This window comes from Dermacentor albipictus, chromosome 3, assembly GCF_038994185.2.
Source record: "Dermacentor albipictus isolate Rhodes 1998 colony chromosome 3, USDA_Dalb.pri_finalv2, whole genome shotgun sequence".
Classification (NCBI taxonomy): Eukaryota; Metazoa; Arthropoda; class Arachnida; order Ixodida; family Ixodidae; genus Dermacentor; species Dermacentor albipictus.
In genome coordinates, this window is record NC_091823.1 from 157,023,105 (window position 1) to 157,142,594 (window position 119,490).

Below are 119,490 nucleotides of genomic sequence, written 5' to 3' on the forward strand. Positions count from 1 at the left end.
CGGGTTTTCAAGGCTCGTAGTTATCTGCCAAAAGTGGCCACATCCACATTCTTGATGGAGTAGCAGCTGAAAGGCCACCTCTGTTTTTCGAGGGGCGGCGATTATCGGCTTGCGGCTATGAGTCTACTCTAAGAGGCAAGAATCACCTTCATTGTCCAGCGGTTATAGAACGGTGAACCTCACTGGGCTTCTGGAGCTATCAACGCTAACTCGGTGAGCTCTTGCAGGCTTGGACATCCGTGAGGACGGCATTCTCACAAAGAGAAGTGCTTTGAAATCAGAATATCTTCATCAAGCCTCTCTTATAGCGGGGTGGTGAGCTTCGAACCTCAACTAAGTGCCCTGAAAAGTTGCTCACTCGCATGCTAATTTTTGCCTCATGCTTCGAGAATAGCCTTGCATTGCAATAGAAAACGGCGGATAGGTTACCTACACAGCGAAACGCATAGCACATAAAAAAATGGCTGTGGCTTAGCTAAGGTTAAGCCCAGGATGCGAAGCATACTAGCCTTTACTTTAGTTGTTGAACCTCTGTCTAGCCTGGTGAGCTGCTGTTGCTTGGCTATATTTGGTTCGGCTAGAGGAAGAAACAACTCATGCGTTACTCTGCTTCGCCTGCAAGAGTGGAACGCGACAGCGTTCCCGTCGACCCGCCAAGGGGTGTAAGACAACGGGCTACGGCGCAGCGACTACGCGCCCCGCATTGGACGCGGTGAGCGTCGAGTAACGCAGCGTTCGGCGCGGCAACGAAGTGTGCACCGGAGCAAGCGACGCACGCCTGAGCCTTAGAAACAGCTCGTTTCTAAGGCACCACCGCATTCACTAGAGGCGCTTTTGTACCGCTTTGAAGCGTCGTACTCGTGGCTCACGGGTAGCGTCTCCGTCTCACACTCCGGAAACCCTGGTTCGATTCCCACCCAGCCCATCTTGCAAGAGTTGAGCCAAAGCCACCTAGAAAATCAGTCTCTGTAGCACGCCGCAACCTTCGCTTCTCATTCCAACGAGCAGCTCTGTCTCAGGAGGCATCTCACCTCGTGAGTGTCGAGCAGAGGCAAGCGCAGCTGCTTATATACCGCCGCGACGCCGCGAGCGACGGCGCGAGTTGGAGCCCCGTTTCTCCTCTGTCGTGACGTCACGGTGTCACGTGGTATTGAAGGCGACACCGCCGCGCCTGAGGAGCTGGGTTGAGCTCTCGTAATACGCTTCGCATAAAAATGCAACGGTACTAGTTGCGTTGTTCACTGCAGCAGATAATAAAGCTGCATGCGCGCAACTAACTAGAACTGTGGTTGCTCCGTTCGCGGTGGATTGTCGCTTCGCGCGTGCATGTCCTGTCAAAACGGAAGGCAAATTCGATGGGCAAGTTTAATTTAAGGACTTGGTTACGTCAGCTCACAACAGCTTCGGCGTTGCGCGTATTTTCTGTAGCCCGCCTTCTGCGCACTGCTCCATTCTCGCTGTGCTTCTGTTCCGGTAAGTTGACAAGTTTGCTGTTCACAGACGTTCTTGCTGCAAGCAGAACGCAGTAACATGATGCGCAAGCATGAAAGCGCGTGTTTAGGTTGACCATAGCGGGGTGCCACATTGCCAGCGCCTTGAAATATAAGGTGATTAAATGCTAAAGGAGAGTACAGGAAACGAACGCAAACGAAGATTCAACAGCGCGCCACGTGGGGTAACAGCGACAGCTTGTCGGTAGGGCACGCGATTCTTGTCGATCTCCACCGCTAGTGCGATGCTGTGGAGACGCGCTCTATCAATGTGAACAGATGGCATAACCACTCTGCTAATTTTCCTGGCTTGCAAAAAACCTCATTTGATAAACTTTGCGCAACTGCAAGCACTTGCAGTAAATGAATGCTCCATCTGCACGCTTATACTAAGATGTCAAAATGAATTTTTTACTGCACGAATAGCGTTGCCTTCCGAGAATTTTGCTTCATTTTTACTCATCCTGAAACAAATTGACTCATATGTGTATTCCAATGAGCCGCTAGTTGTCTTGCTCTATTTTCCATATTATATAGTTTGCTAGCTAAAATGCTGTAACGTTGGAAAGTTTCAAAGGGTCTATTGAAAGAAGCGCAGCTCCTTCATATAATGAAAGATCTTACTTAGACAAGACTGATATTTTTCAAACAAGTTATAGCACGGAAGCTATCGTTGCCATCAGCGAAAATCTAAACAAAGCCGCCGTTTTGAAGTAAAGTACAGAAATAATTTTTGTGTGTGAGAGGAAGGACAGTTATTTTGCACCACTTGTAGTAAATCACGAGAGAGCGAGTTATTAGCTAAATGCTAAAGTGCGTGCTCACAGCAACGTCGAGTCTACAACGTCGTCCGCGACCATCATTGTTTAGCACGGCGATTTGATGTTATTCGCTCATTTTGTTGTCCCTCTTGCGTTTTGTTTCCACAGCATCACGCCCGCCTTGCTTTGCTTATAGCAGTGAACACAAGTGGGAGGATGCCACACAACAAGGTCGAAAGCAGTGGTTATGCCTGTAGTGATGCTGACGAGCGGGAAGTTTTGTTGTACCCTGCCATCAGCAAGATAGCGAATCGCGCTTGACATTCCGAATATTCTCTATAGATTCAGGACAACGTTTGATTTCAATCAACCCCGAGAAAAGGCTGCAGTTAAAAAGGGATATCCAACAGTGAATCACAACCATGTCACCGATAAAGTAATTAAGAAACACGCGGAGCGTAACGAGCATTTGATGTGTATTTATTGATAAGAAAAATGTATTCACTTCATTGGAAGCATAGGGAGTCATGGAGGCAATGCGTAGTCAAGCACTACAGGAACCATGTAGGCCATTCTACGCCAAGGGTCGCAGAGGTGCCCTTTGACGACATTAAATTTTCCCTTGAAGAATTGTGCCTATATAGTACCTTTCCCACAGGCATTTGCCAATACAACAACCCCCCTCCCCCTCCTCTGGGCGCGCCTGCGTGAGCAGACGTTTGGTGTGTTACGACACCACAGACCTCGGCAAGTAGTGGGTCGGAGCATCTCACGCTTAACCCCCCCTGGCTTAGACATGCCCGAGGAAAAAACGATCCTTGGAGTAGAGCTGACGCTCGACATCTGGGCTTGCCCACCCAAAGAAAATAGGCCGGTCGCCTTTATTTTTTTTACTTTCCTACATCTTCACCTTGCTGGTCTATCTTCTATTTTTCTTCCATTTAGTTTTATCTTCCAAAGCGCCTTGGCTTAGCCTTCTACAAATGGCCAACGTTGGCTTAGGCCCACTGGCTAATAGCAGTGGTGTATGGCTGACGCTCGCAGCACTGTTATGTACGTGGCTAGCGACGTCTCCTTGTAGCGCTTGGTGCGGGCTTGCCTATACTGCCGAATAATTCACACATACCCATGACTTGGCTCTCCTACTCTGCCTGATCGTCACTTTAAAGCAGGACGCTCCGAAATAAGCTTGCAAATCTTTGTCCGCCTGAAAGAGCATTTCCCTTGTTACAATGGTATTACAATTTCGTCGTCGCGAAATTCTTGAACGATAACATAGAATCCGGACAACAAGTGGAAAAAAAGAAAGAAAGGACAATGGTTACCTGCTTTCGGAGGCCCGCAATAAAGTGCAGTACGAAAACGTATTTAAACTGAGAGCCTATGGAGTTGTTCACTGGGACAATGCGACGCATCCATGATTCGAGGCCGCACCATAACTGCAACGCAAGACAAAGAACGACCGACCTCGACGTGCTTCTCGATGGCCACGAAGTCGCCGCTCTTGTAGACACAGAAGCCGACTGCTCCGTCATCGATGGATTATTCGCTGCCAAGTTGAAAAAAATCAAGACTGCATCGGATGGCCCTCAGCCAGACAAGCCACACGAGGGCAGTTGCCTGCCACCAGAAGACAAGCGGTCTTATGGAGCGACTGAACAAGACACTAGTTTACATATTAGCAATGTATGTTGACGTCGATCATAAATGTTGGGGCAAAGTCTTTCCGTACGTAACGTTCGCTTACAGCACGACAGTGCGAAAAGCAACGCCGATCAAGTAGTTGAAGCTGGTTTGCGGAAGGAACCCAACGACGACTCTCAGCGCCATGCTTTCACACGCCACAGAGGAAGAGAATCTCGACGTCGCCGCCTATCTACCGCGCACTGAAGAAGCCCGACAGCTCACCCACCTGCTCATCAAGAGTGAGCCAAGGACTGACAGCCGACACAACAATCTTGGACGACGCTACATCGAGTACCAGCCGAATGAACGTGTTTGAGATTGGACCCCGATGCGCTGAGGAGGACTTAGAAAATTGCGCGACGCTGTTTCGGGCCGTACATGGGCATACGACGTATTGGCGCACTCAATGACGGGGTTGGGCATGACGGCATTTCGCAATCGAAGATGCGCCGACCACGACCTAAAATATTACGTGTGGTGAACCTTAAGCCTTCCTACCATCGCTAAGTAACTTTGGAGTTTTGTTTCTCTGTTGCTTTATATATCTTTCCTACATGAGCTTTTGTTTTTCGCTCTTGAATTTGTGGTATTAGGACGATGCTTTTTAAGCGGATAGCATTGACAGGCACGCTTGTTTACATTCAATAGGTGACGGCATTTCACTGAGTAACAAACGCTGCAGGTTATCGCTCAGCGCAAGACGCGCCTGCATGTATCAGAATATTCTCGATAATTGTAGGTGATTTTACCGGCAGATGAGTACGCATTTGGGCTGGTCGGTTGATGACTACGAGCAGTAAACAGCGCTAAGCAACAGGACGAAGAAAGAGACGCAGACCACAGCGCTGACTAACAAATAATTCGACAATTGGTTGTTAGTAAGCGCTGTGGTCTGTGCCCCTCTCTTCGTCCTGTTGTTTAGCGCGGTTTACTGCTCGTGATTTTGCCTGTTTTATTTGTCGTCGCAGAACCTTCTAATCAGATTGTATGCGCGACGCGAGTAGTGTTGTATTTTCTAGAAGATAAGCGATCACCAGCGATTACACTAGACGCTTCGATGAATCATGTGTAAAAGTCGGGGCCTCGACTCGCAGCCTCAGATTTTTGACGAACGCCTTGTGTGCTCGCCGTTAGTGTTGCGCATTGGGCGTCACGTGTTTTTCTGGACACGAGTTGCCCCAATAAAGAGTTTTGATTGCTTAAAGCTTTCGTTACTACATCGCTACAATGTGAGAACATCACAAATTTTAAAAATAGTTTACAGTCATAGCAAACCCCACATTTATTGTCATGGTTTTAATCCTTATAAATTTCGCGCGCTTTACAGTGACTGTCTTTAGACCCTATTAAATGCTTGTCCCCCCCCCCCCCCCCCAATCTGCCTATCAAAATTCAGTTTCATCTCATTGACAACTGACTCACAATCCGTCACCGCATGCGTGGTGTTCTTTGGCCATAATTTGGCCCTTGCGTCATTCAGCAACACATATCGTCATCTTGCGCCTGTTTCACCTCCGTTAGAAAAATTTTCCTTGAATCCAGTCTTCGTAGTCTTGCGTTTCCCGTATATTTCCCACGCCAGCTATTGTTTAGAGCAGTACAATTTGGTCTCAGACACCAGCCAAGTAGCATTGTACTTCATAAGTTTATTTAGGCAACCAGTGGAGGGTTGGTTGGTCAGGATGCCAGTTCAGCTTGTTTTAGTTTTGTGAAAAATTTTTTTATTGGGACATTTTTCATAACTTAATACATTTTTTTCATTGTAGTTCTTTACTTTTTTGTGTGCGTTTTTCCCTATTCTATTTGCTGCTGTTTCATTTCTGAATGTATGACCAATCTCTTTCAAGGTGCGTGCCATGTCTGAAGAACCAAGAGCAACAATCTATAAAAGGAAAAGATGAAGATTATTAAGAAGAAGAAGAAGCTTGAAGAGCGGCAATGCTGATCTGTTCGAGGAAGGATGCGATGTACTGGATCGGCATGCACATGGTAAGCGTTGTTTAGTTCGCCATGATGACGTAGTTTCAGGGACATTACATTTTACGTGTTGTCCTTGTGTACGCACCCGCTGATCAACAATGCAACTGCGCAGGTGCCCAACATCGTCGGCGTCGCCCGGTTCACCTACGGCTTTCACCGGACAGGGGCGGGTGAGCAAACTCTATGTACGGCCATGTGCAGAGCGCTACTAGATTACCCGACGTGACTGCGCTTACACAAAAGCTGATGCTGCGTTTGAAGACCGAGGTCTCGGGATCGAATCCCTGCCACGGCGGCCGCATTTCGATGGGTGCGAAATGCGAAAAAAAAACCAATGGTACTTAGATTTAGGTGCACGTCAAAGAACCCCAGGTGGTCGGAATTTCCGGAGTCCCCCACTACGGCGTGCCTCATAATCAGAAAGTGGTTTTGGCACGTAAAACCCGATAATGTAATGTGTGTCGTTAGAAGACCATACGTACATCAAGTGATACACACATCAAGCATCGCAAACATACTGTCTTCAATGATTGAACGGAGAACCTACCTCCACAAAATCATGCTTTCAAAGAGCCACTCTAGATTAAAGGTCTGCGCTTAACGAAATAATGCGAAAAAAGTATTTCTGTCTCTCTCCGCTAGGTATACATGTCTGTAGGCCTGGAACCAGCGGTAGGAGAAGAATGTGATGTATTTTTTTTTATCTTGAGTAATCGTATAGAATGTATTTCACTTTGGCAGCCGGTGGGGCTTGGGTGAGTTGTAAACATACCGGCTCTGGATCCTCGTGCTCAAATTCACATTTGAGCTTGAAACCACGGGGAATCTATACTTTGGCTATGCACGTAGCGCGGTCACAGATTATAGAACCAGTAATGAGTGCTAGGTTTCGCGAGTCTTCTTGTGATGCTTTCACCGTTAAGAATAACGCTAACTCTAGGGACAAAATCGGCAAATTACAAACTACTATTATTTTACTTTATGAGAAAAGTATTTAAAGTTGCTTGCTAAAACTTCATGTAACGAAAATACGAGGGAGAATTAGAAATTCTTTGCCCCTATTTTTTTTTAGCCAAATTACGACTGTAAATGCCAAGTCAACATATACACTCCCAGACTTTTCTTGGACCGGCGCAGCCTTATATGCCGGTAGGTCCGCGGCACGGCACTGCTGCTAGTTGTCGAAAACGACGGTTGTGCTTCCCACGTCCACGGCGTGCGAGCAACGGAGTGTGATTAGTTTTCTATGGAGCAAGGGGATGAAGACCTATCGAAATTCGCTGCGAAAGGCAGCCCACGCAAGGCGAAAGGTGTCTCCCTATGTCAAGGCGTGGTGTTGTGAGCTCGCAGAAAGCCGTGGAGACTTGCACGACAATGAGCGTTCGGAGAGGCCGCATGCGTCGCCATGTGGGCCATCAGAACCGCCGACAAGCTCCGCTCATTTGTCCGCGAGAGTCTGGACCGCCCAACATACACCCAGACGTCGTCCCCCTAGTGCTTTCAAAGCTTTCTGTCCGCTGAAGAAATTCATCAGAAGACAGCGATTAACGTGCAACGATGAAGCCAGGACAGCAGTCCGAGGGTGGTCCCACACTCAGCCGAACGAATTAAACCGCAGGGGCATCTCAAATTTAGTGCTGCGACGGGACAAATGCCTGAATTAGTGTGGGGAATATATGATAAAATAGGGTAAGGCGTGTGGAATAGTACGTATATTTGTAATTGTATGTACCTTATTTCGGCTAATAAAATATAGGGGCAACGACTTTCTGATTCGCCCTCGTATGTTAAATCATCATCGCTGATACCTTTGCAACCATACTATCCACGTCCTCTACTTTCGTGTAATTGTCTAGAGGGCGGAACTCATTATTCGGTCATGCCCATGTCACGTGCACGGATGACGAGGTTGTCGCGCCGCGCATGAAGCAATCGTAACTAAATTTAGCATCGCATGGAAGTGGCCGTGCTTGAGAGAGCTCAGACATAGCGGGCATATTCCATCAAACTCAAACCTGTGCGCATCAGGAGTCATAAGGCCTACAACTATGCACTTCTTGCAGAAATTGCAAGCTTGCCCGGTTATGACACATAGGGTCCAGAAATGGCATGATCGCACTCTAGCAGCAAGATAGTAGCATACCAATCAGTTCCTATCACCTTTAATCATGGCAGGCCCACTACAAAGACGCAGTTAGCACGATTGCAAGCGTAAGCTCTGTACGAATTCTAGCAGCATCGTAAGCATTATAAGCTTTCTAGTGCGTGAATAAATGTCGCATGCCTTACTTTGGTGTCGTTGGGCACAGGGAATAAGCCGTTGCTTGATCATGCCTCTGCCGTGCCTACAGATGACACTATTGGGAGGCTATGCTTGAAGCAAACTGAGCTAAATTTAACCTCACGCGGGGTTAGAGGCGTAGCTCGGCAGTACATTTGTCTATCCTTTCTATCATTTGTCTAGTGATCGCGTTTGAAGGATCTCATTCCGCCAATGTAGACAATTATTATTCCACTTCAAACGGCTGTTTATGAGCAGTTATAAAGCACGAAAGTCTGTAATTTCTTGTATAAGTTTCCCGCTTGCTCGGCTATGGCACCCCTGCGTTCGACAGGTAGGGTCCAGAAATGGCATAAAGAGATTCTGGCAGCTCGTGAAATGGATACCCAACCCAGTTAAGTCACAGTTGTTAGCTTTTAATGCATGAATAAATGGGCGCTGTCTACTTCGTTAGGCCGTTTCTGCACACTATAGTGCTCACGTACCTTCTGCAGCACGCACAACGTGTCACATAAGACGCAAGACGTGTCACGTACCCCTACGCCTATGCGTCCCTGATAAAAGACTAGCCGATTTTTTCAAGCTCACAAATTCAAGCAAGGCTTCTCCTTTCCACTTAGAGGGACCTCACTAAAATGTTCTGAAGCCGCCTTCGCTGAACTACATTAAACACCGTTGGCGCTTGCAACAACCCCCTGTTCATGACAACGAGGGTGCTGTACACATGCACATCACTCCATGTGCGTTATTTATAGCAGGTTGCCTTTCCTCGCAACTGACTTTGCATTGTGCTTGCCGCCAATACTTCAATCATGTCCTCGTTTAAACGTCAAGATATATTATTTTTGAATCATCGAAGTTGCTTGGACCATCACAATTATTTGCACGAAAAGCATGGTTGGTGCCTGTAAATGCAAAAACTACTACTCGTAAAACGATACGAAAAATCTCGGGAAAAGGACTTAGTTAACTTTCATCGATGTATAGAAGACTTCAGTCCATTGACCGGCGTGAGCACTGTATCAGAACTACGCCTTTCAAGTATTATTTTAATTTTCTTCTTTGTATTATCGTCATCAGTCGACAGAGTGGAGACGGATGAGGGTTAATGGAAAAGGCAGACACCGTGAGAACATTGCAGAGTTGCTCCTGACGCCACCTTGTAGGCTTCTGTGCAAACAGAATAGAAAGCCTTTTAACTCTAGCAAAGCAACGGAACACGGTATGACATGGCAGCTGTTTCAGTGACAAAGCATTTTTCTTCTTTTACGCAGATGTGGGTCGCATCTTCGATATATGCCTGGGCGCCGAGTCCTTCGCCAACATCTGCAGCGACATCGCGGTCATCGGGCTTCTAAGAAAAGCGGTAAGCCCAACATTACCTTTCCAGTAGCCGCAGCAGTCTGCTGTGAAACCACAATACCCGCTAAGACGGGGCTGCTGTTGAAAGCGAGCTCGGAAGCTATTGTATACCAAAACACTAAAAAGTACAAATCGTGCTGCCGGGCATGTATTGAACAGACAAACAGCACAGACAAATAAAATATTTTTTTCATTTGGTCAAGTAACTTTTAGGGCAACTGCCTAACGTCGGAGAATTAAGAAAATTCAGTCATGAAATTTTCAGTTATTTAACTCTGCACTGAAATACAATTTCACGATTTATTTTGTAAAGTGGAACCATTGGGACATCTAGAGCGCACGAATTTCATATAGTGGGTATAACTCACGTTTGTGCCACCTTTGCTTGGCGCTGTTGTAAATGGAGCTGTTGCCATTGGCAATACTACCAATAGGGCCGATTCCCCGTCCTAGTTAGTTTATTATCAAGCACTTCAATAGAAAAACCTCCAGATCTACGCCTTCCTCTTTAAACCATGCATGGAACAAAATATGAACAATTAATGTCATTTGATCGGGTGCTGCGCAATGTTAGCCGCAGCCTCATTTACTAGTCGAGTAGTACGGCGGACGGTACTATTGCCTGACACAATGCTATGGGCTGCCTCGAGAGTGCAGTTGGAGTATAGTCTTAAACAGTATCGCTATAATACCAATACAAGCCCATTTCTGCCGGGTGCGCGATGTATTTGATTACATGTTCACGTAGTCAAGAATAGCAGCGATATTTCAGTCATTAACGAACATATTTGTTGAAAAAACGTTTACTTGCTTCTTTTGCCGCTCTCTTCTATAGCTCTTGAATAAAACTATATATTCGGCCTCAATTATTGACTGAATCTTACTTCGATAACGGCTGCATTCTGGGAACACAAAATGCGTTTCGTGTGGGAAGCTGTTCTTCAGTTTTTACAGCAGCTGCTTGTAGCGAGTTTTGAACATTGCACGGCTGCCTTGTTGGTCTCCATCTGAGCAAGATAGCCCACACGTAGCAGCGTAGCAGATCGTTGGCGCTGAATAGAAGCACCGCATTGACAGCGACGTGGCCGCTAATTTTCAGAACTTGGCACCTTTGTGTTGCGCAGGCCCTGTGGGGCAGGCGAATTGATTACTTCGGACTAGCGCGGCATGAAATTGTGCGCAGAAAGCTCGGCCGTTCGCTTTGCCTCTGATTGACCTTTCAAGGTTCTCGCTGAGCATGGCCGCTATCCATCTGGTGGAGAAGCTCAGCCGCCTGAGTGGGGTGTGAGCACTCGCAGCGCTTAGTTTCCTTTGTCTGTTATCATATTTGGACACAGAGTATTTTCGCACACCAAAAATGAAGGACTTGGCGACGTTAAAGTAGGGGGTGCCCTACAAGTCGCTTTGTCTCCGTGTAAGGTGACTATAGACCGCAGTTGTGCAAACAGCTCGCTTTCTGAATATTCGGTTTGACTGCTACGTGACAAAGTAGGCCATCTCCAAAATTCGGCAGAGACACTTAAGACTGCTTACGTTTGGGAATGCGGAAGCATTATAGTACCTCTGGTGGAATGTTTTTCAATCGAAGCTCGTATTGACTCACAAGTGGCGTTTTCGTAGTCAGGCAAGAAAAACAAAAAACAAGAAACAGTTGCTCCCAGAGCAGTGCAGCTGAGGGAAAGGGTGGTTTGGAGAGCTGACAGCTGTGCCGGCACCGGAGCGGGAGTCATTAGGAAAGATTTCAGCTTCATAGGCGTGCTCATGCCACGAGCGCAAGTAATCAGAGCCGTTTCGCTTGCGCCGGGGAGGGAAAGGGCAGGAAAGGGTTTCGCGTGCGCTGCGCTGTCTTCGTTTCCGTTCAGTTCAGTCTCAAAAAACGTGTGGGACGGCCATGCATTGTGCGTTCCCCATGAGGAACGAGCAGCCTCCGACGAGTGGCGGGGAGGACTCGCCTGTGAAATGGCTCGCCATTGGAGCGCCGATCCACCCATCTTAGAGCCGCCCGAGCCCAGGCAATCCGACAAGAAGATCCCGGGCTGAGAGAGCGCGAGGCCGAACGAATCCGGCACCGTTACATGTGGGTTACTTAACCGTGACGAAGGTCAGGTGCACGCAGGACAAGCTTCGCTTACCCCGTTTTCCGGTAGAGGAAGGGTTGGCCATTTTTCTTTCCGCGCGTCGCTTAACCTTGTGAGCTCCCACGTGCGTTTTAACTGCGCATTCGTGAGACCAAATTAAATGCGGCAAGCGTCTCAACCCGCTCGCTTCTCCACGAGGAGTTGATAATTCGAAAGACCGCTCAGTGTCGTTCAATTGGATATCGATATTTTTACAGCGCAGCTCTATACGGCTACCGTTCCGTGCATTTTTTTCCTCCGTCAACAAAACTATCATCATCAATGCCTCATACCCCCGTAAGCATTCATGCTCCAGTAAGCAAGCAAAAAAATGGAGGACGCTTAAGCTTCGCCTTCAAGAGTGGGACGCGACAGCGTTCCCGTAAAACCGCCAAGGGGTATAAGACAATGCGCTACGGCACAGCGATCACTTACGATGCGCCCCGTATCGGACTTAGCGCCCACCTATCACGCGGTGAGCGTCGAGCAACGCAGCGTTCGGCGCGGCAACGAAACGTGCGCCTGAGCGAACGGAACGAACCAAAGAACTCGGTGTCTCGGAGGGGAAACGATCTACGCCAGCCAAACGTCGTGATCGGCACGGGCAGAGAGATAGATAGTAATCTAAACCGGGAGCACGGCGAAGCGTCGTCAGGGGAGAGGGAGTCCCGCGACGCGCCTGGCAGCGGTCCCAATGCGCGCGCGGCGCGCCTCCTGTCGGGGCAGCGCCGTACATTGAGAGGAGGGGGTCTTCTGTGTTTGCCGCAAGATGGCTCTGCGTGTGCGGAAAGCGCAGAAGAAATGCAGCGGAAACGCGCTTCGCAACTCGTGTAATTGTGACTTCTGTACGTTACATGTTCATAATTACCGATATACACCGCAGTATAACTTTACACGGCTCGTTTCGAAGGCAACACCGCATTCACTAGAGGCGCGTTTGCACCGCTTGGAAGCATCGAACTCGTGGCCGAGTGGTAGCGTCTCCGTCTCACACTCCGGAGACCCTGGTTCGATTCCCACCGGGCCAATCTTGGAAGTTGCTTTTTATTTATGAAGCGCCTGCCGTGATTTATCGCCACGGTCAACGCCGCAAACGCCGACACCGACGCCGACGACACCGGCTTTTCTGCGACACGAGCTCCTTAACGCTATCGCGTTAAAAAAAATGCAATCGCTCATAGCCCCGAAAGGCAGAGGCTACAAGCGCTAGCGCAGCGAACAGTCTTGAAATTCTTTCTAATCACGCATACAGCATACTGAACAGCATGTCGAAAACTGTCATCATCAATGGCTCATACCTCCGTGAGCAATGGCTCATACACTCGTAAGCAAGCAAAAAGTACAATGACTCATAAACCCGTAAGGTTCATAACTACTCACTTTGCGTGAATTATGCCATGAGAATACTCCTGTTGTCGTTGTCGGTGATTTCAATGTGGATGTGTCAGTACCGAAAATGGAGTGGTTTACGCTTTCCGTGTTGGAGACATATCCCTTGTGGTACCACACCTATCCGGCCCAACCGGCCATTCAGGGGTGTATGTGCATCGATTTGAAATTAGGAAAGAATCTGATTGCAGTTGCGAGTGAAATAATGATCACAGATGAAGGCAATATATTTCTTTCTTTCTGTTCTTTATTGATTTATTTAAGACAATGAACAGATTGTCTTAGGGGACACGGCTAAAGGCAAACATTTGCCCGACTAGGCCGTGCCACCCGTACATTGGCAGCAAAATGGCAGTGGCAGGATTGCAGGAGAGCACACATGAAATTAAAGTAGTACACATTTTCCATCGCTTGAGTACACAATTCGCGTACGAAGAAAGAAAAAAGGTTAAACTTTATACAGTTTTCTAATGATTTGGAGCATAACAACAGGAAAAAAAAAACTTACGAAATTTTCCATACCTGTAGCTGAAGGTTTAAGTTTACACAGTTTTCTAAAACGACAACCACGACAAAAAAAAATGAGTTCGTACCTTTGTTAAAATGTATGTGTCACCTCCGTGTCGTGTGCTAAACACTTCGTTCGTGAGCCACCTTCAGGGAGTGGAATCGCTCATGATTTTTCTCACTTTTTACACTAATTACGTGGCGCCACCTCCTCCACCTGCCTCTGGTATCCACTTCCCTCTACAATGCATCTTACCTTGAGGGCAGCGTACATAAAAATAGATATCGCTCACTCCGCACCATTCACAATTTTTTTTAATTTATCCGATGCTGGGTGTGATCAAACTTGCGTCATATATCTTCAGACATGCCTCACGCACGGATTTTTCGGTGGTGCCAATAGATGGCGCAGCGTGTCCAGAAAGATGCGCTAGAGGGGAGCACGACGGCATACACCGCGTTTCGGCTGCGGCAATACACTGTGAAGATACGCTACATTGTTTTAATTATAATCGCATGAAGGTCGACTTTCATCGGGAGATAGGTTCCACCGGAATTCTTGTTCCCGCAGGGGCGTCTGCGTTAGCAGGCGTTTGGTTTGTGGCGACACCAGAGACCTGACCACATGGGGGTTGCGCCCCCCCCCCGCGTTTAACCATGTGGCTTAGCTATGTCCAGGGCCCCTCGGCAGAGCTGACACCCCCCTTTGTCCTAGTCTTCACGTAGGCGGCACACCCGGACTGACCCGCCGTGGTGAAATCTGTAGTTGTCTTTTCCTCTCCTCCTCTCCAACATTCGTCCTTCGCTCTCACTTTCAATCTTCCCTGTTTTCTCCTCGCTTCTACATTACATCCGACCTTCTTGGCAGTGAGGGTTAACTCTGTGTAAGTAGCCAACCTAGGTCATATTCGGTTATAGTGGGGACGTATTGCTGGCGTCTGCAGGGTCACTGATTGCATGTCCTGCAGCGCCCCCAGCATCCACGGTTTGTGGCTGGCGTTGCTGCCCGAAAACTGCACATTCACCTATTGCTAGATCCTTCTCCCCACTCCTTGATAGCCCTAAAAGAAGAGTGCGCACCGGTGAAGTATTTTCCGGTCGCCAAAATAAATCTTTCCCCGGAGTCCATGTGATTCACTCTGAAAAACAAGAGAAACCAGTACGAATAATTTCGCCCTTCTTTGTCTCGAAGTCACTGACTGAAGTTTAAGTCCAGGTTATAAAGCATCGAGGATGGCAAGTGCGGTGATATCTCCTCTTGGATCTCTGCGACTAAAACACGAAAAACTGCCCAATCTAGTGCCAGTTTGGCATGCCTAAATAGCAGCGATCCCGCACAGTATCATAAATACCCTCCATGGCATTACCTCAGATGATCATATGCTGGAGCTGAGTGAGGCTGAACGCCAGGAGGGCTTCAGTGAGCAGAATGTCATGAACGTTAAGCGAATCAAGATAAGTGACGGCAACGAAACCCAGACGGAGCTCCTAAAACTTACTTTTGGCTCAAGCGTTCTGCCCGAGTCCAGCAAGGCCGGGTATATCAAGCTTCGGGTTAGGACATACGTGCCATATCCTCTGAGATATGTTTCAAATGTCAGTGGTTGGGCCACAGTCCACAGAACGGCCGAGGCCGCCAAACTTGTGCGAAATGCAGTGCTCATGAATGCCCCTCTCAGTCTTGTGAAATCATTCTACCCTGTGTGAACTGTGATGGCGAGCATGCCGCATACTCGCAGTCGTGGCTATCCTAAAAAAAAAGAAAAGGAAATATAGACAATCAATGTAAAGGAGGACATAACTTTCAAGAAGGCACGCAGGCTGGTATCATGCCTGCCAAAGAACAGTCGTGCGGGAGTGGCGCGTCAGAGGGAAGCGCCACAACGGCCTCTAGCGGCTGTCCGGTCCACACGCAGTGGGCTGGCGGCACTAACTCCATCAACCCTGTCGGCGGATGCAACTAGTCATGCTCCGTCATTGAAGAAGGGCCCATCAACCTCCCGGCTGGATGGGCCCGCGTCGTGGCGCCCTGAAAGGGCTCCGTGAGCTAATTTTTCATTCTTGAACGCACCGCATCACGGACACGAACAAAATGCACCGCATCACGGACACGAACAAAATGAACACAGAAATCTTACAGCGGAATGTGAGAGGACTTCTCCATAATCTAGGCGATCTCACAGAACTCCTCCAACAGTATTATCTAAATGTGCTGTGTGTTCAGGAAAAACACTTAGAACCCGCTTAAACAAACTTCTTCAGACAGTATGCTATCTTCCGGAAAGACCGGGACGACGCTGTTGCCTCGTCCGGAGGTGTAGCAACAGTGGTGGATAAGTCTGTTGCTTGCCAAATCTTTCTCTCCAAATGGCCCTTAGGTGAGGCCTGTGTGAATGAGTTTAACAAATTCATAACAATCTGTTGCATTTACGTTACGCCTCATTACCAACTTAGCAAAACACGCTTCTACAAGCTGATTGACCAGCTCCCGGAACAATATATAATTGCAGGTGGTTTTAATGCTTACAGCACACTGGGGGGAAACTCCAGGTGTGATGCGAGATGGTGACTGATAGAAAACTTCCGAGTAATCTCCGGTGCATGCCTACTTAATAAAATGTAACCGCGTTACGGTAACATCTCGCCCAATTCCCAATCTTCTGTAGACTGGCGCGTTATCAAAAATCTATAAGCAATTGACCACTTCCCTAATTTAGCAATGCGAATGCCATCCACATGCTTCAGATTGAAAATTAGCCTACGCCAACTGGAATTATTTCAAGGAATCGCCCTGTTTGTCACCACATTTTATCGCCCATTGCAGTATATACGACGCAGTATTATTTTACCGTTTCTATCATCGATACAGCAGACAAGTTCATTTCACAATCAAGCGTTAGCTCATCGAGAATATGAGTGCCATGGTGGAACGATGAGTGCAAGGAGGCGCGAAAGCAACAAAATAACGCGTGGAGCATACTCCGTCAATCCCGAAATACAGGAAATGTGATAGAATTCAAAAGCATTACATCGCGGGGAAGGCGGAAGCGACGGCAGGCTGGGAGGGTACGCTGGGAGAGGTTGCTCCCATTAATTCATACAGACAGGAGGCCCGGAATGAGCTAAGAAGGCTTAAGGGACAACAGATCCGTTCGTTGCGCAAAGAACTCCGGAGCGATTCGTAAGACTTATGAGGTGAGCAAACATTGAATAAGCTCACCTAATTAAGCCACTTTTAAGGATCCGGTCTTCATTAACAAAATCCCGACGATCTGACGTTCTCTTCTGCCACCTCGGAATAAGGCACATGTACGGTACACATTCATATATACCATACACTTTTAACTGGCATTCATATGGTACACTTTTAACTGCGCTGAACCTCCGCGCTGTGGCAGATGTGGCGAAAAACTGACCGTGCTACACGTCGTGCTGGAGTGCACGGAAGCTGAAGCAGAACGAATAAAGCACATTCCTGGGGCATACAAACAACATGTCCCTTTACATCCTATACTATACGTATAGAGAACTTCTGTTTGAAACCAAGGCAGAGCTTAAGTTTTAAATGATGTTGTGCTGCGTGCCATTAGCCCGAGAGTTTCGTAGCCCTCCTTCTATCTAGGGGGAACTGCTGCGAGCTTACTATTTACTAGAGTACGTGCCTCTTGACATTTGTGCTCAAAGCCTTAGCGAGGAGGTAGCACTAGCGTAATCGATGCATTTTTTGTTCGTGTTATCTCATTTTAGAATACATTTTATGGACATCGCTCACATCACTCGTCGCTGACATAATTTTAACACTTGCATATTTTACGTAACTCCATATAGCCTCGCTACATCTGACATTTGTCATTCACCGCTTCATTGATTTCCTCACACCATTTATTGGCGCTTTTTGACCACCCCTCGCCCTCCCGCAAAGAAAAAAACATCCTACATCATACATTAGTTTTGTAACAAGACAAGCTATTGCACACAAGGCAACTTAATTGGTGGACCGTCATCGGCCAGGACTATGAGAAATCTTTGTATGCAATGCACGCATATGCTTAGTCATGGCACGATTCGGCTAATACTTGCGTTTCACAGCAGAAATAAAACTGGTTCATTTTGAAACGAATAATTTGCGGCTCACCTATCCAAGTAACACAGATAGCCCTGAATTATTTTACCACTGTTGATCGCTTCATTCATTCAGTAAGAAGCATTGCGCCGAACTAGCAAAACTTTCTCAACCATTGCCATCGCATAGATATTTTCTCAGAAATAGCAACTGGAACTGCGTATCCCAAACTGACGACTGTGCGATGTGGCGCTTGTCTTCATTCGGTATCTGATACTTCAGGTGAACAATCTACCGAGCACGCGCGGATGACCAAGTTAGGCACTTGTGGCGCTTACGGACGGGGATATAACTTGTTTATTGTTTACCTGCATGTAATCATCACAGACAAACGCAAAGAGAGTGACTAATGAACACATAAACACAATATACCGACTTACGGTGATGTGACATTTCAAGGGTAAAGGCAAAACAGCTATAGAATATACGTGTCAAAAAAGCAATGTTCTCATAGATGGAGTATGGTGGCGCGAACTGAAGGAACACCGCACGGAGGGACCGACGAAGACGAGTGCAATTTTTCACAGTTAACTTGTAGCAGCTAGTCCAATCCACTACCCTTATAAGTATTCACAAAGTTTCAAAATTGACCGCAGTTATGCCTTTTAAGTTTAGCGGCAGTCACCTCGTGACTGCGAGCACCTGTTTTTTCAACATATTAGAGTCTTAGCCGGCATGCTGTGGCAATATGTGCATGAGCGATGGCATCTAGTATTTTGATTAGACTTGTGAGCATGAGCTAAATACAGTAGGCACTTCAGGGTCCCCTTGGGCAGGTTCCCCGAAATTGTGAGATAGTCTGTAGCAGAAGCAAAAGCGCAGGTACATACATACACCAGGTACTGATGCACACCGACAACAATGCATAACTAATATCGCTAAGCTCAGTCTCTATCCCTTAATTATGGCTTAATTTTTACGTGCGCAGGAAGCGTCGCAGGGAGCCGACGTAGACGCCGTGAGTAATCTTTATTGTTCTCCTAGTGAACAAAAAAAATTGCCTAGATTTTTTAGTGGAAAAGAACTTATGTGTAGCTTTCTGTACAGTAAAGTTGGTGCCGAGTGAGAGAGAAACCGGGCCAAATGAGATGGCATGCTTTTCAGCCAGTGTGGCGCCATTCTTTTTCTGGGACTCGACCTTTCCGATCGGTATGGAGCCTTGGCGGCAATCTACTATCACCTCCCTGAAATGCCTCCCTTATTACGAAACAGGGATGTCTGCTAGCACAATACCCTTGCGTAGAATTTGGCATTTGTGGTGGTTTCCCACTACTGCTACGTGTGCGCAATCCTCCTGCGACGGAAGGTGTATTGCCGAAGGATGTGGCACTTTTTGGGGCGGCCACTTTTATTTATTGATCGAGGCGGCTTTCTGGACGACAGCGCTGTGGTAGCGGGTCCATCGGCTGTCGCCGTTCGCGTATGGTTGCCGTCCCAGGTGCCAAATGAGTCCAATGCCGCTTTTCTTCAATAATATCGCTAGGGGGTAGTACCATGGCTTGCCGTGATGTCCAGCTTTCGTTTTTGAGAGGTGTTTCAAGCAGTCGCTCCTATTTTTAGATGGCGAAGAGCGCTTTCCAACAGTAGCTATTCATGAGTGTTACACTGGTGTCGCTTCCGCAGCAAACCTCAAGAAAGCTGGTGCATTCACATGACGCGGTCGAAAATAAAGAACGATATAGTCAAGTCGGCGAAGGGCCACTTTGCCTATCCTAAAGGGACACTTAAGTGAAAAATGGTTTCTTCTGCATCAGTAAATTACCGTTCAACAACACCAAAAACACCACTCTTACAACGATAAGACGTTTGGTAAGCCAGAAAAAGCGCAAGAACGAAATACGGATGGCGACGCCTACTTAAGTTCGCGCTCCGGGGGGCTGTGAAGTCTTTGACTTTGATAGCATCTTCTAGAATCTACTAATTATATATAGCGGTGCAGATTGACTACATTGTGTTCTAAAGGAACCATATAATAAACAGGGCAAGTTTCTGGAACCTTTATTCAGCCAACGTGGCCCAAATGCGAAAACATACGTTGGTATCCCTGACGTCACGTTGACTTACCGGCGCTGGGGTTTCGGCGCGAAATTCAAATACTGATACTCGGACTTTCATTTTCTCATCTAATAATTAAACTATTATTTTGAAATGACTGCCTGCAGGGTTCTCAAACAATGCTTCACTAGACTAAACTGATTTATTGTTTCGCTTTAGTGTCCCTTTAAAGATCAGTCATTATTTTTCATCCTCACTCTCGCGCATGCGTCGGTCCAGTAATACGATATGTATAAATCGCATCGGAATTGATAAAAACGTTCGAGGGAGTGTCAGTAATTTGCGTAAACGATATGACCTCACGGATAACAAACGTAGAGCGTGTGCACGCATAAAAGCAGAAGCGTAGCAGATCACAATGGCAATGAAAAGTGCTTTGTGTGTGCGGTCCTCTATTGCCGACCTCAGAGATGTCAACGGTTCTAGCCGTCATAAGGCACCGACTCAGCGAGCTGTCGGTGCCCGTGCGATTCTGATGCAGCTCTAGCAACTTTTGCATGCCACATCAATAACATTTAATATGGAACGGATACAGTTCGGCGTATTCGCACTGAGGAACGGCAGATACTATTTAAACTGCCCTCGTGCATTTTTCTCTCTGGATGGCAACCTGGACAGGCACGCCGAATAGCTAAACTCGCGTTTAGCGCCTGTTCTTCATGCCCGCGAGCAACTTCCTCGGGGCACCCCCTGAAAATCAGGCCAGATAAGGCATTCTAGCGCTTTCTGAACAGCGATGAAGAGGAAGCGTGATCTACCCTACGTGAAGGTCACCTGTCGATACTAAACTATAGGACCTAGTAATCCAGCACGATTGAGGGCTCGCCACGGCTATGTTTAAAGCAAAATGAAAAGCCCACTTCTGCGGTCTATCGAACACCACGAACCTATCGCGTCGAAGAAGCAGTAGAGGAATGCAGCAATTTAAGCAGCGCGATAAGGTGAGGACAAAGAACACTTACACACACTGGGGTAATGGAGCACGTGTTGGCTTTCGCTAGGTTGTCCTCACTGCGCCCTCGTACAGCACAGAACTCGTTATATATGCCTCACCCATACCATCACACAAACGCTTCATTTGACCCGGCGTGAGCAGTGTGTAATGGGCATTTGGGATTGTTTTGTGAAAGATTTTTTTCTCACTGCACGCGGCATGCGCCTGGCCACGTTCGCAAGGGCCAACTTTACTTGACGTGTTGATAGATATCCTTTCGGATACCGTTTATACAAATTCGGCGGTTTGTCTAAAATGGCGGTCAGTACATCTTGTATTAGAGGACCGGTGGCGAGCGTGCCCGTGGAAACTAATACTTCCCCAAGGAAGCGTGGCAGCCGCAGCAGCGCGCGAAGTGACCTTCGTGCTGTCTATCGCTTCAACGCCAACTCGGCGGCGAGAACAAAGCGTCCATGCAGCTATGAACCGTGGGTAACGCTACACTCTCCAGATCGCTTTCAAGATAATGCGCGCGCGGCCGCGGAAGATGCAGTTGCTGGCGGAGTACAACGCAGCCCCCCCCCCCCCTTCCCTCCACTCCCCTTGGGACTGTGCGCCCGACGGAATACAGTGAGCTCCCCGCTTTCCTCCGTTGCGCGCGCGAGCTTGAGCCCCGATCGTCGGCTCACCGTCACACGCTTTCACTCGCACATACCACATACGACGCGTGGTAACGCGATTATCGCCCTTGGACATCGAACAGAACATTGAGGCGACAATTATGGCAGAGATGCGCTTGGAGTGTCCAGATGATTGCTATCGCAGTTATATCGGAATGGCACCCATATGCTTGCGCTTAACCCACGTTCACGAAGTAAAACGTCACAATTTTTTTTTCTTTTGGACGCGGACTTTCTTCTTTGCTTCCAGCCTTTTTTCGATATGTGTTTCTTTCGAATGGAGCACCAGGTGACAGTCGGTGTCCTCGTCTTCATCATCATCAGCCTAGTTAGGCCCACTGCAGGGCAAAGGCCTCTCCCATACTTCTCCAGCTACCCCGGTCATGTACTAGCTGTGGCCATGTTGTCCCTGCAAACGTCTTAATGTCATCCGCCCACCTAACTTTCTGCCGCCCCCTGCTACGCTTCCCTTCCCTTCGAATCCAGTCCGTAACCCTTACTGACAATCGGTTATCTTCCCTCCGCATTACATGTCCGGCCCACGCTCATTTCTTTTTCTTCATTTCAATTAAGATGTAATTTACCCGCGTTTCTTGCCTCACCCAATCTGCTCTTTTCTTATCCCTTAACGTTACACCCATCATTCTTCCTTCCATAGCTCGTTGCGTCGTCCTCAATTTCCGCAGAACCCTTTTTGTAAGCCTCCAGGTTTCTGCCCTATAAGCGAGTACTGGTAACACACAGCTGTTATACACTTTCCTTTTGAGAGATAGTGGCAATCTGCTGTTCATGATTTGAGAATGCCTGCCAAACGCACCGCAGTCCATTCTTATTCTTCTGGTTATTTCAGTCTCATGATCCGAATCCGTGGTCACTACCTGCCCTAAGTAGATGTATTCTCTTACCACTTCCAGTGCCTCGCTACCTATCGTAAACTGCTGTTCTCTTCCGAGACTGTTAAACATTACTTTAGTTTTCTGCAGATTAATTTTTAGACCCACCCTACTGCTTTGACTCTCCAGGTCAGTGAGCATGCATTGCAATTGGTCTCCTGAGTTACTAAGCAAGGCAATATCACCAGCGAATCGCAAGTTGCCAACGTATTCTCCATCAACTTTTATCCCCAATTCTTCCCTCTCCAGGTCTCTGAATACCTCCTGTAAACATGCTGTGAATAGCATTGGAGAGATCGTATCTCCCTGTCTGACGCCTTTCCTTATTAGGATTTTGTTGCTTTCTTTCTGGAGGACTACGGTGGCTGTTGAGCCGCTATAGATATGTTCCAGTATTTTAATATATGGCTCATTTACACCCTGATTCCGTAATGCCTTCATGAGTGCTAAAGTTTCGACTGAATCAAACGCCTTCTCGTAATCAATGAAAGCTATATATAAGGGTTGGTTATATTCTGCACATTTCTCTTCAATAGTCTTCAATAAATCATGTTTTTCTGCGCTGTTTGTACATGTCGATGTTTAAAACTGGAATTGCACTCAACAAGAACTTCGGAAGTGAAAAACAACATGAGCCGGTCCTTTGTGGTGTGCCATGAGAATGATGGTAACACTCTATGCTAAGAAAGTCTAAATAGTAAGCAATGTGGAAAACTAATTCGTAGGATGGCTAAAGGCGAGACAGCCTCCTTGAATTACTGGAACTTATTAACGCGGCAGCTTCAGGGGTCCCGTGTCGTGCAAAAATCCGGCGGGTCCGCAGCCGAAGGAAATCGTCCCAAACCAGGCATCCCCAACCACGCAGGCCCTCCGCGTGGCGGAGAGGCGTTACTGAACTAATTGAATTTCTTAAAGTAAAATGCGTCCGAAAATTCGTTATGTACGACTTACAACCTGCAGACATAATATCGTCGCATGATAATTTGAATATACGAGAAAATCCAATTCTGTTACGCGGAAGCTAAAAAAACACAAACCCTTCTCCAGCTGCCATTTGAGGTCGAGCTTAGTAGGAGCGGTGTGGGCTTTTCGGTTCCTTGCAACACTTTCAAAAAAAGAAATACAAAGCTCGCCTTCGTATGTAGCGTTCGCCGCAAGCGTTTCCAGAAGAACATTACGTTTACATGAGCTGCAGTTGCCGGCGAGCGTGGGAAGCAGTCAGTGATCTTCCAATGCTATCGCATTCCACTCTGAAAGGGGAAGCCTAAGCGTCCTCCCACATTTTCCAGTAGAAGTCAGCTACACCGTGCATTCACTCCAGAATTGCTGCCTGGGCGCAAAAACTGCGGCTTCTGTCCCGCAATAACATTCGGAACAGTCCTCATTTGCATATGGGTTTGTCCTTGTAAACCCCAATGAGGGTCACTATTGGTTATGCTCGAACAGGAACGATTATCGAAGAAAATCAAAATGCTTCAGTTGAACAGGGAAGGTTATTTAAGCCGTACTTCAAAATTTCGAATACTCAGGCAGCACTAAAAATTGCATTCATTGCTGCCGCATTCACGACAACAGAACGTTTCGCTCCTGGCTTTGTTGTAGTCGGCTGCTGATTTCGTCGCCCTAGCAGCTTTTCCAAACATGTTTGCACGCGTATGCTTTACGTGACCGCTCCCACAGAAGCCAATTTATTGCATCCCTGTGCGTACGCTACCTGAGAGCCGCATGATCGCTGTTGCTCTACGGGGCAACTCCTCTTCGTGTATGTGCGATTTGCAAACAAACTAAATAGGCAGACGGAGACCGCATGGCTTTTGCCGCAGGAACCTTGTGCTCTGTTAGATATTGCATTACCGTACTGCACTGTACGACGCAGATTTCGTTGCGGGGTAAGGGGGGGGGGGGGGGGGGGGGCATGTGTAGATTTAGCGGTGTGCGAATAGACGTAATCGAATGTGAATCAAATGGGGCCAGGAATGAATAGAGTCAAATCGAATATCGCCAGTTTTAGAATAATGGAAAACTCTTTTCACTATTACAATAAAAAGCCACCTTCACGCTCTAGTATGTCCTCAAAGCTGCTGACAATGTTGCATATTATGAATCGTTGTCTATTAGAAGCACAAACTAAGCACTTTATTTACATACCCAGGACTTTAGGAGATTGGGAATGAGCGTGGTTTAGACGGTAAAGTCTAGCTTCTTCAGCAAGGTATCCTTCTCCTCTCCTCTGTACGCAACTTCTCATGCTTCATGCGTACTGCGCCGTCGGTAATGAAATTTGTTGTACTTTTGCTCCAACATTAGGATTCAGCACGGTGATTTAGTAATTTGAAATATTCGAAAGCCATTCGACAAGTATTGGTATTTACGACTGTGCAATAATCTATTCGCTAAATTGAAGTTTCGTATATTCGCATACCAATACTTTTTTTTATTCAGATCAGAAAGGGTTGTTAGAGAACGGGCGCCAAGGGAAGGTAAGCGCGGTCGAGGATGGTGGGAACAGGTAATGCGATGAAATTAGGGAAATTGGAGGCGCAACTTGGATACCAGTATGCGCAAAACAGAGGTAATTGGAGATCGCTGGGGACGCGTCGTCCAACGGTGGCCGCCACTGCTGCTGCTGATGATGATGACGATGTATTCATTCGTGAATGCAGACACACATGACTCGTGTCCTCGGTGCGTTCGTGACGTGGAACACCGTGGCGTTGCTGCTCTGCTGCGGCGGCAACCTGGCCGGTCTACGCTTCCCGCCCAAGTGGGTGAGTGCTGCATTCAAGACGACGGAAGTCGAAGTCGCGTGCACTCGAACAAAGCGTCAATAACGAACTGAAACTGAGCCCACGGGTTCGATTCCCTACTACAGCTCCCACTACTGCGTTCATATGTTGTTCGTGTCTTGTTTTTGCGTGTTAGAGCCCGTAATTCCGAATAACGCACCAAGCTCTACAATGGCTACGTTTACCTGAAACCGACGCGAGCAGGTGCGATCGGAAATCGGGCTTCCAGAGCCGAGACATCAACGCATTCGAACAGGCCTTTCGAATCCCGCAGCCATCTGCAACAGCGCTATTTCATGAAGCTTGTCGTAGCAATCGATGATGCTGCATCGCACAGTGCTTGTGTTTGCCTTATCCCTATACCATCCTCGCTGCCAGCGCATATGGCTCGGTGGTCTCACGAAGGTATCAAGACTGGCTGGTCCGACCCGTCCGCGTTTACACTCGTGTTTCAAAAGGGTCGGGCTGGCTCAGCTTGACTCGAGGCTCGCTCAACCCGACTCGATGGTGTTGCGTGAACTCGACACACCTTTTGCAGCCCGACGAATCGACTCGATCCGCTTCTGTCGGGTTTGTGGAAACACAATTGAATGGCAGCTGCTAGTGCCAGGTTGCATTGGTTGTTAATGGAGGTAGTTGCCGCTTACAAGACAATAATGTAGCGAAATGTGGAAAACAAACGCCCTAAACGCTGCAACCATGGGCCCTATAACGTAAAACTATTCCAATATGTTTTTATTCCAATCTCCTGACGTCAAATGTGCGTAACTGCGACGCAAGCATCGGGCGGTGACCCCCATGGTTGTCTGAACAGACCAATCAAGCGCTATCCTCGTTCATAGAAGGTCACTTTTGCTTGCTTGAAAAACGAATAACATTGCCTACACTGAGCGGGTTGGCTTATCTAATTGGCTAACAAGAGTCGAGGAGCACGCTCAAGTGGAGAGGAGTTCGATGGGGCCGAGCCAGTGCATTAAAAATCGATAACCGGGTAGAGAGGGTGGTGCTCCGTCTGCGATTGGTCCGCTTTCCCTTCCTTAGCTTGCTGTGGCTACTCGACAATCGGGGCGGCACGCACCGTAAGCATCAGAATAACGCTAAAACAGATCCTCAGCAAAGAAAAGTTGGCACAACGAGGACGTAAACGTGCCGAAAGTCCTCGAAAACGTTACACGGATTAACAGATTTATTGTATGAAAATAAACGCATGCTCTCCGGGAGGTGCGACTAGCCAGTGCCTGAGTGATTGACAGCTGCCATCTTTTATTCCTTCCGGAACGGGACAGCCTGCGGCTATTCAGAAAAAAGCTCAGTTTTGTTCGGCATATTATATACATCTTTAACGCGTACGCATCACTCTGACTTGGTGAGTTTTTGTGGTTTGGTGAGGACGCGTGACAGGCAAGTGAAGTGGGTGCAGCCCGAAAACTTTTTACCAATAGCCGAAGGCTAATGACGAAAAGGCGTCGAATTAGAAACAACTATTTTTCTATTGTTCGGTCAAATCATGCATAATCAGCGTGTACACGTCATATCAAATGGAGAGCGATCGCGACTGTCGTGACGTCGCGTGATAGACAGATGAAGTGGGGGTGGTCCGAAAAAGTTTTTGACCAATCGCGGAGGGCCGACTGCAGAAATGGAATAAAAAAAGTTTGGAATAGTTTTACTTTATAGCGCCCCATGACTGCTACAACCTAAAGCTATTCCAATTGTTTATTTTTGATGTCCGCTATTTCCACTCCGCGACTTGTCATAAATTTTCGGGCCACGCCCACTTCGCTTGTCTTCCCTCGAAGCGACAAAAAACGCGGAATACACCATATCCAAATGAGATGTACGCGCTGTTTATGCTAGAACAGGCCGCGCATAAAAGTAAATACGATTGTATGATTTGTCGCTATCAGCCCACCGCTAATTATGAAAAATTTTCAGGCCATGCCCACATTGCCTGTCGGTTACTAAACCGCCAAAACTCAGCACGTCAGAGGGACAAGTGCGCATTAAGATACCTTATTATGCGGAACAAAACTGGGCCCTAATTCACAAAACCATCTTATGCTAAAATTGTTCGTACGAAAATTTCAGCCAATCTGGATGCAAGACATATTGTTAGTGAAGGTGGCTGGCCAGTGCCAAGGAGCTCTTGCGAAAGAAATGCTTTGTGAATTGCGCCCCTCAATGCTTATTACAATAGCCGGATACTGGCCCCATTCCAAAAGGAATAGAATATGGCTGCCTTCTGATCGCTCTGGTACTGGGCGCTCGGAGCGAGCGGTCAGATTTCTTTGTGTATGGTGAAAATGAGCTTCGAAAAGGAATATCCAGAGACAGATATGCATTCTGTGAAACACCACGTACTTATTAACCATATTCCTACGTGCACTGCGCTTACGTAAAGCACTGTTTGCTGCAGCGAATAGAATTCTCCGCGACCTGCGAAGCCAAGGTCTACATTTGGAGCAAGGTTCCTCGTAGAGCGGGGCAGTTATTTCCACCGTATAGCTGCCATATTGCGAGCGCTGAACGACAAATATGCGATGCGGAAACGATGCATATATCGTTACGGCTTTAAAAATATAAGTACTTGCGTTTATGTGGAAGTGTATTCGAACCACTTTTGCATTGAAGTGATATTAAATGTAACTAAGTTGCTAAAGATATAATGATTGAGTACAAACCATTAAACATAATTATCTAACTGAGCGAATAGTTTTCATTACACACCATCTCAAATTGAATCAAATGCAACGTACGGAATAAAGTCCGACCACATCCTACTTCAAGTTACAAAAAGCTTTTCATTGTGAATATATGAATTTGTTTTGGACTAGTAAAACAAAGGTTTTCGTGAAACAATCAAGTGTACGAATATATTTCCTTCTAGGCTTTCTATAGTGACCATCCAACTGGAACCTCGGCTGATCACGCACACTCCACTGAAAGTGTCAGTAACGAAGCGCTCCTCGCTGTAGCCACTCGGGCAGGAGTTGAGGATGGTTCCTGAAGTTCCTCTTCGGGCGTCCAGCAATGAACTTTCTCACCCTCATCCAGCCGTTGCTATGGCTGCGCCCTCTTTTTGGCAGTTGTATGGTTGTAGAGCCTTTTCGGTATGCAGAAGGCGCCGCTTTGTCTCTACTACTCTTCGTTGAGGCTCCGCTTTGGGGGGTGGGGGCGGCATCCTTAGAAGCCCCGTTGCATGCCGCCGCGATAGTTGAAGAGCCACCGCAAGCTAAGAAAGCGGAAGCGGACCAATCAGAGACGCCGGCACCACCTCCGTATTTCTACCTATCTTGCGTCGCGCCGGCACGACTTGGCGCTACCGGGGCCATTCGTGCACGCCGGCGCAACTATCCTCACCCGGTGATCCACTTTCGCTTCCTACACCTCGGCCCTTCCAAAACCCTCTCCGCTTCTGCGTGCTCCTCCCCTCTCCCCAGCTGTTGAAGTACACAAAACGTGTCAAAGTATTAAATGCTATTCACTTTAAAGCCAAATATAAAGGCCCACCAGTAAACGAGGAGAGTATTTAATTCGGCTTGTCATAAACCGCCGCGGGTTTGTGCCACCGCTTGCGTCGGCGGTGCCATTACTTTGACGTCAGCCGGTTGGAATAAAATCCAGATAGAATACCTTTAATTTATATCCCACCATGGGCCCCATGACGAACACCCATCTCAACCTATTTTATTCTGATCTCCTGACGTAAAATTTACGTAACCGCCAGCGCAAGCATCAGGTGGTGAACCGCAGCGCTGTTTGAACAAGCCAATGAAATGCTCTCCTCGTTCATAGGAGATCACCTTTGTTTGCTTTCAAAGTGAACAGGAATGCCTACCTTGGCAGGTTTGTCTCGTCTAGTTGTCTAATTTCTATTGTCTTGGCCAAAGAGGCGAGGAGCACGCCGAAGAGCAGAAGGGTTCGATGGGGCCGGGCTAGCGCAGTGAAAGTAGCTAATCGGATGAGGGGTTGCCGCCTGCCTCTGTGATTTGCCCTTCTCTTCTTAACTTTCGCGGTTGATAAAAAATCACGGTGGTGTGCAACGGACTGTAAGTCTGCTGCTAAAACTGATCTTCAGCGAAGAAAAGTTGGCAAAGCGATGTCGTTAACGTGTCCAAAGATCTGGACAACGTTATGTTGCCACGCAAAAATGTTTATTATATATGCAAATAGCTCAATAATCCATTTTCATCGGTAGTTCCGAGTAGCCCGTGCCATAGCAATGGGTGGGCAGCCATCGTTCATTAATTTCTGAAGAGGGCAGCCTCCACTATACCGACAAAATTGTTCGACATATCACTGCATCTTTAAGGCGTACACGTCACTTTGACGGGATGAGATCTCACTCTTTCGTGACGTTGCGTGACAGATGTGCGAAGTGGGCGCAGCCTGAAAAATTCTGGTCAATTGAGGAGGGCTGATGGCGAAAAAAGCGTAGAATCGCTAATAATTATGTTTTTTTAGTCCATTGTAATGACAAAATAAATAATCTGTACACGTCATATCAGCTTAGGAGATTTCGCGGTTTGTCAGACGTCTCGTGACCGTCAAGCGAAGTAATCCGGAATATTTATGACCCCCCATCCACCCGCACCACATCGCCCCCCCCCAAAAAAATTGCGAGTCCACCCGACCTTACGTTACAACAGGCCAGGTACTGGCGCCGTATACAGACTAACATACATCCACACCTAACAATACTCAGTAAGACACACCTTGCAGTCTACAAAGATACATGTTCTTGGTGCTAGGCGTAATGAGCTCTTGCCACGTAACGTCGAACTATAAACTACGGCCTAATAATTATAATTCACCCCTTACGGCGCAAGTTCCAAGTAGCAGGTAGTGAGAGATTTTGCTTGTTAGCGAAGATCTAGAGAGCCAGAGAAGCATTTCTCGATCAAGCCCAGTGAACCGCAGAGACCAGTAAAGCCCTGCACTGAGGGACCCACCCACCGCCCAAAACCACTAAGGGAAATAAAGTTTGTACCACCACTACTACTGCTACTACTACTACTACTACTACTACTACTACTACTACTACTACTACTACTACTACTACTACTACTCCCACTTCTTCTTCTTCTTCTTCTTCTTATTCTTCTTGGAGGGCTGATTGCAAAATTGAAACTTGACGTTATTGAGTCCCATGGCGCATAATAATGTTTGCCCGCTGCAGTGTCTTAGTGGCTGCGGGCTGAATCTCGGCCGTGGCGGCCGCATCCCGATGATGAAAATTTATCCGTTGTCCACTACTATGGCGCGCCTCCTAGTCAGAACGTGGTTTTGGCGAGTAAGACCTCAGAATTCAATTAATTAAATGTCTTATTGTTTCCCTCAGACATTTGCAGAGCTTTCGAAAGCTGCGGGCCTGTTTGAATTCTACGACTTCTTCAATATTCCGCTTGTGACGTTTCGTCAGAACCAGGAAGTTACGTAGAAGCAGAAACGCGTTCCGAATACAGAGCTTGGGCCTTAGTGCGGTTTCTACAATTTTTGAAGCAATAATTACATCCATAAGTGTCACATCAGTATGACTCATCGGGAAAAGGCGCCACGGGTTTTATTCGCCCACACCGCGTGGTTTTCAGGATAGTTTGTTGCCCTCTCCTCCGATCTACAGCATTGTACATATCGCTTGAAGCTTCATATATTACATCCAAACAACGAGGTTCACAGAAGGCGCGCACTTGAAGTAACCAAACAGCGGGCCCACAAGGAATCCCTCTGGCTGCGTTCAACGCTTCGACGAGGTTTCTAGTCGAAATGTTCACTCCAGCCCATCGCGTGGAGGACCTATCCTTTCACAATTCCGTAGACACCACAGGAGAATGTCCACCTCCACCCTCGGCATCGGAGTCACTGTGAGGCCCCCTATTAATTCCAAGTGCGATAAGATCACGGCCGCTCGTCTGTTCGAGCGTGAGCCGAGAAGGATGGTGCCTTGATTAGCAGCTTCTTCTCGCGCGCGCCAAGGGGCCGGCTGGGAGGTGAACATACGCTACAAGTCGGGGAAGGGGAGGGTTAGCTTGCGAGGTCTCCTCTTCCAGTCCGGCCACAGCTACACATGACTCAATTATTTTACAGGTGATCTGCGGTGAGGGCAAAGTGGCAACCCGAGATGTCTGGTGGATTCGTGTGTCCCACGCACAGCGCTACCGCCACTCGTCATAACGCCAGAGTACTGACAGCGAGTGTCCGCGGTCACAGAGTGACATGTGTTCATGTTTGCCTGTGCGCGTGACACCATGCTTGCTAATCTAGTTGGTAAGCGAATGTGTGGAACGTTTTATACGGCCGTCAAAACTACTGAGCTTACCTCGGACAACTGTTTATTAATTTGCTATAGCAGTCATTGCATCATCTTTAGAGCGCAACTGCGATTTTCTTTTTACGGTTGGAAAAAAAGGTACGGTAAGAACGTTTGAGAAGGGCGTCGCTTCGTTCTGGTCACCCATGTCATTTGAAACCTCTCATACGTTAGCTCAACACGTTAAAGCATAGATTCCTTGTCATGTATCATGTAATGTGAAATGTCATGTATGTTGTCATGTGAAATGTATCCCACATGCCGTGGGCAGTTAGTGTGCTATCTGCAGTTTGTTCTAAATAACTTTTGTAGCGCTGTTATTTTGTATGCTTTCCTATCTTTTATTACTTTTAATAAAGCAAATATACACCCTGTAACTACCGGATAGGGCTCACAGTTTCGGGAATGAATTATTGTGAATGGGCTCACCTTTATGATATGAACGACTAACCGCGCTGTCCCAATGCGTATGTGAAACCGCTGGATCGTTCCATCGTAGCGCTGGAATGATTTCCTAGCGTAAATCCCCTTTCTCCCGCGCAGTGAGAGCACTTTCAAGTGCTCTCATTTGAAAGTGCTTATTGAATAAAGTGCTCTCACTTGCAAACAAGTGAAAGTGCTCTCCCGGGAAACTCCCTCATTGTCAAGACATTGAGAAGCGCTGCCCTGTACGGCTCTAAAGTGCGCTGCTTGTTGAGCAGTTCACGGCACCTCGATCGTGATGTGCGGCAATAAAACGAGCTGCACTTGTTGAAAAAAAATATTCGCATTATCGCAAATGAGTGCCGCAGGAAAGCGCAGTGTGGACGAGATTACATGAAAGAAGTATAAAAACAGTTACTTCCTCTGGAATAGCACTACGCTTTAAAGAAAAGGGACACTCATACGAGTTTGTTTTACAGATAGAAAGCTTGGTAGTTGAAGGAAAATTTACCCTGATGCGGAGATAGCATGCGGGAGCAGGAGAAATGTGTTTTGTTTTTCCAACAACAAAACCTCTTTTACGACAGACCTGTATGGGTTTATTCAATGGCGGAGTGCTACTCATGGTTAAATCACAATTTTACACCATTTAGCACCTTTCACAATCATATTCTTTCCTCTTAATTCCTTGTCAAGAACGAGAGTGAAAGCTGATGTATGGCCAAAAGTCTGAACTGGCGTAACCTTTTGTACGTTGCTTTCTTACAGTATACAAACATGGACGCCGATGCGCTTTCCTTCCAACAGCGGGTAAGTGCTGCTGGCAGAGCCACTCAACTTTACAATGTTTCTGTAATCCGTACAGGAGTTATTTACCCAAACAGACTTCTCACAAAATGTAGCACAGATGTGTGTCGAACGCCTACAGAGACGCGCTCGATGATGTTTACCATTTCAGACGAAGATTGCAGCAATTGGGGCGCCTATCATCGTACTCGCAGCACTTTGTAAGGTGAGCCTTATGCTATGTTCACACTACGGTCGTAGCGCGCGTAACAGCTCTTTTGGCGTATCGAACGTAACGGCTGTAAAAAACGTTACGGCAGTTAAGCCGTGACCTTTGTTCACATTTACTGCTGCTTAAATTACGGCTTTTACAACAGGCCAATCAAATTTGGAGCTGCAGAATCGACGTCACCAGCGGTCCAATATGGCTCCTGCCAACATGCGAGCACTGGCCGAGATCGAAGAAATTCACGCTCAAAACAAACTTATAGTCATGTATTCAATCGCCCCAAAACGACGAAGGCGACGCAGAAGGGTTTGGGTGCAGTAAGTATTTCTCGACAGGGCCGCGGACGGCGATTTTCACAACCTTTTCGCCAAGCTCCGAGTTGGTGACGCTGCGATGTTTCATAACATCATGCGCATGTCGCCCCAGCAGTTCCACTTCCTTGAAAACCTAATGAGACCACACAGTTCGGAGCACGCATCTGCGGCCATCGATTTCCTCGGCGGATAAACCAGATGAACTGAAAACAGTCTGACAAGGCGCACTGCAAAAATTTTCACGAACACAGCCAATCGTGCGCACGGAAAGGCGGAATGGCACTTCCCGCGCCAGGAGCTGTCTGCAGACGGGAGGACGGAAGTGTCGTCACCGGTTGTTGAAAGCCGAAAGCTTATCGGTCATTGGCTGTGTCGCAACGGTCGTAACATAACAGTCGTAAATGTTGCCGACCCTTTAACACTCTCACCCACGATTTTTGCGAGAATTGCGCACGTTGGTACCTTTACGTTCGCAGTCTGAACTAGAGGCATACGCTTGTTGCGCTTCCGCTTACGTATGTTACGAAAAATCGGCGCCTTACGAACGTAGTCTGAACATAGCATTAGTCCGTAGGAAAATGATCCTTGAATGGCGATCAGTCGGTTGCTTGAACGACAACACGTGGCGCACAATATAAATAACGTCCAATAGCACCCCCTTTTGCCTATGACATTGGAGAAAAATTCCAAATACGCCCCGTAAACGAGCATCGCCTGTTGCCGCGCACGCAACTTTGTAGTAAGAGTCAGCGCACCGTAAAAGAATGGTCTGCAGACTCGGAAACTGTTACATGGTTTTAAGTGGCATTTAACAGCATTTTACACTGACGTTATTGTTCTGCGGGAACCCGCAAGGTGGAGAGAAGTAATTAAGGGAAATTGAGACATCGTCTCGATCGTAGCAAAAGGAAGCCCACACGGGTTCCGCGAAACAAAGCCTCGCAGCTGAAGAATAATTCGTCCGGGTGCGGGACTCGAACCCGGGACCACGGCCTTTCCAGGGAAGCCACTCTGCCATCTGATCTACCCAGAAAGCTACCAGATGGCAGGGCGAAGTCGAATTTGTCAACAACTGGAAGCCACTTGCTAGCCGCCTGGTTAGCTCAGATGGCAGAGCGGCTGCCCCAGAAAGGCGGTGGTCCCGGATTCGAGTCGCGAACCAAGACGAATTTTTGAACAGCGAAGCTTTTCTTTCGAGGAGCCCGTATTGGTTTACTTTGTAGCAATTGCTACGATTAGGCGCATGTCTCATTTTCCCTAATTAAGGATTTTACGTGACGCTTCCATAATGCAGGAAGTTGTCTATATTTGAGAGCATTTTATTGTTTTACTTCCATTCAATACGCCTCTCTGACCTTTCCCTGTTCGCTGACGCTCGGAGAATATTAGTTACGTTATGTCCTTAATGTGACTTTTAAGAAAAAGAGAAAACGCAGGCGCAAACACTTGCGATCAAAATTTTGCAGACCATGAGTTCAAAAAAAGAAAGAATTTGCACCAAGTAATGCACATATCATAATACTTAAGACTAATTAAAACTTGACATTTCAAGCATAACTGTGCATTCATAAGTGTTTAGTTGTCAGTCTAAGTTGCTAAGGTATTTCCTTGTTTGTGTGTTTTTTCTAGGACCGCGGTCCGCATGGTTTTGGTGAAGGGTGTACATCCTCGAATAGCAAGCGGCAGAACAACTAATTTGCCTTGTATGTAATATGTCAAATGGTCTATCTCTGTCACTGCGGTAATGTTTTGATGTGGTTTTTGAGTTATTAAGTATGACAAAGCAGGCCTCGATGAAATGGGCGTGTGGAACCAAATACTGAACAGGAGACGTTAAATTATGGGGTTTTACGTTCCAATACCACGCTCTGATTATGCGACAGGCCTTAGTGGAGGACTCTATAAGTTTCGACCACCTGGAGTTCTTTAACGTGCACCTAAATCTAAGTACACGGGCGTTTTCGCATTTCGCCCCCATCGAATTGGGGCCGCCGTGGCCGGGCCCGAATTCGGTCCCGCGACCTCATGCTCAGCAGCCAAACACCTTAGTCATTGAGCGACCACGGCGGGTAACAGGAGACTTGATGGACTAATTAGTTAGGCGTTAAAAACGCACACGAGAAAAACAAAGTACCACAGAAAGAGCAGCCATAAACTCAAAGGCTGCAGTGTCGCAGAAGAGAAGGAAGGCAAAAAGTAAAATTTTAATTATCGCACGATCTGGAGAATGCCCCGCCATGATGAACACGAGCACACTCTCAACGAATAACGGTATAGACGTGGCAGTTTTTTATTAAGGATAATTGAACTCCGGCTTAAACACATGCATATTGTAATTAGTTAAGGTTGTTCCTCGGCCGTAAGACTTATACCCCTGTCACACGGGAAGATTTAATATCTATCGAATCGAATGGCATTCGCATATAATCCCACTAATCGGCATTTACACGGGAATATTTAGTCATTCGACTGGAATGACATTTGCCATCGAAGGAGTAAGGGGAACTCATTCGCATCCCATTTCAAACCGAATGTATACTCTTGACGCCAGATAGACAACAGCGTCACGCAACGAGAATAAATAAGGCGTGCATCAGCAAAATCAGAAGATAATTTTTTAGAGTCATAAAAAGGAATTTATATTTTTGGCGCAATGATATTTTCACCACTGGCTGTGCTCAAGCGTTAGTACTCTTTGCATCAGGAGTCTGTCCCGGCGGTCCGCCATATTGGATGTGTTCGTTTAGCAACGGCAGCAGTGGTGTTGTGCACTCTCCTGGTGGTTCGTCGGCGTTTTACGTGCGGTGCCATGGCTACAGCGGCAGCGGCTGCGGACCCGAAAGGAAAAGCACATTGGAGCCAAAAAGAGACATTCGCCCTTATCAAAATATGAGAAGGCCATCTCCATGACTTAAGAAGGGCGACGCGCAAGGCAGAAGCGTACCAGTTTATTGTTGAAGAGCTGCTCGATGCTGGCATCAGCACGACTTTGAAAGTGATGAAGACAAAGATTGAGAATCTGGCAAACAAGTACAGGTGAGTGTATTTCGTCAGGAACAGATTTAAGCAGGACTGCGCGTGCAAGGAAGTCGGGGCTGTGTAGCATGCAGGTGTCGTTGTTTTGTAAGCGCAGATGTGGGTAACTCGAAGCTTTTGCTCCGCTGCGTACAACTTCTGATACGAATTATAGCTTCTCGTGCAGTGTTGCTCGTTAAGGCGAATAAAGGGAAAGGTACGACGCATGCAGTGGCACAGGCGGATTAGGTTACGCTATATTAGCTGTACACTTTCCTCACCACGGCACTAGGCATCGGCCACCGGCGATTGACGTTTTTGGGGGCCTATATAAAAAAAAGAACGCTGCGCTCCTGCAATAGTAGCACCGTCTCGGTGATTGTGTAAAAAGTAGAGTTTCTTTTTCTGCGCGGTTCACATTTTTAGCGCTTGGCGGGTATTCTTAAAGGGCGCGCGAGCTTTAAGGTCAAGATGCAATTGATCGGCGTGATGGTGTCGACGTCCGGAACCGCGCGCGCTTGAAAGAAAGCAGTTTCTCATGATCCCGACGATCCTAGAAGCGATATTTTTTACTTTTCGAGCAGTGATGACTCGGACATCGCTGTTACCCGCTGGCAAGTTTCGTTTTCGCCTCCCGCTTTATTTATTCATATCTACAGCCGGTTCAATTGCTCTTTTGGTGTTCAAATTTATTTTATTTGTTTACGGTGTGTCCACTTCGTTTGGACAAGATGCGCTACCACCAGGTTTCGACCCCAGAGAGATCCAGGCAATGACCACGCGATGACGCTCCGTAGAGGTGTGAAGCGGCTGGCGAGAACTCTCGATTTTTTTTTTCGCCTGTCCCGTACGGCGGAAGTCGTTCATGTCATATGTATAAACATCAACAAATATGCACGGACGCATATCCTTAACAAAGCGCCGTAGATATTTTTTTCTCTGAAGATGTAGGTCAATCATTATGAAAGTTTGGCATGAATTTCATTGATTGCCTTAGTTTGCTAATTTTTGTTACGTGTTTTGTAGTAAATGTTTATTTTCCGAAACATGCCTAATATTTTCTTTTATTCCTTTATTGTTTCAGAGACACCAACAAAAAGAAAGGGACTGGGCAAGGACGTATCACATGGCCCTCTTACTGGGACATCCACAAATTCCTCAATGCCCTGCCAATGAATGACCAGCGAGAAATGCTGGAAAGCCAGTGCAACACTGTGGAGGAGGTAAGAGGTGCACATCTTAGGTGCATATTGCCGCCGATATTTGGTGCTTCTGAACTGCCCGACGAAGTTCACTGGTCACTGACCATGGTAAAAAAGAAGTCACGTCTCGGCCGCGCTATGGCTCCCTTGTCCAAAAATCTGCCTGTTAGGTAGTTATATGAGTTAGCGGTGGCAATTTAACATGTATGGTGCTGCAGGATTTGCTTTGGATGCTCTGAAAACGATAGTCCGACTTCATGGAATAAGTGATACCGAATATTGTCACTGACAAACGTACCACTTAGCAAGGTTGAGTCTTTACTCAGACAGGCCTCGTATAACATCAACGCAGAGCAGAGAGAAAGGCTACGTGAGGCCGTGAGCCAAGTCGTACAGCTCACCCGCGTGGTGGCTTTGACAGAATTATGCTGCACCTACCACCGCACACGTAAGACAAACGCTCGAGCGTGTGGCCTCCATCACCGTGATTGCCGCTGGGTCTGAGATCATACTGGGGTGGCAGCGAGGCACCCGCTTTCGCCAGCCTTCGCGAGTGCACCGTGCAGCGTGGCCTTGGACCCAGCAGTCAGCACTCAGCGGCTCTAATGTCAGTGCAAGCCACGTGATCGAGCGTTTGTGTTAAGTGTGCGGATGGCTGTGCATGCAATAGCCATTCCTTAGTGTGTTGCCCTTTGCCTTTGTGATAACCTGCGCATTCAGATCGAGTTTGATTGCACTTTCCATTTCAGATCATCCACCAAATGGAGAATGGCCATAGCAGCTAAATCGATGGGGACGCGCCCGCCAACATGAACGAGGATTTGACATATCCTAGGCAGAATGACGCATATGAAACATTACCGGAAACTTCGTCTCGTGTGCTTTCATATCCTGCACTTTCATCTCCTGTCGAAGAAGCTGGGCCGTCACAAACTGGGACTCCCCAGCAGAATGCTTGTCGCCAGGGCTTATTTTTGAGAAACATATGCTGCTCACTATGAATAGCTTCCTTGACACTAACAACATGTTATCACCGCGGCAATACGGCTTTACAAAAGCAAAGGCACTCAGGCACTTTTGGATGATTTCTTTCCGATTTCCCGAACTTATGTTTCCAAACTAACCAGGTTGCGTGCGCATTGTTTCTTGATGTAAGCAAGGCATTTGACAGTGTCCGCCATGACTAGTTGTTAACAAAGCTTTTGATGAAGGGATTCCGTGGTTTGTTTCTGTCACGTCTCGTTAATTTTCTCCGGGACCGGTTTCAGTACGGCTCATTCAAAACATTCACAGCAGCCTTTCTGCAATCAAAACCGGTGTTCCACAAGGTTCAGTATTAAGCCCTCTTCTATTTAAAATTTACGTTATGATCTGTCTCAATGCAGTCCCTACTAAGATATTTCAGTGTGCAGACCATACAGTCTTAGTTTCTCGTGCAAATCAATAATCTGATGCAGCTTCTCATATACAAGAAGCAGCTACGAAGGCAATGGACTGGTTCACCACCAATTAAATCGAAATTAACGTATTACCAGCGCAACTTGTCTACTTTCGAAGTCCTTTAAAGAGAGTACACTTGGCTAGGGAAGTAATATTACATAATTCACATTGCAATCCATGTTCTTGCGATGCTATCGACTACATATCATCCGTAAACTATGTCGATTTGCGTTTTGACAGCGATCTATCACGGAATTCGCATGTTTCTTATGTCTGTCAGAGGATTCGCTCAGTGCTTTGCTTACTTTATAAAATCCGTCACCTCATGCCGATATCCGTCAGGAAAACACCGCGCATGCGTTGTGATACAGTGTTGTCCGATACGGAATTACTGCCTACAGACATTCTGCTCTTTGTTTGCAAAAAAGAATTGACTCACTAATGCGCTCCCTTTTAAAAGTTATAGGTTATGACTTGTGTCTTGAAGGCAACACCGACATTTTTAAGGTATTATCCATGCCAGATTTTTCTTCGTTTCTACTGCATACAATAGGCCTGATAAATTTCTGGGACAATCGTTATAATGTACCTTATGCAACTCCCCATAGCCTTAGACCAAAATGGCGTTATCAAATACCTAGTTGTGCAACAAAATACCGCAAAAGAATGCGCGAATACTATGTTCCTGCTTTGTTTAATTATTTACCTTGTAATGTGCTGCAGTCAACATGGAAATACAAGCTCAAGAAAGCACTAAAATGTGCGGATTTGAGCAGCTATAACACGTAAAGAAATAGACCTCGCTTTCCTCGTCCTGTATTACGCCTAAAGTGTGGCTTGGGTAAAAATGTGATAAGAAAGTTTGTTCCTGCACAGCTTTCATTGGAGCATTTTTAGTTTTTACTCATTTTGTTATTTAAAATCATCTACTCATTTTTTATTGTGCCACGCAAGGAAATCGTGTGGCATGGTGATACTTGTACGCGCCAGATGTGCTTCCCAATCCTGTATATGTGCATATACGTAAATCTATTATAAATGCGTATAATGTGTGTATCAGTGTATGTATATACATTTAACGCTTTCCTGTATTTTTTTCTCTTTTTCTCTTTTCTCTTTTTCTCTTTAGTTTATTATTATTATTATTATTATTATTATTATTATTATTATTATTATTATTATTATTATTGGGACCCCCCGAAAGGAGAATGAGGCAGGCATCAAATGCAGATCTGCTTGCGCAGCTTATTGAGGAGCAGCGGCAGCTGCATCTATGTCTAGAAAAAGGCAGGGAGAAGGAAAAAAATCCGAGATAACCAGGTTCATCTGCAGGAAAAAAGTGCCCAGCGTGACAATTTATTTTTGTCGTGTTTGCGGGATTTAGGCAAAAAGTAAATGTTAACTGCTTGCATGGCTGTCAAGGAGCATGATTGTTTTCATATTTACAAACCCCTCGAAGTGTACACACACACAAACACACACTGCTTCTCTGCTGTGCTGCAATGGTGCTGGTCATGTGGCCTGTTGAGCAGGTCTCCAGAAGTATTGCACAAGAGCAGCTCGAACATCGTGTCCTGGGGTGCTATGCAGGATGCGCCGAGTTTGGCAAAACTCGGGATCTTCACGTGCTCTGGCGACACCCCAAGATGAAAGCACGAATGGTACCGAGGCACAGTTTATCTATCGACAAGCTTGCAGTTTCATTGGTTTATCTATATTCACTCTGGCTGGCTATCATTCCTTGGGCGTTGCCTTCTGGGCGGTCGACAAACTGGGGCTCACGTGATCATACCGTCGGTGCATGGTCGTGCCTTCTTTCACTTGTTTGTCGTTTCACCGAGTGCATTACATGCACAAGCGAGTTATAAAACAAACGCATTTAGTACGATAATATTAGTTAGATTGAAGTGGTTTAGAAGCATTTTAAAGCTTACAACATGTACACTGAATGTGCATTAGACTAATTTGTAATTTAGTACGCTTCGCATTATACCACGAGGGAACGCTGTGGTGGCGTCATCACATCGATTCATCGGGCGAGCATGGCGGCTAAGCATCGGAGGCGCCCAGTGTAAACAAACTCGTACAACGAGCTTGCAGTGCGCGACGTAGTGATCAGGCTCGATGATGACCACTATTTCTCGGATATTTCTGTTCCTCCGTGAGCAATCTTTCCGTGCACCCCGAAAGACTGCCAATAGCTTCGGCGATTTTACAGATCGCAACGCGTACCTACTACCTACTATTCACGGCGAAGTGCTGAACAAACAACTTGTCCGGTGCTGCTTCTGCGAGTGCGGCGAGTTGATCCACTCTGCGTGACTGCGAGGGTCACGCATATTACATAGTGTGTGCAAAAGGAAGACAGTCTATATAGCTACGATGCGACAAGGAGGTGGTACCGACGATGGATCTCGCTACCAACACAGTGAAGGAGACATCGACAAGCTGCAGATAAGTATGTTTCTACTGTTTCATATTTAGCATAATAAGAGTGCACGGATTAAGTCACTTTCGTAGTAACGAACTGAATTCCCAGCAGTTAGTTTAAATAAGGCAGTGAGAACCAATGAGTGTTCGTGCTTTTACACGCAAGTGGGCCCGCGAAAATATGGAAAAGATGAAGGTGACCTTGACTAACTTGGTGAGATAACAGAATTTCATGAGTGACATGAAGCCCGCGAAATTTATGGAAGAGTATCTTTATCCAGGTGAAATATCAATAGCAGGTACTGATTTAAAGCAGGAAACTTATACAAAAATTTAATGGGTTGAACAGCACATGGAAGGCATTACCGAATCGTGATCGCCACATTACCGATATCCTTGAAAAAAGTATAGAATCATTGCATTCTACCGGTTATGCAATATGGGACATAAACCTAGAGGTCAACAAAGAAACTTGATATGTCAAGGACTGTGCAGAAAGCGAAGTAACAAAAATTGTTGGAGATAGCATTAAGGCAGGAAGACAGTGGCGTAGTAAACCGTGGCAACTGAAAAAAGGAATCGGCAGGCAGGCCATGCACGTGTTCGATCGCTTGTTGCCCATTCATAACAGGTGATTACATAAGCGTAACAGAATGGATGTCAAGGAGAGAGAACTACAGCCGATGATGGTAGAAAATTGCATAATGGGACAAAAATATGATGTTTGTAGGCGTAGAATGCAATCAGCTCGTATAAGACAGGATTGTAGGGTGAGGCATTTGTTTTGCAGCGAACAAAAATAGGTGTGTGGTGCTGACAGTAGAGACTCGTGAAGGTGCGGGGCCACCTCAGCTGCTGGCACACTAATCAACATGACAATTGGCTCTGAAAAAGAAAACCCAGTTATGAAAAATAAAGCAACGTTGTCCCAACGCATTGTTTTATTATGCATACTACACTAGAGGCTTTCACAGTTAAGGGCTCTTAGCACTAATAGTGCAACGAGCATTTATCTTTGTAAATAATGGTTTGTATGCGGCTGATTCATTCCAATACACTTTTTTGCAGCAAAAGATTCTGCTGCTGGAGGCACTCAACCGCCTGGTGGCAGTAGGCGAGCGCCAGGCACGTGCTCTTGAGAGTGTGGCAGAGGTCCAGAGGGCTGCTCTGCAACAGTAGTATCGGTGCCCTCACTGCTCTCCTGTCGAGCCCACAGAAGACACCATATAAAGGAGCTTTCAGTTTAACATTTTGTTTATCATTCAAGAACATGAATAAAATTATTGCAGTAAACATTGTGCTGTGCATATTAAGAGACTTGTAACATGCAATTGGTGTCACTTCAAGATAGGCATAAACGTAAGCCAGCCTGTGCCACTCTTGGACCATGTAAATAAAAAATACACTAATGCAGCTATACGTCATTGTGGTGTTTGTTCTTTCTATGTGCAAGAATACAGTGCGTGTTGATCAGCCACAAGATGAACGGTGTGTGTAATTCACTATGAAGACAGGAAACATCAGGAGCTTAATAATGCTATCACCTATAGACTGTACATATGACTGCAACACTCCCCGATTCAAATGTGCCGTTACATGCATGTTCGATACCACATATTCTTTAACATTGTCTTATAATTGCATGTACTATATTTCACACATCTTAAGTGCTTGCACAGCACACTTCTGATGTATCCATTTCATAGGCCAAATAATTGTACACTTTGTCCTTTTGTGTTTTATGAAAAGCAGCATCCTTTACAGTCTGCTAAACTTTCAGAAGACAGGAGAGGCCCCGCCCAGATTACCAAAGTGCAGCAGCCGATTGCCTCCACGTCTAAAGAAATAGTCCCTCTCCAACGAGCAGGTTGGAGAGGGACTATCTGTCCGGTGGCACGGTGTCAGTCTAGAGTGCGTGTCCATTGGTACAGGCTTGTGTTCACCTGCCTTCAAGTGCAGATTCCGCAGCCTCCTAAAGTTGTATCCGACTATAGAAACACGTAATGCCTTGCACCAGTTGCATAGACTTCTGCAACTTGATAGCACACAATGATCAGGAGCAGAAATCTATAAAGGCATCCAAGCAAAGCTGGCTGGCCACACTTCCATTATGAGGGGCTGTAAAAAGGTCTCGCCAAATATTTCCATGACGTCCTTGAAAACGAGGTGGTGTTTGACACTTCTTTAGAATCAAAAACAGATTACACTGAATGTTGTGCAGCACGTCAAAACAAACCGAGCTTGGTTATTTGCACAGCATGTAATGGGAGGTTGTGCTTCACATAGGAAACAAACTCCTCTGTCGAGTACAATTTTAAGGCCGGTATGGCACCTATTATGTCAACAGTGCCTATATACGAATTACACTTTTCACAGGCCATTGATTTCACCATTATTTTTGTATGATGGTTCTTTCAATCAGTGCTTGTATTACATGAGCGGGTGGATTTGAAAGCAAAGCTTTGTTTGCAAACCTTCCGACTTCCATAATTGTGTGGCAAGGCACTGGCATGTTGTCGAATAGCTCACACTTCCTCGGTCTTGCACCAAAGAAGCCCAATGCTCTATTTGAAGTTGGATCGCACAACAATTCAACGGCACACAAAGTAGCGTAACACACGCAGCAAAGCATTCTGCTGTGTATATTTCTCTTCTTTTTGTCCCGTCGAATTGTTGGGCCATTAAACTTCAAGCTTCTATACCAATACACCGTCTTCAACCTCACCAATGCTCTAGTTATTAGGCCACAATGGTGCACATCTTTGAAATTTCCCAACACAAATTAGCTCTCCAAAAAATCCCAAATGTTAAATTTCGCAGCACAGGCGTATGTATGCACGTGCCATATTCTTTACCACTAAACTCACAGGAATCAAAGGGGCAAGCATTAACCAGCCATGCTGCTGCCGTTGCCATTATCATGACACCAATGGAAAGACAGTGCCATGTTTCGGTAAAGGGAGTGCCGGAGGGAAAGGTGTGAGAGCGAGGGCTTATAATAAAAATAACGGTTACGAGACATATTCAATGCCAATATATGCTGCATGTCGATCAGCCTACTCTGGCATTGCGGCAAGGGTTTACTCTTTTGAGCATATCACGTTTTGTGTAATCATTGCTCTAAAGCTGTACAAATGGTCTATTTGCTCTGCAATTTTTATTTTTATCATGGTGGGTTAAAGACCCAATTTTTATTGGCATCTGCACCACATTTCTTCCGATATGTAATTTTGCCTTGGTGGTTCATGACATCTTCACGTACAGAGAGTTCTGCAGAGTATTGGATGTGCATTGTTCTACTGCTTAAGAATTAGAGCCCCATTATGAGACGAAAATATACAATTTATCCATCCAGAATAACGCCGCCCCCCCAAAAAGAAGAAGATACACTGAAACTGTGGCACATGCATCGACACTGAACAGAGCAAACAATCTGAGGTATTTTCTTCATGCAAGCCAACACACTAAGATTCTCAAAGAATTTTCATTTCGCCACAAATGCATAGGCACAACCGGCTTGGCGCAACATCCACATATCGCGCTGCAACAAATTGTGCAATGCCTCGCTGTTTCATAGCGCGGCCGATAGATTACGCATGACTAAAATTCAGCATTGTGTATACTAAGTAACTTCACCAATGAAGAACCCCAAGTTTTTTATGGTATTAGGATTCATAGGTTACTTCACACAATTTCTGATATCCATTTATCTATTTATACTTAACTTCTTTCCCAGGAAAGTGAGCCATTTGGAAGGCACCCTGAGAGACAAGTAGAACAATCGGCAAAAAGTCATCAACCAGCGAAAAAGGCAGTATCATAAGCAGCCGCATGTGACATGTCGCTAACACAAAATTTAAGTCGGCTAATCAGAAGTCACAAATCTAGGTATATGGGGTGTCTAAACATTGCCTCAATGTGAATCACAGTAACGCAGACTTTCGAGGCGCCTTAATTCCTACGTACGCTCCGTCGACACACCCGACTACATTCGTAAAGTTCCCACGAAGTAGGAAGCATTATTTTATATATGCCCGCTCAGCCGCAGTATTCTGGAAAGCTAGCCACCGCTTACGCACTGCCGCATCGATAAGCGCGTCAGACACATCTCTGACACAGTGGCTAACAGTAGTTTGATGGCGTCCAATAACGCTCGGCACCGACGCTTCCCTGAAAACTCCCAGTCCCGTAGAAACGGAGGGCACAGATGACTTGCTCTACCACGGTGAGCGAATGAAGCCCGCCACGCTGTCTCCGCAGACGAGAGTCTTCACCTAGCTCGTCACACAGCCAGCGCACTGATGTCTTCGACAGGCGAAAAATGACGCTGAAACTCCCCATCGGTCATGTAGGTGAACGGGTCCGGACGGTCATACTGACGCTTGCTGCCGCTTTATGCAATGAAACAGGCTGCTGCTGCCGCCGCCATGTTCCCGAGTTGAACTCGGAGGAGGTTTCGCGATGTACGAGTTTAGCACGACTTCGCCTATCAATCAAAACCAGAGGTCACGCCCCGCGCGAGGCATGTAACTCTTGTGCGCGCACCCACTACAGAGAAGCCACGCCCAACTTATCTTCCGGCAACAGCGACGCGGTGTCGAGCTGAGAGGCATCAACAATCTTGACTGCCGACATAAAACACGCACAACACACTGTCATCGGTGATGTACTGAGCATCACTATCGGAAACAAAGCGTTGACTGTCACTGGCTTATGCACACATCTTCTCGGGCTGAGATGGCCGCACAACACGGTTTCATTGCCTGCATTGTGGCGCGTAGCGCACAGTAAATAATTATCGGCACGTCACTGTAGCTGCTTGCAAGGCGTCGATGCGCCGAGGGGGACGACGATGCTGAGGAGTGCGTATTGCAGCAGTCGTTTGAGATGGCTGCTCTGTCATCGGTGATGAAACGGAGCCACAGCGTCGTAAACACGATCAGCGTCCGAGAATCGCTCGCTTTTCTAGATCCAGTGCAATGGCATTTCTTCATCACAAGCACTGCGCACTCAACAGTTCCAACACCTCTCTCCGTTCGAAATCTGATTTCATAACTGCACACAAGAGCCCTCACCTGCCAAAATGCGAGTGCTGCGGTGTCGTTACGATATCCATCTGCGATCGCTGCCAGCTCCAGCAGACGTAATCCACAAGCACCTTCGACTACACAACACACTCGTACACTGCGTACATGCGCTCAGAGGCACCTTCACTGGGAAAGCGATGACAAGCGATGAATTGTGTGGCTGGGGAAGCACGCACTTTTCGCAATGTATCGCAGAGGCTTCGCGCACAAAGATAAACTGGTACATTTTCACTGAACTGCGTCACTACGCACTCTAAAATAAAAATTGGAGGACGCTTAAGCTTCGCCTTCAAGAGTGGAACGCGACAGCGTTCCCGTTGACCCGCCAAGGGGTGTAAGACAGTGGGCTACGGCGCAGCGACTACGCGCCCCGTATCGGACGCGGTGGGCGTCGAGCAGCGTCGCGTTCGGCGCGGCAACGAAATGTGCGCCTGAGCAAGCGACGCAGGCCTGAGCCTTAGAAACAGCTCGTTTCTAAGGCAACACCGCATTCACTAGAGACGCTTTTGTACCGCTTTGAAGCATCGAACTCGTGGCTGAGTGATAAAGAAAAAAAAACTCGTGGCTGAGTGGTAGAGTCTCCGTCTCACACTCCGGAGACCCTGGTTCGATTCCCACCCAGCCCATGCTGCAAGTTGTTTTTTATTCATGAAGTGCCTGCTGGGATTTATCGCTCACGGCCAACGCCGCCAACGCCGACGACACCGGCTTTTCTGCGACACGAGCTCCTTAACGCTGTCCCGTTAATATACCGCCATGTTGCAGCGACAGCTGTTGTGTCGTTTTTAGTCGGTAAAGCGGGGGACTTAATAGCCTAGTGAAGCGCCTACGATGAACAGCCGTACCGCGGCGCTGCGTTTCTATTCCCCTAAAAGAGAAAGAGTGGCCATGACCCTCCATGGATCATGACGGACATTATTGAGAATAGCACTGCAGCGCCCCTAGGCGACTTATCAGCGTATGAGTGCCCTCGTGCGTGCGACCAGATTCCATGTACCGCTTCTAAGCTTTCCCCTCACTGTCGCCACTCCCGGCAAGAAGTGCAAAATTTAATAAATTGCTCGATCTCCGTTTGTCATCACAAATTTCTAGCGTTGAAAACGAAAAACAGATACTTAAAGAAATAAAAATGTTCTTTATTTATTTGTTGTATTTCAACGTATTCGTTTGAGTGAAAGGTTAGGTGCAATAATGCGCCGCATGTACCCTGTTCGCATTCGATGGAGGAAAGAAAGATAGTGCTCGAACGAGGAGGCACGCCCTTGACGCGCCCAGGAAAGGCGTGGCAAGCGGCTCACGGCAAGTGTGCAGACGGACAGCGGGACAGTCACGGTATCGCTAAGTTGTGATAATCCGTTGATAACAATACGCGGCGCTGGTGCGTGTCGTTGTGCAGCCTTCTGCGCTTGAAACGTGGAAGCAGCGTGCCACGCAGGGTGCGCTCATGTTGTCATAAGCGGCTTTTTGTCTACATATTTTTTGCCTGCACCTTCGGCGCGTTCCGCGCTATCTCCGTTCACTGACTGCCGTCGAGCAAACTCGGGTAAAACTCGGGTGAAGGAGAAGCTCGGCGCATCCCGCATAGCATCCCTGTTCCACTTGACTGAGCGGTGGAGCGTGATGGCTGTGGAAGCAGTGCATCAAATGCAGGCACATCTTGTTCCCACTGAGCATCCACAGGGTCTCGGAATGTCTCACAGATATTGTAAAGAACACATGAGGCTCTGATGGCTTGTTCAGCATTTGGCAACTGGCATTCTAGCATCTTCATGACAAAACGAAAACGAGCTTTCAGGCGTCCAAATCCGTTTTCAGCCATGCGTCTTATTTTGTAAAGCTTATAATTGTAAGCAGCTTCGGGGATGCCAGGTGATGCACTTGGGAAGGGCTTAAGCCATGTTGCAGTCAGCGGAAATGCCTGGTCACACAGAATGAGCGGTGTTATAGCAGCACCTTCGATCATAACCACAGGTGATTCGAGGTGTCTATATCGATCTCTCGTACACGCTGGCATCATGGCATCGGCCGGGAGCTCCAACATTGATATACCGGAACCGCTACTGATGATCAACCAGTGCCAGCAGTATAAAACTGTACATGTACAAAAGAAACAAGCGCCGAATGATGTCTTGCTCATGCGCAACAGTGGGCATTCCTGTTTGCAGTATTTTAACCTGTCATAAACAGCCACGTTGAGCAAAACACTTCTCAAACAACTGTACGAGTTACGTTACAGGCGCAGGCCACAGCATGACAGCTGCATCATGCAAGCTTGCCTATATTTTTTTTCATTGACAAAAAGGAGAATTTCATGCACACATAAAATTTCTATCCATGGCTACTTCACGACAAATCATGATACCTTTACACTGTTTGTAGAGTAAAGGCATTTTAGGCAAAATTAGCACATACATGCAGCACTTTTTTAGCAAACGGCTGGAAGTTGTTTATCAGGAAAGTGCTCATTCAGCGAAATATCGTAACTCATTTGGCCTATGTGTACATTTTTATGTATAGGCAACGCACAGCCAGTTGACAATATCAGTTATAAAATTCTAGTACTGGAAATTGCAGAAATGCACCGTGTGGCACATACTGCAGGAGGAACAAAGGAAATGATGGCAATCCGAACTTTGGTGATTGTTATTTGCAGAAACTTCTGTATTCCACAGCTACAACTGCTAAATCTTATTTAGTAACGATCGAATGCAATGGAATATATTTCAGAAGATATCACGCAATGAAAGTGAATTTATTTTTTTAACTTTCGCTGCAGCGTGGAGAAGTCTCGAAGGTACCTAGCAGCCTTTGTAGTTACGGCAATCAATTGGGTTGTCCTTCGTCGGCGATATCGGAGAGTTACAACGATCGAGAGCGCCGATTCCCTGCCATTCCGCTTGCCTTTCCAGTGAAGGAAAATAACTACCTCACGTGTTTTTCCAGTTGGTGGCGCCGGACCATTCGAAGCCACTCTGCTTCAAGTTGTTCGGTGAAAACCTTAAAACACTCCCGGAATGCGACGTTCACCGTTAAACGGCCTATGCCGAACAGATGGGCGATCGTTCGGTCTTCAGCGCTTGAGCACAGCCGATTCATCCCGACGGCCACTCTTTTTTCCACGGACAACGGCTGTCTCATGTTTGTCGTTTGGCGCTCCAAGGCGATCCTGCACGACTCAACAAGGTACCGGAATGTCGTCGGCGAGACACGGAGAGCTTGTCTGAAGTGATTCTCCCCGATATGCGGAACCGTCTCTTCGAACCCACGTTCGCTTCGCTGAAATGCCCACCGCTCACGGTGAACTGTGGAGTTGGTAGCCATCAGAGCAGCAATAGCGAGTGAATTGGCTACTAATCTGTTTCAGGCTTGCATTGATCTTTGATTGCGCTTCTTTTGCCAGTTCCAGTGACCTCTCCTTGTTTCTTCGTTGCACTCAGTAACAAATGTAAGAGGCAACTAGGGCTTTCACTTTTTCAATCTCAACTGCGCTAGCTGCGCTTCCTCCGCAGAGCGCCATGTCGGCCATATTGGTTGCTTACCCTTACTGGATTTGCTTTAGTTGCTGGGTTTAGTCGTGGCTTGGCTTGTGATGATCGAAGTGCTTTTAATTTTGAATAACTGGCGTCAAAATGATTTCGTCCGTTTTAAAAGTACTCGCAAAAGTTCTTAAACGCGTTTAATGGACACAAAATTTCTTTGAATTTCACGAATTTTGTTCCAGATCGTCATTGTTATCATTTGTGAATGCCATTACATTTTACTGTGTAGCACAGCAAGAGAGCGAATGGCATTTGATGCATCGAATGCCATTCGATTCGAATTACATTAATTCTTCCCGTGTGTCAGGGGTACTACATTTCTGTACCCGAATTCATTGCCTGAAAAATTGGGAATGCAGCCCTATCCATGAGGGTACTACAAACGATTATACGGCTCTAAGTGTAAACGCCCAAAACGCCATAAAATGCGACGAGAAAGAATCGATGCAAGTCAGTGTACCGAAGTGGCGTGATGTGTTCGGATAGAGGCAAAATAATTAATTGGTCAGAGCTCGAACGCCGGGTCGCTGAAGGCTACGTCGGCGGAAGCGAGGGTGCTGGTAATGTTTTCTTTTGTCTTGTACAGCCACGCTGTACTCTGGCACATCGCTGCCATCACCAGGCACTCCTTGAATTCGACGATGGCGTTTAACCGGTCGACGACTGTTCGTGCTTGTTTCATAACGTCCTTGTTTCATAACGCAGTAATAAGTCGTTTGAACACTGGCAGTTTTTTTCGTTCAGCAGCATTTCATCCTCTGGTGTTTCGATGCTATCGATTTAAAGTTCTCTCAAGTTCTCTTTAAAGTTTGCAGACGAAATGTCTCACTTTACTTTTATTCATTTATTTACTTCTTTATTATACACAAGGTCCATCGTCTATAAGCGTTATGTTAGAGGAGTTTAGTTACAAGATAAAATTGGTACTTTGTTAAAGTAGTAAGTCTTAGCGCAAGAATATTACGCATGTAAACATTTATTGTTCATGAATAAGTAAAAATAAACGCGCTTACCAAAGGAAACATCAGTTGCCTACAGTTTTGCGCACTACGACCTTAAAATTATGTTCTATCAGCACAAGATAAACAGTTACTTAGAATACATTGCTTAGAAGTGCTGTGAATGAACAAGGTCACTCCGCAGCTTATTCCAACCTTCGATTGTGTTGCAAACTACACGTTGAAAATGTAGCTGATACATTGGCAGAACCCTGTGTTTATAGCATAGTCTTTCCTTACTCAGACCTACTAAAGTAGATTTTGATGTATTTTAATAAGAGTGGGATGGATGATTAATATGCAAAAGACAAAGATGATGAAGAATGGCGGGGCAAAGGAACAAGAGTTCAAGACCGCCGGTCAACCTGTAGGGTCTGTGAAGGAGTACGTTTACTTAGGTCAATAATTCACAGGGAACCCTGATCATGAGAAGGAAATTCATAGAAGAATAAAAATGGGTTGGATCGCATGCGGCAGACATTGTCAGCTCCTGACTGGAAGCTTACTATTAAGATTGAAAAGGAAGGTATACAATCAGTGCATTTTACCAGTGCTGACTTATGGTGCAAATACTTGAGACTAACAAAGAAGCTTGAGAACAAGTTAAGGACCGCGCAAAGAGCGATGGAACGAAGATTGCTAGGCATAACGTTAAGAGACACAAAGACAGCGGTTTCCATCAGAGGGCAAACGGGTATAGACTATATTCTAATTGACATAAAGAGAAAGATATGAAGCTGGGCAGGATGTCATGTGACGCGCCGGTTAGATAACCGTCGGACCAGTAGGGTAACAGAATCGGTACCAAGAGAAGGGAAACGCAATCGAGGACGGCAGAAGACTAGGTGGAGCGATGAAATGGGGAAACTGCTGGGCGCAAGCTGCAATCGGTTGGCGCAGGGCAGTGGTAAGTGCAGATCGCAGGGAGAGGCCTTCGTCCTACAGTGGACATAAGACAGGCTGCTGCTACTGCTGCCAAGAAATTCGCCGCCACTAAATAGTGCCATTCTGTATTGCGAAGTGTCACCACTTGTGTGGGGACAAACTTTACAAAAGCTTTCGGGGACAGCACTCTTTCGATCATTCATGATCATTCATACTGCATGAACATTCGCAGTCTGGCACCAATAAAACGCCCCGCGTTTAGTTTGCAGTCGCCTTCGCTCCGTGTTTCAGTACTGAGACTATTGTAGACATTGTGTACAAAGCGGAATAATGTTGTTCTTCAATTATTCAAACCTTATATTTATGTTATTTTAACTTGCACGCGCTCATCTCACCCTACGTAGGGAATTACAGAATGGATATACTTAATTGCTTATATCTCATCATGCGCATTGAACACATAACTGGCAGGGCGTAAATATTACGAGAAATTGGTTTCATGGCTAACCTTCGGTTTTATTTTCCGGCGCCAATAAAACTGAGAAGATTATCATGAGCACATAAAGTATTACAACGATTTGACGCATTGTCTTTTCAGCTGTACTACACAAGTATGCTGTACGATTTCTACAGTTCCTACAAAATGACAACGGTCACGGCGCACGAGGAGGCGCTGGTGGAGTCTGCTTCCATGGGACAAGTAGAAAAGCGTCCAGCGTCCAGAAATCAGACTAGCGATGACGTCACTTCACCCCGTCACGAAACAGCCACGGACGCTAAAGTTAGAAGAACATCTACAAAATTGCAGGCGCGCAGTGGCAGGTTGCTCCCACAATCCCCGGACGGCGAAGACCACTTGACCACCATAATTCCCTCGGCGAGGATCCGAAAGCTCTCCGACCGTTCGCGCAGGCAGTCGATCGCCAGCGAATTTCATACGGGCGCGAGGACCATCGCGAAGTCCAAGTCGGGAAGGACGAGGAGGCAGTCCACTGCTTCGGAATTTACACGGACCATCGACGACGCGGCCGCGACGATCGGCCGGCCAGTGCAAGGACGGTCGCGACGGATGCCCAGCGCCCTCCGCGGCGCCATGGCTTCTGTTCAATCGGCCAGAGGCAGGCGACAGTCCGTCGTCGCTCCCGATTCGAGCGCCGCTCCCGACGCGTCCCGAAAGCAGCGCCCTCGGTCGGCCGCTGCCGGCGCCGCCGCGCGGCCACTCCTCGTGAGCGTCGGCAAATCCGGACACCAGGGTTCGACGTTCACCGATGCGAAGCTGCTCGCCAAAATTATCTCTCGTCGGCAGACCGCCAGGTGTGGAGGCTCAAGGGGGTCCGACGGAGCGTCCGCGGACCGCGGGTCCAGCAGCCTGTCGTCGAGCGCAACCGCGGGTTCCGATCACGCCGTAGCGGACGTGCCGCAGTGTGGAACGCGCACCCCTCGGCAGTCCGCCTCGTCAGACGGCGTCACCGCAACTTTGCCTGTCCGAAACTCGGCCGGTCAGTTGGCCCAGGAGCCCCTCCCAACTGACGAAGCGGGAGCCACGGCCGACGCTGGCTTGGCCGATGGGGCCCGCGGCGCCGCCGTCTAGAGCCCGTGCCTATAAAGGCTGGACCGCTAAGCGCTGGGTGAACGCCTGTGCAGCGACCAGTGTCCCTGCGCGGCTCTTGAAGAGCTGTCACTCGGCGCTGCGAGACAGCACGAACGCGCAATAACGCTTGGCTATCGCCGGCGATGTGTCATAACGACGCCGGGCGGTTGCTTAGCCTTCACCTATATTCCATTTAATATAACGTTTGCGGAGGCACCGTGCAGGCTTGCAGACCTAAACATATCGTAGGCGCGGCGGTATAAAATGATTTGAAACGGCATTTTTCGCGAACAGGCGTCCAAGTATTCTGAGTACACCTCCCGTGTAATGATTTCAATTGCTTGGGTTCATAGTACGTAATCAAGATGCAGTAGACAGTGAAGGCACCAGCTAGAGTGGTGAGGTCTGAATATTTGCGTAGAACAAAAGCATCACTTTAACTAATAAACACAATAAACATGTTTCATCTTCATTGGAAAATACTTTTTTTGCGATATCAATTTTATGCAACTCCAAGCAAATGTTTGCCGTTGCCGCAAGGTTCCTTATATGTATAGGTATATATCTGCTATATGCCATACCGTGCAACATGACATGAGGTGTATCCTATCACTAAAGTCACCCGTACCAGGTCTTACATTCTTGAGAAAATCGTTATTCGGAAATTGGAAAATGCCACGCCACAAAAAATATCGCGAATCAAAACACACAGAGCGCATGCCCCTTATCTTAAACCTTTAAAATTGCGAAACAATAACAGAGCTCGAACCTGAGAATGATGTTACTTTATTGCCGCGGCTGTTCACAACCTCCGGAATTGGCCCAGGAAAGAGGTTTTAAGCAAACCCGATACTGAAAAGTGGTGGTGAACTCGCTAAGACAGACGCTGGTTTTAATTAATAAACATAGAGGAAATTGTCCGCTGGCTGGATTCAAACAGAGCACAACTGTCCGTTTTCGCGTAGTCGGCTTACGTTTACTTCAATTCAGATTGCCAGTACAGCTATGAGTCATTTTTTTACAGATATTCCAATCACCGAAAGTGATTTTAGTAGTGTGGTACAATAAAGTCGTACTCAATGGCAAGCATGCTGAAAAAAAGTCGACTCATGCTAACGAGAATCCCACAATGCTTCCATATGACGCGGCAACATTGTGGCACACACAAGAACAACAAACTAATCACGCCACTGAGAGAAAAAGTGGACGTATAGTAATCGCAGTAAGCAATACAATAATAATAGTACATTGCTGCATAACTTTAGCATACAATAAATACAGTACACGCTACAGTCCCTCAAGACTGCAGTAACTCGGTGCGTCAGAACTAAAGATGAAATACAGGAATACATAGTTTCAGAGTACGAACTATTCATAAAAAGGCGGTTCATTAAAAGAAACTAAATATGGGCTGCTAGATAGAAAGAAAAAGCCAATAATGTAGACTGGTTCCAGTCTACTGTTGTACGCAACAAAAGGGTATTTGAATGTCCGGTTGCATGCGCGAAATAGAGGGATTGTGAAGTTACGCCTCTATATCGTGGCGTATCCTGTAGATAATGAAAATATTTTTCACACGTAGACCTTAAAATGTCCATTGATTGATTGATATAGAAACCAGTCTGGCACAGCGATTTCTTTTTTTCTAAAGGCTGGACATTGGCTTTTTCTTAACAGATCCGCCAGAAATACCCTGGAGATATTACCAAAGGGAAAGCGCGCAGCTCGTCCTTGTGCTTTTTCTAGCTAAAAAATGTTAGTTTTGGTGAAAGGGTCCCAAATTATTGCGGCATAGTCCGAAATTGGCCGTACAATCGATCTTAAGCTACAAGGTGGACAGAAGGAACCGATAATTTTAGAGCTCGCCTCAGAAAAAAAGTGATTGCGGTTTGCGTATGCGGCAACATAATTAATGTGCTTATTCCGGTTAAGATCGCTAGAGATCCAAAGACCTAAGTATATATGATGAGTTATTTCGGGTAGTATAAAATTTTGGATGCCATATTGAAAACGCAGTGTTTTACCTGTCGATTTATTTTGATAAATACTGTTTTGTCATGATTGATCATTTGCCACTTTTCGCACCAGAAAGCAGCTGTCTACAAAGTTTGATTAAACAGTAACTGGTCGCACTTGCTATAAACTCCCGAGTATGAAACGCCGTCATCTGCATAAAGTTTAAATTAAACTGGAATTCAACGTGCACTTCGTGTATTATTCTAGCAGGTTGCTATCGCATTCGTTGCTTCGCCCTTAAGACAAAAGTGAGATTTTAATTGTCGGTGAAAAATGGCGCTGTTACACCTTTTCAGGTGGATTTCTGGAACAGTTGGAAATGACCTGCATGAAAGTTTTGGTCTGTGTGACTAATAGAAGAATTTCTCTTAGCTATTTACTTAAATATATATTAAAATGACAAAATAAAACTTCAGGATTGGAAAGTCCTGTCTGCATCACAGGCACACTAAACACACTAAAAACAATTTAATTGACAACTCTTCGTTCGCTACTCTCCTGTCAGAAATGCCCTGTCACGTTGATATTCGTTATGTTGCTCATGACCTGGAAGTGCTGAATGCGCAGTGTCGATAAAAAAAGAAGTCACCCGGGGCAGATGGTGAGTATATTTTAGAGACAATTTCTTTACGTTAACCTATTTTATCGAAATTCTTAACAATATTTTCATTCCACTTCTAAATTACAGTTCTATCTTCCCACGCTCCACTATTCAAACATAGTTTCGCTTTACTTCTAAGCATACGGAAAACCGCCTCCTTCTTGGCCAATACCCCATAGTGGGCAGGCGCTATTCTTGAGGACACAAGACAAGACAAGAACCGATGGGTGGAAACTTTCCTGAATAGTTATCAGCATCGCAGACATCGCGCCAGCTGCTAACCGAAGCTCTAACGTTACAACTGCCTCTGATTGCATGACGCTTAACGCCTGCGAGCATGCGTTATGCAGCGGCTGCAGTACTGGCAAAGGAGGCCTCACGTGGTAGTCGTACATGCTGCACAAGGCGTGGTGTGAAGGCACTAGAATGGAGCAGTGGACCTGCGGCCCGCTGCCAGACGTGCCAATTTGCTCGGTATTCGACCCGCCGGGGCCACGGGTGGATTACTTTCCTATGTTCTTTTTTGCGCATTTTCTGCGTTTAACTGCGTACTCGTATGTTTCCGAGTTCTGTTTGTTTTCAATGAAGCGCCCGCTGTTGTTCTGGTTGTTATGCGGTGAATTCCCGTTTCTTTTCCGACGTTCCGTTTTGGGAACGCTTTGCAATGGGCGACAAGGCCGCACCCAATATGCAGTGGCAATGCAGTGCCGCGAGTGCGGTGTCTATGCACTGTAAGGTTGCTCTGGCACCTACTTCCTGCAACTAATCTTTCGATAAGGCAGTTGCTGATGAAAGAGCAAACAATACATTGACCTACATGGGCAAGTTGGCTTAAAGCAACAGAGTTCTTGACACTGAAAAAAAAAAGTCTCCACGCTGTGAAGGCGGTTCGACAGCGAAGCTGTAAGCGACAACTAGAACAGTTACCCATTGCGACTTAAGTTGAAAATTTTCCCGTGACAACACGCACCGGCACTTTACCCTATTATTTGCCTACGACGTTTTGACGGGCTGCGATTTGGCTTAGAGAAATTAACCGCGCCTTGTATGAACGCGTTTCTGGAGTCCTAACTGTACGCGGCATTCCCATTGTACTGTGTGGAATTCTCACCCGTGCTCTTGCGACAAAGCAACGACAACACAGTAGAGCAAATCATCACAAGGGCATTTATTGCACCTTTCATAGATCAATGCCTGCTAGCCGAATTGCTATCTACAAAACATGCCGATGGGAGCGCGACAAATCGGGAAAGTCCGACTGACCGCGACCGGATAACAAGCAAATATATTTTCCCCATGCTGGATATCAACGCCTGGTCGTTCGCGCGTACGGTCACGCGAACGGTGGCACGTTCCAACGAGGCCTCGTGAGACGGTCTCAATGAAGCATGGATCGGCGCATGCGCGGAGCGTTCGCGCCACTCGCCGGCCCGAACCAAAGAGGAAGAGCATTCTCCTTTCCGCGCCCAAGTAACCCGGCCGTGAGGCGGCGTTAGCAGCGCAACACTCGCGCCGTCTCGCGATTGCGCTTCAACCACACGGACCGCCGCGGGCCCCAGGCCACGCGGCGAAGCCGGATTACGGAAGACGGGAGCTATGCATGGAAAACAACATATCAGGGGATGCGTGAGAGTCGCGCATCCCCACAGCTGTCACAACACATATCAGTTGTTAGGCGGGTTCTTCTTTTAGTTACGAAAGTGTACATACGTCACTTCCTGCTTCCTATGCTACTGTGAAGCTGCCGTCGCTACTACAGATTGCGGAACAGTATTCTTTACCAGGCAACATATGCGGGGAGCGCTGCGAGCTTCGCATGACATGTAAGTGAAGGAGCGCCTTATCATCAGTTATGTGTTCTGATGCTTATTTTGAGCTTGTTTTTTCATGAAGCGTAAGCTGTTTTTGCATGCTGTATGCGTGATTTCAAAGAAGGTATGCTTTGTTCGCTTCGCTTTGCTGAGTGCTTGTGGCCTCTGCCTTACGGGGAAGCGGGGGTATGAGCCATTGCACTTGGAGGAATGATCCATAGATGATAGTTTCTGTTGGCGTTACGACAAGATGAACCTAGCCATAGGCACCTTCGCTGTAAAAAATTCCCAAACTCCGCATGCTCATACGCAAATCATTTGGTGAAGCGGTCTAAATTAAGTGAACATGCTAGCTAACCGAAAATAGGTGCACTTCTGATAATTTCATAGAAGTGTTCTTGTTTCAGTTGAGAAAAAGAAGTCATTTTGACTGTCCACCACGTTCTCAGGCGCTGCACCTTAAGCAACTTTCCCTATTTCCTACGCTTCTCCCGAGCAAGAGAGAAATGCGATGCGGCCGCGTGATCATGTTGGGAAAAAAGATATTACAGTTTCGCCATGAGGGCGAATCAATGGATGCGATAGCAACATTTTATAATAATACGAGAAGTGTATGACTCGTAGCTGTAGTGGCAGTGTCAATTGAAGCAAACGCCAGCTAAGTGAAAACGTGCTGTTGTGCTAGGGGCCCCCTGTTTGAATACTGCGATCGGATAATGTTATTTGTGCTTAGTAATTACAACAGCCAACGTCTTCCTTAGCGACTTTACCGCCATTTTTCTGTATAGCGTATGCTTCAAACCTCATTCCTGGGCCAATCTCGGAGGTAGTGTGCAGCCGCGCCAATCAAGTGACATCATTCTCAGGTTTCAGCTGAGCTATTGTTTCGCACTTTTAATATTTACCTCGGAGAAGCTTTAAGACAAAAGAAATCGTTGTAGCTGTTTTATTTCATGGAATTTTTTTGTGGGCTGCCGTTCTCAGAATTCTGAGGAATAATTTTACCGAGAACGTAAGACCTGACACGAGGAACCTCAGGCAATATAAACGGCAAATACGGAAAATCATACAGCAAGGTTTGCCATTTAGCATCAGTGATGCAAACTTTAGGGATTTATCCCTAAAGTTAGGGGTTCCCTGGTGTGTTTAGACATCTACTGTCGTTCTCGAATTAGCTGAATATTTATTTAGACACACTGTTATCTCGCTATTTACGCCGCTACGCATATTCAAAAGTACTGTTATGAAGTTGGGGGTCCATGCGGCCAACGAAGTTTCCATCGATGGTGCCGTGACAGGTGCCGGGAGCAAGGGTTCCGAGCGACGTTTAAGAGAATGAAAAAAGAGCAATATATGCAAAAAGGTATGTCGTTGAGATTTACAATACGGCTCCAACTATCGAAGCACACTATGGTAGCGTCTTAGCATGTCCGAATGTTACACTGTTTCCGAGCGTCCTCCCCCCTCTCCTAGGCGTTTGGATCCTCTTTTTATGCCTGCGTCGTCATTGTTCATGGTTTCCACCAACCCGGCATCAGGAGACAGATGGCGTCAGGAGACCAATCCCGGCGTCGGGCAAACGATGGTGTTGAGAGACCGATGGAGTCAGGAGGTCGGTTGCCTTTTTCCTCCAAAGGGAGCTTGGTCGGAAACGCACGCACATCACTTGGCACAAACAGGCAAATAGGGCAACGTCCGCTGACTCCGATTCCGGCGTGGTCGTGCCAATTTGTGCAGCTGACAGGTGTGAAGAAGCAAAGCCTTGCACAGACCTCCACTCCGGTGCGGAGAGGCCGATTTGGGCTGCTGACAGGTGTGAAGAATCGTAGCATGAGGCGTCAGAACTGTGTGTCGCAGGGGTGGCATTCGCCGCTCTGAACGGCCGCCGGGCACAACAGTACCCAGGCAGACTTTAGCAAGGTTACCGGAACCAGATGTTTCTTAACTCTCTTGCACTACTAATGGAAGTGGAGCAGCGCACCCGCAGTAGCGGTCGCCAGAACTACCGGCGCTGTAGTCAGTCACGACTGCTTTTAATTGTGGCATCGTAATAGAAGAGGGTGGAGCTGGTGTCACTGTTCCCTTGACCGCTGTATGGGGCAAGTCTTCCGGCGGCCCTGTAATTGAGGTTGTTCTAGTAAAATAGTGTTTGTTTTTTGACCAAAAAGGGCGTTCAAAGCTGCCGCCTATTCTTTGTTTTGGAAACCCTTGCTTGTTTCTCTTCGCGAAAGAGCGCGAAGAATTATCGCGGCTGGGTATTACAGCCGCTGCACAGCGCGTGTAAAAGCAAAACGTCTAAAGTTTGGCCAAATTTATCTATCGCGCGCTCGAGGACGCATGCTTGGCAATTTTCAATATTTCTACTTTCACAGCACCTCATACGTTGTAGCTCCAAAAGCTCTGCATACAGGAGACGCATTCCCAAAGTAAACGGCATCTTGTGTAACGGACGGCGACGAGCAAGGTGAGCCGAGTAGAAACAAACAAACCAGTTTACTTTATCATTCAACAGGATATATAGAGATGTGAGTAGAAGTGTGCACAAAAGCTTGTGGCCCCGTGAATCAAAGCGTCGTCTCTGCAAAACAATTTCAGGGATTTAGTTCGCGATCTAGGGATTTTTGGGTATAATACGGCATACTAAGTTGGCAGATGTATAGCACACATATGCCTCAATATGTACAGGTCGTAGATGCGACTCCCACCAATGGTCGTATGCTCGATGATCAATGGTGGCACCATCAATTTTGTTGTCATTGAGTTTTGGTCCCGCCAAAGGTCATGAGGTCGATTCCCACCAGGGGTCGTGGGTTGGAGTGCGTTGACTATATTATTAACTTCGTCCTAATTAACACCAAAGTCGTGGGATCGGTCCCACCAATGGTAGCACCATCAATTTGGGTGCCATTCAGTTTTCGTCCAACCAAAGGTCGAGAGTTCGAGTGCCTTTGTTAAATTTACCCTAATTAACTCCAAAGGTCATGGGTTAGACTCCCAGAAGAGGTCATGAGTTCGATTCCCACCAGGGGTCTAGCGTGGCATCATCAACTTTGGTGTCATTGAATTTGGGTGCCATAGCCTCGGACGGGAAGTTTTTAGATAACGCGGCACAACGGATCTTTAGACCCATGAGCCACTTAAGGCTTTCGCCCAAAACAAACATGCCACGACGCGATCTGAATCCAGAGCCCCAGAATCATGAGCCCAATGCTTTTCCGTGGCGCCAGGAAGCCAGGAAAGGACCGCTGTTAGGTGAAGGGCCTCCTCACTATTGTGAATTCCAAATAATTATTTGTTTCGTTCTTGGGAAAGACTCTTCTTAGTGTCGCTCTTAGGTCGCTTCTTAGGTCGCTCGACGACTATCCAACAAATCGATAAAACGAGAGACAATTTTTCTGCATATGCTTTATTCCTGCTTTAATGGAAGTACGTTTCATCTTAACGGCTACAATAACCCATCCCCCGCTCTCTCTCTCTCTTTTATTATTGTTCCTTGTTAGTTGTGATTTTTGGCTCATCCCTTCCAGTGAATGCATGCCACGGACAAGGGTCATCCTTCATATCACAAATAGAAGCGTAACGTAGGCAATGCGAGTACATAATGTCTTTGTCCCGTATTGCGCTGTAGGCTGCAGCAATAGGAACTTTTGCCCAGCCGTGTACGGTTTTGTCTCCGAAAACGAAAAATATCCCTTTGTTAAGGTTTCCCCATTTTTAACATTTTCTGCCTTATTTCGACGCCAGATTTATTTTTCTTTCCTTCCATTACATTTTATAGTGATTTTGTATGCATCCGATTTCCTGCAAGCCTGACTATTGGCAACTCTGGAATTTGTTACTTGCGCTGACAACGCTGTCCAGATAAACGAAGGTGGCTACGGCGTGCAGGTTCAAGGCGGCTCTTTCTCTTGGTGCTGCACTCAAGCGTTTCTTGTTTGCTGCGGCAAATCGAGGTGTTTCGTTGAAGCTGAAAGAGTCCTTGCTGTCCACTACCTTATCTAGATCCACCACAAAGATTTAGGCGAAGACACCGCGGAACTAGTTGCGCTGTGCGTGCAAACGTCCAATTTGTCCAGCAAGCCACATCAGTTTTCTTTGATTTGAACAAATATGGGGTTTTGCGTCCCTAAAACCCCGATATTATTATGAGGCACGCTGTAGTGAGGGCCATAGGAAATTTGGACCGCTTGGCCTTCTTTGAGGTGCACCTAAATCTAAGCACACAGGTGTTTTCGCATTTAACCCCTTTTAAATGCGGCTGCCACGGCCGGGATACGACCCCGCGACCTCGTGCTTAGCAGCCCAACACCATAGCCAGTAAGCAACCACGGCGGGTAGGTTTGTTTAATCACAAACGGCCTTTCGAGCGAGCCAGAGGTTTAAAAAGTGATGCGTAGCGAGCCTCTCCGAAAGGTGCAAACACTTGTTCGCGGCATTGTTGAAGGCCTGGCCTGCGTGTGGCGGAAAGGGCAGCTTTTCAATTCAATTTTTTATTTTTCCAGAAATAATAGGTCCTGGAAAGGGTCAAGAGCTAAAAGCTGTCTCGACAGCTTGACTAGGCCCATGACCCCCTTCTACAAGGCAGTATTGATGTACAGCAACAGGTAGTGTCCATGACATCAAGAAATGCAAAGAACAATGTATTATACAGTAACATAAGGATAATTAACAAATCTACAGCATATGATTTCAAAATGTGTGTAATAACTTTATAGTTGTGAACATATGACAATACAAACAAAAAGAAGTTTAAAACACCAGAGTATAAAGAAAATAGAATACATACATGTTCATGTGAAACAGTACTTGCAAAACAAAAGGCAAACATACATAGCCATTCATTCTTTAGATACAAAATACATTTTCAGACCTTTTACGCCGTAACTGATCACACATTTATGCTCATTTAGAATAAATGGAAGATTATGCTGTAATGACTGAAATTTATAATTATTTCGAAATTTTGGTCGAAACCAAACGTCATCATTACGTGTGGATAATGTAATATGTCTTTTTCTTAGTGATGCTAGATTCATTAGAAAATCTTTGGAAGCTACAGTGGAAAAGTAAAAGGAGCGGAGCAAGCGATACGGATACATATATTCCGCCCTAATTATATTGTAGCTTATAAAAGCACTTCGCGTGGGAGACTGGTGATCAAGGTTTGCAATATGTCGCACGATCCTCTTTTGAAGTGCACCTATCTTTGCAACGTTTCCCTTTGTCGTTGTAGCCCATACAAGACCACAGTAGTTAATATATGAAGCAAACAGTGAATGATAAATTTGGATTTTAGCCTGTGTTGGAAGAAGATGTCGGCAACGAGATAAGATTCCTGTCACTGCGGCTAGTTTACTACAAACATCTTCTATGTGTTTATCCCAACTTAAGTTTGAAGAAAACGTAACCCCGAGAATTTTGTGTTCATTCACTACTTTAACTTCTTGGCCTTGGCATTTGACAGCATGGCATGTTTTGACTATCTTATTTTTAGCTCTAAATATTACTACTTTCGTCTTCTTTGGATTTATTCTAATGCAATTCAAATTGGACCAGAGGTGTAATTTGTCAAGTATTTGATTACATTTGATAATTAGATCGTCTGCATTAGGACCCGAAATTAATATGCTGCTGTCGTCCGCATATATGATAAATTTTACGGTTGAATCAATGCTCACAATATCATTAATATATATATTAAAAAGCAAAGGCCCTAACACGCTGCCTTGTGGTACACCGTTTTGCACTGGTAAAAAAAAGGATTGTTGATTGTCTATATATACTGCCTGCTTCCTGTTTTCTAAGTAAGACTTTATTAGAGCCAGAGGTGTTCCGCGGATTCCACTAAGTGAAAGCTTGTAAATTGAAATATTATGTTTGAGACAGTCAAACGCCTTGCTAAAATCGATAAACAGGCCGAGAGTGAAAAGGTTGTCTTGAATATTTTGCACGATGATTTCTTTAATGGTTAGCAGGGCGCTTTCGGTTGATCGCCCTTTCCGGAAGCCGAATTGGGCGTCACATATAATATTCTTACAATGGAAAAATTTAGACAAACGAGTGAATATCACCTTTTCTAATCCTTTCGAAAAGATAGGAATGACAGAGACTGGCCTATAATTGCTTGTGTCGTTTCTGTCGCCGCCCTTGAATAAGACGGTCACCCTACTTTTCTTCATTTCATCAGGATAGACGCCAGTTTCTAGAATCAGGTTAAAAATATGAGCAATCACAGGAGCTATGAATTCTATGACATACTTAACTGGTTTTATTTGAAGGTTATCTATGTCTAAGGCCTTGCTATTTTTTAAGTTCATGAATGTCCTGTAAACCTCTACTTCATCGGTAGGCTCAAGGAAAATGCTGTCGGTGCATGTGTTCGTCGGCGTTTCTGAATTCGGTATCTGATTTACTGTTATTCCAATGTTCGTGAAGTGACTATTGAAATGGTCAGCAAGTGCTTTCCCCGATAGCTCACTTCCTTTATGGTTTATTCTTCCTACTGACGCGTTCTTTCTGGTGCGGCCCATAACGTCATTTATCAATTTCCAAACTACACTGGGCTGTTTCCTTGCAAGTTCAGAAAATATTTGCTGATAGTATGTTCGCTTGGCGTGTCTAAGCTCACCGTTTAGTTTGTTTCGTGCGCTTTTGAATCTAATCAAAATTTCTGGCGACCGAGTACGTAGAAAAGCATGGTAAAGCTTATTCTTGTTCTTTATCATTTTAATATGCGCGGGTGTGACCCACGGTTTTCTGATTTTTTTTGAGTGTTTAATTTCTTTGAAAGGAAAATGTGAAGAGTAGATAGTTATGAATTCGGAAATGAACTTTGCGTACGCAATATCTGCGTCTTTTATCCTGTATAAGTGGGACCAATCGTGAATACTAATGTTGTACTTGAATGTTTCCAGAGCGCTATTTGATATATATTGAGCATAAATTGGCGTTTCAGGACGCTTGCAATTTTTGGGATCTGTGTAATAAAACATATACACAGGACAATGATCACTAATATCTGAGGTAATGGTACCAGCTTGGTTGACGATAGTTTCAATATTGGTAATGAGGAGATCAATACAGGATAAAGTAGTCTGCGTAACACGTGTAGGTGTGTTGATCAAATTCATGAAACCAGTCGACTGAACGGTAATAAGAAAACGTTGGGTTAAGGTGCTATCCCCTGTGACATCAATATTGAAATCTCCTCCGCAGATGAGGCGAAAATTATTTGCGCTAACGTAGTCTAAAAATGTTTCAAAGAAGTCTATGAAACTTGAAATAATGCCATTAGGAGGCCGGTATACTACCGTTATTATTTCCAAGTTGCATTTCAAGGTTAACATCTCATAATCACTCGTTGATATGCAGAACTCCGGAACAGGAACGCAATGGCGCTGTGTTTCAATATATGCGGCAACACCACCACCGCGCCTGTTCGGCCGGTTAATGAAATAATTGCTGTATCCATTTAACCGTAGTGCGTTACTATCGCTATTGAACCATGTTTCGGTTAGCATAATAATACTAAAATGAAAACTAAATTCGTTGAGCAGTTCTGTTATCTGGTCTTCTTTATTATTAGCGGAGCGAGCATTGATATGTAAAATTGAACTAAGAGGCTGGTGTGGAAGCTGAACGCGAGAGGGTAAAATGAAATCGTAATATTCCATTTTGACCGTGTATGGCGTATCGACGTATCAAATAGCGGAACTTGGTTCAGGGCCCGCCTAGGCCGAGCCCGCTTCAAAAGATAAAGGAGCACTAGTAGCTTCAGGGACCGGGCCTATCTTTGCAAGGTCCCCTTCACAAGATATATATGTAACTTCAGAGTCATAAGCCCACCTTGCAAAGATCTTACCATTGCTTGTCCAAACTGACTTCCATTTATAGTTATGCTTCCTTTTCACTGCCATTCCTAGCAGTTTTTTCTGTGCTGGACAAAGGTGTTCGTTCACATATACCGGTGTTTCATCCCCTAGTCCTATGTCTTTGTTAGTGAACCGTGTCTTCTTTGCTTTCCTGAGAGCAGCATCACGCTTTGTTCTTGACTTAAATTGAACCACTATGTTTGTTATGGCAGGTTTCCGGGTGGGAACACGATGACATGTCTCGATGTCAGATTCAGTTATAGGTTCTTTGATGGCGTTTCCAATCTCGGACAAAATGGCCACAACGTTTTCGCTCTCCCTCTCGACGACCCCAAAAATCTCAAGATTTGCTTTCCGTGAGTATTGCTCTGAATGAACAACTCGCTTTTCTAGGTCTGAGGCAGTCATTTCAAGGGTGGAGCATTTAGCCTTAAGCACATCATTTTCACTTGCTTGTTCTGTGCTTTTTGATTTTTGGTCCTGCACTTCTTTCTTCATATCGCGGATTTCAGCATAAGCGTACTCAAGACTCTCAGTAAGATTACGTTGTTCAAGGCGTAATTCCCTGATTTTATTCCGAAGTTCCCTTTCCATCGATTCCTTGAATGTCTTTAGTTCTTGTTTTAGCTCTTCTTTTAGCCTAGCAAAATCGTCTTTCATTTTAGCCAAATCTTTCGACATGCTTCGCAAGACAACCAACAAAGTAAGCACTACAATTTGACAACTTGGCAGTAGCGGCGACTGACGCAGAAAAAAAAAGAAAAAGAAAAAAAAAAGTTACGTGTGTACCGTACTAACCTGCAGCAAGAAAAGCAGCAGGCGCTTAGATGATGCTCTGTTGTCGCCACCACTGCCAAGTGAGCGGGCCAGTGAAACGTTGTCTTCTTTTATAGCCAGCTGCTCGTCGAGATGCCGCAGATCCTTGCACAGATACGCCTCCTGGTGGTGACGCCTCTTGGTGATGACAGTGCTCGGATACGGCGTGTGGGAGCCGTACCGGTAAAGGGCGTCGGATGCAGCTGCGCTGATCGGTGATCTGCAGCAAGAAAAGCAGCAGGCGCTTAGATGATGCTCTGTTGTCGCCACCACTGCCAAGTGAGCGGGCCAGTGAAACGTTGTCTTCTTTTATAGCCAGCTGCTCGTCGAGATGCCGCAGATCCTTGCACAGATACGCCTCCTGGTGGTGACGCCTCTTGGTGATGACAGTGCTCGGATACGGCGTGTGGGAGCCGTACCGGTAAAGGGCGTCGGATGCAGCTGCGCTGATCGGTGATTTGCAGCAAGAAAAGCAGCAGGCGCTTAGATGATGCTCTGTTGTCGCCACCACTGCCAAGTCCCAACCTTCCGGCCCCTCCGTTTCTCTTTAGAAACCCAGCAGTAATTTTTCAATAATGATGTTTTATCTCTCTTATGTGTCTACTGGAACAGGTACGATACTTAACTGTTTTCAACCTTCACAGGCAACTCTGCACTGCGACTCGGGTTTCTGTTGCTTTCAGGAGCTAAATACAAATATTATGCACTCAAGCACCAGACTAAAGGCTGTAAAATTTCCAGGTCAGCGTGCCCAGGGATGAAAACAAACGAGAGTTCCGTTCACCAGACGGGGTGCACCTTCCATGTTATAGTATAACGGGATGCGTGTGATAGGGTTGTCTCCGTCCGACTTCGAGCGTTTCTACGCGCTCGCAGTACGGAGTGTTCGAAGTAAGGCCTCGGCTAGGGAATGCAGCAGACACTCGGCGGCCGTTGGAATTCTTTACCTTCTAAATTACTTTTGCGAGCAAATAGACTGACAACTCACCAGGTTGAATGAGAACAGCATCTTCCCTTTACAGCGCTAAACTAAAGCATACTATGAAAACGATATGTCGCCTCGCGGCATAGCATCTGTCGTGAATAACTTTACACCTTCAGAGGTAGTTATCATCCCTGCTACTATCCCTGCAGACAAAAGTACATTAGGTAAAATAATGCTGCTGTTTAAAGCATTCATAAAACTAATACTGGAGCATCCAACTATAAACCATCAAAATAGAATGCAGCTAAGGCGGGCATCAGAATTATTTAATAAAGCGCTTGCCTAAAAAAAAAGCACACTCCCAGATTTGAAACGCCAGCAACACATTTAAAGTAAATAAAAAGTAAGCAATTGTCTACTAGTCTACTGGCCGAGAAGAAAAGTTCCTTGGCCTAATAAGGGGCGCTATAACGTAAACTATTCCAAACGTTTCTATTCCAATTCTGCTATCAGCCCTCCACGATTGGTCCAAAACTTTTTTCGACCACGCCCACTTCACCTGTCTGTCACGCGACGTCACGAAAACCGCGATACCTCCCCATCTGGTATGATGTGTTCACACTGATTATGCATGATTTGACAGAAAAAAGAAAAACAGTTATTTCTGATTCGACCCCTTTTCGCCATTAGCCCTCGGCTATTGGTTAAAAGTTTTCGGGCTGCACCCACTTCACCTGCCTGTCACGCGACGTCACAAAACCGCACAAACTCACCGCGTCAAAGTGACGTGTGCGCGATAAAGATGCATTAATATGCCGAACAAAACTGAATTTTCTTCGGAATAGCCGCAGGCGGCCCCGTTCCGAATGGACTAAAGGATGGCTGCCGCCGATCGCTGAGACGCTGGCTACTCGCACTTGCCGGAGAGCATAGGTGTATTTGCGTATAATAAAACTTATTGCGTGGCCGTGTAACGTTTTCGAGCCCTTTCGGCACGTTTACCACCTCATTCTGCCAACTCTTCTTTGCTGAGTGCCAGTTTTAGCGTCATTCTTAAGCTTCCGTTGCATGCTGCCGTGATTTTCGATGAGCCACCACAAGCTAAGTAAGGGAAAGCCGACCAATCGCAGACGCTGGCACCACCCTCTTCATCCGGTTATCGATTTTTAGTGCGCTGGCTCTGCCCCAATGAATACCTCTCCACTTGAGCGTGCTCCTCGCCTCTTGTCAGCCAATTAGATACGACAAGCCGCTGAGTGTAGGCAATGGTATTCGTGTTTCAAGCAAACAAAAGTGACCTCCTAAGAACGAGGAGAGCGTTTGATTGGTCTGTTCAGACAACCCTGCGGGTGACCGCCCGGTGCTTACGTCGGTGGTTACGCAAATTTGACGTCAGGAGATTGGAATAGAAAAATATTGGAATAGGTTTACGTTATAGGGCCCAAGCTCAGCCTGTGTGTGTGTGTGTGTGTGTGTGTGTGTGTGTGTGTGTGTGTGTGTGTGTGTGTGTGTGCGTGCGCGTGTGTGTTTGTGTGTGTTTGTGTGTGTGTGTGTGTGCGTGCGTGCGTGTGTGCGTGCGTGCGTGCGTGTGTGCGTGCGTGCGTGTGCGTGTGTGTGTGTGTGTGTGTGTGTGCTCGCCCTAGTGTTGCACATTGGGCACCACGTGTTTTTCTGGACACGAGTTCACTCAATAAAGAGTTGATTGCCTAAAGCTTTCACTACTGTTTGCACCATCACTACAACGTGAGAACATCACAAATTTTCAAACATATCTTAGAGTCCTAGCATACCCCAGATTTATTGTCATGGTTTTAATACTTATAAATTTTGCGCGCTTTACAGTGACTGTCTTTAGACCCTTTTAAATGCTTGTCCCCCCCCCCCCCCCCATATGCCTATCAAAATTCAGTTTCATCTCATTGACAACTGACAGACAATCCGTCACCGCATGCGTGGTGCTCTTTGGCTATAATTTGGCCCTTGCTCCATTCAGCAACACATATCGTCATCTTGCGTCTGTTTCACCTCCGTTAGAAAAATTTTCCTTGAATCCACTCTCCTCAGTCTTGCGTTTCCTGTATTTTCCCCACGCCAGCTATTGTTTAGAACAGTACAATTTAGTTTTAGACACCAGCGAAGTAGCGTTGTACTTCATATGTTTATTTAGGTAACCATTGGAGGGTTCATTGGTCAGAATGCCAGTTCAGCTTCAATTAGTTTTCGTCAAAATGTTTTTTAACTTGACTTTTCTTATAATTCAATACATTTTTTCGTTGTAGTTCTTTACATTTTTGCGCGTTTTTCCCTATTCTATTTTCTGCTGTTTCATTTCTGAATGTATGACCAATCTCTTTCAAGGTGCGTGCCATGTCTGAAGAACCAAGAGCAACCATCTATAAAAGGAGAAGATGAAGATTATTAAGAAGAAGAAGCTTGAAGAGCGGCAATGCTGATCTCTTCGAGAAAGGATGCGATGTACTGGATCGGCATGCACATGGTAGGCGTTGTTTCTTTCGCCATGATGAGGTAGTTTCAGGGACATAATGTTTTACGTGTTGTCCTTGTGTACGCACACGCTGATCAACAATGCAACCGCGCAGGTGCCCAACATCGTCGGCGTCGGCCGGTTCACCTACGGCTTTCACCGGACAGGGGCGGGTGAGCGAACTCTATGTACGATCATGTGCACAGCGCTACTAGATTACCCGGCATGAAGGCGCTTACACGAAAGCTGATGCTTTGTTTGAAGGCCGAGGTCGCTGGATCTAATCCCGGCCACGGCGGCCGCATTTCGATCGGGGCGAAATGCAAAAACACCAGTGGTATTTAGATTTAGGTGCACGTCGAGAACTCCAGGTGGTCGGAATTTCCGGAGTCCCCCACTACGGCGTGCCTCATAATCAGGAAGTGGTTTTGGCACGTAAAACCCCACAATATAATGTGTGTCGTGTGAAGACCATACGTACGTCAAGTGATACACACATCAAGCATCGTGAACATACTGTCTTCAATGAATGAACGGAGAACCTGCCTCCACAAAGTCATGTTTTCAACGAGCCACCCTAGACTAAAGGCCTGCGCTTAATGAAATAATGGAAAAAAAGTATTTCTGTCTCTCTCCGCTAGGTCTACATGTCTGTAGGCCTGGAACCAGCGGTAGGAAAAGATTGCAGTGTATTTTTTTATCATGAGTAATCGTATAGAATGTATTTCACTTTGGCAGCCGGTGGGGCTTGGGTGAGTTGTAAACATACCGGCTCTGGATTCTCGTGCTCAAATTAACATTTGAGCTTGAAACCGCGGGGAATCTATACTTTGGCTATGCACGTAGCGCGGTCACAGATTATAGCACCAGTAATGAGTGCTAGGTTTCGCGAGTCTTCTTGTGATGCTTTCACCGTTAAGAATAACGCCAACTCTAGGGACAAAATTGGGAAATTCCAAACTACTATTGTTTTACTTGATGAGAAAAGTATTTAAAGTTGCTTGCTAAACCCTCATGTAACGAAAATACGAGGGAGAATTAGAAATTCTTTGCCCCTATTTTTTTTAGCCAAATTACGGCTGTAAATGCCAAGTCAACATATACACTCCCAGACTTTTCTTGGACCGGCGCGGCTTTTATGGCGGTAGGTCCGCGGCACGGCACTGCTGTTAGTTGTCGAAAACGACGGTTGTGCTTCCCACGTCCACGGCGTGCGAGCAACGGAGTCTGATTAGTTTTCTATGGAGCAAGGGGATGAACACCTATCGAAATACGCAGCGAAAGGCAGCCCACGTAAGGCGAAAGGTGTCTCCCTATGTCAAGGGGTGGTGTTGTGAGCTCGCAGAGAGCCGTCGAGACTTGCATCACAATGAGCGTTCGGGGAGGCCGCATGCGTCGCCACGTGGGGCATCGGAACCGCCGACAAGCTCCGCTCATTTGTCCGCGAGAGTCTGGACCGCCCAACATACATCCGGACGTCGTCCCCCTATAGTGCTTTCAACGCTTTCTGTCCGCTGAAGAAATTCATCAGAAGACAGCGATTAATGTGCAACGATGAAGCCAGGACAGCAGTCCGAGGGTGGTCCCACAGTCAGCCGAACGAATTAAACCGCAGGGGCATCTCAAATTTATTGCTCCGACGGGACAAATGCCTGAACTGTTGTGGGGAATATGTGTTAAAATAGTGTAAGGCGCGTGGAATGGCACTCATAATTGTAATTTTATGTTCCTTACTTGGGCTAATAAAATATACGGGCAACGACTTTCTGATTCGCCCTCGTATGTTAAATCATCATCGCTGATACCTTTGCAACCATACTATCCACGTGCTCTACTTTCGTATATTTGTCTACAGGGCGGAACTCATTATTCGGTCATGCCCATCTTACGTGCACGGATGACGAGGTTGTCGCGAAGCGCATGAAGCAATCGTAACTAAATTTAGCCTCTCCTGGCAGTCAGAGAGGCTTTGCTCGGCAGTGCTTTTGTGGATCCGATCGGAAGTGGTCCCGCTTGAGAGAGCTCAGACATAGTTGGTATATTCCATCAAACTCAAACCTGTGCTCATCAGGAGTCATAAGGCCTACAACTATGCACTTCTTGCAGAAATTTCACGCTTGCCCGGCTATGACACATAGGGTCCAGAAACGGCGTGATCGGACTCTAGCAGCAAGATAGTAGCATACCAGTCAGTTCCCATCACCTTTAATCATGGCAGGCCCACTACAAAGACGCAGTTAGCACGATTGCAAGCGTAGGCTGTCGTACAAATCCTAGCTGGATCGTAAGCACTACAAGCTTTCTAGTGCGTGAATAAATGTCGCATGCCTTACTTTGGCGTCGTTGGGCACAGGGAATAAGCCGTTGCTTGATCATGCCTGTGCCGGGCCTACAGATGACAATATTGTGAGGCTATGCTTGACGCAAACTGAGCTAAATTTAATCTCGCGCGGGGTGAGGCGTAGCTCGGCAGTACATTTGTCTATCCCAGCTCGAGTGGTCGCGTTTGAAAGATCTCATTCTGCCATAGCAGACATATTTATTCGACTTCAAATGGCTGTTTATGAGGAGTTATAAGGCCCGAACGTCTGCAATTTCTTGTATAAGTTTCTCGCTTGCTCGGCTACGGCGCCGCTGCGTTCGACACGTAGGGTCCAGAAATGGCATAAAGAGATTCTGGCAGCTCGTGAAATGGATACCCAACCCAGTTAAGTCACAGTTGTTAGCTTTCAATGCGTGAATAAATGTGCGCTGTCTACTTCGTTAGGTCATTTCTGCACACTAGTGCTCATGCACCATCTGCGGCACGCACAACGCGCCACGTAAGACGCAAGACGTTTCACGTACCCTTGCGCCTATCCGTCCCTGATTAGAGACTACCTGATTTTTTCAAGCTCACAAATTCAAGCAGGGCTCCTCCTTTCCACTTAGAGGGACCTTACTAAAATGTTCTAAAGGCACCTTGGCTTAACTACATTGCACACCATTGGCGCTTGCAACAACACCCTGTTCATGATAACGAGGGCGCTGTACACATGCACATCACTCCATGTGTGTTATTTATAGCAGATTACCTTTCCTCGCAACTGACTTTGGATTGTGCTTGCCGCTAATACTTCAATCAAGTCCTCGTTTAAACATCAAGAAATGTTATTTTTGAAGCATCAAAGTTGCTTGGACCTTCACAATTATTTGCAGGAAAAGCATGGTTGATGCCTGTAAATGCAAAAACGACTACTCGTAAAACGATACCAAAAATCTTGTGAAAAGGACTTAGTGAACTTTCATCGATGTATAGAAGACTTCAGTCCAGTGACCGGCGTGAGCACTGTACCAGAACTACGCTTTTCATGTATTCTTATAATTTTTTTCTTTGTATTATCGTCATCAGTCGACAGAGTGGAGACGGATGAGGGTTAATGGAAAAGGTAGACACCGCGAGAACATTGCAGAGTTGCTCCTGACGCCACCTTGTAGCCTTCTGTGCAAACAGAGTAGAAAGCCTTTTAACGGTAGCAAAGCGAGGGAACACGGTATGACATGGCAGCTGTGACAGTGACAAAGCATTTTTCTTCTTTTACGCAGATGTGGGTCGCATCTTCGATATATGTCTGGGCGCCGAGTGCTTCGCCAACATCTGCAGCGACATCGCGGTCATCGGGCTTCTAAGAAAAGCGGTAAGCCCAAGATTACTTTTCCCGTCGCCACAGCAGTCTGCTGTGAAGCCACAATACCCGCTAAGACGGGGCTGCTGTTGAAAGCGAGCTCGGAAGCTATTGTATACCAAAACACTAAAAAGTACAAATCGTGCTGCCCGGCATGCATTGAACAGACAACCAACGCAGAGAAATAAAATATTTTTTTCATTTAGTCAAGTCACTTTTAGGGCAACTGCCTAACGTCGGAAAATTAAGCGAATTCGGTCATGAAATTTTCAGTTATTTAACTCACCACTGAATTACAATTTAGCGATTTATTTTGCAAAGTGTAACTATTGGGACATCTAGAGCGGACGAATTTCATATAGTGCGCATCACTCACGTTTGTGCCACCTTTGCTCGGCGCTGTTGTAAATGGAGCTGTCGCCCTGGGCAACGCTACCAATATGTCCGATTCCCAGTCCTAGTTAGTTTATTATCACGCACTTCAATAGAAAAACCTCCAGATCTACGCCTTCCTCTTTAGACCATGCGTGGAGCAAGATCTGAACAACTAATTTCATTTGATAGGGTGCTGCGCAATGTTAGCCGCAGCCTCATTTACTAGTCGAGTAGTACGGCGGACGGTACTATTGCCTGACGCAATGCCATTGGCTGCCTCGAGAGTGCTGTTCGAGAATAGTGTTAAACAGTATCGCTATAATACCAATGCAAGCCCACTTCTGTCGGGTGCGCGATGTATTTCATTACATGTTCACGTAGTCAAGAATAGCAGTGATATTTCAGTCATTAATGAACATATTTCTTGAAAAACGTTTAAATTGCTTCTTTTGTCGCTATCTTCTAAAGCTGTTGAATAAAACTATAAAATAAAACTCTTGTTCTTTTTCTTTTTTATGTCACAGTGTATTAACATGCCTTGTATAGCCCCTCCTCCATGGGCCATAACTGTTGGTCTGCAGTATTCTGAAATAAATAAATAAATAAAATATTCGGCCTCAATTAATGACTGAATGTTACTTCGATAACGGCTGCATTCTGGGATCACATAATGCTTTTGGTGTGAGAAGATGTTCATCAGTTTTTACAACAGCTGCTTTTAGCGAGTTTTCAACATTGGACGGCTGCCTTGTTGGTCTCCATCTCAGCAAGATAGCCCATACGTAGCAGCGTAGCAGATCGTTGGCGCTAAATAGAAGCATCACATTGACAGCGACGTGGCCGCTAATTTTCATAACTTGGCACCTTTGTGTTGCGCAGGCCCTGTGTGGCAAGCGAATTCATTACTTCGGAGTTGCGCGGAATGAAATTGTGCGGAGAAAGCTGGGCCGTTCGCTTTGCCTCTAATTGACCTTTCAAGGTTCTCGCTGAGCATGGCCGCCATCCATCTGGTGGTGATGCTCAGCCGCCTCAATGGGGTGTGAGCACTCGCAGAGCTTAGTTTTCTTTGTCTGTTATCATATTTGGCCATATTTATATGGTTATCATATTTATCATATTTGGTGGTCGCACCCCAAAAATAAAGGACTTGGCGACGTTAAAGTAGGGGCTGACCTACAAGTCGCTTTGTCTCCGTGTAAGGGGACTATACGCGTAGTGCGTGCCGATGGACGCGCCACTGGTGGTGGCCTTGCGCAGAACACACGGGAGAGGAGGCAGCCGCGCGCCGTAGTTTGCTGTGACGTTGACAGTGCTTTTCTGTCTCTGTCACGTTTTTAGAGCAATATGGGCAACGCCCTTCGCATGTGTGGGGTGGCCAAAGCTTCAAGGAATGTCGGAGAAGAATTGGTGCCGTGTGGGGGGCTTAAATGCCGGTGAAAACGTGCCGGCGATACGGCTCTGATCATTCCCCGCAAAGCCTCATCAGCGGGAGCAACGGTAGCAATGGATCGTCGCTTCGGCGAGAAATTTCTTGTTCTCATCCTTTTCCTTTGTCGCGTCGGTTTTTTTTTTCACTCGATCATAGTTAGACACGTAAGCGACGAAGTTCGTCTGCAGTGCAGCATGCGGTTTAAAGGCATTTCGCTAAAGTACGGAATGCTGTTTGCCGCTTATGCTGTTTTCCGCTTCTTTACCGCGTTGCGCAAGCTAGGCAGCAGAACTGCACGAACGCATTGTGTTGTACGTTAAAGCTACTGAAGTTTGCAAGAACAGAAATCGTTGGTTTTATGTGGCCCGGTATATCCTCGCATCAGCTGTCGCGCACGTCATGTTTTCACATCTATTTTATGCGTGGCTTTGCACGTGTTTAACTGTAGCTAGTTGCTTCATGCTTAACTCTTGTTGATTCTTTTGAGCTGCGAGGTTTTCACCCTGCCTCATTTGTTAAAGGTGTGAATCAGCTCTGTCTTATCTGAATGATACGAAGCAAGTGCTTCTTTAACAGTTTTATCCTTTTCGCCCGAGGGCATCTTAGATATTGTGGTTTTTTGGGAGCTGTGTTTAGAAAATAGGTAGTTCAGGGGGCGAGAATTGCTTATAGTTGCTGCGTATGGTATTTTTGTTCCATTTTTCGTTGAAAAGTTCGCGTCACGTTTGGGAGGTCATCACACCTCCGATGCTGTCTCAGCAGACTTAACACGCCGAGTGAATTGTTTATTTCACAACGTGAAACGCATGTGAATTTTGCACTCAACTGAATTATTTATTATTATGCTTACGCCGCAGAGGACTAAACCCGGCCTTGCCGCCAGCGCTCATCTACTTTCGGTGGCGCTGTCCTACCTTTAAATATATCATGCGACACCTCTCTCTAGTAACACAAAAGAAGTACTGAAAAGTTATTCAGACTTTAACTTTGTGCGTTTCCAAGTAGCTCCCTTGGGGAATATAAAATTGCAAAAACTGCAGCGGGAACGGCAGTTCATCGGCGTATGCAGCAGAATTGCATCGGCGGTACAGCGCTAACACGCGCTTTTATTTACCCGTGCGTTTGGTCACTTCGTTGACTAGTGTACGCGTTTTCATCAATTAATTCGCAATTACTATTTTTTGAGGCGACTTTGACTGCACTTATTCGGCGCTGTCACATGTATTCATCGGCAGAAACATCACAATGGCATATGCAGACATCGCACCATGCGGATTTGTTTGATATAAGTCTGCACTAACGACGGGTGCTTATTATTGACGTACAGAAGCAGCATTATGGCAAGGGTATAATCTAAAAAGAACGATGGAGACATCGCATTACACAAAGAAATTTATCGGCTAGTTAACATGAGCTCCACTTCACGTAAATAGGATTCATGGCGTTTGTCTGCGGGACACACCTGGCATGTAACACTGGTAACATCGTGTTCATACCCGCTCCCACAGAGGTCAGCTTCTTCCCTACAGCTGTCGCCGCAGAAGAAGCAGTCTAGAGAAATCGCAGCCGCGAATTTCAGCCATCCTTGCTGTAAAGGGTTGTCGTCTGCTACTGCTCCCGCGCGTACTGTTGGAAGCGTCCGCTAGGTGGCTTTAAGTGGCGCCTCTATTAAAGTCCCTTAGCCTCTATAGGCGGTGCACGAGGCGTATAGGCCGCAGTTGTGCAAACAGCTCGCTTTCTGAACATTCGGTTTGACTGCTACGTGACAACTTCTGACACTTCTGACTGCTTACGTTTGGGAATGCGGAAACATTATAGTGCCTCTGGTGAAATGTTTTTCAATCGAAGCTCGTATTGACTCACAAGTAGAGTTTTCGTATTCAGGCAAGAAAAACAAAAAACAAGCAACAGTTGCTGCCAGAGCAACGCAGCTGAGGGAAAGGGCGGTTTGGCGAGCTGACAGCTGTGCCGGCACCGGAGCGGGAGACATTAGGAAAGATTTCAGCTGCATAGGCTTGCTCATGCCACGAGCGCAACTAATCAGAGCCGTTTCGCTTTCGCCGTGGGGGAAATGGCAGGAAAGGGTTTCGCGCGCGCTGCGCCGTCTTCGTTTCCGTTCAGTTCAGTCTCGAAAAACGTATGGCAGAGCCATGCATTGTGCGTTCCCCATTAGGAACTGGCAGCCTCCGACGAGCGGCGGCGAGGACTCGCCTGTGAAATGGCTCGCCATCGGAGCACCGATCCTCCCGTCTAAGAGCCGCCCGAGCCAAGGCAATCCGACGAGGAGATCCCGGGCTGAGAGAGCGGGAGGCCGAAGCTATCCGGCACCGTTACATGTGGGTTACTTAACCGTGTCGAAGGTCAGGTTCACGCAGGACAAGCTTCGCTTACCCCGTTTTCCGGTAGAGGAAGGGTTGGCCATTTTTCTTTCCGCGCGTTGCTTCACCGCGTGAGCTCCCACGTGCGTTTTAACTGCGCATTCGTAAGGCCAAATTAAATGCGGCAAGCGTCTCAACCCGCTCGCTTCTCCACGAGGAGTTCATAATTCGAAAGACCACTCAGTGTAGTTCAATTGGACAACCATATTTTTACAGCGCAGCTCGATATGGCTACCATACCATGCATTTTCTTTCCTCCGTCAACAAAAACTATCATCATCAATGTCTCATACCCCCGTACGCATTCATGCTCCCGTAAGCAAGCAAAAAAAAATGCAATCGCTCATAGCCCCGTAAGGGGCTACAAGCGCTAGCGAAGTGAACAGTCTTGAAATTCTTTCTAATCACGCATACAGCATACTGAACAGCATGTCGAAAACTGTCATCATCAATGGCTCATACCTCCGTGAGCAATGGCTCATACACTCGTAAGCAAGCAAAAAGTACGATGACTCATAAACCCGTAAGGTTCATAACTACTCACTTTGCGTGAATTATGCCATGACAATACTCCTGGTGATTTCAATGTGCATGTGTCGGTACCGAAAGTGGAGTGGTTTACGCTTTCCCTGTTGGAGACATATCCCTTGCGGTACCACACTTATCCAGCCCAACCGGCCATCCAGTGGTGTACGTGCATCGATTTGACATTAGGAAAGAATCTGATTGCAGTTGCGAGTCAAATAATGATCACAGATCAAGGCAATATATTTGTTTCTTTCTTTTCTTTATTGATTTATTTAGGACAAAGAACAGATTGTCTTAGGGGACACGGCTAAAGGCAAACATTTGCGTGACTAGGCCGTTCCACCCGCACATTGGCAGCAAAATGGCAGTGGCAGGATTTCAGTAGAGCACACATGAAATTAAAGTAGTACACATTTTCCATGGCTTGAGTACACAATTCGCGTAAGAAGAAAGAAAAAAAGTTAAAGTTTATACAGTTTTGTAATCATTTGAAGCATAACAACAGGAAAAAAAAACGTACGAAATTTTCCATACCTGTAGCTGAAGGTTAAAGTTTACACAGTTTTCTAAAACAACAAGAAAAAAAAACGAGTTTGTACCTTTGTTAAAAATTCTGTCACCTCCATGTCGTGTGCTAAACACTTCGTTGGTGAGCCACCTTCAGGGAGTGGAATCGCTCATGATTTTTCTCACTTTATACACTAATGACGTGTCGCCACCTCATCCACTTCCCTCTGGTATCCACTTCCCTCTACAATGCATCTTACCTTGAGGGCAGCATACATAAACATAAATATCGCTCACTCTGCACCATTCACAATTTTTTCTAATTTGTCCGATGCTGGGTGTGATCAAACTGGCGTCACATATCTTCAGACATGCCTCACGCACGGATTTTTCGGTGGTGCCAATAGATGGCGCAGCGTGTCCAGAAAGATGCGCTAGAGGGGAACACGACGGCACACACCGCGTTTCATGCATGCCGTGTTTAGGCTGCGGCAATACACTGTGAATATGCACTACATTGTTTTAAATATAATCGCATGAAGGTCGACATTCATCGGGAGATGTGTTCCACCGGAATTCTTGTTCCCGCAGAGGCGTCTGTGTTAGCAGGCGTTTGGTTTGTGGCGACACCAGAGACCTGACCACATGGGGGTTGGCGCCTCCCGCGTTTAACCGTGCATGGCTTAGCTATGTCCAAGGCCCCTCGGCAGAGCTAACGCCCCCCTTTGTCCTAGACTTCACGTAGACGGCACATCCGGACTGACCCGCCCCGGTGAAAACGGTAGTTGTCTTTTCCTCTCCTCCTATCCAACATTTGTGCTTCGCTCTCACTTTCAATCTTTCCTGTTTTCTCCTCTCTTCTACATAACATCCGATCTTCTTGGCAGTGAGGGTTAACTCTGTGTAAGTAGCCAACCTTGGTCATATTCGGTTATGGGCAGGTTGCAAGTGCTAGGCGGCGCCCCGTCTTTCCGACCCCTAGCGCCATCTGACGAACAGTTGCGCGAATGTGGTAGGATTACTCACGGCGTCAGCAGCCCGCACTGCGTGTTTGGCGCCCTGTCAAACGATAGCGATGGCGCGAAACAGCGTGCCGATATTAATTTTAACCGGGTTTCTGGGAATTGCAAGATCTTCATAGCTTTTTTCGTGAAAAGAATTTAGGGAAAGGAAGTCGTCTATTTGAAGTGGGGCACGTCTACGACGTGAGGGAAGTGTTGAACTCGCACTGATCGGAAGTGACTGCTAGGTTTATTCCGCAAACGAAAAATAATGCACCAGCGAGATGCGTGAAGCTCAGCGTAATTTACTTCGTTATCTACGGTGTGGACGCATGAAATTGTAGGCGAAATTGATTCTTGAAGATCGGCGACAGCAGACAAATCCTAGCGGGGAGCTGCGATTGCCGTGCTGGCATCGCAGGGAAGTGCAAGGACGCCGCGGTATTTTCCCTGTACATACATGACGGCAAATACGAATCCAAAACATCTCATCCAAGAACGTGGGGCGTATGAACGACTCGTGAGACCTACCAGAGGTATTCTAACGTTGCTCTCCCCAAACACACAAAAAAAGGGGATGAACTTACCAGTTGTGTTAGACTACGCTGGGAAAATATTTTCGCCCAAGTTACTGGAAGTGCGATACTATTATGTTGCGATTTTTCAGTGCGTGCAAAGGAGGTTCCAATAAACCACGTTGTCAAAAATTTTGGTGATCTCATCTGCACCTTCGTTGATATGCTGCCATGGGCGCAGAAGAGTGTATGCCAGCTCAGCCGGCTGCAACCCCTCCTCAAATCTCTCAGCAAGCCCTAGCGCTGTTCGAATGGGATAGGATTGGGAAAGAGTTCCACGGCTTTACTGCGGTACAGTGTAGGAACAAACTACTTTGATGCATATCCTGGTACGCACTGCAGGCAGTGGCGTAGCAGGGGGGGGGGGGGGGGGGTCGTGGGCTCCGTGTGCAAGGGGCCAGTGGCGGGGCGGGGGGGGGGGGCATATACGTCTGGAGACACACAGAAATTGTTGATATCCTCACCTTCCTCCAATAAACCCGGATGAGGGGGGGGGGCAGCTGGAAGACCTATGGGCCCCGGGTGCCAGACGACCTAGCTACGCTACTGACTGTAGGTGTCCCGTTGCTGCCATCATTGCTGTAAAAGCAAAGAATTCAGAGTTGTAACGCATTTGGCATAACGCCGGAACATAAAACAGCTTATGCCGTCATAAGCTGTCATAGGAGGACATAACTTTCAAGAAGGCACGCAAGCCGGTATCATGCCTGCCAGAGAACAGTCATGCGGGAGTGGCGCGTCAGAGGGAAGCGCCACAACGGCCTCTAACGGCTGTCCGATCTCTACGCACTGGGCTGGCGGCAGTGACGCCATCGGCCCCGTCGGCGGATGCAACCAGTCATGCTCCGCCATCGAAGAAGGGCCCATCAACCTCCCGGCTGGATGGGCCCGCGTCGTGGCGCCCTGAAAGGGCTCCGTGAGCTAATTTTTCATTCTTGAACGCACCGCATCACGCACACGAACAAAATCAACACAGAAATCTTACAGCGGAATGTGACAGGACTTCTCCATATAATCTAGACGAACTCACAGAACTCCTCCATCAGTATTATCTAAAAGTGCTGTGTGTTCAGGAAAAACACTTAGAACCCACTTGAACAAACTTCTTCAGACAGTATGCTATCTTCCGGAAAGACCAGGACGACGCTGTTGCCTCGTCCGGAGGTGTAGCAATAGTGGTGGATAAGTTTGTTGCTTGCCAAATCTTTCTCTCCAAATGGCCCTTAGCCTGTGTGAACGAGTTTCTTTAACAAATTAATAACAATCTGTTGCATTTACGTAACGCCTCATTACCAACTTAGCAAAACACGCTTCTACAAGCTGGTTGACCAGCTCCCGGAACAATATATAATCGCCGATGGTTTTAATGCTTACAGCACACTGGGGGGAAACTCCAGGTGTTATTCGTATGGTGACTGATAGAAACCTTCCTAGTAAACTCCGGTGCATGCCTGCTTAATAAAATGTAAGCGAGTTATTATAATATCTCGCCCAATTCGTACTCTTCTGTAGACTTAGCGGTTGGATCGGCAGCTCTTCTGCTTTACTTAGAGTGGAGCGTTATCAAAAATCCTTAAGGAATTCACCACTTCCCTAAATCAGCAATACGAATGTCATCCACGTGCTTCAGATTTTAAATTAGTCTATGCCGACTGGAATTATTTTAAGGAATCGCCTTGCTTGTCACCACATATTATCGCCCATTTCAGTATATACAACGCAGTAGTATTTTACCGTTTTTATCACCGACGCAGGAGACAAGTTCATTTCACAATCAAGCGTTAGCTCATCGAGAATATGAGTGCCATGGTGGAACGATGAGTGCGAGGAGGCGCGAAAGCAACAAAATAACGCGTGGGGCATACTCCGTCAATCCCCAAATGCAGGAAATGTGATAGAATTCCAAAGCATTACATCATGCGGAAGGCGGAAGCGACGGCAGGCTAGGAGGGTACGCTGGGAGAGGTTGCTCCCATTAATTCATACAGACAGGAGGCCCGGAATGAGCTAAGAAGGCTTAAGGGACAACAGATCCGTCCGTTGCCCCTGGTGGATGAAGGAGGGAACATGCTGGAAGACCAAGCCGACGCTCTTGCTGAAGACTTCGAGCGCCTGTCTAACACCGCTCACTATTCGAAAAACTTTCTCAAATACAAAGCAATTGAAGGACTTAAGCCCCTGAACAGGAAATGTGGCTCAAATGATCATTATAACCGTCCTTTTTCCATTGCGAAACTTAAAGCTTCCTTGACCGCACGTGAGAGCTCTGCGCCGGGCCCCGACAAAATCATGCAGGATACGATTGAGCACCTCCACTCCGACATACATATCACACTACTCACACTTTTCAATATTATCAGGGCTGCTGGGTATAATGCATGTAAATGTAAACAAGGTACTATTTTCGAAGTTTTGAAGCACGGTAAGGATTTTTTATTCTGACCAGTTACCGTCCTATAGCGCTTACGAGCTGCCCTCATCAGTTTCTGAGAAAATCGCCATCTTGACAATTTTATAGGGAAGGCCAATCCACAACTGACAATTTCGTGTTCATCGAAGCAAACATCCGTGATGCATTTGTACATAAGCAGTACTTCATGTCTATATTACTAAATATGGCAAAGGCATACGACACGACATGGCGCTACGGGATTTTGCGATGCCTGTCAGAGATGGGCATTCGAGGACATATGCCTGACACCATCAAAAGCTATCTGTGCAACCGTACTTTCTCATTTAGAATGGGCAATGTATTGTTCCGTACATTTGTTCCGTCTCCATTCCGTTCCGTTTCCTACATTGTTCCGTCTCGGTCCTCGAGCATTGCCTGCTGGCTCCAGTGAACCTGTTTGCACCATTGCAATGGCAACTCGTTGAATACATTTATTGAGGTGACAAAATCCGCTCCAGATGCGCGCATATAAATGCATATTCGGGAGCTCCAGTCGAAGAACACATGCCCAGAGTTTCACACAGATGCTTCAAAGTCAAAGCCGGCGTCTCTTATGCGGCTCTCCTCACATCGTTTTCGGAATGTTACGCTCTGTATATTGAAACCAGAATCTTCACGGCAGAGACCTATGAAATACTGTCGGCTAATAAACACAGCAACAAAGCAAAGCTACCAAAGGCCATTATATTCGCAGATTCCTAAAGGGTCCACAAAACATTACAATCGCTACGAAAACAGAAAAATCCTGCAAGAGACGACCTCTATTCACTGCTCTACGATACGTACGCATCTAACCAACAGGTTGTAATATGATGGATACCAGGGCACATGCGTACAGAGGGTAACAAGCTTGCTGATAAAGTGCAACTCTCATAACAACAAAACCTATCAATCAGGCCACACTTGTTCCTGACACAGAATTTAAGCCATTCCTGCGCAAAGAACTCCGGAGCGATTCGTAAGACTTATGAGGTGAGCAAACATTGAATAAGCTCACCTAATTAAGCCACATTTAAGGATCTGGTCTTCATTAATAAAATCCCGACGATCTGACGTTCTCTTCTGCCACCTCGGAATAAGGCACATATACGGTACACATTCATATATACCATACACTTTTAACTGGCATTCATATGGTACACTTTTAACTGCGCTGAACCTCCGCGCTGTGGCAGATGTGGCGAAAAGCTGACCGTGCTACACGTCGTGCTGGAGTGCACGGAAGCTGAAGCAGAACGAAGAAAGCACATTCCTGGGGCATACAAACAACATGTCCCTTTACATCCTATACTATTCCTTGGCCGAGAACTTCTGTTTGAAACCAAGGCAGTGCTTAAGTTTTAAATGATGTTGTGCTGCATGCTATTAGCCTGAGAGTTTCGTGGCCCTCCTTGTATCTAGAGGGAACTGCTGCGAGCTTACTATTTAGTAGAGCACGTGCCTCTTGACATTTGTGCTCAAAGGCCTTTTAGTGAGGAGGTAGCACTAGCGGAATCGATGGATTTTCTGTTCGTGCTATCTCATTTTAGAATACTGTTTATGGTCATCGCTCACATCATTCGTCGCTAACATTACTTTTACACTTGCCTATTTTGCGTAACTCCATATAGCCTCGCTACATTTGCCATTTGTCATTCACCGCTTCATTGATTTCCTCACACCATTTCTTGGCGCTTTTTGACCACCCCTCGACCTCGCGCCTAGAAAAAACATCCTACATCGCACATTAAATTTGTAAGAAGACAAGCTATTGCACACCAGGTAACTTAATTGGCGGACCGGCATCGGCCAGGACTATGAGAAATCTTTGTGTGCAGTGCACGCATATGCTTAGTCACGGCACGATTCGGCTAATACTTGCGTTTCACAGCAGAAATAAAACTGGCTCATTCAGAAACGAATAACTTGCGGCTCACCTATCGAAATAACACAGACATCCCTGAATAATTTTACCACTGTTGATCGCTTCATTCATTCAGTAAGAAGCATTGCGCCGAAGTAGCAAAACTTTCTCAACCACTGTCATCGCATAGTTATTTTCTCAGAAATAGCAACTGGAACTGCGTATCCCAAACTGACGACTGCGCGATGCAGCGCTTGTCTTCATACGGTCTCTGATACTTCAGGTGAACAATCTACCGAGAGCGCGCGGATGACCAAGTAGGCACTTGTGACGCTTAAGGACGGGGTTATAATTTGTTTACCTGCATGTAATCATCACAAACAAATGCAAAGATAGTGAGTAACGAACACATAAACAAAATATACCGACATGCGGTGATGTGACATCTCAAGGGTAAAGGAAAAACAGCTATAAAATAGACGTGTCCAAAAAGCAACGTTCTCATAGATGGAGTGTGGTGGCGCGAACTGAATGAACACCAACGAAGACGAATGCAATTTTTCACAGGAAAAACATGTAGCAGCTAGTGCAATCCACTACCCTTATAAGTATTCACAAAGTTTCAAAATTGACCGCAGTTACGCCTTTTAAGTTTAGCGGCAGTCACTTCGTGACTGCGAGCACCTGTTTTTTGAACATACTAGTGTCTTAGCCGGCACGCTGTGGCAATATGTGCATGAGCCATGACATCTAGTATTTTGATTAGATTTGTGAGCATGAGCTAAATAGAGTAGGCTCTTCAGGGTCCCCTTCGGTAAGTTCCCCGAAATTGTGAGATAGTCTGTGGGAGAAGCAAAAGCGCAGGTACATACATACACCAGGTACTGATGCACACCGACAACAATGCATAACTAATATCGCTAAGCTCAGTCTCTATCCCTTAATTATGGCTTGATTTTTCCCTGCGCAGGAAGCGTCACAGGGAGCCGACGTAGACGCCGTGAGTAAACTTTATTGTTCTCCTAGTCAACAAAAAAAATTGCTTTGATTTTTTACTGGAACAGAACTTATGTGTAGCTTTCTGTACAGTAAAGTTGGTGCCGAGTGAGAGAGAAACCGGGCCAAATGAGATGGCATGCTTTTCAACTGCTTGGAGCAGTGTAGCGCCGTTCTTTTTCTGGGACTCGACCTTTCCGATCGGTATGGAGCCTTGGCGGCAATCTACTATCACCTCCCTGAAATGCCTTATTACGAAACAGGGATGTCTCCTAGCACAATACCCTTGCGTAGAATTTGGCATTTGTGGTGGTTTCCCACTACTGCTACGTGTGCGCAATCCTCCTGCGACGGAAGGTGCATTGCCGAAAGATGTGGCACTTCTTGGGGCGGCCACTTTAATTTATTGATCGAGGCGGCTTTCTGGACGACAGCGCCGGGGTAGCGGGTCCATCGGCTCTCGGCGTTCGCGTATGGTTGCCGTCCCAGGTGCCAAATGAGTCCAATGCCGCTTTTCTTCAATAATCTCGCTCGGGGGTAGTACCATGGCTTGCCGAGAGGCTGTCGTAATTTTCAGCTTTCATTTTTGAGAGGTGTTTCAAGTAGTCGTTCTTATTTTTAGGTCGCGAAGAGAGCTTTCCAACAGTAGCCATTCAAGAGTGTCACACTGGTGTCGTTTCCGCAGCAAACCTCAAGAAAGCTGGTGCATTCACATGACGCGGTCGAAAATAAAGAACGATATAGTCAAGTCGGCGAAGGGCCACTTTGCCTATCCTAAAGGGACACTGAAGTGAAAAATGGTTTCTTCTGCATCAGTAAATTACCGTTCAACAACACCAAAAACACCACTCTTACAGCGATAAGACGTTTGGTAAGCCAGAAAAAGCGCAAGAACGAAATACGGATGGCGACGCCTACTTATGTTCGCGCTCCTGGGGGCTGTGAAGTCTTAGACTTTGATGGCATCTTCTAGGGTCTACTTATTATATAGAGCGGTGCAGATTGACTACATTGTGCTCTAAAGGAACTATATATTAAACAGGACAAGTTTGGGGAACCTTTATTCAGCCAACGCGGCCAACGTGCGAAAACATACTTTGGAATCCCTAATGTCACGCTTACGTATCGGCGCTGGAGTTTCGGCGCGAAATTCAAATACTGATACTTGAACTTTCATTTTCTCATCTAATAATCAAAGTATTATTTTGAAATGACTGCCTGCAGGGTTCTCAAACAATGCTTCACTAGTCTAAACTGATTTATTGTTTCGCTTCAGTGTCCCTTTAAAGATCTGTCATTATTTTTCACCCTCACTCTCGCGCATGCGTCGGTCCAGTAATACGAAATGTAGAAGTCTCATCGGAATTGATAAAAACGCTCGAGGGAGTGTCAGTAATTTGCGTAAACGATGTGACGTCACGGATAACAAACGTAGAGCGTGTGCACGCATAAAAGCTGAAGCGTCGCAGATCACAATGGCACAGAAAAGTGCTTTGTGTGCGCGGTCCTCTATTGCCGACCTCATAGATGTCAACGGTTCTAGCCGTCATAAGGCACCGACTCAGCGAACTGTCGGTGCCCGTGCGATTCTGTTGGAGCTCTATCAACTTTTGCATGCCACATCAATAAAATTTGATATGAAACGGAGCCAATTTGGCGTCTTAAACAGTTCTGCGTATTCCCACTGAGGAACGCCAGACACTATGTAAACTGCGCTCGTGCATTTTTCTCTCTGGATGGCAACCTAGACAGGCACGCCGAATAGCTAAACTCGCGTTTAGCGCCTGTTCTTCGTTCCCGCGAGCAACTTCCTCGGGGTATCCACTGAAAAGCAGGCCAGAAAAGGCATTCTAGCGATTACTGAACAGCGATGACGCGATAGGAAGCGCGATCTACCCTGCGTGAAGGTCACCTGTCGATACTAACGTAGACGACCTAGTAATCCAGCACCAATGAGGACTCGCAACGGCTATGTTTAAAGCAAAATGAAAAGCCCACTTCTGCGGACAAGCGAACACCACGAACTTGTCGCGTCGAAGAAAGAAGAAGTGGAGGAATACAGCAATTCAAGCAGCGCGAAAAGGCGAGGACAAAGAACACTTACACACATTAGGGTGATGGAGCAGGCGTTGGCTTTCTCTAGATTGTCCTCACTGCGCCCTCGTCCGTCTAGAGACTACGGCCGCCTTCCAGTGTTCGAGGAGCGGCGTCGCCCTATCTGTCGCCACTGTGGTCCTGTGTGCGATTGTTGTTCGTCGTCGCCCGTTGCGCGTGCTTTAAATGTGCATCATGTCGTGCACACTTGCCCAAACAGAAATACTACTCAGTAGACAAATGTTATTGCAACAAAAGAGTCGATGACATGCGCATGCGATGTGGTGGGAAAAATTATCAAGATTACCACAGTTCTAATCCGTCTAGGACAGATCATTGGGGCCCTTTTCTACCGGGAATAGGAAAATCCCAGCCGTTTCGCAGCTTGCAACGGCATGCTGTCCTGCCACTCCCTATGACGCAAGATCTCTACAAGACCTGATTGCTCCCTTCGCGGCTTTCAAGACGACGCGGTTTGCCCTTCTGATATAAAACGAAGCCGCTCAAATTCCCCTTTCCTGCTTTATTCATTCGTTTTGCATTCGCTTTAGAACTAGTATTCTTTAATCGCTGCCGCATTGAGTTCGGGTGCAGTAAAGTCAATAATTGAGCCAACATTTATTCTGTCACATGTACAATTGCGTGTACATACCGGGTGTGCCAGATAACTTTAGCGAAGTTGTTCAACGAGAGAAGCCTCTGTAGCGTTGTCGCCGAATACTTGAGTTCGTGGTTCGGACTCATGCGTGACATTATGGGTCACTTGCGTGCGCCGCCGCAACATATACAAAGAACGTAAAGAGCGCGAACAGGAGCCGTTTCGCGGCCGAGCTGGTAAGGGTCTGACCACCGGCCAGGCAGCGTAGCGATTAGCGCTTCCTCTTTAGCTCGAAGGTAGACAGTTTATCACACGTCCACAGGTTACGTCTGTGCATCCAGTTTCCATAGAGATGTTGATGCTGCTCCGGTCACGTGCCACTGGTTACGCCCACCCGACCGCCCTTCTCCCCGCGCCGCCTTGCTCGTGCAGTAAGGTGTTCCCTTTTCTCTGCAGATATGATTTTGCTGTTTCTTGCAAGAACATTGTTAGCACGACGGCTTTTATGCTGGGTGAGCGTATTTTCGACGTGTAGCATAGAATCCGAGCCGTGACACCCGTTTACCGCGCAGACACTCGTTTGTTTTCGCACCCATACTTTCCGGAAGAACATTTGCATTGCTTCCTACACGTAATTAGCCAAAAGTCAATCGCAAGGCCTTCGGTTTAAAGCACAGAACTTGTTGTATGTGCCTCACCCGTACCATCACACAAACGTTTCATTTGGCCCGGCTTGAGCAATGTGTAATGCGCATTTGGGATCGTTTTGTGAAAGATTTTTACCTCACTGCACGCGGAATGCGCCTGGCCACGTTCGCAAGGGCCAACTTTACTTCCCGCGTTGATAGATATCCTTTCGGATACCGTTTATACAAATTCGGCGGCTTGTCTAAAATGGCGGTCAATACATATTGTATTAGAGGACCAGTGGTGAGCGTGCCCGTGGAAACTAATACTTCCCCAAGGAACCGTGGCAGCCGCAGCAGCGAGCGAGGTGACCTTCGTGCTGTCTATCGCTTCAACGCAAACTCGGCGGCGAGAACAAAGCGCCCATGCAGCTATGAACCGTGGGTAACACAACACTCTCCAGATCGCTTTCAACATAATGCGCGCGCGGCCGCGGAATACGCAGTTGCTCGCGGAGTACAACGCAGCCCCCCCCCCCTTCCCTCCACTCCCCTTGGGACTGTGCGCCCGACAGAATACAGTGAGCTTTCACTCGCACATACCACATACGACGCATGGTAACGCGATGATCGCCCTTGGACATCAAACAGAACATTGAGGCGACAATTATGGCAGAGATGCGCTTGGAGTGTCCAGATGATTGCTATCGCAATTATATCGGAATGGCATCCATAGGCTTGCGCTTAACCCACGTTCACGAAGTCAAACGTGACAATTTTTTTTTCTTTTTGACGCGGGCTTTCTTCGTTGCTTCCAGCCTTTTTTCTGTATGTGTTTCTTTCGAATAGAGCACCAGGTGACAGTCGGGGTCCTCGTTGTCTTCAATAAGTCAAGTTTGTCTGCGCTGTTTGTACTTGTCGATGTTTAAAACTGGAATTCCACTCAATCAGAAGTTCGGAAATGAAAAACCACATGAGCCGGTCCTTTGCGGTGCGCCATGACAATGATGGTAACACTCTATGGTGGGACAGTCGAAATAGTAAGTAATGTGGAAAACTAATTCGTAGGATGGCTAAAGGCGAGACAGCCTCCTTGAATTACTGGAACTTATTAGAGAGTTTTAGCCCAGCGGGTTTACGGCCAGCGGAGCGGAGCGGTCTCCACCGTTGCGCCAGCGGAGCGGCTCGCGAAAAAAGAATTTTAGCCCAGCGGATCACCCGCTCGAGCGGGGTAAAGAGCGGGGCGCTCTGCTGCCCCACCTAGTGGTTCGAATAGGAGTTACTGAGAAATGAAATTGAATTACGCTTGCTTTTATTATGCAAGAAATGTTGAATAAAGATATATTACATGTTCTCAGTGCATTATTTGTTAATAATGTACTGAGTATTAATGTACGGGTCAGCGCGGCAGTCGCCGTCTTCGATGCAGAACTGCTGGCGTTCATGTTCGTGGCTGCCGTCTTGCATTTCCCATACACGCCCGCGCGCCCTTACGCACGCTCGCGCGCTGCGTATACCCTCCGCTGGGGAGTGCTTTCCAGCGGGCGTAAACGCTGCTCCGTAAAACCGCTGGCCGCCTCAGCGTGGTGCGCATGCGCAGTCGCGTCTCCGCTCGCCCGCACCGCTCCGCTGGCCGTAAACCCGCTGGGCTAAAACTCTCTATTAACGCGGCAGCTTTAAGAGTCCCGTGTCGTACAAAAATCCGGCGGGTCCGCCGCCGAAGGAAATCATCCCAAACAAGGCATCCCCAACCACGCAGGCCCTCCGCGTGGCGGGGAGACGTTACTGAAATAATTGAATTTCTTAAAGTAAAATGCGTCAGAAAATTCGTTATGTACGACTTACAACCTGCAGACATAATATCGTCGCATGGTTTTTTGAATATACGAGAAAACCTAATTCTGTTACGCGGAAACTCAAAAAGCACAAAACCCTTCTCCAGCTGCCATTTGAGGTCGAGCTTAGTAGGAGTGGTGTGGGCTTTTCGGTTCCTTGCAACACTTCCAAAAAAAAGAAATACCAAGCTCGCCTTCGTATATAGCGTTCGCCGCCAGCGTTTCCAGACGAACATTACGTTTACATAAGCTGCAGTTGCCGGCGAACGTGGGAAGCAGTCAGTGATCTTCCAATGCTATCGCATTCCACTCTGAAAGGGGAAGCCTAAGCGTCCTCCCACATTTTCACTCCACAATTGCTGCCTGGGCGCAAAAACCGCAGCTTCCGTCCCGCAATAACATTCGGAACAGTCCTCATTTTCAGATGGCGTTGTCCTTGTAAACTCCAATGAAGGTTGCTCTTGGTTATGCTCGAACAGGAACGATTATCGAACAAAATCAAAATGCTTCAGGTGAACAGCGAGGGTTATTTAAGCCGTACTTCAAAATTTCGAATACTCAGGCAGCACTAAAAATTGCATTCATTGCTGCCGCATTCACGACAACAGAACGTTTCGCTCCTGGCTTTGTTGTAGTCGGCTGCTGATTTCGTCGCCCTAGCAGCTTTTCCAAACATGTTTGCACGCGTATGCTTTACGTGACCGCTCCCACAGAAGCCAATTTATTGCATCCCTGTGCGTACGCTACCTGAGAGCCGCATGATCGCTGTTGCTCTACAGGGCAACACCTCTTCGTGTATGTGCGATTTGCAAACAAACTAAATAGGCAGACGGAGACCGCCTGGCTTTTGCCGCAGGAGCCTTGAGCTCTGTTAGATATTGTACAGCACTGCACTGTACGACGGAGATTTAGTTGCGGGGTGAGGGGGGGGGGGGGCATGTGTAATTTTAGGGGTGTGCGAATAGACCTAAGCGAATGTGAATCAAATAGGGCCAGGAATGAATCGAGTGATACCTAATATCGCAAGTTTTGGAATAATGAAAAGCTCTTATTCGCCTTTACAATAAAAAGCGACCTTCACGTTCTAGTATGTCCTCAAAGCTGCTGTCAATATGTTGCACATTATGAATCGTTGTCTATTAGAAGCACAAATTGAGCACTTTATTTACATACCCAGGACTTTCGGGGATTGGGAATGAGCGTGGTTTAGACGGTAAAGTCTTGCTTCTTCAGCAAGGTATCCTTCTCCTCTCCTCTGTACGCAACTTCTCATGCTTCATCCGTACTGCGCCGTCGGTAATGAAATTTATTGTACTTTTGCTCCAATATTAGGATTCAGCACGGTCATTTAGCAATTTGAAATATTCGAAAGCTATTCGCGAAGTATTGGTATTTACGACTGTGCAATAATCTATTGGCTAATTTGAAGTTTCGTATATTCGGATACCAATACTTTTTTTTTATTCAGATCAGAAAGGGTTGTTAGAGAATGGGCGCCAAGGGAAGGTAAGCGCGGTCGAGGACGGCGGGAACAGGTAATGCGATGAAATTAGGAAACTTGAAGGCGCAACTTGGATGCGAGCTTGCGCAAAACAGAGGTAATTGGAGATCGCTGGGGACGCGTCGTCCAACGGTGGCCATATGAATAGGCTGCCACCGCTGCTGCTGATGATGATGACGATGTATTCATTCGTGAATGCAGACACACATGACTCGTGTCCTCGGTGCGTTCGTGACGTGGAACACCGTGGCGTTGCTGCTCTGCTGCGGCGGCAACCTGGCCGGTCTACGCTTCCCGCCCAAGTGGGTGAGTGCTGCATTCAAGACGATGGAAGTCGAAGTCGCGTGCACTCGAACAAAACGTTAATAACGAACTGAAATTGAGCCCACGGGTTCGATTCCTTACTACAGCTCCCACTACTGCGTTCATATGTTGTTCGTGTCTTGTTTCTGCATGTTATAGCCCGTAATTCCAAATAACGCACCAAGCTCTACAATGGCTCCGTTTACATGAAACCGACGCGAGCAGGTGCGGTCGGAAATCGGGCTTCCAGAGCCGAGATATCAACGCATTCGAACAGGCCTTTCGAATCCCGCAGCCATTTGCAACAGCGCTATTTCATGGAGCTTGTCGTAGCATTCGATGATGCTGCATCGCACAGTGCTTGCGTTTGCCTTATCCCTATACGATCCTCGCTGCCAGCGCATATGGCTCGGTGGTCTCACGAAGGTATCAAGACTGGCTGGTCCGACACATCCACCTTTACACTCGTGCTTCAAAAGGGTCGGGCTGGCTCAGCTTGACTCGGGGCTCGCTCAACCCGACTCGATGGTGTTGCGTGAACTCGACACACCGATTGCAGCCCGACGAATCGACTCGATCCGCTTCTGTCGGGTTTGTGGAAACACAATTGAATGACAGCAGCTAGTGCCAGGTTGCATTGGTTGGTAATGGAGATAGTTGCCGCCTACAAGACAAATATGTAGCGAAATATGAAAAACAAACGCCCTAAACACTGCAACCATGGGCCCTATAATGTAAAACTATTCCAATATGTTTTTATTCCAATCTCCTGACGTCAGATTTGCGTAACTGCCGACGCAAGCATCGGGCGGTGACCCCAGGGTTGTTGGAACAGACCAATCAAGCGCTATCCTCGTTCATAGCAGGTCACTTTTGTTTCCTTGAAAAACGAATAACATTGCCTACACTGAGCGGCTTGGCTTATCTAATTGGCTAACAAGAGGCGAGGAGCACGCTCAAGTGGAGAGGAGTTCGATGGGGCCGAGCCAGTGCATTAAAAGTCGATAACCGTGTGAAAAGGGTGGGGCTGCGTCTGCGATTGTTCCGCATTCCCTTACTTAGCTTGCTGTGGCTACTCGAAAATCGTGGCGGCACGCAACGTAAGCATAAGAATGACGCTAAAACAGATCCTCAGCAAAGAAAAGTTGGCACAACGAGGTCGTAAACGTGCCGAAAGTCCTCGAAAACGTTACACGGCCACGCAAAAAGATTTATTGTATGAAAATAAACCCATGCTCTTCGGGAGGCGCGATTAGCCAGTGCCTGAGCGATTGACAGCAGCCATCTTTTATTCCTTCCGGAACGGGACAGCCTGCGGCTATTCAGAAAAAAGCTCAGTTTCGTTCGGCATAATATATACATCTTTAACGCGTACGCATCACTCTGACAGGGTGAGTTTTTGTGGTTTGGTGAGGACGCGTGACAGGCAAGTGAAGTGGGTGCAGCCCGAAAGCTTTTTACCAATAGCCGAGGGCTAATGGCGAAAAGGGGTCGAATCAGAAACAACAATTTTTCTATTGTTCGGCCAAATCATGCATAATCAGCGTGTACACGCCATATCAAATGGAGAGCGATCGCGACTGTCGTGACGTCGCGTGATAGACAGATGAAGTGGGGGTGGTCCGAAAAAGTTTTTGACCAATCGCGGAGGGCCGATTGCAGAAAAGGAATAAAAAAGTTTGGAATAGTTTTACGTTATAGCGCCCCATGACGCCTACAACATAAAGCTATTCCAATTGTTTATTTTTGATGTCCGCCATTTCCGCTCCGCGACTTGTCATAAATTTTCGGGCCACGCCCACTTCGCTTGCCTTCCCTCGAAGCGAGAAAAAACGCGGTATACACCATATCAAAATGAGACGTACGCACTGCTTATGCTAGAACAGGCCGCGCATAAAAGAAAATACGATTGTATGCTTTGTCGCTATCAGCCCGCCGCTAATGATGAAAAATTTCCAGGCCATGCCCACATTGCCTGTCGGTTACTAAACCGCCAAAACTCAGCACGTCAGAGGGACATGTACGCCTTAAGATAGTTTATTATGTCGAACAAAACTGGGACCTAATTCCCAAAACCTTCTTATATGCTAAAATTGTTCGTAAGAAAATTTCAGCCAATCTGGATGCAAGACATATTGTTAGCGAAGGTGGCTGGCCAGTGGCAAGGAGCTCTTGCGAAAGAAATGCTTTGTGAATTGCGCCCCTGAATGCTTTTTACAATAGCCGGATACTGGCCCCATTCCAAAAGGAATAGAATATGGCTGCCTGCTGATCGCTCTGGTACTGGGCGCTCGGAGCGAGCGGTCTGATTCCTTTGTGTATGATGAAAATGAACTTCTAAAAGGAATATCTAGAGACAGTTGTGCATCCTGTGAAGCACCACGTATTATTAACCATGTTCCTACGTGCACCGCGCTTACGTAAAGCGCTGTTTGCTGCAGCGAATAGAATTCTCCGCGACCTGCGAAGCCAAGGTCTACATGTGGAGCAAGGTTCCTCGTAGAGCGGGTCAGTTATTTCCACCGTATAGCTGCCATATTGCGAGCGCTGAACGACAAATATGCCATGCGGAAACGATGCATATATCGTTACGGCTTTAAAAATACAAGTACTTGCGTTTATGTGGAAGTGTATTCGAACCACTTTTGAATTGAAGTGATATTAAATGTAACTTGCAATGACACGAAATTGTCCGATTACTAAGCCTGTTTGTCTAAATTTAAGTTGCAATGAGGCTAAGTTGCTAAAGATATAAAGATTGAGTACAAACCGTTGAAGATAATTATCTAACTGAGCGAATAGTTTCCATTACACTGGATCTCAAATTAAACCAGATGCAACGTACGTTATAGAGAGAGTCCGACGATATCCCACTTCAAGTTGTAAAAAGCTTTGCATGATGAATATATGAATTTGGTTTGGACTAGTAAAACAAAGGTTTTCGTGCAACAATCAATTGTACGAATGTATTTCCTTCTAGGCTTTCTATAGTGACCATCCAACTGGAACCTCGGCTGATCACGCACACTCCACTGAAAGTGTCAATAACGAAGCGCTCCTCGCTGTAGCCACTCGGGCAGGAGTTGAGGATGGTTCCTGAAGTTCCTCTTCGGGCGTCCAGCAATGAACTTTCTCACCCTCATCCAGCCGTTGCTATGGCTGCGCCCTCCTCTTGGCAGTTGTAAGGTTGTCGAGCCTTTTCGGCATGCGGAAGACGCCGCTTTGTCTCCACTACTCTTCGTTGAGGCTCCGCTTTGGAGGGTGGGGGCGGCATCCTTAGAAAACCGTTTCATGCCGCCGCGATAGTTGAAGAGCCACCTCAAGCTAAGAAAGCGGAAGCGGACCAATCATAGACGCCGGCACCACCTCCGTATTTCTACCTATCTTGCGTCACGCCGGCACGACTTGGCGCTACCGGGGCCATCCGGGCACGCCGGCGCAACTACCCTCACCCGGTGATCCATTTTCGCTTCCTACACCTCGGCCCTTCTAAAACCCTCTCCGCTTTTGCGTACTCCTCGCCTCTCTTCAGCTGTTGCAGTACGCAAAACGTGTCAAAGTATTAAATGCTATTCACTTTAAAGCCAAATACAAAGGCCCACCAGTAAACGAGGAGAGTATATAATTCGGCTTGTCATAAACCGCCGCGGGTTTGTGCCACCGCTTCCGTCGGCGGTGCCATTACTTTGACGTCAGGTGGTTGGAATAAAATCCAGAAAGAATACCTTTAATTTATATCGCACCATGGGCCCCATAACGAACACCCATCTCAATCTATTTTATTATGATCTCCTGACGTAAAATTTACGTAACCGCCAACGCAAGCATCAGGTCGTGACCCGCAGCGCTGTTTGAACAAGCCAATGAAATGCTCTCCTCGTTCATAGGAGATCACGTTTGTTTGCTTTCATAGTGAACAGCAATGCCTACCTTGTCAGGTTTGTCTAATTTCTATTGTCTTGTCCAAAGAGGCGAGGAGCACGCCGAAGTGCAGAAGAGTTCGATGGGGCCGGGCTAGCGCAGTGAAAGTAGCTAATCGGATGAGGGGTTGCCGCCGGCGTCTGTGATTTGCCCTTCTCTTCTTAACTTTCGCGGCTGATACAAAATCACGGCGGTGTGCAACGGATTCTAAGTCAGCTGCTAAAACTGATCTTCAGCGAAGAAAAGTTGGCAAAGCGATGTCGTTAGCGTGTCTAGAGATCTGGTCAACGTTATGTTGCCACGCAAAAATGTTTATTATATATGCAAATAGCTCAATAATCCATTTTCATCGGTAGTTCCGAGTAGCCCGTGCCATAGCAATGGGTGGGCAGCCATCGTTAATTAATTTCTGAACAAGGCAGTCTCCACTATTCCGACAAAATTGTTCGGCATATCACTGCATCTTTAAGGCGCACACGTCACTTTGACGGGATGAGATCTCATTGTTTCGTGACGTTGCGTGACAGATGTGCGAAGTGGGCGCAGTCTGAAAAATTCTGGTCAATTGAGGAGGGCTGATGGCGAAAAAAGCATAGAATCGTTAATAATTATTTTTCTTTAGTCCATTGTAATGACAAAATAAATAATCTGTACACGTCATATCAGCTTAGGAGATTTCGCGGTTTGCCAGACGTCTCGTGACCGTCAAGCGAAGTAATCCGGAATATTTATGACCCCCCATCCACCCGCACCACATCGCCCCCCCCCCCAAAAAGATTGCGAGTCAACCAGACCTTACGTTACAACAGGCCAGGTACTGGCGCCGTGTACAGACTAACATACATCCACACCTAAATATACTCAGTAAGACACACCTTTCAGTCTACAAAGATACATGTCATTGGTGCTACGCGTGACGAACTCTTGCCACGTAACGTCGATGTATAAACTACGGCCTAATAATTATAATTCACCCCCTACGGCGCAAGTTCCAAGTAGCAGGTAGTGAAAGATTTTGCTTGTTAGCGAAGATCTAGAGAGCCAGAGAAGCTTTTCTCGATCAAGCCCAGTGAACCGCAGAGACCAGTGAAGGCCTGGACTGAGGGACCCACCCACCACCCAAAACCGCTAAGGGAAATAAAGTTTGTACTACTACTACTACTACTACTACTACTACTACTACTACTACTACTACTACTACTACTACTACTACTCCCACTTCTTCTTCTTCTTCTTATTCTTCTTCTTGGAGGGCTGATTGCAAAATTGAAACTTGACGTTATTGATTCCCATGGCGCATAATAATGTTTACCCCCTGCAGTGTCTTAGTGGCTGTGGGCTGAATCTCGGCCGTGGCGGCCGCATCCCGATGATGAAAATTTATCCGTGGTCCCCTACTACAGCGTGCCTCATAGTCGAAACGTGGTTTTGGCAAGTAAAACCTCAGGATTCAATTAATGAAATACCTTATTGTTTCCCTGAGACATTTGCAGAGCTTTCGAAAGGTGCGCGCGCGTTTCAATTCTACGGCTTCTTCAATATTGCGCTTGTGACGTTTCGTCACTACCAGGAAGTTACGTAGAAGCAGAAACGCGTTCCGAATACAGAGCTTGGGCCTTAGTGCGGTTTCTACAATTTTTGAAGCAATAATTACATCCGTAAGTGTCACATCAGTATGACTGATCAGGAAAAGGCACCACAGGTTTTATTTGCCCACACCACGTCGTTTTCAGGATAGTTTGCTGCCCTCTCCTCCGATCTACAGCATTGTACATATTGCTTGAAGCTTCATATATTACATCCAAACAACGAGGTTCACAGAAGGCGCGCACTTGAAGTAACCAAAGAGCGGGCCCACAAGGAATCCCTCAGGCTGCGTTCAACGTTTCGACGAGGTTTCTAGTCGAAATGTTCACTCCAGCCCATCGCGTCGAGGACCTACCCTTTCACAATTCCGTAGACACCACAGGAGAATGTCCACCTCCACACTCGGCGTCGGAGTCACTCTGAGGCCCCCTATTAATTCCAAGTGCGAGAAGATCGCAGCCGCTCGTCGTACGCGCGGGAATGTGTTCGAGCGTGAGCCGAGAAGGATGGTGCCTTGATGCGCGGCTTCGCGTACGCGCCAGGTGGCCGGCTGGGAGGTGAACATACGCTACAAGTCGGGGAAGGGGGAGGTTAGCTTGCGAGGTCTCCTCTTCCAGTCCGGCCACAGCTAATCATGACACAATATTTTTAAAGCTGATCTGCGGTGAGGGCAAAGTGGGAACCCGAGATGTCTGGTGGCTTCGTGTGTTCCACGCACAGCGCTACCACCACTCGTCATAACGCCAGCACACTGGCAGCGAGTGTCCGCGGTCACAGAGTGACATGTGTTGAGGTTCGCCTGTGCACGTGACACCATGCTTGCTAATCTAGTTGGTAAGCGAATGTGTGCAACGTTTTATACAGCCGTCAAAACTACTGAGCTTACCTCGGACAACTGTGTAATAATTTGCTATAGCAGTCAATGCATCATCTTTAGGGCGCAACTGCGATTTTCATTTTACGGTTGGAACAAAAGCTACGGTAAGAACGTTCCAGAAGGGCGTCGCCTCGTTCTGGTCACCCATGTGATTTCAAACCTCACATGCTTTAGCTCAACACGTTCAAGCCCAGATTCCTTGTCATGTATCATGTAATGTGAAATGTCATGTATCTTGTCATGTGAAATGTATCCCACATGCCATGGGCAGTTTGTGTGCTATCTGCAGTTCGTTCTAAATAATTTTTGTAACGCTGTTATTTTGTATGCTTTCTTATCTTTTATTACTTTTAATAAATCAAATATACACCCTGTATCTACCGGATAGGGCTCACAGTTTCGGGAATGCATTATTGTGAATGGGCTCACTTTTATGACATGAAAGACTAACCGCGCTGTCCCAAAGCGTATTTGAAACCGCTGGATCGTTCCATCGTAGCGCTGGAATGATTTACTAGCGTAAATCCCGCTTCTCCAGCGTAGTGAGAGCACTTTCAAGTGCTCTCACTTGAAAGTGCTCATTGAATAAAGTGATCTCACTTGAAAACAAGTGAAAGTGCTCTCCCGTGAAACTCCCTCATTGTCAAGACATTGAGAAGCGCTGCCCTGTACGGCTCTAAAGTGCGCTGCTTGTTGAGCAGTTCACGGCTCCTCGATCGTGATGTGCGGCAATAAAACGAGCTGCACTTGTTGAAAAAAAATATTGACATTATCGCAAATGAGTGCCGCAGGAAACCGCTGTGTGGAGGAGATTACATGAAATAATTAAAAAAACAGTTACTTCCTCTGGAATAGCACTACGCTTTAAAGAAAAGCGACACTCATACGAGTTTGTTTTTCAGATAGAAAGCTTCGTAGTTGAAGGAAAATTTACCCTGATGCGGAGATAGCATGCGGGAGCAGGAGAAATGTGTTTTCTTTTTCCAAGAACAAAGCCTCCTTTGCGACAAACCTGTATGGGTTTATTCAATGGCGGAGTGCTACTCATGGTTAAATCACAATTTTACACCTTTTAGAACCTTTCACAATCATATTCTTTCCTCTTCCTCTTACTTCTTTGTCTAGAATGAGAGGGAAAGCGGATGTATGGCTAAAAGTCTGAACTGGCGTAATCTTTTGTACGTTGCTTTCTTACAGTATACAAACGTGGACGCCGATGCGCTTTCCTTCCAACAGCGGGTAAGTACTGCTGGCAGAGCCACTCAACTTTACAATGTTTTTGTAATTCGTATAGGAGTTGTATACCCAAACAGACTTCTCACAAAATGTAGCACAGATGTGTGTCGAACGCCTACAGAGACGCGCTCGATGATGTTTACCATTTCAGACGAAGATTGCAGCAATTGGGGCGCCTATCATCGTACTCGCAGCACTTTGTAAGGTGAGCCTTTGCCCGTAGAAAAAGGATGCTTGAAGGGCGATCAGTCGGTTGCTTTAACGACAACACGTGGCGCACAATATCAATACCGTCCAATAGCACCGCCCTCTTGCCTATGACATTGGAGAAAAATTCCAAATACGCCCCCGTAAACGGGCATCGCCTGTTGCCGTGCATGCAACTTTGTAGTAAGAGTCAGTGCACCGTAAAAGAAAGGTGTGCAGACTCGGAAACTGTTACATGATGTTAAGTGGCATTTAACAGCATTTTACAGTGACGTAATAGTTCTGCAGGAACCCGCAAGGTGGAGAGAAGTATTTAAGGGAAATTGAGACATCTCCTCGATCATAGCAAAAGGAAGCCCATACGGGTTCCGCAAAAGAAAAGCCTCGCAGCTAAAGAAAAATTCGTCCGGGTGCGGGACTCGAACCCGGGACCAATGCATTTCCAGGGCAGCCACTCTACCATCTGAGCTAACCAGAACGCTACCAGATGGTAGGGCGAAGTAGAATTTGTCAACAACTGGAAGCCACTTGCTAGCCGCCTGGTTAGCTCAAATGGCAGAGCGGCTTCCCCAGAAAGGCGGTGGTCCCGGATTTGAGTCGCGAACCAGGACGAATTTTTCAACTGCGAAGCTTTTCTCTCGAGGAACCCATATTGGTTTACTTTGCAGCAATTGCTACGATTAGGTGCATGTCTCATTTTCACTTAATTAAGGATTTTACGTGACGCTTCCATAATGCAGGAAGTTGTCTATATTTGAGAGCATTTTATTGTTTTACTTCCATTCGATACGCCTCTCTGATCTTTCCCTGTTCGCTGACGCTCGGAGAATATTAGTTACGTTATGTCCATAATGTGACTTTTAAGGAAAAGAGAAAACGCAGACACAAACACCTGCGATCAAAATTTTGCAGACCATGAGTTCAAAAAAAAAACAAAGAATTTGCACCATTTTGCACCACCACATTTCATAAAACGTAAGACTAATGAAAACTTGATATTTCAAGCATAACTGCGCATTCATAAGTGTTTAGTTGTCAGTGTAAGTTGCTAAGGTATTTCGTTTTTAGTGTGTTTTTTCTAGGACCGCGGTCCGCATGGTTTTGATGAAGGGTGTACATCCTCGAATAGCAAGCGGCAGACCAACTAATTTGCCTTGTTTGTAATATGTCCAATGGTCTATCTCTGTCACTGCGGTAATGTTTTGATGTGGTCTGAATTATTAAGTATGACAAAACAGGCCCCTATGAAATGGGCATGTGCAACTAAATACTGAACAGGAGACTTTAAATTATGGGGTTTTACGTTACAATACCACTCTCTGATTATGCGACAGGCCTTAGTGGAGAACTCTGTAAGTTTCGACCGCCTGGAGTTCTTTAACGTGCACCTAAATCTAAGTACACGGGCGTTTTCGCATTTCGGCCCCATCGAATTGGGGCCGCCGTGGCCGGGCCCGGATTCGGTCCCGCGACCTCGTGCTCAGCAGCCCAACACCATAGCCATTGAACGACAACGGCGGGTAACAGGAGACTTGATGGACTGATTTGTTAGGCGTTAAAAACGCACACGAGAGAAACAAAGAACCACAGAAAGAGCAGTCATAAACTCAAAGGTCGCAGTGTCGCAGAAAAGAAGGAAGGCAAAAAGTAAAATTTTATTTATCGCACGATCCAGAGAATGCCCCGCCATGATGAACACGTGCACATTCTCAACAAATAACGGTATACCCGTGGCAGTTTTTTATGAAGGATAATGGAACTACGGCTTACACACATGCATATTGTAATTAGTTCAAGGTTGTTCCTCGGCCGTAAGACTTATACCCCTGTCACACGGGAAGATTTAATGTCATTCGAATGGAATGACATTTGCCATCGAATGAGTTAGGGGAACTCATTCGCATTCGATGTCGAACCGAATGTATACTCTGGACCCCAGATAGACAACAGCGGCACGCAACGCGAAAAAGTAATGCGTGCATTAGCAAAGTCAGTATATATTTTTTAGACTTATAAAAAGGAATAATTATTTTTGCCGCGATGATATTTTCACCACGTGCTGTGCTCGAGCGCTATTACTCTTTGCATCAGGAGTCTGTCGCGGCGGTCGGCCATATTGGATGTGTTCGTTTAGCAACGGCAGCAGTGGTGTTGTGCCCTCTCCTGGTGGTTCGTCGGCGTTGAACGTGCGGTGCCATGGCTACAGCGGCAGCGGCTGCGGACCCGAAAGGAAAAGCACACTGGAGCCAAGAAGAGACATTCGCCCTTATCAAAATATGGGAAGGCCATCTCCATGACTTAAGAAGGGCGAAGCGCAACGCAGAGGCATACCAGCTTATTGCTGAAAAGCTGCTCGATGCTGGCATCAGCACGACTTTGAAAGTGATGAAAACAAAGATTGAGAATCTGGCAAACAAGTACAGGTGAGTGTATTTCGTCAGGAACAGATTTAAGCAGGACTGCGCGTGCAAGGAAGTCGGGGCTGTGTAGCATGCACGTGTCATTGTTTTGTAAGCGCCGATGTGGGTAACTCGAAGCTTTTGCACCACTGCGTACAATTTCTGATACGAGTGATAGCTTCTCATGCAGTGTTTGCTCGTTAAGGCGAATAAAGGGAAAGCCACGACACATGCAGTGGCACGGGTGGATTAGGTTACGCTATATTAGCTTCTCTCTTTCCTCACCCCGGCACTAGGCATCGGCCACCGGTGATTGACGTTTTTGAGGGCCTATATAAAAAAAAGAACGCTGCGCTCCTGCAATAGTAGCACCATCTCGGTCATTGTGTAAAGAGTAGAGTTTCTTTTCCGGCGTGGTTCACATGTTTACCGCTTGGCGGGTATTTTTAAAGGGCGTGCGAGCTCAAAGGTCAAGGTACACTTGATCGGCGTGATGGCGTCGACATCCGGAACCGCGCGCGCTTGAAAGAAAGTAGTTTCTCATGATCCCGATGATCCTAGAAGCGATATTTTTTACTTTTCGAGCAGTGATGACTTGGACATCAATGTCGCGTCGTCGGAGTTTAGTTAGGCAGATCAGCCGGGAACGTCAGCTGTTACCCGTCGGCAAGTTTTGTTTTCGCCTCCCGTTTTGTTTATTCATATCTACAGCCGGTTCAATTGCCCTTTTGGTGTTCAAATTGTTATTTTATTTGTTTACGGTGTGTCCCCTTCGTTTTGACAAGACGTGCTACCACCAGGTTTCGACACCAGACAGATCCAGGCATTGACCACGCGATGACGCTCCGTAGAGGTCCGAAGCGGCTGGCGAGTACTCTCGATTTTTTTTCACCTGTCCCGTACGGTGGAAGTCGTTCATGGCATATGTATAAACATCAACAAATATGCACGGACGCATATCCTTGACAAAGCGCCGTAGAGAATTCTTTTCTCTGAAGATGTAGGTCAATCATTATGAAAGTTTGGCATGAATTGCATTGATTGTTTCAGTTTGGTAATTTTGTTGCGTATTTTGTAGTAACTGTTTATTTTCCGAAACATGCCTAATATTTTCTTGTATTCCTTTATTTTTTCAGACACACAAAAAAGGAATTGGGCAAGGACGTATCACTTGGCCCTATTACTGGGACATCCACAAATTCCTCAATGCCCTGCAAATGAATGACCAGCGAGAAATTCTGGAAAGCCAGTGCAACACTGTGGAGGAGGTAAGAGGTGCACATCATAGGTGTATATTGCCACCGATATGTTGGTGCTTCTGAAATGCCTGACGAAGTTCACTGGTCACTGAACATGGTAAAAAAAAAGTCACGTCTCGGCAGCCCTATGGCTACCTTGTCCACAAATATGCCTGTTAGGTAGTTATATGTGTTAACGGTGGCAATTTAACATGTATGGTGCTGCAAGGTATGCTTATGATGCTCGGAAAACGACAGTCTGACTTTATCGAATAAGTGATACCGTATATTGTCACTGATAAAGGTACCATATTGCAAGGCTGAGCCTTTACTCAGACAGGCCTTGTATAACATCAGCGCAGAGCAGAGAGAAAGCCTACGTGAGGCCACGAGCCAAGTCGTACACTTCACCCGCGTGGTGGCTCTGGGAGAATTATGTTGTACCTAACACCGTACACGTAAGACAAACGCTCGAGCGCGTGGCCTCCATCAACGTGATTGCCGCTGGGTCTGAGATGATATTGGGGTGGCAGCAAGGCACCCGCTTTCGCCAGCCTTCACAAGTGCACCGTGCAGCGTGGCCTTGGACCCAGCAGTCAGCACTCAGCGGCTCTAATGTCAGTGCAAGCCACGTGATCGAGCGTTTGTGTTAAGTGTGCGGGTGGCTGTGCATGCAATAGCCATTCCTTAGTGTGTTGCGCTTTGCCTTTGTGATAACCTGGGCATTCAGATCGAGTTTGATTGCACTGAGAGTACTTCAAGATGGTTTTGGTATTATTAATTGCCCGTCACTTTCCATTTCAGATCATCTACCTAATGAAGAATGGCCACAGCAGCTAAATCGACGAGGACGCGCCCGCCAACATGAAGGAGGATATGACATATCCTACGCAGAATGACGCTTATGAAACATCACCAGAAACTTCGTCTCGTGTGCTTTCATATCCTGTACTTTCATCTCCTGTCGAAGAAGCTGGGCCGTCACAAACTGGGACTCCCCTCAGAATGCTTTTCGCCAGGGCTTAGTTTAGAGAAACATATGCTGCTCACTATGAATAGCTTCCTTGACACTAACAACGTGTTATCACCGCGGCAATACGGCTTTACAAAAGGCAAAGGCACTCAGGCACTTTTGGATGATTTCTTTCCGATTTCCCGAACTTATGTTTCCAAACTAACCAGGTTGGGTGCGCATTGTTTCTTGATGTAAGCAAGGCATTTGACAGTGTCTGCCATGACTAGTTGTTAACAAAGCTTTTGATGAAGGGATTCCGTGGTTTGTTTCTGTCACGTCTCGCTAATTTTCTCCGGGACCTGTTTCGGTACGGCTCATTCAAAACATTCACAGCAACCTTTCTCCAATCAAAACCGGTGTTCCACAAGGTTCAGTATTAAGCCCTCTTCTATTTAAAATTTACGTTATGATCTGTCTCAGTGCAGTCCCTATAAAGATATTTCAGTGTGCAGACTATACAGTCTTAGTTTCTCGTGCAAATCAATAATCTGATGCAGCTTCTCATTTACAAGAAGCAGCCACGAAGGCAATGGACTGGTTCACCACAAATTTAATCGCAACATAACGTATTACCAACGCAACTTGTCTACTTTCGAAGTCCTTTAAAGAGAGTACACTTGGCTAGGGAAGTAATATTACATAATTCACATTGCAATCCATGTTCTTGCGATGCTATCGACTACGCATCATCCGTAAAATATGTCGATTTGCGTTTTGACAGCGATCTATCATGGAATTCGCATGTTTCTTATGTCTGTCAGAGGATTCGCTCAGTGTTTGCTTACTTTATAAAATCCGTCACCTCATGCCGATATCCGTCAGGAAAACCACCGCGCATGCGTTGTGATACAGTGTTGTCTGATACGTAATTACTGCCTACAGACATTCTGCTCTTCGTTGGCAAAAAAGAATTAACTCACTAATGCGCTCCCTTTTAAAAGTTATGGGCTATGACTTGTGTCTTGAAGGCAACACCGACATTTTTAAGGTATTATCCATGCCAGATTTTTCTTCGTTTCTACTGCATACAATAGCCCTGATAAGTTTCTGGGACAACCGGTATAGAGCACCTTATGCTACTCCCAATAGCCTTAGACCAAAATGGCGTTATCAAATACCTCGTTGTGCAACAAAATATCGCAAAAGAATGCGCGAATACTATGTTCCTGCTTTGTTTAATCATTTACCTTGTAACGTGCTCCAGCCAATATCAAAATACAAGCTCAAGAAAGCACTAAAATGGGCGGATTTGAGCAGCTATAACACGTAAAGAAATACACCTCGCTTACCTCGTCCTGTATTACGCCCACAGAGTGGCTTTGGTTAAAAATGTGATAAGAAAGTTTGTTCCTGCAGAGCTTTCATTGGAGCATTTTTAGTTTTTACTCATTTTGTTATTTAGAATCATCTACTCTATATTTATTGTGCCACGTACGCAAGGTAATCGTGTGGCATGGTGATACTTGTACGCGCCAGATGTGCTTCCCAAACCTGTGTATGTGCATATACGTAAATCTATTATAAATGCGTATAATGTGTGTATCAGTGTATGTATATACATTTATCGCTTCCCTGTATCTTTTTTCTCTTGATATTGTAAGAGTTTGTATGCTGCCTGTCTCGCTGTGCCAGTCAAGCCCAATGTGGTTTTGGCAGGCCTGATGAATGTACTAGGTTTTATAGAAATAATAAATTTATTATTATTATTATTATTATTATTATCACTGGGACCCCCCGAAAGGAGAATGAGGCAGCCATCAAATGCAGATCTGCTTGCGCAGCTTCTTGAGGAGGAGCGGAAGCTGCATCTGTGTCTAGAAAAAGGCAGGGAGAAGGAAGAAAAATTCCGAGATAACCAGGTTCATCTGCAGGAAAAAAGTGCCCAGCGTGACAATTTATTTTTGTCGTCTTTGCGGGATTTTGGCAAAAAGTAAATATTCACTGCTTGCATGTCTGTCAAGGAGCATGATTGTTTTCATATTCACACACCCCTTAAAGTACACACACACACACACACACTGCTTCTCTGCTGTGGTGCAATGGTGCTGGTCATCTGGCCTGTTGAGCAGGTCTCCAGAAGTATTGCACAAGAGCAGCTCGAACATCGTGTCCGGTTCCACTTGACTGAGCGGTGGAGCGTGATGGCTGTGGAAGCAGTGCATCAAATGCAGGCACATCTTGTTCCCACTGAGGATCCACAGGGTCTCGGAATGTCTCACAGATATTGTGAAGAACACATGAGGCCCTGATGGCTTGTTCAGCATTTGGCAACTGGAATTCTAGCCTCTTCATGACAAAACGAAAACGAGCGTTCAGGCGTCCAAATCTGTTTTCAGCCATGCGTCTTATTTTGTAAAGCTTATAATTGTAAGCAGCTTCGGGGATACCAGGTGATGCACTTGGGAAGCGCTTAAGCCGTGTTGCAGTCAGCCGAAATGCCTGGTCACACAGAATGAGCGGTGTTATAGCAGCACCTTCGATCATAACCACAGGCGATTCGAGGTGTCTATATCGATCTCTCGTACACGCTGGCATCATGGCATCGGCCGGGAGCTCCAACATTGATATAACGGAACCGCTACTGATGATCAACCAGTGCCAGCAGTATAAAAATGTACGTGTACAAAAGAAACAAGCGCCGAATGATGTCATGCTCATGCGTAACAGTGGGCAGTCCTCTTTGCAGTATTTTAACCTGTCATAAACAGCCACGTTGAGCAAAACACTTCTCAAACAACTGTACGAGTTACGTAACAGGCGCAGGCCACAGCATGACAACTGCATCATGCATGCTTGCCTATTTTTTTTCATTGCCAAAAAGGAGAATTTCATGCACACATAAAATTTCTATCCATGGCTACTTCACGACAAATCATGATACCTTTACACTGTTTGTAGAGTAAAGGCATTTTAGGCAAAATTAGCACATACATGCAGTACTTTTTTTAGCAAACGGCTGGAAGTTGTTTATCAGGAAAGTGCTCATTCCTCAAAATATCGTAACTCATTTGGCCTATGTGTACATTTTTATGTATAGACAACGCACAGACAGTTGACAATATCAGTTATAAAATTCTAGTACTGGAAATTGCAGAAATGCACCATGTGGCACATACTGCAGGAGGAACACAGGAAATGATGGCAACCCGAACTTTGGTGATTGTTATTTGCAGAAACTTCTGCATTTCACAACTACAACTGCTAAAGCTTATTTAGTAACGATCGAATGCAATCGAATATATTTCAGTAGATATCACGCAATGAAAGTGAACTTATTTTTTTAACTTTCGCGGCAGCGTGGAGAAGTCTCGAAGGTCCCTAGCAGCCTTTGCAGTTACGGCAATCAATTGTGTTGTCCTTCGTCGGGGATATCGGAAAGTGACAACGATCGAGACCGCCGATTCCCTGCCATTTCCCTTGCCTTTCCAGTGAAGGAAAATAACTCCATCACGTGTTTTTCCAGTTCGTGGCGCCAGACCATTCGAAGCCACTCTGCTTCAAGTTGTTCGGTGACAACCTTAAAACACTCCCGGAATGCGACGTTCACCGTTGACCGGCCTATGCCGAACAGATGGGCGATCGTTCGGTCTTCAGCGCTTGAGCACAGCCGATACATCCCGACGGCCACTCTTTTTAGAGCGCAGCTCTTTGGCGTCCGTTCCTGGGTTTCGCGTCGTCGTCGGCGTTGTCGTCGGCCTCGTAACCAGCTCCGCCCCCCTTTCATCCCCCCAGCGCTAGCAGCGACCGACTGATACCGCTGGATGCCGCTGACGCCGCTAGAGAGTCAAGATAACGTGACTGCATAGAACACCGTCGCCGCCATGCAGAAAGAGGAGGAAAGGGTCCCCCACCCCCTGTTCTTGTGTGGCGGATAGGGTGCTCTTCAGTTGCCGACGCGCCGGTTATTTCACGTAGGCCCCGGCACGTCGACGAATACGTGACCACCTTCCCACGGCTAGACCTGGTTCTTAGCGCTGCGGAAGCGAGGGTATCATATTGTTTGTGTCGGCATCGGCGGCGTTGTCCCTGAAACCAACTCCGCAGCTGGGGTTGACTCACTATCGGCGTCAGCGGCATCGGTCAGTCGCTGCTATCTCTTCCCTCCTCCCTTTATCGTGTTGTCCGCTTGCTGCGCGCGCTTCTGCCCCCATCGTTTGCCGCTGGGTGTACACGCCGCCCCCCTCCCCCCTCTTCCTGCGACTCTCCGGTTGTCAAAGCGCCGGCTCGAACTTAATTCCTTTCTTCGCTCCTCCTCCAATGCAACCCCTGTGCGGTGGCAATCAGAGAGCCAGATCGGTGGCGGCGGATCTGTATATGTGCACCGCCCGAGCCGAAATTGCCGCTGCCGTTCGCCCTGTGCGGTGGCAATCAGAGAGCCAGATCGGTGGCGGCTGATCTGTATATGTGCACCGCCCGAGCCGAAATTGCCGCTGCCGTTCGCCACTGAGAAATTATCTGCCAGTTCTTTCTGAGTCATGAGCGAGACGACCGATGGAAGTCCTCCGTCTGCTGCTGCTGCTGCTGCTGCTAAACGAGCTGCCAGAGCATAGGCCCAGCGCCGTCGCCGTCAGAATCCAGAGGTGCGTGCCGCCGAAGCAGAAGCTTACCGTCGCCGCCGTCGAGATGATCCAGGAGTATGCGTCGCCGAAGCAGAGGCTAAGCGCCGCCGCCGAGAAGACCCTGCCGTTCGCGCCGCCGAAGCGGAGGCTCATCGCCGCCGTCGAGAGCAACCAGCAATAAGCGAGGCTGAAGCAGAAGCTCATCGCCGCCGCCGAGAAGACCCTGCAGTTCGCGCCGCCGAAGCGGAGGCTCATGGCCGCCGTCGAGAGCAACCAGCAGTAAGCGAGGCTGAAGCAGAAGCTCATCGCCGCCGCCGAGAAGACCCTGCCGTTCGCACCGCCGAAGCGGAGGCTCATTGCCGCCGTCGAGAGCAACCAGCAGTAAGCGAGGCTGAAGCAGAAGCTCATCGCCGTCGCAGAGAAGACTCTACCGTTCGCGCGGCCGAGGCCGAGGCCAAACGCAAACAAAGGCTCGCAAACAGTCAGGGTGCAACAAATGCTTTCCGGCGACAGTTTACAGACAATCCGTTTGGAAGTGTGTGTTCAGTGTGTGATCGGCTCTGGTTCCAAAATGACGTGAAACCGCTTCCGGATACGTGCCGTGAGAATCTCCGGTGTGCGTTTCCCAACTCGGACTTGTGTCAATTCAGACTGTGTTCTTCATGCATGCAAAATCTATCGAAAAGGTGAAACAGCTTATTTGCTGCGCTCAAATTTCGCATTAGGAAGTAACGTAATCGTCGGTAATTTTTTTTCCACGGACAACGGCTTTCTCATGTTTGTCGTTTGGCGCTCCAAGGCGATCCTGCACGACTCCACAAGGTACCGGATTGTCGTCGGCGAGAAACGGAGAGCTTGTCTGAAGTGATTCTCCGCGATATGCGGAACCGTCTCTTCGAGCCAACGTTCCCCTCGCTGAAATGCCCACCGCTCACGGTGAACTGTGGAGTTGGTAGCCATCATAGCAGCAATAGCGAATGAATTGGCTTCTAATCTGTTTCAGCCTTGCATTGATATTTCATTGCGCTTCTTTTGCCAGTTCCAGTGACCTCTCCTTGTTTCTTCGTTGCACTCGGTAACAAATGTAAGAGGCAACTAGGGCTTTCACTTTTTCAATCTAAACTGCGCTAGCTGCGCTTCCTCCGCAGAGCGCCATGTCCGCCATATTGTTTGCTTACACTTACCAGTTGTGGGTTTAGTCGTGGCTTGGCTTGTGATGATCGAAATGCTTTTAATTGTGAATAAGTGGCGTCAAAATGATTTCGTCCGTTTTAAATGTCCTCGCAAAAGTTCTTAAACGCGTTTGATGGGCACAAAATTTCCTTGAATTTCACGAATTTTGTTCCAGATCTTGGTTGCTATCATTTGTGAATGCCATTATATTTTACTGTGTAGCACCGCAAGAGACCGAATGGCATTTGATGCATCGAATGCCATTCGATTCCAATTACATTAATTCTTCCCGTGTGTCAGGGGTACTACATTTCTGTACCCGAATTCATTGCCTGCAAAATTGGGAATGCAGCCCCATCCATGAGAGTACTACAAACGATTATACGGGTCTAAGTGTAAACGCCCAAAAAGCCATAAAATGCCACGAGAAAGAATCGATGCAACTCAGTGTATCGAAGTGGCGTGATGTGTTCGGATAGAGGCGACATAATTGGTCACAGCTGGAACGCCGGTTCGCTGAAGGCTACGTCGGCGGAAGCGAGGGTGCTGGTAATGTTTTCTTTTCTCTTGTACAGCCACGCTGTACACTGGCACATCGCTGCCATCACCAGGCACTCCTTGAATTCGACGATGGCGTTTAACCGGTCGACGGCTGTTCGTGCTTGTTTCATAACGCCCTTGTTTCATAACGCAGTATTAGGTCGCTCGAACACTGGCAGTTTTTTTCGTTCAGCAGCATTTCATCCTCTTGTGTCTCGATGCTATCGATTTACAGTTCTTTCAGGTTCTCTTTAAAGTTTGCAGACGAAATGTCTCACTTTACTTTTATTCATTTATTTGCTTCTTTATTATACACATGGTCCATCGTCTGTAAGCGTTATATTAGAGGAGTTTAGTTACAAGATAAAATTGGTACTTTGTTAAAGTAGTAAGTCTTAGCGCAAGAATATTACGCATGTAAACATTTATTGTTCATGAATCAGTAAAAATAAACGCGCTTACCAAAGGAAACAGTTGCCTACCGTTTTGCGCACTACGAACTTAAAATTATGTTCTATCAGCACAAGATAAACAGTTACTTAGAAGCTATTGCTTAGAACTCCTTTAAATAAACAAGGTCACTTCGCAGCTTCTTCCAACGTTCGAGTGTGTTGCAAACTATACGTTGAAAATGTTGCTGATACATTGGCAGAACCCTGTGTTTATGGCATAGTCTTTCCTTACTCTGACCTACTAAAGTATATTTTGATGTATTTTAACAGGAGTGGGATGGATGAATAATATGCAGAAGACAAAGATGATGATGAATAGCCGGGCAAAGGAACAAGAGTTCAAGACCGCCGTTCAGCCTGTAGAGTCTGTGAAGGAGTACGTTTACTTAGGTCAATAATTCACAGGGAACCCTTATCATGAGAAGGAAATTCATAGAAGAATAAAAATGGGTTGGGTCGCATGCGGCAGACATTGTGAGCTCCTGACTGGAAGCTTACTATTAACATTGAAAAGGAAGGTATACAATAAGTGCATTTTACCAGTGCTGACGTATGGTGCAAATACTTGAGACTGACAAAGAAGCTTGAGAACAAGTTAAGGACCGCGCAAAGAGCGATGGAACGAAGATTGCTAGGCATAACGTGTAGACACAAACAGAGTGGTTTCGATCAGAGAGCAAACGGGTATAGACGGTATTCTAATAGACATAAAGAGAAAAACATGAAGCTGGGCAGGAGGTCATGTGACGCGCCGGTTAGATAACCGTTGGACCAATAAGGTAACAGTATGGGTACCAAGAGAAGGGAAACGCAGTCGAGGACGTCAGAAGACTAGGTGGAGCGATGAAATGGGGAAACTCCTGGGCGCTAGCTGGAATCGGTTGGCGCAGGGCAGCGGTAAGTGCAGATCGCAGGGAGAGGCCTTCGTCCTACAGTGGACATAAGACAGGCTGCTGCTACTGCTGCTGATAATGATGCATCTTGCTGCCAACAAATTCGCCACCACTAAATAGTGCCATTCTCTGTTGCGAAGTGTCACCACTTGTGTGGGGACAAAATGTTCACAGAAGGTTTCGGTGACAGCACTTTTTCGATCATTCATGCAGCTACTACTGCATGAATGATCGCTGTGTGGCACCAGAAAAACGCCCCGCGTTTAGTTTGCAGTCGCCACCGCTCCGTGTTTCTGTACTGAGAATATTGTAGACATTGTGTACAAAGCGAAATAATATTGTTCATCAATTATTGAAACCATATATTTATATTATTTCGACTTGCACGCCCTCATCTCACCCTACGTAGGAATTGCACAATAGACATACTTAATTGCTTATATCGCATCATGCGCATTGAACACGCAACTTGCACGGTGTAAATATTACCATGGTTTCGTGCCTAACGTCCGGTTTTATTTTCGTGTGCCAATAAAACTGACGATTTGACGCATTGTCTTTTCAGCTGTACTACACAAGTATGCTGTACGATTTCTACAGCTCCTACAAAATGACAACGGTCACAGCGCACGAGGAGGCGCTGGTGGAGTCTGCTTCCATGGGACAAGTAGAAAAGCGTCCAGCGTCCACAAATCGGACTAGCGATGACGTCACTTCTCCCCGTCACGAAACAGCCACGGACGCTAAAGTTAGAAGAACATCTACAAAATTGCAGGCGCGCAGTGGCAGGTTGCTCCCACAATCCCCGGACGGCGAAGACCACTTGACCACCATAATTCCCTCGGCGAAGATCCGAAGGCTCTCCGACCGTTCGCGCAGGCAGTCGATCGCCAGCGAATGTCATACGGGCGCGAGCACCATCGCGAAGTCCAAGTCGGGAAGGACGAGGAAGCAGTCCACTGCTTCGGAATTTGCACGGACCATCGACGACGCGGCCGCTACGCTCGGGCAGCCAGTGCAAGGACGGTCGCGACGGATGTCCAGCGCCCTCCGCGGCGCCATGGCATCTGTTCAATCGGCCAGAGGCAGGCGGCAGTCCGTCGTCGCTCCCGATTCGAGCGCCGCTCCCGACGCGTCCCGAAAGCAGCGCCCTCGGTCGGCCGCTGCCGGCGCCGGCTTGGCCGATGGGGCCCGCGGCGCCGCCGTCTAGAGCCCGTGCCTATAAAGGCTGGACCGCTAAGCGCAGGGTGAATGCCTTTGCAGCGACCAGTGTCCTTGCACGGCTCTTGAAGAGGTGTCACTCGGCGCTGCAAGACAGCACGAACGCGCAAACAGGCTCGGCTATCGCCGGTGACGTGTCATAACGACGCCGGGCGGTTGCTTAGCCTTCGCCTATATTCCATTAAATATAACGTTTTCGGAGGCACCGTGCAGCCTTGCAGATCTAAACGTATCGTACGCGTGGCGGTATAAAATGATTTGAAACAGCATTTTGCGCGAACAGGCGTCCAAGTATGCTGAGTCCACCTTCCTTGTAATGATTTCAATTGCTTGGATTCATAGTACGTAATCAAGATGCAGTAGACAGTGAAGGCACCAGCTAGAGGGGTGAGGTCTGAATATTTGCGTAGAACAAAAGCATCACTTTAACTAATAAACACAATAAACATGTTTCATCTTCATTGGAAAATAATTTTTTTCGATATCAATTTTATGCAACTCCAAGCAAATTTTTGCCGTTGCCGTAAGGTTCCGTATATGTATAGGTATATATCTGCTATACGCCATACCGCGCAACATGACATGAGGCGTATTCTATCACTGAAGTCACCCGTACCAGGTCTTACATTCTTGAGAAAATCGTTATTAAGAATTTGGAAAATGCCAGGCCACAAAGAATATCGCGAATCAAAACACACAGAGCGCATGCCCGTTATCTTAAATCTTGTGAGATCTAAATGTTAAAATTGCGAAACCATAACAGAGCTCGAACCTGAGAATGATGGTAATTTATTGCCGCGGCTGTTCACAACCTCCGGAATTGGCCCAGGAAAGAGGTTTTGAGCAAACCCGATACTGAAAAGTGGTGGTGACGTTGCTAAGACAGACGCTGACTTTAATTAATAAACATAAGTGAAATTGTCCGCTGGCTGGATTCAAACAGAGCACAACTGTTCGTTTTCGCTTAGTCGGCTTACGTTGACTTCAATTCATATTGCCAGTATAGCTACGAGTCTTTTTTCCGCAGATACTGCAATCAGCGAAAGGGATTTTAGTAGTGCGGTACAATAAAGTCATACTCAATGGCAAGCATGCAGAAAAAAAGTCGACTCATGCTAGCGAGAATCCCACAATGCTTACATATGACGCGGCATTATTGTGGCACACAAAAGAACAACAAACTATTCACGCCACTTCGAGAAAAAGTGGACGTATAGTAATCGCAGTAAGCAATGCAATAATAATAGTACATTGCTGCATAACTTTAGCATACAATAAATACAGTATAAGCTACAGTCCCTCAAGACTGCAGTAACTCGGTGCGTCAGAACTAAAGATGAAATACAGGAATACATAGTTTCAGAGTACGAACTATTCATAAAAAGGTGGTTCATGAAAAGAAACTAAATATGGGGTGCTAGATAGAAAGAAAAAGCCATTAATGTAGACTGGTTCCAGTCTACTGTTGTACGCAAAAGAAAGAGTATTTGAATGTACGGTTGCATGTGCGAAAAAGAGGGATTGTGAAGTTACGCCTCTATATCGTGGCGTATCCAGTAGAAAATGAAAATATTTTAGATACGTAGACCTTAAAATGTCCATTGATTGATTGATATAGAAATCAGTCTGGAACAGCGATTTCTTTTTTTCTAAAGGCTGGACATTGGCTTTTTCTTAACAGATCCGCCAGAGATACCCTGGAGATATTACCAAAGGGAAAGCGCGCAGCTCGTCCTTGTACTTTTTCTAGCTAAAAAATGTTAGTTTTGGTGAAAGGGTCCCAAATTATTGCGGCATACTCCGAATTTGGCCGTACAATATATCTTAAGCTACAAGGTGGACAGAAGGAACCGATAATTTTAGAGCTCGCCTCAGAAAAAAGTGATTGCGGTTTCCATATGCGGCAACATAATAATGTGCTTATTCCGGTTAAGATCGCTAGAGATCCAAAGATTTAAGTATATATGATGAGTTATTTCGGGTAGTATAAAATTTCGGATGCCATATTGAAAACGCAGTGGTTTACCTGTAGATTTATTTTGATAAATACTGTTTTGTCATGATTGATCATTTGCCACTTTTCGCACCAGAAAGCAGCTGTCTACAAAGTTTGATTAAACAGTAACTGGTCGCACTTGCTATAAACTTCCGAGTATAAAACGCCGTCATCAGCATAAAGTTTAATTTAAACTAGAATTCAACTTGCACTTCGTGTAATATTCTAGCAGGTAGCTATCGCATTCGTTGCTTCGCCCTTATGACAAAAGTGAGATTTTAATTGTCGGTGAAAAATGGCGCTGTTTCACCTTTTTAGGTGGATTTCTGGAACAGTTGGAAATGGCCTGCATGAAAGTTTTGGTCTGTGTGACTAATAGAAGAATTTCTCTTAGCTATTTACTTAAATATACATTCAAATGACAAAAAAAACTACAGGATTGGAAAGTCCTGTCTGCATCACAGGCACACTAAACACACTAAAAACAATTTACTTTACGTCCTTTGGGACGTATCATGTCACGCGCAATAATAATCTGTCTTCTTACGCTTCCTTCCTTGACAACTCTTCGTTCGCTACTCTCCTATCAGGAATGCCCTTTCTCGTTGATATTCCTTATGTTGCTCATGACCTGGAAGTGCTGAATGCGGTGTGTCGAAAAAAAAAGAAGTCGCCCGGGGCAGATGGTGAGTACATTTTAGAGACAATTTCTTGACGTTAACCTATTTTATCGAAATTCTTAATAATATTTTCATTACACTTCTAAATTACAGTTCTATCGTCCCACGCTCCACTATTCAAACATAGTTTCGCTTTACTTCTAAGCATACGGAAAACCGCCTCCTTCTTGGCCAATACCCCATAGTGGGTACGCGCCACTGTTGAGCACACAAGACAAGACAAGAACCGACAGGTGGAAACTTTTCTGAATAGTTATCAGCATCGCAGACATGAGGCCAGCTGCTAACCGAAGCTCTAACGTTACAACTGCCTCTGACTGCATAACGCTTAACGCCTGCGAGCATGCATTATGCAGCGGCTGCAGTACTGGCAAAGGAGGCCTCACGTGGTAGTCGTACATGCTGAAGAAGGCGTGGTGTGAAGGCACTACATGTGAGCAGTGGACCTGCGGCCCGCTGCCAGACGTGCCAATTTGCTCGGCATTGGACCCGCCAGGGCCACGGTTAGATTACTTTCCTATGTTCTTTTTTGCACATTTTCTGCGTTTAACTGCGTACTCATATGTTTCCGAGTTCTGTTTGTTTTCAATGAAGCTCCCGCTGTTGTTCTGGTCGTTATGCGGTCAATTCCCGTTTTTTTTCCGACGATCCGTTTTGGGAACGCTTTGCAATGGGCGACAAGGCCGCACCCAATTTGCAGTGGCGACGCAGTGCCGCGAGTGCGGTGTCTAAGCACTGTAAGGTTGCTCTGGCACCTACTTTCTGCAACTAATCTTTCGATAAGGCAGTTACTGATGAAAGAGTAAACAATGCATTGATCTACATCGGCAAGTTGGCTCAAAGCAATAGAGTTCTCAACACAAAAAAAAGTCTCCACGCTGTGAAGGCTGTTCGATGGCGAAGCTGTAAGCGACAACTAGAACCCATTGCGACTTAAGCTGAAAATTTTCACGTGACAACACGCACCGGCACTTTACCCTATTATTTGCCTACGACGTTTTGACGGGCTGCGATTTGGCTTAGAGAAATTAACCGCGCCTTGTATGAACGCTGCTATTCTGGAGTCCTTACTATACGCGGCATTCCCATTGCACTGTGTGGAATTCTCACCCGTGCTCTTGGGACAAAGCAGCGACAACACAGTAGTGCAAACCATCACAAGGGCATTTATTGCACCTTTCAATGATCAGTGCCTGCTAGCCGAATTGCTATCTACAAAACATGCCGATGGGCGCGCGACAAATCGGGAAAGTCCGACTCACCGCGACCGGATAACGAGGGAATATGTTCGCCCGATGCTGGATATCAACGCCTGGTCATTAGCGCGTAAGGTCACGCGAACGGTGGCACGTTCCAACGAGGCCTCGTGAGACGGCCTCACAGAAGCATGGACCGGCGCACGCGCGGAGCGTCCGCGCCACTCTCCGGCCCCGAACCAAAGAGCAAGAGCATTCTCCTTTCAGCGCCCAAGTAACCTGGCCGTGAGGTGGCGTTAGCAGCGCAACACTCGCGCCATGTAAAACTCTTACTTGGGCTAGTTGGTTCATGCTTGAAGTAGTAAAGGCAAGACGCAGAAGACCAGGACTTAGGAAGAACACAAACGACAAGACCGGCGCCACTCACAACTAAGTTTATTTGCGCAACACGCCTGCCCTATGTAGGTCATTCACGCCGAGTCACGCACAAAACTTTAGAAGTAAAAACCAGCAATCTATCGACCATTCAGGAATGTTATCTGCACAGCTATCGAAAGAGCAACCAAGAACCACACGTGGATCAGCACAGGAGGCAATTGACCTAGTACAGTCTTTTTCCAAGCCAACGGGGAGAAAAAAGCAGACATAAAAAGTACCGTCTACTCATCACCACCATCCAATCTATCCACAACATAACACTTCAAACGCCTAAAGCACAGTCAGTGATAAAACCCGCATGACTATGGGAATAATGACCAACGAATAACACGGAAATAACATGAAAAATGCGACTAAGTACAGTGTCTGCGTCATAACTAAAATTTCTAAAAGTCAGTCACCTAAAAATTGATAAAACATGTGACCGCGCCAAAAATTCTCATTGTCACTAAGCATAATCGACGGCCTGCTGACGCATGCGTTTCCCTCTTTTTTGATGAAAAGGGCTTCCACAGTTTCCCTCTCATACCTGTCTTTTCCATACTTCAAAAATTTAGTTTTGTCAAACTGAGGGCGGCAATTAGAGCGGTCTCTGCAATGCTCTGCAAGGAAACTCCCTTCCTTGTTGCGCAGATTACGACAATGTTCCATTGCACGCTCATTCAAACATCGACCAGTTTGTCCGATATAGCTGCGACCACAGCTTAGGGGGATTTGGTAGACTACACGTGTCCTGCGTTCAGTGAACTGCTTCTGATGCTGGATTGAACAAGCCGGGCGTTTCTCTCCGTTCATGGCACAAAGCTTAGACAGCTTGCAAGGCGCCGAGAAAACAACTTGAACGTTATGCCTACTTGCCACTTTCTTAATGTTGTGCGATACTTTATGAAGGTACGCAATTACCGCAACAGATCTGCGTGAAACTGGCTCCCTGATATGAGGCGGGTGCTTTAGTTTTTGGAGCATCGTTTCGCAGACAGCTGAAATCAGACATGGCGGGAAGCCTGCCTGTTGTAGTCGTTGCACTTGAGCGCTAAAGCTACTTGACACCAAATGGATGCAAGTTTAGTTGAAGCCGTTTCCAGAGAATTTGTAGCAATTGCACGCTTTACAATCTTGGAATGGGCGCTCTCAAACAGTAGCAGGCCTTTCAAAGAACGCGAATTGTACATCCAACAAAGGCCTTCCTTTGGAAACACTAGCCTGATACCCAAGAACTGGAGTTGACCGCAGCTCGGAACTTCCTTGGTAAACCCGAGACCCTGAGTGTGGTTCTAGAAGATAGTCATGGTTCTCTTAACGGTAGAAACTAATTCGTGCTCAGGGACGTCCTTCAAA

At 46.6% G+C, this 119,490-nt stretch overlaps 2 protein-coding genes across 6 annotated transcripts; both read left to right on the forward strand.

The window, feature by feature from the left end:
* Window positions 1-5,873: 5,873 nt before the first annotated feature.
* Window positions 5,874-69,710, forward strand: LOC139057635 (uncharacterized). Of its 4 annotated transcripts, none has more exons than XM_070536215.1 (9): window positions 5,874-5,926; window positions 6,030-6,087; window positions 9,473-9,564; window positions 18,625-18,654; window positions 24,922-25,026; window positions 32,546-32,587; window positions 32,736-32,789; window positions 34,736-34,809; window positions 69,692-69,710. In XM_070536215.1, the coding sequence occupies exons 1-8, from the start codon at window positions 5,876-5,878 to the stop codon at window positions 34,799-34,801; spliced, it is 498 nt and encodes a 165-aa protein (XP_070392316.1). In that variant the 5' UTR covers window positions 5,874-5,875; the 3' UTR covers window positions 34,802-34,809; window positions 69,692-69,710. The 4 variants fall into 4 exon arrangements, with proteins under 4 accessions (XP_070392316.1, XP_070392315.1, XP_070392312.1 ...); XM_070536214.1 differs by lacking the exon at window positions 69,692-69,710 and adding an exon at window positions 52,301-52,441; XM_070536211.1 differs by lacking the exons at window positions 34,736-34,809; window positions 69,692-69,710 and adding an exon at window positions 52,301-53,765.
* A 33-nt stretch (window positions 69,711-69,743) lies between these two features.
* On the forward strand, window positions 69,744-114,204 carry LOC135908671 (uncharacterized). 2 transcript variants are annotated; one of them, XM_070536219.1, is made up of 8 exons: window positions 69,744-69,830; window positions 69,934-69,991; window positions 73,404-73,495; window positions 85,542-85,571; window positions 92,423-92,527; window positions 100,107-100,148; window positions 100,297-100,350; window positions 113,187-114,204. In XM_070536219.1, the coding sequence occupies exons 1-8, from the start codon at window positions 69,780-69,782 to the stop codon at window positions 113,829-113,831; spliced, it is 1,077 nt and encodes a 358-aa protein (XP_070392320.1). In that variant the 5' UTR covers window positions 69,744-69,779; the 3' UTR covers window positions 113,832-114,204. The 2 variants fall into 2 exon arrangements, with proteins under 2 accessions (XP_070392320.1, XP_070392321.1); XM_070536220.1 differs by lacking the exon at window positions 85,542-85,571.
* Window positions 114,205-119,490: the final 5,286 nt, after the last annotated feature.

Bases quoted from the DNA above. Each gene is read 5' to 3' on its own strand.
- LOC135908671 (XM_070536219.1), top strand. From the start codon at position 69,780: ATGCTGATCTCTTCGAGAAAGGATGCGATGTACTGGATCGGCATGCAC. The intron at 73,496-85,541 runs GTAAGCCCAAGA...TTCCCTGCGCAG, and splicing joins TCGGGCTTCTAAGAAAAGCG to GAAGCGTCACAGGGAGCCGA. The intron at 100,149-100,296 runs GTAAGTACTGCT...TTACCATTTCAG, and splicing joins CGCTTTCCTTCCAACAGCGG to ACGAAGATTGCAGCAATTGG.
- LOC139057635 (XM_070536211.1), top strand. From the start codon at position 5,876: ATGCTGATCTGTTCGAGGAAGGATGCGATGTACTGGATCGGCATGCAC. The intron at 5,927-6,029 runs GTAAGCGTTGTT...GCAACTGCGCAG, and splicing joins ACTGGATCGGCATGCACATG to GTGCCCAACATCGTCGGCGT. The intron at 25,027-32,545 runs GTGAGTGCTGCA...GCTTTCTTACAG, and splicing joins TACGCTTCCCGCCCAAGTGG to TATACAAACATGGACGCCGA.